At 38.9% G+C, this 144,179-nt stretch overlaps 1 protein-coding gene across 1 annotated transcript; it reads left to right on the forward strand.

Moving 5' to 3' along the window:
- Positions 1-7,159: 7,159 nt before the first annotated feature.
- Positions 7,160-78,993, forward strand: TMEM38B (transmembrane protein 38B; the record flags this gene model as incomplete). The annotated part of the gene is given in 7 exon segments (XM_079706690.1): positions 7,160-7,271; positions 27,925-28,081; positions 47,202-47,386; positions 48,209-48,296; positions 53,976-54,093; positions 78,778-78,861; positions 78,865-78,993. Coding segments are annotated over 7 exon segments (873 nt in total).
- Between the last annotated feature and the right edge of the window lie 65,186 nt (positions 78,994-144,179).

The following is a 144,179-nucleotide window of genomic DNA, read 5'->3' on the forward strand; positions in this document are numbered from 1 at the left end:
ATACACATACAATTCCACTAATTGAACACTGACTTTAAAAAACTAGACCCAGGACATAGGTAATGTAGATACATTCTGTATGAAGTCTGGACAACTTAGGGCTCAAGCAGTGGAGTATGTAATTATTGTCAGTTGTCATATATGGACAACTTTACATTGCAATGATTTCCCTCCGTGATTGTTATGGGTCAGAACCCACCTGCAACTGCATTTGACCTCTCTATTTGTATTTATGGAGCTCACTGTTATTTGGACATATTTATGAATCTCTAGGTAGGTAAGATTCCTTTTGTTTGCCCAAACATCAGGTGCACATTTTCTTCTTGCTGCTGATGTTTTGGTTTAATCAACTTATCTACATAGATCACTGATAGTTTGTGAGTTCCTAGCCTTAGCTGCATGAATTTTATTTTTATTTTTTATTTATTATTATTTTTTGCAGTACGCGGGCCTCTCACCGCCGTGGCCTCTCCCGTTGCAGAGCACAGGCTCCGACGCGCAGGCCCAGCGGCCATGGCTCACGGGCCCAGCCGCTCCGCGGCATGTGGGATCTTCCCGGACCGGGGCACGAACCCGTGTCCCCTGCATCGGCAGGCGGACTCTCAACCACTGCGCCACCAGGGAAGCCCATGAATTTTCTTTTAAACCTCACTCATCGACCTTGTTTTTTAAATTTCGTTCCTTTGCCTGTCTTTTGGTGTAACAAGATGTAAGTTGGGATTATCTTGGAATTCCAGGTAGAGCTCCAAAGACAAAAGATGGTACCTTCACACTGTAAAGAGAGGAGCTAGGCTGTCTAAGTGGGACTTAATTAAAGATAACAACTAGTCCAGAGAACTTCACTCCCAACAGCCCAAGAAATCAAAAATTTTAAAGGAAATTCATAGAAGGGAATTCAAAAGGTTAGAGTGCTTTTTCTACTCTTCTCTGTATGAGGAAAGTGGTGCTTCTCTTCCCCAAGCCAATTCAGACTCTATTTGAATAGGTAAAGGATTATTTTTTTCTCACATAGCAGTAAGTCTGAGAGAGATGATACCTTCAGTTATCTGCTATTTTCTTGACCCTTCTCCCATGGTCACAGGGCATGCCCCAGCTCAAGACAGAAAAAAAGGAGAAGGGCCCTTCTCAAGGGCATAGTCACTTTAATAAGAGAAGCCACATTGTTTTCATCCTTCTGTTTGTCTATTCTTTTACCAATACCACACTGTCTTGATTACTGTAGATGTACAGTAGCATCAGTCCTTCAACTTTGTTCTTCTTCATTTAGTTTTCAGAAGCATGTCAAACAGATTTCTTCATTTTCATTTGCCCATATTCTAACACATGGCCAACCGCTTGCTGAGAGGCTGGAGAAAAACATATTTAATGTGTTAACTCAACATGCAGAGTTGGATATGCCTTTTGGTTAGCCATCTGATGGTATCCGCAGTTCCTGACAACTGCAGGTGTCAGGAAACCTTGCTATGCAGAGGTCCATGGCATCATTGTGGAGCCCGCAAATGTACCCCATGAATGAGTCAGCACTGGGAGCCTGTTATAAAGAAGAATATCGATAGCAAAAAGAGAACCAAGAACCATAACAAACCCCTGTGAACTAGAAGGCCTTTTGTTCCTTTTCTATAATTCCCTTACCTACTACCTTGACCCTGGAGGACACAGATGGTGGAAGGGGCAGAAGAGGAGGAAAGGTTGAAAGACCACCCCACGCCTCTTTCCCCCACTGCAAGGCTCTGAGCCAGGCAGACCTGAGCTAATGGAGTGGGAGAAGCTCTGAGTTAGATGCAACACTGACATTTTAATTGGATTGGACTCTTAATATTTTAGTATCTTAAATGATGAGGAGGTAATGGGATCTGCTGAGATAAAGTTAAAGGATGGGAAGGGGAGATCTGACATAGGATCATAGTTGGGGGCTTTGTCTGGTGGATGATAGATCCACTTCCTGACTGTGCCCCACTGATTTCAGCCTCTTCAACAAACTGGCTATGCTGGAAACTACAAACTCCTTTAATCCTGGCTGTTGACCCACAGTCCTTACTCCTAATAGGTCTTTCTGGCTCTCATCCAGTAACCTTTTCATTGCTGTGGGGATGCTGGATCTGTCAGTAAAAGGCAACTTTAGGAGAACATTTTGGGTTGTGTGGGACCAGAGAAAGCCCAGTAGGGCGACTGTAACAGGATAATAACAAATCCTGGTCTGTCACTGCCTGCCTTTGTGATCTCTCTCTAGCTCTGAACTTCCTACTCTGAAATAAATGGTCTAAAGAAAATGATTGTAATAGATACCTCTTGTGATGGCTGCGTGGCTCCCTCCATTCTCAGACATTGCCTCTGATACCTAGGGATGTGACCCAGCATCCCTCCAGAGCTGATCAACAAGGAGAGGACATCTGTCCCAGGCCAGGGCAGGCTCTTTCCTGGCAGTACTGAATAGGGGGACACAGAGACTGAACAATATTAACATTGACTATCATTAGTAACTGAGGGTAGCCCACATCTACCTACTGCTGCTGGCCTCAGAAATGCCCAACTTCTTGCTCTTTTTGGGAATTGATGGCTGATTCCCTGGTAGCCTTTCAGTAAATCTGTCACTTTGCTTAAGCTGCCCTGAACTATTTTATATGACTTGCAATCCATGTTACTTTTTTTAAAGGGTCCATTCAACTTCCAAAATTCTCTTATTCTTTGATTTAATGGTACCTGTTACTCTTGAACAGAGATGAATTATAACTTTGAGTGCTAGTAACCATAGACACCTGGCAACTATGGCACCGGTGGGTGAGTGCAGTTTTGGAAGTCTTTATACTGATGAACACTAGAGATATTCCTTTTCATAACATCAGATATTTTAAGTAGGTAAATTTGTACTTGTTACACATGGAGAATATTTTTAGTTTAATAGTTCATATTAGAGGTATAAGTGATGTTTACAGAAAAAGATTTTAGTTTCCAGTGCAAGAAATAAGTGAGCCAAGTTATATTTTTCAAGTCACCATATCAGTGTGTATTATTAGATACACAGAGTCTAAAGAGTTGAGTTTATAATTGAATTGGTTTATCACTTAAATCTCATGTGCCAGGATCTCACTGTACTGATTGAATTCAGGACAATAGGTGCTCTTCAGTTAATCCTCCTTGATAATGCTGACCATTAAAAAAATAGAAATTAAATTTAACATTTTGTCTTAAATGTCATATTTTACTACACTATAGATGGAAAGGGCATAGTTATCAAATCCCTATGAAAACAACTTCAGAATGAAAATCCCTAACCAGAATACTAAAGTTTAGAAGTGTAATTGGCTCCTCTAATATGAAACTTCCTCATCATGGACTCTTCATGGTTTTTAAAACGTTATTGACTCCCCAAAGTGAAAGGAATGCCAATCAGTGGATAGAAAGCAGTATTGCAGAGAAGAAATAGCTAGGATTACCTTTGTGGTACTGGGTTTTGGGATGTTGCCAACTTGATCCGGGGATGGATGATCAAGCTGAGACCAAGAAGGGTTATATAGAATTAACTTGATGATTAATATTAGATGCATAACCATAATGTTTGTACAAATAGAGGAACATGCTGCCAAAAAATTTATTCGTTTATAAAGTAGTTCTTAACTAGGGGCGATTCCCCCCCCCCAAGACAAAAATGTCTAGAGACATTTTTGGTTGTCACAATTGGTGTGTGTGCGTGTGCTACTGGCATCTAGTGGGTAGAGGCCAGGGATGCTGTTAAACATCCCATAACACACCCCATAAGACAACTGAGAATTGTTCAGCCCAAAATGTCAATAGCATTGAGGTTGAAAAACCTGGTTTATAACAATTAGTTTCACATGTTTTTGTACTCAAAATGCTTCACATATGTTTAGTCAAAATTCTTTTCCATTTCCGGAAGGGGGGCTAAGGCTAAGTATTTTCACCTCGGCCCGCGGCCTAGAAAAGCCTAGAAAAACCTCCTCTTTTCTTCCGCCTACCGGTCCGCGAGTCAGTGCCCTGCGCAGAGCCCAGGAAACGAACCTTGGCGCGCGCTGGTGCGGCCGCCCCCTTTCGCGGGGAGGGGCCGGGGGCGAGGGCGCTGGGAGGTCTTTTCTCGAGTTCACGTGGCCGGAGGGTCAGATTGCGGATCTCCCTTTTGCGGCGGCGGCCAAAGAGCAAGAGTACGAACTGTGGCAACCAGAGTCAAGGCAGGACAGGCATTTAGAAAGTTTCTTCCCGTATTTGACCGAGCATTAGTTGAAAGAAGTGCAGCCGAAACTGTAACCAAAGGAGGCATTATGCTTCCAGAAAAATCACAAGGAAAAGTATTGCAAGCAACAGTAGGAGCTGTTAGATCAAGCTCTAAAAGAAAGGGTGGAGAGATTCAACCAGTTAGTGTGAAAGTTGGAGATAAAGTTCTTCTCCCAGAATATGGAGGCATCAAAGTAGTTGTAGACGACAAGGATTATTTCTTACTTAGAGATGGTGACATTCTTGGAAACTACGTCGACTAAAATAAGTCACTATTGAAATGGCATCACGTGAAGCTGCCACTGAAGTTCTGAAATCTTTCTTCATGTAAATAATTTCCCTGTTTCTTTTATAATAAAGTAATGATATCCAAACTAAAAACAAAAACACCCTCTTTTCCAGATATTCATACAGTTAGACCACTTTTGCTTTCTAATAGATAAGCAGTACTTTATAATTTGATTTATCTGCAATAGTTATGTAACTTTGTAAACCGCTTCCAAAAGTCAGGGCAGGTTTTAATTTTCACACGTAATTTCCCCAAATCTTGCCTCTCCCTGTCATCAATTCAAAGCCTTCCCTCATTTTATTGCCCACTTGCTTCTGTTTGGCCCATTTCATTAGACTAAATAACTGAAGCACTGACCAGAAGCAAATATAGTGAGCACAGTTAACGTTTAGACAGAACTTGGCTTTTTGTGAGGTGATATCATTTCCCTTAGATTAAAAAAAAGTATTCTTTAGGCTCTAAGCGGATGGGGATCCAGCTTATTTTCACAGTTTGGAAATGAAACAAATTTCAGATTACTCGTAGAGTCTGAAATGATTAATTCTCTTCTATTGGAATTAATATATTTAGGGAAAGCAAAATATTTGACTTATCTTTTTAAAAAAAAATTCTGATGCTTTTCACTATTGCCATATTGGTGTTAATAATGAATTTAAGTATACCCCAGAATGATACTGGCATAGACATATGATTTAGAGATGTCATAGTATTTTTTTTAAGTCCAAGGACAAAACACATATTTTGTGGAGTCTAATTAAAGACTTTAAAACTGTAAAATCTTTTGGGAAATAACATCCAAGTTCTGCCCCTAAATTCACAAAGCTAAAGAAATGTATAAAAATTATGAAAGAACAAATATTCACAGCAGTTGCTTTTTTTTCTTTAGTTTGGCTAGAGGTCTAAAAGCCTTTCTCTAATAAGAGGTGCTTGCTTAGAAAACCACATATGAAAAGTATCTTAGCAACTCTATTCTTTCTTGATAAGTAGTGAAATGTAGAGATTTACTACAGTTTTCCCCACATTTTGAACACTTAGTGTTTAGGGCAGGGCCTCTGACATCCAGCAAAATGCCTGGTACATAGCAAAAAGCACTTGTTAAATGAATTAAAATGAACAGACAAATATTCAGATGAAAAAAATCAATGCAAGTCTGCAGTTCTTGCTCCCATGCGGCTCTTACTTATCTAGCAGCTCATGTTATTTCCAGTTTCCTGGTGTCCGCATGATCTGTTGACACATCAAATTAAAAATGTGCCAAACTAAACTTGTTTTTTTCTACCCAAGTCTGCTCCTCATTCTTGTTTCCTATTTTTCTGAATGTAACCATAATTCTCCTACTCACCCATTCCCCACATCCTTTTTTGACAGGTTGAGGTGACACCCAGCCTATTCTGGTTCTATTGCATCTTTCCCCATCCACTTCCCTGCTCCTAGTGTCCTCAGCCTCCACTACATTTTGTTTGGAACTGTGAATATCCTCCATTTTCGCCTGTCCGTAGTCTCTTTTTACCAAACTTTCCTAATCTTGTTGCTCGACTGCCACCCTCCCTCCCACCTCACCACCCCCACCCCCCACACACACAAAAAAGAAAAGCGCAGTTTAGCATAATGGTTGAGAGACTGGATTCTGGCTCGGATTTGTCTGAGCATAAAATGTAGTGATCAAGAGCTTAGACTCTGGGGCCAAACCACTTGGTTTATGGTCTGCCATTCAATTTCTCACTTCGTAGTCCAGCCAAAGTACTTCCCTCCATCTTTCCCTTAGCTTTTAGAGGCTAGTTTGCCTTACCACTTCCCTGAAATAGCCTTCCTCTCCTTGGAACTTGCCCTATCACGGCACCTATACTTATTATTACCCTCTTTGTAATCTCCCTTGGGAAAACACGTTTCTTGAGGGCAGGATATTTTATTTTTTATATCTCCAATAAGTGACGGTGTGATTTGCATACTGTGGTTCCTCGAGAAATGTTAGGTGAATGAAATCAATTCACAGAAATAAATCCGACTCTGAGCGTCTCCCCTTGTGGACTGCGTTTATCCAAAATCATAAAACTTTTACGCTAAAAAACGGTGAATAAAATGTATGTAAATTAAACCTTTAAAAAAGCCGACTTAAAATTTTTTCTTTAGGATCCCAGAGAGTCCTGAGGACGTTTATGGGTTTCATGTATCAATACTTAGCATATTAGAAATAACTGAGAAACATTTAAAATAGTTCTTTATGTATTCGTTCTAAAAATAATAAATGCACTAAATGTTAAGAGAAATAATGCATATTCATTATTTATGTTGTATTCCTCTGACCATTCTCCGCGTCTTGCACAGCTCCCAGCACGCAGAAGACGCTGGACTCTTATTAGGAGAACAAGGTCCGGCCCTCCTCACCCCGCCCAGCGGCCAACCGCCAGCGGCCAACCGCCGGCGGCCAAGCGCCAGCGGCCAACCGCCAGCGCGTCCGAGGCTCCTGGGACACGCGGCCCGCCCCCTCCGCGCGCCGGCGCCGGGTGCCAAGGCGCACGCGCAGAGCTCCGAGAGTCCCAACCGAAGAGCGGGCGGCCGCGGCCGTTTCTTCCCCCTCCTCTCGTCGCGCACGCCGGGAACCAGTCGCCGCGGCTGCTTCGGCTGCGGCGGTCGGTCATCGCGATGGGCTCTCAGTGGGATGAGCTGACCTTTGCCTTTTCTCGTACTTCCATGTTTCCCTTTTTTGACATCGCCCACTACCTGGTGTCGGTGATGGCACTGAAGCATCAGCCGGGTGAGTGCGGGGCGCCGAGGACCGGCCCCCTCGGTATCCCCCTCACGGCGAGGACGGCCTGAGCAGGGTAGCGGCCGAGCTGCCCCCTGCCCGGAGTCCTGTAGTCGAGCTGGAGGGGCGCCGAGAGGTGGCCTGTCCGACCCCTCGAGTACAGGTGGGGAAAATGAGGCCCGGGCGGTCCTCGCCAAAGGAGGCGCGGGGTTGGGGGGAGTGCGGGGGCGCCCCAGCGCCGCGGGCGGGACTCCCGGAACAGGTGACAGGGCGGCCGCAGCCGCTGTTGGGAGCCCAGGACTGCCCGCGTCCGCCCAGGGGCTGCGCCGTCTCCCGGCGGTGCCACCAGTTCCTTGGAAAGTGTTTTAAAATGACCTGGGAACAAAGCTCCCGGAGACAGCACGTCTGACTTCGTCGCTTGGGGTAGTGAATGGTTCTGGACGGCTCTCCGGTTTTGAAAGTTGAGTAAACACTGAAATACAGAGCCTTAAGTAGGCACCCCCAAGTTCCCCTTAACGCAGAGGTCTCCCACCTTGTTTAGCATGTTAGACAATGATTGCTGAGAGGAGTGGATTCCCATTTTGGGTCATATGAGTGACGTTGTACAAGAAAAGCCATTTGGCGTAGCTTCCCTTCTCTGTACAGTGGGGATATGGTCTTAATACAGAGTTTTGAGTTCTTTCAAGTATGCATACAAGGAGCAATATTTGTTTTTTCTTGTATTTTACATTCAGGATATGTTTGCTCCTGTATTGCTTTACTTTTGCCGTTAGTCTACCTGCCTTTTCATTTTATGCTTTCTTCTTTTTTTGAGGTCAGGCATTTTCTTTGCCTTACTTTCTCTGTGTTCATGCTGCCTTGAATCTGCCTTGTCCTACAGTCAATGAGTGAGGGATTAAGGATGATGCTGTACCTCTTATGGTCTGTTTTTTTCGGTTTTTTTGTTTTCTTTAAAACCCTTGGACCTCAGAAATATTTTTCATTTAAATTGAAATTTGTAGCTCAGCCTAAATCATTGTTTGGTAGCAGTTTTGACTTGGATAAGGGGAATATTCGTGTATTAAATCGGGACAGAGAATCTGCATAAGAGACTGCTTCCTTGATTTGAAAATAAGTACATTTTATTATTATGCCATATTCAGTATTTGGTATTTTCTTGTATAGCTTAAATCAGAGGTTCTCAAAGTGTGGCCCAGGAGCCGCTGGGGTTCCTGACACTTCCAACTCAAAATTATTTTCATAATAACATGCAGATGTCATCTTTTTCACACTCATTTTCTCACAAGTATACAGTGGAGTTTTCCAGAGGCCACATGACCTGCCGTACTGTAACAGGTTGAATGCAGAAGCAGATAGAAGAGTCCATCTGTTTTCTATTTGAAGCGGACATGAAAGAGATTTACTAAAAAAGTGTGAGTTTTCTCACCAAATATTTTTTGCTTTGGAAAATAGCTATTTTTCATGAAGAGTCCATTATTTGTTAACATTTAGTGCATTTATCATTTTAAAAATATTCATTTTGAAAAGAACTATTCAAAAATTGTCTCATTTATAATTTCTAATAAGCTAAATATTGATAACCCACATAAAGAAAAGCTTTTTAGGGGGTCTTCAAGAATTTTGTTTTGGAGTCAGCCTTTTTAAAGGTTTAATTTACCTGTATTATATTCACCCTTTCTAATATAAAGTTCTGTGGTTTTGGACAAACACATACAGTCATGTAACTACCACCACAATCAAGATAGAGAACAGTTTCATCACCCACCCCAGTCCCTCGTGCCCCTTCGTAGTCAGCCCTCCCCAAGCCCCTGGCAACCATTCATCTGCTCACTAATTTTGGGGATGCAGAGGAGTCCTGAGACCAAAAACCTTGAGAACCATTGGACTAATTGGACATTAGTACAGTATTACACATGGTGTAAAAATATATTCCAGTACCAGTACTTGTAAACATGTAAAAATTATAGAATTCACACAAAAGAGTAAACCTGCTTTTACCAGAATTGTGTTACACTGTCCTTCCACCATATTGGCTGTTATCAGTCCTAAATATCTTGTCTTTCTGATGATCAGAAAACACAGTTTTTATTTGCATCTGTCATAGTTACTAATGTTTGCTGGCCATTTGTATTTATACTTATATAAATCTGTTGAGTTGATCATATTGTTTTTCCTGTTTAAAATGTAATACATTTAAAAAATGAATTATCCTTACATTTTTGGAATAAACTGTTTGATGTATTAGTTTAATTCATTAGGGATTTTCATTTGCCAAGACTTATATAAAACTTTACTTAATTGGCAACTTTTTTCTGTTCCCCCTGGACTGATTCTTTAGAACACAGACCTGTAGTGCAATAAAACCACAATTCATCTATGTACTGCTACCCGGGTTCTTCTTATCCTTATCTCCTCAAGCATGTTACTCCTTGAGACTCTTGACTTTTGGAATGTACTCCATCAGTGCCAGTACCTCACTCCCCACTTTCTATAGTTTACATCTTATGGCTTACAGACTATGCCTAGATCTGGACTACTGAGGGCAAGTGGGTAAAGGGGATTAACTCTTCCTATCTGTGGTGTTGATAAGGATGGCATCTTTTTTTTTGTTTGGTTTAGGTTGTAGGCCTTCAAATCCAAGGAAAGATACCCCCTACCCCCTTCCTTTTCCATGTGACTTGCGCTTCATAAGTGAAACCATCAGGGGGTATTTTTTAAATAGTTTATTTATTATAAAATTTTTATTGGAGTATGGTTGCTTTATAATGTTGTGTTAGCCTCCACTGCACAACAAAGTGAATCAGCCATACACATACAGATATCCCCTCCCATTTAGATTACCACAGCATGAGGGGGTATTTAATATGTTGGATTTTTTTTTATTTCTTAGTTTACTTCCATTTGCCTCATACTTAACCTTAGTTCCTCCTGAACTCTGGCATCTGATTGTCTATAGCTTTAAGTTTTGGCTAGTAGTGTAGAGGGTTTTTTTGTTTGTTTTTTCTGTTTTCCTGGGCATTTTATTAGGAAGTTGGAAAATGCTGCTTTGGGAATTGTTGCTCAGAAACCATTTTAACAGAATGTTTATGTCATCAGTTGTAATCTCTCTTACACTTTTAATCTGTGTTCTCTGTTTTTTTCTTATTTAAATGTTCATTAAAATAAACACATTTCTTTAATCCTACATTCATATCCCATTGCTATTTTCTGTAAGACATCCTGAAAATTTAATCTACAATGATCTCCACTTGATTTTTACATACAAAATCTGTTATTTTACTCTTAATTCTCTGACCACTATTTTGCTAACTTCCCTCAAATCATATGTAGTTCAATTAAGCAAATATTCACTGTACTAGGTAGTATATGAGACGTTGAGGATACCAAGATGAAAGTTACTGTTATAGCTCTAAAAGAATTCAACTGTGCTGTTGTCACTGTAAAACCTCCTCTGCCTCCCCCTCCTCCTCCTCCTCCTTCTCTTTCCTTGCAGTGGCACATAAGGTTGCACTACCTTTCTTATACAGTAATAATATTCATTCATTTCAGATACATGCAAAACATTTCAGTGTCTTCATTCTAGTCCTCATACATCTCTTTAGGTAGGTATTATTGAACACATTTTACAGATGAGTAGTCTTACAGGAATAACATAACCTTACTTAAGTCACATATTTTAGCAAATTATGGAGCTAGTTCTTGGGCTAATTTCAGAGTTCTCAATTCTGTGCTCTCTCTTTGCAGATACATTTAATGTTCCAGGTTTCTCAATATTTAGCAATTTCTCAATAAGTTATCATTTGACATCATTATTTTCTCCCATGATTTCGGTCATTTCCACATCATCACTCAGTTTCTCATTTGTTTTCAGGGATTAAATCCAGGAATAAAGTTTGTCATTGTTCCTTCCTCTAATCTGTGGGAGATGAAAAGATTAATAAAACAAGAATTTATCAGTTCTGGGGATTCTGGGAGGGTGGCAGCATACTTTTGCTATCTTTATGAATTCCGACGTAAACACATACAGAAAAGTGCAAAAGTGATCGTAAATGTATAGTTCAGTGAATTTTCAGAATGAGCGCAACTATGTTAATCAACATCCAGGTAAAAATAGAACAACTATGATCCCCCCAAAGCCCTCTTTGTTATAGCATGCTTTTAAAAGAGCAGATTCTGCCCAGTGTGGGGTGGAAAAGGATGTCTCAGAAATGACAGTCCATAATTTACTTATGTGAGTACAGAGAGTCTTACTTAAATATCTTTAATATATATTTTTAACATCTTTATTGGAGTATAATTGCTTTACAATGTTGTGTCAGTTTCTGCTGTATAAAAAAGTGAATTAGCTATACATATACATATATTACACATGTATCCCCATATCCCCTCCCTCTTGAGTCTCCCTCTCACCCTCCCTATCCCACCCCTCTAGGTGGTCACAAAGCACCGAGCTGATCTCCCTGTGCTATGTGGCTGCTTCCCACTAGCTACCTATTTTACATTTGGTAGTGTATGTATGTCCATGCCACTCTCTCACTTCCTCCCAGTTTACCCTTCCCCCTGCCCGTGTACTCAAGTCCATTCTCTACGTCTGCGTCTTTATTCCTGTCCTGCCCCTAGGTTCTTCAGAAACTTTTTTTTTTTTTTTAGATTCCATATATATGTGTTAGCATACAATGTTTGTTTTTATCTTTCTGACATACTTCACTCTGTATGACAGTCTCTAGGTCCATCCACCTCATTATAAATACCTCAATTTCGTTTCTTTTTATGGCTGAGTAATATTCCATTGAATACATGTGCCAGATCTTCTTTACCCATTCATCTGTCGATGGACACTTAGGTTGCTTCCATGTCCTGGCTATTGTAGATAGTGCTGCAATGAACATTATGGTACATGACTCTTTTTGAATTACGGTTTTCTCAGGGTATATGCCCAGTAGTGGGACTGCTGGGTCCTATGGTAGTTCTATTTTAGTTATTTAAGGAACCTCCATACTGTTTTCCATAGTGGCTGTATCAATTGACATTCCCACCAACAGTGCAAAAGGGTTCCCTTTTCTCCACAGCCTCTCTGGCAGTTATTGTTTGTAGATTTTTTGATAATGGCCATTCTGACTGATGTCAGGTGATACCTCATTGTAGTTTTGATTTGCATTTCTCTAATGATTAGTGATGTTGAGCATCTTTTCATGTGTTTGTTAGCAATCTGTATATCTTTGGAGACATGTCTATTTAGGTCTTCTGCCCATTTGTGGATTGGGTTGTTTGTTTTTTTGATACTGAGCTGCATGAGCTGCTTGTATATTTTGGACATTAATCCTTTGTCGGTTGCTTCATTTGCAAATATTTTCTCCTATTCTGAGGGTTGTCTTTTCCTCTTGTTTATGGTTTCCTTTGCAGTGCAAAAGCTTTGAAGTTTCATTAGGTCCCATTTGTTTATTTTTGTTTTTACTTCCATTTCTCTAGGAGGTGGGTCAAAAAGGATCTTGCTGGGCTTCCCTGGTGGCGCAGTGGTTGAGAGTCCGCCTGCCGATGCAGGGGGGATGGGTTCGTGCCCCGGTCTGGGAGGATCCCACGTGCCGCGGAGCGGCTGGGCCCGTGAGCCATGGCCGCTGGGCCTGTGTGTCCGGAGCCTGTGCTCCGCAACGGGAGAGGCCACAGCAGTGAGAAGCCCACATACCGCAAAAAAAAAAAAAAAAAAAAAAAAAAAAAAAAGGATCTTGCTGTGATTTATGTCATAGAGTGTTCTGCCTATGTTTTCCTCTAAAAGTTTGAAAGTGTCTGGCCTTACATTTAGGTCTTTAATCCATTTAGAGTTTATTTTTGTGTATGGTGTTAGGGAGTGTTCTAATTGTCTTTTACATGTAGCTGTCCAGTTTTCCCAGCACCACTTATTGAAGAGGCTGTGTTTTCTCCACTGTATATTCTTGCCTCCTTTATCAAAGACAAGGTGACCGTATGTGTGTGGGTTTATCTCTGGGCTTTCTGTCCTGTTCCACTGATCTATATTTCTGTTTTTGTGCCAGTACCATATTGTCTTGATTACTGTAGCTTTGTAGTGTAGTCTGAAGTCAGGGAGCCCAGTTCCTCCAGCTCTGTTTTTCTTTCTCATGATTGCTTTGGCTATTTGGGGTCTTTTTGTTTCCATACAAATTGTGAAATTTTTTGTTTTAGTTCGGTGAAAAATGCCACAGGTAGTTTGATAGGAATTGCGTTGAATCTATAGATTGCTTTGGGTGGTATAGTCATTTTCACAATGTTGATTCTTCCAATCCAAGAATATGGTATATCTCTCCTGTTCTTATCATCTCAAATTCCTTTCATCAGTGTCATATAGTTTTCTGCATACAGGTCTTCTGTCTCCTTAGGTAGGTTTATTCTTAGGTATTTTACTCTTTTTGTTGCAGTGGTAAATGGGAGTGTTTCCTTAATTTCTCTCTCAGATTTTTCGTCATTAGTGTATAGGAATGCAAGAGATTTCTGTGCATTAATTTTGTATACTGCTATTTTACCAGATTCATTGGTTAGCTCTAGTAGTTTTCTGGTAGCATCTTTAGGATTCTCTATGTATAGTATCATGTCAGCTGCAAAGAGTGACAGTTTTACTTCTTCTTTTCCAATTTGGATTCCTTTTCTTCCTTTTTCTTCTCTGATTGCTGTGGCTAAAACTTCCAGAGAGTGTGCAACCTTGTCTTGTTCCTGATCTTAGTGGAAATGGTTTTAGTTGTTCACCATTGAGAACGATGTTGGCTGTGGGTTTGTCATATATAGCCTTTATTATGTTGAGGTAAGTTCCCTCTATGCCTGCTTTCTGGAGGGTTTTTATCATAAATATGTGTTGAATTTTGTTGAAAGCTTTTTCTGCATCTATTGAGATGATCATAGGATTTTCTCCTTCAGTTTGTTAATATGGTGTATCACATTGATTGATTTCCCTGTATTGAAGAATCCATGCATTCCTGGGATAAACCTCACTAGATCATGGTGTATGATGCTTTCATTGTGCTGTTGAATTCTGTTTGCTAGTATTTTGTCGGGGATTTTTGCATTTATGTTCATCAGTGATATTGGCCTGTTGTTTTCTTTCTTTGTGACCTCTTTGGTTTTGGTATCAGGTGATGGTGGCCTTGTAGAATGCATTTGGGAGTGTTCCTCCATCTGCTATATTTTGGAAGAGTTTGAGAAGGATAGGTGTTAGTTCTTCTCTAAATGTTGATAGAATTTGCCTGTGAAGCCATCTAGTCCTGGGCTTTGTCTGTTGGAAGATATTTAATCACAGCTTCAATTTCAGTGCTTGTGATTGGTCTGCTTATATTTTCTATTTCTTCCTGGTTCAGTCTCGGAAGGTTGTGCTTTTCTAAGAGTTTGTCCATTTCTTCCAGGTTGTCCATTTTATTGGCATAGAGTTGCTTGTAGTAATCTCTCATGATCCTTTGTATTTCTGCAGTGTCAGTTGTTACTTCTCCTTTTTCATTTGTCATTCTTTTGATTTGAGCCTTTTCCCGTTTTTTCTTGATGAGTCTGGCTAATGGTTTATCAATTTTGCTTATCTTCTCAAAAAAACAGCTTTTAGTCTTATTGGTCTTTGCTGTTGTGTCCTTCATTTCTTTTTCATTTATATCTGATCTGGTTTTTATGATTTCTTTCTCTCTGCTAATATATTTTTTGTTGTTGTTCTTTCTCTAATTGCTTTAGGTGTAAGGTTTGATTGTTCATTTGAGATGTTTCTTGTTTCTTGAGGTAAGATTGTTTTGCTATAATCTTTCCTCTTAGAACCGCTTTTGCTGCATCCCATAGGTCTTAGGTCATCGTATTTTCATTGTCATTTGTTCCTAGGTATTTTTTGATTTCCTCTTTGGTTTCCTCAGTGGTCTCTTGGTTATTAAGTAGTTTATTGTTTAGCTTCCATGTGTTTGTATTTTTTACAGGTTTTTTCCTGTAATTGGTATCTAGTCTCATAGCGTTGTGGTACAAAACATACTTGATACGATTCCAATTTTCTTAAGTTTACCAAGGCTTGATGTGTGACCCAAGATACGATCCTTTCTGCAGAATGTTCCATGAGCACTTGAGAAGAAAGTGTATTCTGTTGTTTTTGGATGTCCTATAAATGTCAATTAAGTCCATCTTGTTTAATGTGTCATTTAAAGCTTGCATTTCCTTATTTATTTTCATTTTGGATGACCTGTCCATTGGTGAAAGTGGGGTGTTAAAGTCCGCTGCTATTATTGTGTTACTGTTGATTTCCCCTTTCATGGTTGTTAACATTTGCCTTATGTATTGAGGTGCTCCTATGTTGGATGCATAAGCATTTACAATTGTTATATGTTTTTCTTGGATTGATCCCTTGTTCATTATGTAGTGTCTTTCTTTGTCTGTTGTAATAGTCTTTATTTTAAAGTCTATTTTATCTGATATGAGTATTGCTACTCCAGCTTTCTTTTGATTTCCATTGGCATGGAATATCTTTCTTCATCTTCTCACTTTCAGTCTGTATGTGTCCCTAGGTCTGAAGTTGGTCTCTTGGAAACAGCGTATATATGGGTCTTGTTTTTGTCTCCATTCAGCCAGTCTGTGTCTTTTGGTTGGAGTGTTTAATCCATTTACGTTTAAGGTAATTATCGATATGTATGTTCCTATTACTGTTTTCTTAATTGTTTCAGGTTTGTTATTGTAGGTCTTTTCCTTCCCTTGTGTTTCCTGCGTAGAGAATTTCCTTTAGCATTTGTTGTAAAGCTGGTTTGGTGGTGCTGAATTCTGTTAGCTTTTGCTTGTCTGTAAAGGTTTTAATTTCTCCGTCGAATCTGAATGAGATCCTTGCTGGGTACAGTAATCTTGGTTGTAGGTTTTTCCCTTTCATCACTTTAAATATGTCCTGCCACTCCCTTCTGGCTTGCAGGGTTTCTGCTGAAAGATCAGCTGTTAACCTTTTGGGGATCCCCTTGTATGTTATTTGTTGCTTTTCCCTTGCTGCTTTTAATATTTTTTCGTTTTATGTAATTTTTGATAGTTTGATCAATATGTGTCTTGGCGTGTTTCTCCTTGGATTTGTTCTCTAGGGGACTGTACACTTCCTGGAGTTGATTGACTATTTCCTTTGTCATATTAGGGAAGTTTTCAACTATAATCTCTTCAAATATTTTCTCAGACTCTTTTTCTCTTCTTCTTCTGGGAGCCCTATAATTCAAATGTTGGTGCGTTTAATGTTGTCCCAGAGGTCTCTGAGACTGTCCTCAATTCTTTTCATTCTTTTTTCTTTATTCTGCTCTCTGGTAGTTATTTCCACTATTTTATATTCCAGGTCACTTATCCGTTCTTCTGCCTCAGTTATTCTGCTATTGATTCCTTCTAGAGCATTTTAAATTTCACTTATTGTGTTGTTCATCATTGTTTGTTTGCTCTTTAGTTCTTCTAGTTCTTTGTCAAATGTATCTTGTATTTTCTCCATTCTATTTCCAAGATTTTGAATTATATTTACTATCATTACTTTGAATTCTTTTTCAGGTAGACTGCCTATGTCATCTTCATTTGTTTGGTCTGTTGGGTTTTCACTTTGCTCCTTCATCTGCTGAGTATTTCTCTGTATTCTCAGTTTGCTTAACTTACTGTGTTTGGGGTCTCCTTTTTGCAGGCTGCAGGTTCGTAGTTCCCGTTGTTTTTGGAGCCTGCCCCCAGTGGGTAAGGTTGGTTCAGTTGGTTGTGTAGGTTTGCTGGTGGAGGGCAGTGGTGCCTGTGTTCTGGTGGACGAGGCTGGATCTTGTCTTTCTGGTGGGCAGGACCGTGTCCGGTGTTATGTTTTGAGGTGTCTGTGAACTTATGATTTTAGGCAGCCTCTCTGCTAATGAGTGGGGTTGTGTTCTCTTGTTAGTTGTTTGGCATGGGGTGTCCAGCACTGGAGCTTGCTGGTCGTTGAGAGGAGCAGGGTCTTAGTGTTGAGATGGAGATCTCTTGGAGAGCTCTCGCTGACTGATATTACATGGGGCCAGGAGGTCTTAGTGGTCTAACGTCCTGAACTCTGCTCTCCCACCTCAGAGGCTCAGGCCTAACATCTGGCTGGAGCACCAAGACCCTGTCTGCTACCCGGCTCAGAAGAGAAGGGCGAAAAACAAAGAAAGAAAAATAAATAAATAAAATAAATGTAGTTATTAAAATAAAAACTAAGAATAAATAAAAAAGAGAGCAAGCAAACCAGTAAACAAATCCACCAATGATAAGAAGCACTAAAAACTATACTATGATAATCATAGAAATTAGTAACCATGGTGTTGCATTCAGCAAACCCCAAGTGTACAGTTGATCCCAAAGTCCACCGTCTCAATTTTGGGATGATTCGTTGTCTATTCAGGTATTTCACAATGCAGGGTACATCAGGTTGATTGTGGAGATTTAATCCGCTGCTCCTGAGGCTGCTGGGAGAAATTTCCCTTTCTCTTCTTTGTTCCCACAGCTCCTGGGGTTCAGCTTTGGATTTGGCCCCGCCTCTGCGTGTAGGTCGCCCTCTGGCGTCTGTTCTTCGCCCAGACAGGACGGGGTTAAAGGAGCAGCTGATGAGGGGGCTCTGGCTCACTCAGGCCGGGGGTCGGGAGGGGTACAGAATGTGGGGTGAGCCTGCGGCAGCAGAGGCTGGCATGACGTTGTAACAGCCTGAGGCGTGCCGTGTGTTCTCCCGGGGAAGTTGCCTCTGGATCTCGGGACCCTGGCAGTGGCGCGCCACACAGGCTCCCTGGAGGGGAGGTGTGGATAGTGACCTGTGCTTGTACACAGGCTTCTTGGTGGCTGCAGAAGCAGGCTTAGCATTTCATGCCTGTCTCTGTTGTCCATGCTGATAGCTGCAGCTTGCGCCTGTTTCTGAAGCGCGTTCTGAATCTCCTCTCCTCACACATCCCGAAACAATGGTCTCTTAGGCAGTTAGCCTGCCTCTTAGCCTCTTAGGCAGTTCCATACTTTTGCCCGGACTCTCTCCTGGTTAGCTGTGGCGCATTAGCCCCCTTCAGGCTGTGTTCACTCAGCCAACCCCAGTCGTCTCCCTGGGATCTCACCTCTGAAGCCCGAGCCTCAGCTCCCAGCCCCCATCCACCCTGGTCGGTGAGCAGACAAACCTCTCAGGCTGTTGAGTGCTGGTCAGCACTGACCTCTGTGTGGGAGTCTCTCCGCTTTGCCCTCCGCACCCCTGTTGCTGCGCTCTCCTCCGTGGCTCTGAGGCTTCCCCCTCCCACCCACTCCCCATCTCCGCCAGTGAAGGGGCTTCCTAGTGTGTGGAAACTTTTCCTCCTTCACAGCTCCCTCCCCGAGTTGCAGGTCCTATCTCTATTCTTTTGTCTCTGTTTTTTCTTTTTTCCTTTTCCCTACCCAGGCAGGTGGGGAGTTTCTTGCCTTTTGGGAGGTCTGAGGTCTTCTGCCAGCGTTCAGTAGGTGTTCTGTAGGAGTTGTTCCACACGTACATGTATTTTTAATGTATTTGTTGGGAGGAATGTGATCTATATGTCTTACTCCTCCGTCGTCTTGAAGGTCCTCTCTTTACTATTTTTTAACCTAAAGGAAAGTTAGAATCTTTGAGTGACTTGACAAAACATTGATCAGGGAGTGTGCTGTAGTAGAAAGCGTTCATAAAGTCAGAAGTCAGAAGACCAGTGTTTAGTTCAAACTCTACCACTAACTAGGTAGCTTGGGCTAAGAACTTAAAACTCAATATTTATGCCATGAGTGAGGTGGACCAGAACACCAGCTGAGCAGTGTCCCCTCTCCAGGAGTCTTCAGTTTTGACTCTAAAGAGCTCTTCCTCCAAGCTTCTAAGTTTTAATAATTTCAGCCTATCCTTTGTTCCCCCAGGAGTGGTAACAGCTTTCTACAGTTGATACTTCTGTGACACCATAGTATTTACTTTTTCAATAATCTAGTTAACAATTTTATACCTACTTCTTTATATTAAATCCTTTCTGTTAATAAAACTTTGTATTTTCTGTTTCCTGACTGGACTCTGGTACAGAAACCTAGGAGTGGGGTTTAACTACATGCTTTCTGGTTTCCATATGTAATATTAAGGTATCTAAAGTGCTGGCTATTTCCTGTCCATAGATCTGGTCAGTATAATGCCTTCCGTGTGGCAGGCCAGTGTGATGTTCTATGGACTCTCAATATGATCAAAATTTCTGTGGACTTTTTTAGAGAGCAGGAGAGTTGACATAGATCTGAGGCAAGACTGTGATAGTGTACTGTTAAACCTGCCAGGTAAAAGCAAAGTGTTTCTGGGATTCTTTGCAAATTAATATGGAGAAAAAAGCATTTCTTTACTAGGTTACAGAGGTTAATGCTGATTTGTTCTAGTAAAAATACTGTATTTTGAATACCAGCTGCAGTTGGAGTCATTACCGGTCTACATTTAAGATAGTTCACAATTATTTTTCAAGATCCATCTGCTTTACATATAGTGCAAACAAGCAAGTTAAGTGGAATGTGATAGCTATCATCATCTTTCATCTTTCATGTTTTTGGTTATGGTACTCATCTCTGTAATACTGCTTTGTAAAAATATCTTGGTGAGGAGAAGAAACTCTAGGGGCTTCTACCTGATCATTCCTATCAGAATGATTCTTATTCCAAGGATCAGAGAATCAATATGCAGAGGGTGCCAGTTGCTAAGTATGTCTAGTCTAGTTATACATTAAGCAACTGGAGAAATAACCACAGCCGTGGATTTACTTGGCCCACTGTGATTCATACTTGATATAAAGCTCCTTGAATTGTGTCACACATAATCTCTAAGCCATTGTTGCCTACATGATTATTTTAAAATATTTTGATGAAAAAGCATACTTGAGGCATATGAGCTAGATGATGTTGTTAATTTTTCTCTTTAAAGAGATAAATCTATAAATGGGAAAGACTAGGGCAAAAGTTTACTAATATGCAATTTAAAAATACTTAACCTCTGGAGATGAGGCTTTAAGAAGGCTAGAGCATTCCCCTGCTTCTTTCTGGAAGTCATATTAACCACCAGCAAGCTGAATGCTAACTGTTTGGAAATAGCTACAGTGTAACTAGTTCTTAAAAATGGAGACACACTGTGGAACTAAAGTAGACTGAGTATATCAAAATAAAGAAGTCATGTGTGCAGTACATTAAAGAATATCTTTCTAGTCTTTGTTTTAACTAAGTCAGCAAAAGTATGTTAAACATAGTCTAATAATTCATTTGGCCAGAGAATGGGATTATTTTGTGGATGTGATTTTAAATGAATTTAAGGGAGTAGAATGTGACTTTATTTCTCAGCTTTCCTTTCATAATGAAAATATTTTGATTAATGAAAATATTTTGATTGTTAAAGTCCCCAGGTGATTATATGTACTTTAGATATCTTATACTTTGAATTAGATCCAGGTCTCGATGTGACAAATTTTGCTAAGGGTTTTGGGGGAAAGAATGCTATTGATAACGTGTAACAAACATCTTAACTCAAGGTAGGACGGAGAATTTTTTTTCTCTTTTAAATGTCAGTATGTTAAAAATAATGTGTATAAATTAACACAGCTTATTCGTTAGCTAAAGGAATACACCTTTGTTTAAAACTGAGAAGAAATTAAAGATATCATATTAACTATTTTTTTCCTACTGAAAATTATTTATATGCCCTAAAGATATACAGCTGTTTCTGGTTAACTTTCTGTATTTTTTTTAATATAAATTTTGAAAGCATCATACTTTTATTTATTTATTTATTTGGCCCTGTCTCATGGCATGCCGGATCTTAGTTCCCTGACCAGGGATTAAACCCGCACCCCCTGTGGTAGAAGCACAGAGCCTTAACCACTGGACTGCCAGGGGAGTCCCTGTGTTTTCATAATTTAACTTCACATTAAACTAGCTGGTGCCAGTATGATACATACAAAGGAACATCATACCCAAAGAACTTTGTCATAAGATTGCGTCATGCTGAAAAATGTGTTATGGTAGTGTGTGTACTGAAGAAAGCTTTAAAGGAAGGCCTGTTTGAGTTAGAGAAATATTTCTGGCTGACATAGTTTTGAAAATCAGGCAAAAAAGACCATTATGAGAGAGACCCTCCCTTCAACTCTGTTCTTTTCCTTTCTGTTTTGGTCTAATAAAATCTTAGTTTCATTGATTTAATACTATTGGGGTTATGAGTACATTTTCAGTGCCATAGTGTGTCATTCTCATCCCAGCTTTGCAGTAAGGACTCAAAAGAATTATATCTTGGGCTCAGACAGTTGAGTCAGAAGCAGCCCAAGGGTTGCATTCTCCTTGCCTCTTTTCTCTCTTGTCAGTGATCAGTCCATTCAGCACACAAATCAACAGAGTGTCTGACATGTACTAGGTAGTAAATATGTATTTTTATGTATATTCTCTTATTTTAAGTTCTTGTAAGTTCTGTATTATTCTCATTTTATGAAACTTGAAGTTTAAGCCAAGAGAGGTTAGAGGTCCTACAAAGAGTCACAAAACTGGTACGTAATCACAGTTATCTCTGTGACTTGTGATAAAACTAAGGGAAATTAATGGTAGTAAAATTGTCATACTTACACTCTTGAAACATTGCACGTATATTTTTCTGTTGTACAATAAACATTTGTAGAGCATCTACTTTATACTAAAGCTTCTTAGAGTCTCAAGGGGTATCAGTCTTCTGGTGGAGCTAACACTCGTGAACAAAAACTAGAAAGTGATATATTTTCAGAGGAAAGGATAAAATACCGTGGAAGTTGAGGGAAAAGGAAAGTTATTTTGACAAACTTAATCAGAAATACATATTACATGAGCGAATAATTTGTGTGAAAGCATCAAATTTAGTAAATTTGATTTGGATTGTTTTAGTGGTCAAAGGAAAACTTTTTTGGTATATTTGAATTTGCCTAAGCCAAATTGTTGTGTCAGATGGATGATAGTAATGCTAAATCTTCCATTAGAACAACCCTAAGGGATACAGAGGATACAGACATATTCCCTAATTGTATATTTACCAGAAGTAATCAATTACTTTGGAATGTGTCTTCATAGTAACTGTGTAACCGTGGGCCCATTGTAGCTCTCATTCAGTTAGAGCTCCCATTTCCAGAATGTGTGTGCAGAGCTAACCAGGGTATGGCCTGAGAGAGAGAGAGGGACACATCCACACCCACACAGACAAACACACCCGAGGACAAACAAGGTTGGGGGAGAAGAAGGTCTTGAGGGGGAAAAGGGGTGTGCATGTGTAAATAAGCACAGAAAAAGAAGTCTGGAAGTTGTCACCCTACAGAAATGAGTGTGATTGAAGGGTAGAAGTAGAGAGGAAAGGGTAATTTTCTTTTTTTTTTTCTATTTACTTCTATAATAATAGTGATAGCTAATAGTTGTTGCTTACTTTTTTTTTTTTTTTTTTTTTTTAAGATGTGGGAAAGCAGTTACCTTGTTCACTTCACACAGAGAGTAAGTGCTGGAGCCAGGATTTATACCTCGGCAATTAAGCTCCAGAGTCTGGATTCTTTTTTTTTTTGCGGTACACGGGCCTCTCACTGTTGTGGCCTCTCCCGTTGCGGAGCACAGGCTCCGGACGCGCAGGCTCAGCGGCCATGGCTCACGGGCCTAGCCGCTCCGCGGCACGTGGGATCTTCCCGGACCAGGGCACGAACCCGTGTCCCCTGCATCGGCAGATGGACTCTCAACCACTGCGCCACCAGGGAAGCCCCAGAGTCTGGATTCTTAAGCACTCTGTATTGCCTCTCAATGTGAGAATGGCTCAGTAAGGTAGCTAGTGTCCACTGACTAAAAGAAAAGATCATATTCATATATTATGCTGACTAGCCAATGTTCTAAACAGTCATCATCGTACAGGGCAATACTGAACAGTGCCCGTATACATATTTTGATGGATAGCAATATATATGTGTAGAGAGAGACATAGTGGTGTCACATCTTACATAGGGGTTTGGCTCTATAAAGACAGCATGGCCATGTATCATCAACATAACTCTTGAATAGTTCTTAAGTTTAGGGGAAATTGCTGCACTGGAGATAGACATCCTGTTTTTTAGTAAGTTTTTCAAAACTAGTTTTTCTTCCATATTGATACAGGTCACCATTTCTTGAGTTATCACCAGATGCGTATCATTAAACCTTGGCATCACTTCATTTGATGATATATACACACCATCGAAAATTTACGTCTTCCAACTCATGTTCACTCCTGGGCACATTTTATTGTGTGGAATGGTGGGTTGCGATATTTAAATTTTTATCTCCCTCTTTTTCTTTTTCCCATGAGCACATAGAGATGAATTCCCATGTTAGTACAAGTATGACGATGTTACCCTACTGAATTCACACATACATTTGTATAGTTTGTTTTGTTGTTTGTTTTTGCATAAAAGGGCCTCTCCCTAAGAGGTAGTAACAGTTAACAGTTTGGTTGGGTATTCTTGCAGACCTTTTATGCATTAGCTGCATGTGTACATACCTATAGAAACATATAGTTTTCTGTTTTCCCCTGTAAATGATTTCTTACTGTACATATTCATATAAATATGGTTTTCTTTTTGTCACGTCAGTGCGTGTAAAGCTGCTACATTGTTTTGAATCGATGCATTGTATTCCTCAGATTGGTTATGACATAATTTGCTAAATTTTAATTTAATTATACAATTAACAAACACTTTATTTTAAAGAATTCAGATATAATTAAATAATATAATCAGTATAATTAAATAAATTTAAAGCCCCTTTGACCATCTTCCCTACTCCTAAGCTTCTCTCAGGAGATAATAACAGTTAACATTTTGGTGTATTGCAGACCCTTTTCTGTGCATTCCATGTAAATGTATGTACCTATGGAAATGAATAGTGTTTGCATTTTTGCCCATAAATAATTACATGCTGTAATTTTTTTCAACATGATTGTGTTTGGTTTCTTGTTTTTACTCAACAGCATGTCTTGGGGATCTTCCCATGTTGATGTTGATCTACCACACTCTTGAATTGCTCTTGTATAGTATTCCATCGTGCAAGTGATCATGGTTTAACTGTTCCTCTGATGATGGTGGTTTAGATTGTTTTCATTTTTTTCACAGCATTATGAACAACACTGCTTTAATATTCTTGTATGACACTCTTTGGGCACTTGAGTCAATTTTAAATATAAAATTTTAATTGATAACTGCCAAATTGTTTTTCAAAATGGCTTTACTTGTTTTTATTCTCACAAGAGTATGTGAATTTCTTCACACCTTTGATAATTTATTAATATTAAGCTGTAAATTTTTTGCCAATTGAAGGTGTATGAAATAACATATTTTAAAAATTTCTTTTTCCTTGATTACTGATGAGTTGAGGACTTTCCTTTGTTTAGTTTTTTGGTATATTTATTAGTCATTTATAGTTTCTGCTTTGTGACTTGCCCATTTTTCTGTTGTGTTTGTTGTCTTTTTCTATTGATTTGTTGGAATTTGCCTTATTGGTTAAAAAAAATTTTATCCCAGTCTTTTGTTATGTAGAAGTTTTAAATTTTGATGATGTCAAACTTGTAAATCTTTTCCTTTATGGCTTTTTTCTGTTCTTAGATTGCTAGATTTTTTTAAAGGGGAATGTTGAATTTTTATCGAATGACCTTTTACTTTCTGTCTAAAGGAGTGATCATAATAATTTGTTAGTATAGTACATAATTCGTTTTTTAAAGGTAACAAACTTGTATACCGAGGTAGGTACTTTTTTTTTTTTTTAACGTGACTTTATTTGGAAATAGCGTCTTTTTAAAAAAAATGTATTTAATTTATTTATTTTTGGCTGTGTTGGGTCCTCATTGCTGCACAGGCTTTCTCCGGTCACAGTGAGCGGGGACCGCTCTTCGTTGTGGTGCGCGGGCTTCTCATTGTGGTGGCTTCTCTTGTTGTGGAGCATGGGCTCTAGGAGCGTGGGCTCAGTAGTTGTGGCTCACAGGCTCTAGAGCGCAGGCTTAGTAGTTGTGGCGCACGGGCTTAGTTGCTCCGCGACATGTGGGATCTTCCCAGACCAGGACTTGAACCCATGTCCCCTGCACTGGCAGGCGGACCCCTAACCACTGCGCCACCAGGGAAGCCCTATAATGAAAGATTTTAATGAATTTCTAACTATTGAACCTTCCTTAAATTCTTTGGATAAAATCTACTTGGTTATGATATAATTATCCTTTTGAAAAACTAGATTTCAATTTGTTATTGATGTATTTGTGTACTATACTCATAAGTTAGAATTATAATGTATCTCCTTACTCTCTTTTTTCTTCCCTCCCTCCTTTCCCTCCTCCCTTCCTCCCTGACTCTTTCCCTTCCTCCTTGCCCTCTCCTTCTCTCCTTTCTTTTCTCTATAATTTTTTATGCTGCAGTTATGTTGTTTATAGACTGATTTAAGTGTTTTTAAACTCTATAATGGTTATATAACATAAAAATGAGTACTGAAAAATTATTTGGTAAATGTGTTGCATAAATTTATCTGGGTCTAGCACCTTTCTTAGGATAGATAGATCTTGGATTACCCTCTAACTTTTTTCCATAGTTATTTGTATGTTCAAGTTTCTACCTGTTCGTAAGGGAATTTTGCTAATATATCGTTTTTTAGGAAAATTGTCCATTTCAACTATATCTTCACATTTAGTAGATTAAATGCATGTTTTCTTACAATAAAAACACTCTCTAAAAATTTATTTCCTTTTTTTTTTTTTTGCTTCTAATATTATGTATTATTTTCATTCCTTCCCCTCTCCCCTCCATTTTTCAGACCTGCTGAACAATGTTCTGTTTTATTGGTCTTTTCCAAGAGAAGCTTTGGGTTGGCTTTATTGATTGCCTAGCTCTATCTGCCTGTTTTAGCATCTAATTAGTTTCTACTTTCATTTTTACAGTTTGCTTCTATTTCTCTGGCTGGGTTAAAAAAATTTTTTTTTTGTACTTTTTCCTCTAATAATTTCAGTTACAGAAGAGTTGCCAGACTAGGTCAAGGAACTTCTATATACTTTACCCAGAATCACCAACTACTGACATTTTGCCCCATTTATTTTATTTTTTTTCCCAGCTTTATTGACATATAGTTGACAAAATTATATATATTTAAAGTGTGCAATGTGATGATTTGATATACAAATACATTGTGATTACCACAATCAAGTTAATTAGCACGTTCATCACCTCACAGTTACCTTTTGTGTGTGTGCGTGCGCATGTGTGTGTGTGTGGTGACAACACTTAAAAATCTACTCAGCAAATTTTAGGTATATAAGATAGTATTATACAATATTATTAACTACAGTCATTATGCTGTACATCAGATCCCAAGAACTTATTCATCTTATAACTAGAAGTTTGTACTTTACCATTTCTCTGGATGTTTTTGTCTGTGCATAGTATTTTTTCAGAACCACTGGAGTGTGAATTGGAGACATTTTGCCCAGTTACTTCTGATTACTTAAGTGGGTTAATTTTAAGAACCACATTACAGTTATCAAAATCAGGAAGTTTAACAGTGATACAATACTGTAATCAAAGCCACAGTCCATATTTAGATTTCATCAGTTGTCCAAAAAGGTCTTTTATAGATGTTCTTTCTCACTTGGGGATATGATTTAGGAAATGTGTTGCATTTAGTTGTCTCTTTAATGTCATTTAATCTGGAACATTCCATCAGCCTTTTTTGTGTGTGTTCCTTGACCTTGACATTGTTAAAATATAGGCTAGGTGTTTGTTGTTGTTTTTTTCAGAGTAACCCTCAATTTGAGTGTATATAATTAAATTAGTTCTGGTTATACATTTTTGGTAGAAATACTATAGAAGTGATGATGTGGTCTTAGTGCATAATATCAGGAATCACCTGATATTGTTTGTTTACAGTGATGTCTGCAAGGTTTGTCCACTGTAAAGTTATTACTTCCCTCTGTAATTAATAAATAATTTGTTAGGAGACATTTGAGATGATGTAAATATCTGTTCCTCATCAGCCTTTCACCTCTGGGTTTAGTTTGTTATTCTATTTCAAGCCTGTCATATTGAAATTTTAGTTTATTTATTTCAGGCTTTATTTTCTTATGTACGTAAGATTATAAACTTTTCTTTTTTTTTTTTTTTTTTTTTTTTTTTTTTTTTTTTTTTTTTTGTGGTATGCGGGCCTCTCACTGTTGTGGCCTCTCCCGTTGCGGAGCACAGGCTCCGGATGCGCAGGCTCAGCAGCCATGGCTCACGGGCCCAGCCGCTCCGCGGCATATGGGATCCTCCCAGACCGGGGCACGAACCCGTATCCCCTGCATCGGCAGGCGGACTCTCAACCACTGCGCCACCAGGGAGGCCCTAAACTTTTCTTAATGTATCACTTTGACATATTAACCAGCATACTTACAGTAGGGTTGGGAATGAAAGGAGACAGTAGTTGGGGAGATTGTCTATAATAATGTACTACTAGGAAACTGGCAATAAGATCCTGAACAGAGCATTTTAAAGTTGCCCAAGTCACCCATGTCTTACCAAAATATTTCCAGTGTTGATTTAAAGAACAAAAGATATGTTTTATGATGATCATGATTGTCACACTTATGAGTATGTTCTAGAAAATTATGAAATTAAGAAGTGTGTTTCTTTAGTGCCACTGGTACCTCAGGACTTGTTTAATATACAGTACCTCAGATGACATATTTACTTTATCATTTCAGGAGCAGCGGCGATGGCATGGAAGAATCCTCTGTCAAGCTGGTTTACTGCTATGCTCCACTGCTTTGGTGGAGGAATTTTATCTTGTCTACTGCTTGGGGAGCCTTTATTGATGTTTCTTGCAAACGACACTAATATATTACTGGCATCTTCAATCTGGTAAGCTGCCATTGTGGTGAACTATGAGACATTCAAAAAAATCGGTAAATTGTTAGTAAATGGAATGTTTTTCTTTAAAAAATATTTTATGTTCTTAAAAGTTAATGCATGTGCAAAGGAAGGAACCCAAATAATGTCGGATGTTTTAAGTGCAAAGTATGTCTCTTTCTCACCCTCCTCCCTTATCCTCTCCCAGAGGTGGGTATTGTTGTCTTATGTATCTTTAGTGGAAGCATTTCAAATATGAAAGGACATCCAATATTTGACCCCCAACAGTTGATCTTGTGAACCTAACCTATACACACAGTTATACAACATGATAATCAAGAATGTGGCCAACTACACAAAAAGTCCAAGTGATTACGATATTTATGGTAATTGTTTTTGGTAATTGTCATACTCTTTGTTCGATTTTTCAGAGCCTTATGAAATTTAACATTAATTTTATTTTGAATTTAGTTTTGAAGTGAAGAAAAAATGTTAGTAGGAATTGCTTTGGATTCTTGCAAATTCAGCTTCAGTTATCTTTAAGAGGGATGATACATCAAGCTAAAAAAAAGTGTAATACAAATCAGAGAGCTTTGTTACACCTAAAGCAAAAACTGTGCTTTTGATTAGAAACCATAGCAATGAAATACGTAACATTAGGAGCACTTGAAGTTAATTTTTATTGTGATAATTTTAAATGAATATGTAACCAATCATAAAAGGGAATATTATAAATAGTAGTAGCAATGGGACAAATAGTGGGAACTAGTGGCAGTAGAAACTATTAAGAGTAGAACAATAAATTTGATAGCTAATATTTATTGAGTTACTACCATATGTCAGCTAAATTATTTATATTCATTGTCATGTTTAATCACCAGAGTCCAATGAAGTAGCTATTATTATTTCCATCTGAAAAATGAGAAAACTGAGGCATAGAGGAACTTTGCTGAAATTTTCCTATTTAGTAAGTGATTGAGCTAAGATCCAAAACCAGTAAGTTTGACTTTAGAGCCTTGCCACTTACCAGCCACTGCCTCTCATTGATTTGTTTAACCATCTCTTAAAGTATATTCTTGCAGTTGCTATGTGTTTGAAAACACTTTCTCAAGGACTTTTATTTCTATAGCAATATTTTAAAAGGATATTAACATTTTGGAGAATTTCTTTTATGTGTGTAGATGCTTAAACTATATGAAAGGTAGGATATCCAGAATCTGACACTTTTCATCACTTCCACTTCTGCTCCTGTATACTAACTACCACTATTGCTTGGACAGTTGTAGTAGCTTCCTAAGTGTTCTAGCTGCTTCTTTCATTATCCCCCTGAGTCTTTTCTTCACATAGTAGATAAAGTGATTATTTTAAAATGTTAGAACATATTACTCCTGTGCTCAATAGTTTCTTATCTTACTAAGAGGAAAATTCAAAACTCTTAACGTAGCCTATAAGGCCCTATAAAATCTTCCCTTCCACTCTCTTTGCTGTAATGTCTTTCTACTGTATGCCTGCTCAGTCTGTGCTAGCCACGTTGGCTTTGCCATTTCTTGAACACAAAGATGTTCTTCTGCCTCAGCGCCTTTGTGCTTGCTCTCTATTCTCTGTGATGTTCTTCTCCCAGAACGCTCATATTTTCTTTTCTTGGAGAGATCTTCTCTGAAAAAAACACCTCCTCTCCCATGACTATCACATCACACTTCTTTTTTTTTCCCCTAGATTTATTACTGTCTGATGTGTTGTCTGTTTATTTCTTCTCATGTTGGTTTGTCTCACTCCACTAGAATAACAGCCTATCAGAGAAGGGACTTTGTTTTGTTAACTGTGTGCCAAGTATTGTTCTAAGTTCAGTAAGTACATTGCTAAAGGAACGGACAGCTTGTGTTCTGTTATATGGGAGTTCTATAATTAACGGCAAGAAATTACAGATCTTGGTTAGTGATACACTAAATGAAATAAAAGTGCTTGTCTGTAAATATATACTTCCTTGGCTGAAACAAAAAGATACGTTAGAAATGGAAAATAAGAAATGCATTTTTATGTAGTGAATTAATACTATAGTATTTAAATATTTGTTAACTTGAGATCTTTTATTATGCCCATTTTACATAAGAGGAAATTGAGGCTTGAAGAGTTGGTAAATGACAGGGTCTGGATTTCAACTTAGCATGATCTTAACCAAGAAGAGTTTTCATTATGAACAATATGTGTTTTTTAATTTAAAAGTTTTAATTAATATTGGGTAGGTACAAAGGAACATTTATAAAAATATGCAGAGTATAAAGAATTATGATATAATAAAGATTTGTATATCCATCATTTAGATTAAGGAAAAAATTGCCACTTACAAAAATATTTTATTATAAAGTGAAAATTCAAAAAACCACAAAACCCAAATATATAGCCTAGTGAATTATTGTTAGGTATATCCTTGAAACCATGACCCAAGTCAAGAAATAAAGCTTTGCCATCTATCCCAGAAGTTCCTTCTGGGTGTCATATTCCAATCACAACCCCCTTCCCACCTTAACCAGTACGATAACACGCTATTATCCTGACATTTATGGTAATCACTTCTTTGGATGTTTTTATAATTTATCATCCAGATGTTCATCCCAAGACACTATAATTTCATTATGCTCATTAAAAAATCTAACGTCTCTCATATTTTATAGGTTCCCCTTCCATTCCTTTTTTCCCTTACAGTTTATCTCTTGAAGAACCAGTCATTTGACATGTAGACTTTTCTGTAGTCATGAGTTTGTTGATTGCATTCTCATGGTGCAGGTCATTATATTCCTCTGTTCTCTGTGTTTCCTGACAATTGGCAGATTTATCCAGAATCCAAATCAGATTCAGGTTAGATTCCTTTGTTTAGCAAGACCATAAGAGGCCCAAAATGTCTGATTAGCTTTCTTCTTGTTGACATTAGCACTCTTTTATGCTTAATGCTTATCGTCTGTTAACTGAGAATTACAAAATGGCAATAGTCGAATTCTCTCTTTTCTTCCTGTGTATTAGTTGGAATAGTATTATAAATAAATACTTACTACTAATCATCTATTATTTGTTTACCCAGTTGTATAGTTCATATAGGAAAGGCAGGATAAATACTTGATTCTTTCTCTTTATTTACCAGTTTTTAAGATTATGATTTGGTCCCCTGCTATTCTCCAAAGGTGACCAGTTTTTTTTTGTTTGTTTGTTAAAATTTTTTTTCCCAGTAAATATGAACTCATGAATTTAAGCATATTTTATGGATTTCAATAAACTGGGATTTTCTCATTATTGAAGCTCAAATTGTTCCTTTGTTGGCCAGTGGGAATTTCTTCAGATTGGCTCTTAAGACTTTGATTAGCATCCTTGCTACTTAAAATAGGATTCATCTTGTACTTTCTTCTGGAATTACTCATTTCTCTAAGAAGCTCTGGTTCCTTTTAGTGAGAAATGGTATTTCAAGACCACAATCTGAGCACTAGACATGTTCATTATTCCTGAATTGGTTGTTTCTAGGTCTTTTCAGTGGACAGAGCTAGGAAAAATAAGGATAAAACAACTCATGAGTTCATTTGATATTTCTAATTCAAATTCAAGATCATAGAACTTTTATTTAACTTCTTTCCATTACATATGTATCTTCTTTCTCCCACACTAAGAATTTTGATTCTTAAGGGCACAAGACATGATAGAAATTAGGATATTCCAACACTGCTCATTTATTCTGTATTGTTCATGCAATACACAATAGTTTTGAAGTAATAGTATGAATACCACCACTGATACGATTACTGAAAATATTAATTTTTTTGTGTATACACTTGTCGTTCTCTTCCTGTTTTTTAAATAGATGTACTATTCTACACTGTTATAGTAATAGCTATTATGTACTATACTCTTACCTTTTTATTCCCATTCAGCCTTAGTTTTATAGCTAACTGTATATTTAATGTTTATCACCAGTCCTTATGTCTGTGTCTCTGGTAATTTTGGTTTTCTGAAGGTTTTTCTCTAGTAGGTTCATTTGGAGTAGTAGTCCCTGAATTCTCATGTGTTGATAAATTTGTTTGTGTCTTTCTACTTGAAAGTCAGTTTTACTGGATATAAAATCATAAGATCATACTTTCTATCTTTGAGTATTTTAAATATGTTACTCCGTCTTCTTGTGTTATAAAGCATTGCTGTGAAAAACTCTGATGATCATTTAATTTTCTTTCCCTTATAAGTCACATGCTCTTCTTTTCTAGATGCCCAAAAGTTTCTTTTCTTTTCTTTCTTTCTTTTTTTATTAACATCTAGTAATTTAAATAGTTCTAGGTGTTGGTCATTTGGGGTCAGTCTTCTTAGGTACATGGTCTGTTCTTTTTAGTAGCTACATGGGTTTTTTTAAACTGAGAAAGTTATTTTAGTATTTGTACTCTTCTGCTTTGGTTTTCTCCAGGAACTCCTCTTGGCTGTTTTTTTGCCCTTCTTCAGTGAACCTTTTTATATCTTTTAAATTTTTAAAAAATATTTTCTTTTTTACCTTCTATTTCTTTGAAGACACTGTTATTTTATTTCTCTTTGTTTTCCTTCTAGTTTGGTCTTCATTACTAAAATAACTTTTTTTCTTTATCTTTTTATTCTTCCTGAGTATTGTATCTCCACTTCTCAGTTTTTCTAATTCTGATGTACACTGTTTTATGTGTTGTATCGCTCTTCTTAATGTCTTTACCTTGTTTTGAAATAGGAGGTTGCAGTTTTGACCTGTTTTGTGGACCCATTTTCCTGAGTACTTTCATTGTAGGGATTTTTTTTCTCTTATAATAAATGTGTATGGGGTTTGACCTTGATACTTTTCTGTTGGTAATTTTTATGTGGAATCAGGTTTCTTGAACCTTCAAGACAAAGTGGAATTCAGGAAAGATTTTCTGACTTCATAGAGCTCCTGTCCTGTGTCTGTTGTTTTTATGTAGTGTTCAAAAGATGATGACCTGCTTTCTGAGATTTCCTGGGTCCCTTCCCCAGTTTGGTCTGGACCTTCCCCTTCTTTTGTTGTTCTATGCTGCTCAGTTTTGATTCTACATCAGCAGTTTCTTCTTATTATTGGACTTGTTCTAGAAAGGAGCCTGGGTGGATCAGTTTTCAAAGTTCACAGGGACTACATTGGTCCAACCCCTTCAGACGTTATCATGGACTCTTTGTCTCACCTGGTATTGGAAATGTCAGAATCCTTCCAGTTTCAGCTGTTGTTGTTTTCCAGATTGGCCTGCTGTGCTTTCTAGTGAATTCCCATTAGCTATTTTGAAGCTGTTTTGTTCTTAGGTCCATTAGTTGCCACCTTGCTGTTTTCTTCTTCCTGCCAAGCAGTTTAGTTCTATGAATGCTGGTGATTTGCCTTTACCCATTTGCATTTTGGGATTTAAAGGGATACCTTGTCACATAGTTTTGTTGTAAGTGCTATGGATGGGATTTTGGCTTTGCTATCCAGTTGCCCTGTTTTTATGAGGCAATTTGAAGAGATCAAAATCTAGGCAACTACTGCTGCCACCATCTTCCCAGAACAGTTGCCATTAGTTTTGATGTCCCCGTATGACCCTCCACCCTCAGCCCGATCCCATCTTCTCTCTTCCTTACTCATAGGTAACCATTACCCTTAATTTTGTACCTTTCATTCCTTTACTTTTCTATGCAGTTCTGACGTGTATTTTTCTAAATAATATAGTTTTTGAAAATTTTATAAATGGAATCATATGTATGTATTTTTCAGTGACTTGGTTTTTTTGTTCAGCCTCTGTTCCTGAGATTCAGTCTTATTGTGTATGCTTGTAATTTATTACTTTTCGCTTCTGTATAGTTTATCAGAATGAATTGTCATCATATATTCATCCATTTCTCTGTTGACATAGAGTTGTTTCTAGTATTTTTTCTATTACAGTATTGCTAAGAACATGATGTACATGGGTAAGATTTTCTCTTGATATAGCTTAAGAGTAGATTTACAGAGTTATAGGGAAAGTGATTTTTAAGCTCTACTAGATAATGAGAAATCATTTCCCAAAATGGTTATAATAATTTACATGTCTACTGTATTGCACTTAATCTAAGAACTGGACTTTACCAATAACTTATATACTTACATTTCTCTCCCCAATCCCATCTTGCTGCACTTTTTCCACAGTTAACCTCTACCCTGTGTTTATCTTTTTGTGAATATGAATATATGAATATCTTTAGATATTCATATATATGAATATCTAAACAATAGATTTTTTTAGTTTTATTTGTTTTGGGCCCTATTTTAAAATGGGGTATTATACTCTGTATAGTTCTCTAGGACTTTTTTTCATTCAACATTATGTTACTAAGATTCATCTGTGTTTTGCTAGTAGCTGTAGTACATTCCTTCTCACTGTTGTATAATCTATTATATTAATAACTGTATTTTATTTATTCTGATGAGCATTTTTATTGATTCTAGTTGTTGGGCATTACAAAACAACAAGAGCAGCCACTGATGTAGTACAGACACTTTTCTAAGTGCTTTACATTTATTATCTCATTTAACCTCACAAGAAACTGGTGAGGTAGGCTCTCTATTATTTTCATTTAATAAATGAGGAATCTGAGGCAAGAAGGGTAAAATAACTTGCCCAAGGAATCACTGATATCTAGTAGCTGGAGCCAGCATTCAAACCTAGGCTACCTAGTCCTTTAGTCTGCACTTATACAGTGTACTGTTTTGGACTTGGGAAATACTGACATTGTCTTTGTGCTCACAGACCCTTAAATATAAAAAATGCTTGCTTAAAGACATAGTATATTTTACTGTTTTCTTTTTTAAGGTTTTAATGTTGAGAACAAATGTGTAATCTTTGCTTCATTTGATTTTAATTTGGGAAATTAAAATGATGTTTGTAATGTACTTTAAACTCTAGCAAGCTAAACTAAGGGAGTATGTGAATGTACTTATTGGCAAGGTCATCTTTAGTACAGTAGCTCATAGTGCTCACTTTTGGAGATTAGCACCATCTACTGGCAAAGGGAAACAATAACTTGGTATGTCATAGTATGTTTAATATTGTTTGGAAGACAGTGTACCCTTTCATAGGATTTTTCTTTTTGAAAACTGTTTCTGGGGGGAAATAAATATTTTGTAATTTCTCTGTGTTTTGATTTTTATGCCTCATTTTGTTTTCCTTTAACTTCCAAGTATCAGTTATATATTGCACATTTGCATAACTGAGACTGCATTTTTATGAGGAAAAGTACAACAAAAGGTATAGTTTTATAGGTCTGTCATTCTGTAATAGTCTTTTTCAAAGCATATACATAAAATTTTTGATTTGTTAGAGTAGTAAGAGCAAGAGCAAAGCTCTCGTATTGGACTAATATGAACTGTATTTAGCTTACTGTTCTGTTTTGGCCTAGTTAAGTCATACTGTTTTGGTAGTCAGAAGCGGGAAATTAAGGGAGGGTGAAAACAGTTCTCAGAGACTAACCGTGGGAAGCTCAACTCTTGGTATTAACCTAAATTCTACTTTCGTCTTTCCTACTTAAACTGGGTTAGCTTTCATTTGTCAGTGAACTCGCATCCTGCTTGTATCCTGTTTTATTTTATTTTATTTTTAACATCTTTATTGGAGTAAAATTGATTTACAATGCTGTGTTAGTTGCTGCTGTATAACAGAGTGAATCATCTGTACGTATACATGTATCCCCATATCTCCTCGCTCTTGCGTCTGCCTCCCACCCTCCCTATCGTACCCTTCTAGGTGGTCACAAAGCACCTAGCTGATCTCCCTGTGCTATGCTGCTGCTTCCCACTAGCTACCTGTTTTACATTTGGTAGTGTATATATGTCAGTGCTACTCTCTCACTTCGTCCCAGCTTACCATTACCACTCGCCATGTCCTCAAGTCCATTCTCTATGTCTGCGTCTTTATTCCTGTCCTGCCCCTAGGTTCTTCAGAACCATTTTTTTTTAGACTCCATATATATCTGTTAGCATACAGTATTTGTTTTTCTCTTTCTGACTTACTTCATTCTGTATGACAGACTCTGGGTCCATCCACCTCACTACAAAATACCTCAATTTCGTTTCTTTTTATGGCTGAGTAATATTCCATTTGTATATTGCCACATCTTCTTTATCCATCTATCTGTTGATGGGCACTTAGATTGCTTCCATGTCCTGGCTGTTGTAAAAAGTGCTGCAGTGAACATTGTGGTACGTGTCTCTTTGAATTATGGTTTTCTCAAGATGTATGCCCAGTAGTAGGATTGTTGGTTTGTATGGTTGTTCTATTTTTAGTTTCTTAAGGAACCTGAATACTGTTCTCCATAGTGGCTGTATCAAGTGACATTCTCACCAACAGTGAAAGAGGGTTCCCTTTTCTCCACACCCTCTCCAGCATTTACTGTTTGTAGATTTTTTGATGAGGGCCATTCTGACAGGTGTGAGGTGATATCTCATTGCAATTTTGATTTGCATTTCTCTAATGATTAGTGATGTTGAGCATTCTTTCATGTGTTTGTTGGCAATCTGTATATCTTCTTTGGAGAAATGTCTATTTAGGTCTTCTGCCCATTTTTGGGTTGGGTTGCTTGTTTTTTTGATACTGAGATGCATGAGCTGCTTATATATTTTGGAGATTAATCCTTTTTCAGTGGCTTCGTTTGCAAATATTTTTTCCCATTCTGAGGGTTGTCTTTTCATCTTGTTTATGTTTTCCTTTGCTGTGCAAAAGCTTTTAAGTTTCATTAGATCCCATTTGTTTATTTTTGTTTTTATTTCCATTTCTCTAGGAGGTGGGCCAAAAAAGGATCTTGCTGTGATTTATGTCATAGAGTGTTCTGCCTATGTTTTCCTCTAAGAGTTTGATAGTGTCTGGCCTTACATTTAGGTCTTTAATCCATTTTGAGTTTATTTTTGTGTGTGGTGTTAGGGAGTGTTCTAATTTCATTCTTCTACATGTAGCTGTCCAGTTTTCCCAGCACCACTTATTGAAGAGGCTGTCTTTTTTCCATTGTATATTCTTGCCTCCTTTATCAAAGATAAGGTGACCATATGTGCATGGGTTTATCTCTGGGCTTTCTATCCTGTTCCATTGATCTATATTTTTGTTTTTCTGCCAGTACCATTACTGAAGGTACTGTAGGTTTGTAGTATAGTCTGAAGTCAAGGAACCTGATTCCTCCAGCTCCATTTTTCTTTCTCAACATTGCTTTGGCTATTCAGGGTCTTTTGTGTTTCCATACAAATTGTGAAGTTTTTTGTTCTAATTCTGTAAAAAATGCCATTGGTAGTTTGATAGGGATTGCATTGAATCTGTAGATTGCTTTGTGTAGTACAGTCATTTTCACAGTGTTCATTCTTCCATTCCAAGAACATGGTATGTCTCTCCATCTGCTTCTTTCATCAGTGTCTTATAGTTTTCTGCAGGTTTTTTTTGTCTCCTTAGGTAGGTTTATTCTTAGGTATTTTATTCTTTTTATTGCAGCGGTAAATGGGAGTGTTTCCTTAATTTCTCTTTCAGATTTCTTGTCATTAGTGTATAGGAATGCAAGAGATTTCTGTGCATTAATTTTGTATCCTGCTACTTTACCAAATTCATTGATGAGCTCTAGTAGTTTTCTGGTGGCATCATTATGATTCTGTATGACTAGTATCATGTCATCTGCAAACAGTGACAGTTTTACTTCTTCTTTTCCAATTTGGATTCCTTTTATTTCTTTTTCTTCTAGGATTGCTGTGGCTAAAACTTCCAAAACTGTGTTGAATAATAGTGGTGAGAGTGGGCAACCTTGTCTTGTTCCTGATCTTAGTGGAAATGGTTTCAGTTTTTCACCATTGAGAACGATGTTGGCTGTAGGTTTGTCATATATATAGCCTTTATTATGTTGAGGTAAGTTCCCTCTATGCCTACTTTCTGCAGGGTTTTTATCATAAATCGGTGTTGAATTTTCTTGAAAGCTTTTTCTGCATCTGTTGAGATGATCATATGGTTTTTCTCCTTCAGTTTGTTAATATGGTGTATCATGTTGATTGATTTTCATATATTGAAGAATCCCTGCATTCCCTGGATTAACCCCACTTGATGATGGTGTATGATCCTTTTAATGTGCTGTTGGATTCTGATTGCTAGTTTTTTTGTTGAGGATTTTTACATCTGTGTTCATCAGTGATATTGGCCTGTAGTTTTCTTTTTTTGTGACATCTTTGTCTGGTTTTGGTATCAGGTGATGGTGGCCTTGTAGAATGAGTTTGGGAGTGTTCCTCCATCTGCAGTATTTTGGAAGAGTTTGAGAAGGATAGGTGTTAGCTCTTCTCTAAATGTTTGATAGAATTTGCCTGTGAAGCCATCTGGTCCTGGGCTTTTGTTTGTTGGAAGATTTTTAATCACAGTTTCAATTTCAGTATTTGTGACTGGTCTGTTTATATTTTCTTTGCCTTCCTGGTTCAGTCTCGGAAGGTTGTGCTTTTCCAAGAGTTTGTCCATTTCTTCCAGGTTGTCCATTTTATTGGCATACAGTTACTTGTAGTAATCTCTCATGGTCCTTTGTATTTCTGCAGTGTCAGTTGTTACTTCTCCTTTTTCATTTGTAATTGTGTTGATTTGAGTCTTTCCCCTTTTTTCTTGAAGAGTCTGGCTAATGGTTTATCAATTTTATCTTCTCAAAGAACCAGCTTTTAGTTTTACTGATCTTTGCTCTTATGTCCTTCATTTCTTTTTCATTTATTTCTGATCTCATTTTTACGAGTTATTTCCTTCTGCTAACTTTGTTTTTTTTGTTGTTCTTCTTTCTCTAATTGCTTTTAAGTTTCATTAGGTCCCATTTGTTTATTTTTGTTTTTCTTTCCATTTCTCTAGGAGGTGTAAGGTTAGGTTGTTTATTTGAGATGTTTCTTGCTTCTTGAGGTAGGATTGTATTGCTATAAGCTTCCCTCTTAGAACTGCTTTTGCTACATCCCATAGGTTTTGGGTCGTCGTGTTTTCATTGTCATTTGTTTCAAGGTATTTTTTGATTTCCTCTGTTTTCTTCAGTGATCTCTTGGTTATTTAGTAGTGCATTGTTTAGCCTCCATGTGTTTATATTTTTTTTACAGGATTTTTCCTGTAATTGATATCTAGTCTCATAGCATTGTGGTCAGAAAAGATACTTGATACGATTTCAATTTTCTTGAGTTTGCCAAGGCTTGATTTGTGACTCAAGATATGATCTATCCTGGAGAATGTTCCATGAGCACTTGAGAAGAAAGCGTATTCTGTTGTTTTTGGATGGAACGTCCTTTAAATATCAGTTAAGTCCACCTTGTTTAATGTGTCATTTAAAGCTTGCATTTCCTTATTTATTTTCATTTTGGATGATCTGTCCATTGTTGAACGGGGGGTGTTAAAGTCTCCTACTATTATTGTGCTACTGTCGATTTCCCCTTTTGTGGCTGTTAGCATTTGCCTTATGTATTGAGATGCTCCTATTCTGAGTGCATACACATTTACAATTGTTATATCTTCTTCTTGGGTTGATCTCTTGATCGTTATGTAGTGTCCTTCTTTGTCTGTTTTAATAGTCTTTGTTTTAAAGTCTATTTTATCTGATATGAGTATTGTTACTCCAGCATTCTTTTGATTTCCATTTGCATGGAATATCTTTTTCCATCCTCTCACTCTCAGTCTGTATGTGTCCCTAGGTCTGAAGTGGGTCTTTTGTAGACAGCATGTATATGGGTCTTGTTTTTGTATCCATTGAGCCAGTCTGTGTCTTTTGTTTGGAGCATTTAATCCATGTACATTTAAGGTAATTATCTATGTGTGTTCCTATTCCTATTTTCTTAATTGTTTTGGGTTTGTTATTGTCGGTCTTTTCTGTCTCTTGTGTTTTCTGCCTAGAGAAGTTCCTTTAGCATTTGTTGTAAAGCTGGTTTGGTGGTACTTAATTCTGTTAGTTTTTGCTTGTCTGTAAAGGTTTTAATTTCTCCATTGAATCTGAATGAGATCCTTGCCTGGTAGAGTAATATTGGTTGTAGGTTTTTCCCTTTCATCACTTTAAATATGTCCTGCCACTCCCTTCTGGCTTGCAGAGTTTCTGCTAAAAGATCAGCTGTTAACCTTATGGGGATTCCCTTGTATGTTATTTGTTGCTTTTCCCTTGCTGCTTTTAATATTTTTTCTTTGTATTTCATTTTTGATAGTTTGATTAATATGTGTCTTGGCGTGTTTCTCCTTGGATTTATCCTGTATGGGACTGTCTGTGCTTCCTGGACTTGATTAACTATTTCCTTTCCCATATCAGGGAAGTTTTCAACTATAATCTCTTCAAATATTTTCTCAGACCCTTTCTTTTTCTCTTCTTCTTCTGCGAGCCCTATGATTCGAATGTTGGTACATTTAATGTTGTCCCAGAGGTCTCTGAGAATGTCCTCAATTCTTTTCATTCTTTTTTCTTTATTCTGCTCTGTGGTAGTTATTTCCACTATTTTATCTTCCAGGTCACTTATCCGTTCTTCTGCCTCAGTTATTCTGCTATTGATTCATTCCAGAGAATTTTTAATTTCATTTATTGTGTTGTTCATCATTGTTTTTTTTTTTTTTTTGCTCTTTAGTTCTTCTCGGTCCTTGTTAAACGTTTCTTGTATTTTTTCCATTCTGTTTCCAAGATTTTGGATCATCTTTACTATCATTATTCTGAATTCTTTTTCAAGTAGACTGCCTATGTCATCTTCATTTGTTTGGTCTGGTTGGTTTTTACTTTGCTCCTTCATCTGCTGACTATTTCTCTGTCTTCTCATTTTGCGTAACTTACTGTCTTGGGGGTCTCCGTTTAGCAGGCTCTGGGTTTGTAGTTGCCCTTGTTTTTGGTGTCTGCCTCCAGTGGGTAAGGTTGGTTTAGTGGGTTGTGTAGGCTTCCTGGTGGAGGGGACTGGTGCCTGTGTTCTGATGGTTGAGGCTGGATTTTGTCTTTCTTGTGTGCAAGACCACGTCCGGTATTGTGTTTTGGGGTGTCTGTGAACTTATTATGATTTTAGGCAGCCACTGTGCTAATGGGTGGGGATGTGTTCCTGTCTTGCTAGTTGTTTGGCATGGGGTGTCCAGCCCTGGAGCTGCTGATCTTTGAGTGGAGCCAGGTCTTTGCGTTGAGATGGAGATCTCTTGGAGAGCCTTTGCCGATTGTTATTACGTGGGCCTGGGAGGTGTCTGGTGGTCCAGTGTCCTGTACTTGGCTCTCCCACCTAAGAGGCTTAGGCCTGACACTTGGCCGGAGCACCAAGACCCTAAAGCAAGCTTCCCACAGAGCTTCCCGAGGGTACCTTGTTTACAAGAAAACGGCAGGAGGAAGGGGCAGAGCTGGGACTGCGCATTCCCTGTCAAATCACCAAGCTGAATTCCTGTATCCTGTTTTAGACTAACTTCTGTTATTTAGCGCTCTTCTTTGTCATTTTTTTCTCTATGTTAATCACTTAGATTAAGTCACTTAGACTTAAAAATGTATGAGAAGTAAATTGCCTTCTCGTTCCATTTCATGTCTGATATGTTCTAGTCCTTCATTTCTGATATGTTTTCTTTAAGCACTTTACAAGTTAAAAGTTCCATAGATGTTACAGTTTTAGTTAAAGGTGAAATTATCTTTACAGAAGGAGGGACATGATGATTTCTTAATGAGTGTTGAGTGACTCATTGAAGGAATTTGAAAAAGGTGACTTGTGTTATAGAGCAGGAATGGCTATTTAGGGCGCCACTGGTCTGATCTGCTTACTTGTAAGTCTACTGAGCACCATAAACAGTTGTTCTCTTGCCCTGTGGCTATTTAACAATTGAAACAAGAACTGTTTTCTGTTTAAAATATTAGCGTATTATAGGTATACTTTAGAAATACAGTAAGTCCCCTACATACAAACGAGTTCAGTTCTGAGAGCTCGTTCTTAAGTGCAACTTGTTGGTAAGTCCAACAAAGTTAGCCTAGGTACCTAACTAACAATTGGCTATGTAGTACTGTACTGTAATAGGTGTATACTACTTTTCCACAAATAATACATAAAAAACAAACACAAAAATAGAGAAAACATTTAAAATCTTACAGTACGGTACCTTGAAAAGTACAGTAGTACAGTACAACAGCTGGCACACAGGGGCTGGCGTCATGTGAACAGGCAAGAAGAGTTACTGACTGGAGGAGGGAGAGGAGGTGGGAGATGGCAGAGTTGAAGGATCGTCAGCAACAGGAGACGGAGGGCAAGCTGCAATTTCACTCAGGCCTGACGTGGATGCCACAGGTCCTGGTTCCTTGCTGGATTTAATTCTATCTACCCTCTTGAAAAAACGATCCAGTGATGTCTGGGTAGTAGCTCTTTTTTTTTCTCATCGTAGATGACTCTGTAGCCCTGGGTCGCATTCTGAATGGCTGCTGCAACCTTTGTTTACCGTTCTATATTCGGGTCCTGTGCCTCAAAAACTAACAGTGCCTCCTCAAATAAAGAAAATCCCCTTGCTATTTCCTGCGTCATGAATCTCTTCAGTCCTTCAGTTACTTCTTCTTCCTCTTGTCTCTTCGTCCTTTCTCTGGGCCTCCAGTTCCATCAGGTCTTCATTAGTAAGCTCCTCGTGTTGCATAGCAAGGAATTCAGTGAAGTCATCCTCTTGCAGATCTAGCGCCAGCTACTTGCTGAGGGTCACTAAGTTGCTGAAGACCTCTTTGGACTCCTCATCCACCTTCTCAAATCCACGAAAATCGTGAACAAACTGTGGGCAAAGCTTCTTCCAAACCCCAGTCATGGTGATGGCCATAACCTCACGCCAAGCAAAGTCCGTATTTTTTATGACCTTGCAGATGTTACAGTCCTTCCAAAATTGCTGAAAGGTTGTTCCTGATCCGTCACTCTCCTTTACTGCCTGATGAAAAGTGTGATGTAAATAATATTTCTTGAAAGTTGGTATAACTCCCTGGTCCACAGGTTGGATGAGCAACATAGTATTTGGTGACAGATGCACTACTTTGAGGTTGGGATGAAAGTCATCTATGAATGAGGGGTGGCCCGGAGTAGCAAAAGAATGTTGAATGGGATGTCCTTTGCCAAGCAATATTTCTCTACCTCTGGTATAAGGTGCTAGAAAAACCAGTCCTGGAAAATGGCCCATGTAACTCAGGCTTGGGGTTATTACTCTTCCACACAACAGGAAGAGAGCCCTTGGCTATGTGTTTAAGGGTTCTTGGGTTCTCTGAATGATAAACTAAGAGAGGCTTCAGCTTCATACCTCCAGAAGCATTGCCACCAAACAACAGAGTTAGCCTATTCTTTGCTGCTTTATAGCCTGACATCACCTTTTCCTCCTTACTGATGTAACTTCAGTCTGGCATCCTCTTCCAGTACAATCCTGTCTCATCCACATTAAAAACCTGCTTGGGTAAATATGCACCTTCATCAATAATTTCTTGAAGTGTTTCAGGAAATTCTCGGGCAGCTACCATATCTGCACTTGCTGCCTCGCCACTTACTTTTACGTTGTGAAGGTTGGCTCTGCCTTAAACTGATGAAACCAGCCATGGCTGGCATTAAAAGGTGTGCCCTCTGATTCTTTGCCATGTTTCTTCTTCAAGTCTTCATAAAGGCTTTTAGCTTTCTCTTGAATCAGCATTAAGCTGAGCAGGACTCGACGCTGATGCTGGTCCTGCATCCACACACTGAGAAGTTTCTCCATCTCCTCCATCACTTTTCCACGCTTCTTCAATATTATTGTTGCCGTCATCGGCATAGCAGACTTCGTGATACATGATCTTGTCCTTGTTCTTTAGAATCGTGCCGATGGTTGAACGATTCGTTTTATAAGAACGAGCGACATCTGCCATCTTTTCGCCTCACTCCACTCAATTATTTTACTTTTGTTTCCGTCCTTATCGCTTGGCTCTTCTTAGCAGTACCAGCCACATCACTGCTGCTTTTAATGCTTGCTCCCGGCTATCCTGGGCTTGAAATAAAGATACTGTACTACTGTACTCTATACAGTACTGTGCAGTAAAGTACACAGAACACAGCCACTTGTAGAGGACGTATGTGTGTGACAGTGTATGCCAGACACGTGAACTAACATGTGATTGGACATGGGAACGCACGTTCACATCTTTGAAAGTTCGCAACTTGAAGGTTCAGATGTAGGGGACTTACTGTATCTGATTGACGCAATAAAGACTTATTTATTAGAAATAGCAATAATTACAAATTTTAGACCATATGCCATAATGTCACATAGTTGAATATAAAAAGTCCAAGATTGGGACTTCCCTGGCGGTCCAGTGGTTAAGACTCTGTGCTTCCACTGCAGGGGGCACGGGTTTTATCCCTAGTTGGAGAAATAAGATCCCGCATGCCCCGTGACACAGCCAAAAGAAAAAAAAAGTCCAGGATTGCTCTTGTAATAGTGTAGCCTTTTAACTCATGTTGAAGATAGTCTTGGTGTAGAGAATGAAAATGAGGTTGTTTGTATTATTTTTGTTTTGTTGTTTTTTTGTTTGAGTATTTTGAGTATTCATTACTGCTAAAGTGAAACCAAATCTCCCTGTCTTAATCTAATCTAGAGTGGATACCAAAACTTTTTTTTTTTAATTTAAAAATACATTTAAAAATTGCTTAGGTGTAACTTTTGTTTTTCCCTGGCACCTAGCCAACCTCCTGGAACTTTGTTCTATATTTAAAGAGAGATTTGTATAGAGGCTTTCAAAATGTTATATGAACATTAAAGATTTTATATAATACCAGTCATTTTTGAAAAGCTTTTTACTACTTTTAGATAATTTATTCCTTTGTCTCAAACTCTTTAATCATCAAATGATTCTTTTTTTTTTTTTTTTTTTTTTTTTGCGGTAGGCGGGCCTCTCACTGTTGTGGCCTCTCCCCTTGCGGAGCACAGGCTCCGGAGCACAGGCTCAGCGGCCATGGCTCACGGGCCCAGCCGCTCCGCGGCATGTGGGATCTTCCCAGACCGGGGCACGAACCCGTGTCCCCTGCATCGGCAGGCGGACTCTCAACCACTGCGCCACCAGGGAAGCCCTCAAATGATTCTTTGATTTGATATATTTTGTGTGTTGCCTCCTGCTAATTTTTTAACTGTTAATAAATGATTTAACTCAGGCCTACTGTTTTTTTGTTAATAAATTTATTTATTTATTTATTTAGTTTTGGCTGCGTTGGGTCTTCATTGCTGTGCACGGGCTTTCTCTAGTTGTGGCGAGCAGTGGCTACTCTTCATTGTGGTGCGTGGGCTTCTCATTGTGGTGGCTTCTCTTGTTGCAGAGCACAGCCTCTAGGCCCGCAGGCTTCAGTAGTTGCGGCATGTGGGCTCCGTAGTTGTGGCTCACGGGCTCTAGAGTGCAGGCTCAGTAGTTGTGGCACATGGGCTTAGTTTCTCCGTGGCATGTGGGATCTTCCCGGACCAGGGCTCGAACCCGTGTCCCCTGCATTGGCAGGCGGATTCTTAACCACTGTGCCACCAGGGAAGTCCAGGGCTACTTTTTATTATGCTGAGTTTCAGGGGGTAACAAGATGAATGATTCCTGCCATCTAAGGACTGTTATAATTTGAGTATTATAGCCTTTATATATTATAAAGAAAAATGTCTAAAGAGCTATGTTGAAGTATAGGAACCAGTTGTTTTAGTTGTACAGAACCATCAGAATTTAGTCTGAACTGGGAATATTAAATAAAAAAAACTCTCAAAGTCAATGTATATGGTAGTATTTAAATGACATCTTGAAGAGTAGGAAGGAATTGGTAAGTGGAGTTGAAGAAGAGAGGGTGCTTCAGGCTGAACAAACCATTTCATCTTATATTGGGTCTCTGAAGCAGTGTTTTGGCAAACAGGATTTCATATTCCGTGAATACTTTTAGGAATTCGGACTTTATGAGCCATGATTACAATAAGATTAACAACTTCTTTTAGAAGAGATAGAGTACTTCTTTCTTGCAGTGTATTCTGTATCAAGATAAATGTTCTGCTTTAAGCACAAAATTGTCTGCCAGAGAGTATTTTAGGAATGGGGGGAAAAAGTGCTGTGTTTTCCAATCAACACTACTGTTAAATTGTTGAACTGGTGTTTAGAACAAATGAGGCTTCAAAAAATAATTCACCTGGGCTTCCCTGGTGGCGCAGTGGTTGAGAGTCCGCCTGCCGATGCAGGGGACGAGGGTTCGTGCCCCAGTCCGGGAGGATCCCACATGCCGCGGAGCGGCTGGGCCCGTGAGCCATGGCCGCTGGGCCTGCATGTCCGGAGCCTGTGCTCCGCAACGGGAGAGGCCACAACAGTGAGAGGCCCGCGTACCGCAAAAAAAAAAAAAAAATAATAATAATAATGATAATAATTCACCTGAGGAGGAGTGAATTATTCTTAAACTAACATCACAATTTAATTGGTTAAAACTTAAACTTACTCAACTAAATTGAAGAACAAGCTTCATATTCTTTTAGCCGTATGAAAATAAGTTTTTCCTTAACACGAGTGAATCTGTCTCCTTGAGAACAATGACCTTTCTCTGTATAGGTTGCAGTTTATGCACAAAGGGGTACAGGTGAAGATGTAAGTGGGGTTGAAATGGTGTCCCTTGCTCAGCTACTAAGGTCCCTTTTCTAATTCCTTTTCCAAAGACAAAGGCACTCTACCTAGAGAAGCCCCAAACCAGAAGTGATTATACACTTGCTTAATTTTGTTGGTGGATTCAGCACTTAGCTTGTAGACTAGTGTAGTCACAAATTAGGAACTCAGTGAATACTTTTTGCATTTATAGAGTACTCAGAAGTACAAAATTTATTTTCCCTTTGATTATGACTTTTTGGCAGATTATTTTATGTGCTTCACGTGATTTTTAAAAGTTGACTTTGGGACTTCCCTGGTGGTCTAGTGGTTAAGATTCTGTGCTTCCACTGTAGGGGGCACGGGTTTGATCCCTGGTCAGAGAGCTAAGATCCCACATGCTGCACGGAGTAGCCAAAAAAAAAAAATTTTTTTTTGACTCCACCCAGTCTGTGGTCTTCTTGCAGCCAAATTCCATGTTTATATGGATAATTCCATTTGTTGTGTTTTATCAAATTGTTATTGCTGATATTCTGGATTTTTATTTTTGTTCTTTGGATTCTACTCATGTATTAAAATATTTAAATTTTAATTTCAGGTATGTTATATTTTTTTGCCCCCGTGACCTTGTTTCCCGGGGATATTCATTCCTACCTGTTCAACTCCTCGCTGAGGGAATGAAGGAAGTGACCAGAACTTGGAAAATAGTAGATGGAATCACCCATGCTAAAAGCCATTACGAAAATGGCTGGATGGTCATGATAGCTATTGGATGGGCCCAAGGTAATATTAACAATATGTGTTCATAAATATTCTGTTATTGGTGTACTACAACTACTGAACAATTCTCTAATTAAATTAATGGGGACCACATACTTTAATAACAGTCTTTTTTGGAAGATGGAAGCCTTGTTTCTGTTGGCTGGTAAAGTTAATTCAGAACTGGCACTATTCACTAGTACTAGTCATCAGCCATTCTTTTGAGCCTGATTGTCTTAAAAATAGAATATTTATTATTGGTTTGATTAGCAGCCATAGCCAGAGGGATTTGTAGTTAATTAAGGTGTAGCCACCACCATAAATAAAACAAGTTTACATAAGAAATTATGTGGCACGTGTAATTAAAAAAACTTTGCTCTGTTTTTTTTTTTCCCTCGCTTTTTTCATCCTGTATAACCTGAAATAGTAAATGTGATTGATTATGGGTTCATGTTCACTCTTCACTACCTACCTTTATTGTTATGTTGGAACTGAATAAATTTCTCAGTCTATTGTTATAGTGTACTGCACCTAAAACTAAAATCAGAAAAGGAAATGATAAAGCAGAGGAATTTATTTTTTCAGGTCAGAAACAAACCTCTAGCCACATCTCTGTCCGAGGCCCCAATTTTAACCTTAATTGTAGTACAATAGACAGTTGCCATGAAAAAATTATAATTGTCTCTGTATCATAAATGTACAAGGCAACTTTTTTCTCCCTCCCAAGAATCATATTTTGGAAATCCTCTTGGAATTTTAAGTCAAAAGATGGAATTATGGCTTTATTTCATATATTTTCTCAAGAAAATTTGGTTAAGTATTCTTGTTTTATCTTGTTCTTTTTAGGTGCAGGTGGTAGCATTATCACGAAGTTTGCGCAGTTGGTAAAAGGCTGTTGGAAACCAGAAGCTGATGAATGGCCGAAGATGTCCTAGTGAGTTGATATAGACTGTACTGAGACTTGGCCTTTTATCCTTAGATCTTACCAATTTATTTTAAAAAACATTTTGGGATCTCTAAGTGTGGATGAAACAGACAAACATAAATAAAAGGATAATGGGAAGAAAACCAGGAAACCTAAGTTTTTCAAGAAGTCTGCTCTCTTAAATGTAGCTTTTAAAATAAATATTGATTCCTTTTTCTGTGGGTTCCTCCTCTTAGAAAATAAAACCAAACAAAAACTCTTGGATTATTGTAGAACTGTGGGAAGAGTGTGTATTTATGGAGCAAGAACTACATAGGAACAGAATTCTCTGGAATCAATTGCAGGCTCTTGGCATTTTCATTAATTTTCACCCAGATTTCAAATCATTCATAGTTTCTGGTAGTAAAATGTCAAGCTTATGGTAACAGTCAATACGTTATCATAAAGCCCTGTTAGTTGCTTTAAAAGTGAGAGTTGAATTTAACTATTAGGTTGGCCAAAAAGTGCCTTCAGTTTTTAAGTAAAAAAAAAAAGACACTTTTTTCATTTTTACCAAGAACTTTATTGAACAATGTATTCACCCTTTTGTTACACTACCTTCTGCCATTTTTCAGGCAACTTCATAATTCCATCTTCCCAAAACTTTTTATGTTTTTGAGCAAAGAACTGTTCCAGGTGCCTTTGACAGTCTTACAGGGAATTGAATTTTTTTTCCATTAAAAGAATTTTGTAAAGATCGAAGTAAATGGAAATTCGAAGGTGCAATGTCTGGTGAATACGGCAGATGAATCAGAACTTCCCAGCCAAGCTGTAACAGTTTTTGCCTGGTCATCAAAGAAACATGTGGTCTTGCGTTATCCTGATGGAAGATTATGCATTTTCTGTTGATTAATTCTGGACACTTCATCGAGTGCTGCTTTCAGTTGGTCTAATTGGGAGCAGTACTTCTTGGAATTAATCTTTTGGTTTTCTGGAAGGAGCTCATAATAGAGGACTCCCTTCCAATCCCACCATATACACAGAATCAGTCTCTTTGGATGAAGACTGGCCTGTGGTGTGGTTGGTGGTGGTTTATTTCACTTGCCCCATGACCTCTTCCGTTCCACATTATTGTACAGTATCCACTCTTCATCGCCCGTCACAATTTAAAAATGGAACATTTTCATTACGTTTAGTAGAGAATTGCATGCGGAAATACGGTCAAAAAGGTTGTTTTCACTTAACTTATGTGGAACCCAAACACCAAAGCAATTAACATAACCAAGCTGGTGCAAATGATTTTCAGCACTTGATTTGGATATTTTGAGTATGTCAGCTATCTCCGGCATGGTATAATGTTGATTGTTCTCAGTTAATATTTCGATTTGGTCTCTATCAACTTCAACTGGTCTGCCCAACCGTGGAGCATCATCCAGTGAGAAATCTCCAGCGTGAAACTTCACGGTCCACTTTTGACATGTTCAGTCAGTCACAGCACCTTCTCCATATACTGCACAAATCTTTTTTTGTGTTTCAGTTGCGTTTTACCTTTCTTGAAATAATAAAGCATAATATGCCAAAAACGTTGCTTTTTTTCTTCCACCTTCAGTGTTAAAATGGCTACACAAAAATTCACTAATTTTGATGTCTTTTTTTAACTGCACGCTGATGTGACAGCTGTCACATACAATCTAACAAAATTGTTTCGAATGAAGTTAAAGACAATTAAGTGCTACTAGAGCCATCTGCGGAAGAAACTCAACAAACCTTTTGGCCAACCCATTACATATAAAAATAAGAAAAAGATTAGAGGAAATAACCCATTCTATGCTTGTACGATGCAGACTACCTTTTGCACCCATTTAAGAGAATCTAATCGTTAGGTGTTCTCTAAAGACACTGACCCAATCTTAAATAAGTCACAAATATATCCCTGATGCACCTGAAAATGAAATAGAGAAATACAGTTACTATTCCCGCAATTCAATAAGGAAAGCCTTAGGATTTAGTGGCCATAATAAGCAAGGCGAGGAAGTCTTCATGTGAGAATAAACTCATTAGAATGGATTAAAAATGAAGGTTGAGAAGCAGTATGAATGATGAAGTTTATGTTTGAGTGAACCAGTAGATTTCAGGATGTTTACCTTGGAATGTACCCCTTAAAGCTTGAATGAGGTAGTTTAGAAATAGAACAAAGGAGCTTTGATTGATAATAAGTTATAAATAAAGCATTAGTGTTATTCACTGGAAATTTTTCTCATTTCGAGTATGTGCTTTGAAACGTCTTCCATGAAACATTTCTTGGGACTGTAAAACTGAAATCAAATTGTGATTCTCCTGTGTTCACAACCTTGCAGTGACTCCCCAGATGGCCTGTGAGACCCTCCAAGGTCTGTGTCTCTCCCACACCTAATTTCCTCTGACTTCAGCTCTTACTGTTCTCTCCCTTGCTCACTGCACTCTGTCCTTGAGCAAGCCAGGTGTTGTCTGGTTTAAAACTAACTTCTCTCTCTGCCTAGAATCTTCTTCCTCAGGTAGCCAACTCCCTTATCTACTTTGCTCAAAGGATTTTCTCAAAGCTTACCTTCTCAATGAGGACTACCCTGCTTAAAATTGCAACACTTCCCTCTATTTCTCCCACAGCATTTATCATATTTTATAATTCATTATAAAATTCACTTATTCATTATGTTTATTTTTCTCTCCCTTTGGCTTTCCTCCGTGCTTCAAAGAATACAAGAGGTGAAGTATAGGGATTTTGTCTTTTTTGATTGCTCTTATATCCTAAACACCTATCACATATTAGACAGCAAATATTATGTGAATGAATGAATGATTAACAATTTGTCAGGTGAGATCATTGGGATCCATTATGATATTTTGTGTATGCATATATATATATATGTTTTTATATATTTATTACCAAATACTTTTGTATAGTGGAAAAAGCCTGTATGGTCTTAGAGAATACATATATTGTAATAAACAGAATGTTGGTAAAAATATGAATGTTAGAGGTGCTGGTGAGGTCTTAGAGGAATTGAAGAACATGATACTGGAAACTGGAAGAAAGGTGATTTAGTTATATGGCTGCAGTTGTGTGGAAAGCATAATCTGTAAGGATCGAACTTGGATATTTAGTTGAGTTTCAGAAGCAAAGTGTTGGTGGTCTGAGCTGGTTTCCTCTTGCTTCTTACAGTGACGTGTGAGAGGAAAGAGTTGAATTGAGGGAATAACTGCTAAACAAAGAAACCAAGACTTGATGATTTGGGAAATTCTCAGCCTATCCAGATTGCAAAAGATGATAAAGTTAGGAGAGTCATTCTTAGGAAACGCCTGCTGTGGAGAGAAAGTTAAGGGTGTGGCTGGACAACTTTTGCTAGTGTTAAAAGAGATTAGGCGTGTGATTCATGGATCCATTCAGCTATCATAGCAGAAGCCTGGAATAGAGATGAGATTATCCGGGAAAGATCTGTGAAGGACCATCTTGACTGATGGCGTGGATCCCCTGTGTCATGCATAGGAAACCCAAAAGATTTTTGAAAGTGTTGTATCGGCAGAAACACTGCCAGGTTGGACTGAAAGGGACAGAGACAAGATGAAATAAAAGAAGTCAGACTCCCAAAATTCTACAGGTAGAAACAGACTGATAAAATTTTTAGCCGTTGATATGTGCTACCGTTCAGGGAAAAGGAAGAATGGCTTTAAGGTGGGAGCTGCGGGCCTAGAAACCTGAGGCCAGACCCATAGGCTGGAGTCACAGGTGCAAAAGCCAGAGCCATGAATGCAGAGATTAGAGCTGTAAACTCAGAGGATGGAGCCTCAGGCCACAGAAGATTATTCCTGGGTCTTGAAACCTAATGGGATTTGCCCTGCTGGATTTTGAAATTGCATAAGACTGTGATCACTTTCTTCCTTCCATTTTCTCCCTTTTGGCATGGGAGTGCTTATAGCTGTTACCTATGCTTATTCCACCATTGTATTTTGGAAGCAGATAGCTTATTTACTACGTTCACAGGAAACTAATATAATAAGTATAAGAATTTTCTAAATGCATTCTGATCTTCGTAACCAATCTCATTGACTTTTTGCTAAATCCCAGCCCTGCTCCAATCCCCTGCTTCAATTTATTGTTTACAAAATCCTTGCTCCTCAGATTCATTGCTTCTGAATTTATGCTGTACGAGAACACAATCCAAAGTAGAATATGTGTATGCTAAGATGCCCGTGATGAGGCACTGTTGTTCAGAAACCAAGCTATTAGAAACAGAGTAGCAAAAGGTCATTAAGACAATGTCTTAATGGAATTAACTACTTATTTTTTATCTCATCCTTTTAAAAGTCAGTTTGGTGTACATTTTATGATACAGTTGTACATGTACATAATTTATAAATTAATTGATATATATTAAGGAGTGTCTTAAAACACTTTTACCACTAGAGATGCACAGTCAAAAAGTTTGCGGACCACTGTTCTAAAACAGGAATGCTGCCCAGTTATTGATAGGCAAGATCCAAACCCCTGTTACCCAAACCTAACTGTTTTGAACTCAATCCTTAGCTTGTACTGATTAAACAAGCTACTTATTTTTCATAGAATGGTTTATAGGGGCTTTTAAAATTGTCATATTTTATACTATGGCATTCTAAGAGTTTATTATTTATCTTTTTCTAGTTTTAAGCATAAAGAGCTAGAAAATGATCTGTTACTGAGCTATACTTTATGTGGCAAATATATGACATGAAAGTAGTGCTTGTTATATGTTAATAGATAAACATCTTATTATAGACTTTAAATTTTAATGTATTGGCTAATGCTAGTATTTTGTGCTGGAGTTAGCTAAGTGATGTGCTGGAGCTGGCTCACACTGTTTTATGAGAGCCATTCCACCCAGCAGCCTGAAGTGGGCTGTGGGAGTACAGTTGGGCCTCTGTATCCATGGTTTCTGCATCTGTGGATTAACCAACTGTGGATCAAAACTATTAGAAAAAAAGTTCCAGAAAGTTCCAGAAAGCAAACCTTGAATTTGCCATGTACTGGTAACTGTTTACATAGTACTTATACTGTAATTACAACTATGTACATAGCATTTACATTATATTAGGTATTGTAAATAATCTAGAGATGATTTAAAGTATGTGGGAGGATGTGCATAGGTTATACGTAAATACTACATCATTTTATATCACGGACTTGGGCATCAGTGGATTTCGGTAAGTGTGGGGGCTCCTGGAACAAATTCCCTGCGAATACCATGGGGCGACTGTATTTACACTGTGGAAATGAGGAAATGCTGCAAATCAGGGCTTTCTTTTCCATCCCCCATCCCACCCAAGCTTGGTTAGCACTATAAGGTTTTTCAGGGCTAACATACTTTTCCCAAATCATGCTGTGGAACGTGGGACTTTCAAATCCTTTGTGAAAAAGTGTTATGTAGTCAATTCAGAAATATTACCTATAGAAATGTACTCTCTTTATCAGAAAGTCACAGTATGTATGAACATTCTAAACTTTGATACCTTATGCTGTGAAGAAAGGTATTTAACTTTATGTAACTCAGCATTTCCAAAACTTTATATTTACAGAACTCGTTTTTGTGTTACATCTATTAATAACTCATTAAATTAATATTTTGAGAATACTGTTTGAGAAATATAGAGATAAGTAATATTTAATACTTATTGAGTTAAAATGTTTTTTATTTTCAGCTCTGCCAAGGTAACCCTGCTGGGGTCAGTTATCTTCACATTGCAGCAAACCAAGGATCTGGCAATACCAAGGCATGATCTTATGTTCCTCTATACTATGTTTCTTGTGGTCACAAAGGTAAGAGTTCAAAGTAGCAATAAAGCAGTATTACAAATTCTGTGTAACCAAAATTCTGCATAAGGCAAGTAACGGAAAAATTTATTTTTTATTATAGTCTAAAAATATCAATTTTGGGGAGTGATTCAGCACATCCATGACTTACTGAAACATAGCTCTTCCATGATTCCTCATTTGATTTATGCTGAGGCTATCAGGAAGGATCTGCAGATAACCTTGTAGTATTTACATTGGAGACCAGAGAGTAGTGGAAATAGCCAAGGCTGATCAGAGACTGCAAAGTGTTGTGTCATTTGTAAAATGAGGTTCTTGGAGTAGATGTTCTCTGAGGTTCCTTTAAACTTTAAAATTTTTATATTTTTATATTAGGACATATTTGTGGTCAATCTCTTTAATTACTGTTGTCTGGTTGGATGCTTTATCCCTTCTTGAAGTTAGGAAATAGTATAAGACGGTATAAGATCATAGGTTTCAGAGACAGGCAGTCTTAAATTCAAATCCTAGCTTCGCTGTCTAATCCCTGAACAGGCAAGTTACTTAATGTCTCTGAATCCTGATTTCCTCGTCTTCATTGTACTGATTGTTGATATGGTTCGAGATGACGTATATACCATTCTATGACTGTGTCGGAGACATCTTTTTTATTTATTTATTTATTTTTATTTATTTATTTTTTGCTGTGTTGGGTCTTCGTTGCAGCACATGGGCTTTCTCTAGTTGCGGCAAGCGGGGGCTGCTCTTCGTTGTGGTGCGTGGGCTTCTCATTGGGGTGGCTTCTCTTGTTGTGGAGCGCAGGCTTCAGTAGTTGTGGCTCGCGGGCTGTAGAGCACAGGCTCAGTAGTTGTGGCGCACAGGCTTAGTTGCTCTTCAGCATGTGGGATCTTCCTGGACCAGGGCTCGAACCCGTGTCCCCTGCATTGGCAGGCGGACTCTTAACCACTGCGCCACCAGGGAAGCCCTCTGACACATCTTATGAATTTTATTTCAGCTGTATGATGAGACTAATTCTGATTCTTCTTCTTCTTAAAATTTTTATATATTCACTATTCACGAGTAGACAATTGATTTTAAAATATTATTATTTAAGCCTAGAGAAATTTTATAGATGTCTGTATCTCAGCCTAGATATTTTTGGCTAAAAACTTACCTATGAGATGCTTAGAAGGAAAACAATATATATTATATAAGTTAATATCTTAGAAAGAACCAAATCACTGTAGGGATCATTTATTTTTATTCCAGTAGTCTCTGCAGTGGAGGTGATCTGTGGTTGTTGTACTTCAGATATCTGAGGCAAAATTTCTTCATATGTGCCTTCTTCTAACAGTCATCAACTTTTGAGCTGCACTTTTTTGTAACATTTTTACTGAGATATATTTTACATACCATAGAGTTCATCCATTGAACGTGTACAATTCAGTGGTCTTTAGTATATTCACAGAGATGTGCAGCTGTTACCACAATTGATATTAGAACATTTTCATCACCCGAAAATAAACCTCATACCTGTTAGCAGTCACTTCACATTTTCCCTCAATCCCCTCAACTGTAGACGACCACTGATCTACTTTCTGTCTATAAATTTGCCTATTCTGACATTTCATGTAAGTGGAATCATGCAATATGTGGCCTGTGACTGGTTTCTTTCACTTGCATGATGTTTTTGATGTTCATCCATGTTGTAGTATGTATCAGTACGTTATTCCTTTTAATTGCCAAATAATATTCCATTGTATGGGTATACCACATTTTATTTCTCTTTCAGTTGATGGACTTTGGGCTGTTTTACCTTTTGGCTAATATGAATAATGAGCTATGAACATTCAGGTACACGTTTTTGTGTGGACATATATTACATTCCTCTTGGGTGTATCATGTAGGAATGGAATTATTAAATCATATAGTAATTCAACGTTTAATCTTTTGAGGAACTAACGGACTGTTTTCCAAAGTGGCTTCATCATTTTACATTCCCACCAGCAATGTATGTGAGAGTTCTCATTTCACCACATCCTTAACCGATGCTTATCTTTTTTATAGCCATCCTAGAGGGTGTGAAGAAGCAGTTCATTGTGATTTTGATTTATATTTCCCTGATGACTAGTGATGTCGAGCATTTTTTATGTGTTTCTTGGCCATTTGTATGTTTACTTTGGAAAAATATTTATTCATATCATTTGCCCTTTTTTAATCATGACTTTTGTCTTTTTAATGTTGAGTTGTAAGATTTCTTTATGTATTCTGGATACTGGACCCTTATTAGATTTCTAGTTTGTAAATGTTTTCTCCTATTCTGTGAGTTGTCTTTTCACTTTCTTCATAGTGTCCTTGGAAGCACAAAATTTTAAAATTTTGATAAAGTCCAATTTGCATATTTTCTCTTTTGTTGTGTATGTTTCTGGTGTCATATCTAAGGACCCATTGCCAAATCTAAGGTCAAAAAGATTTACCTCTATGTTTTCTTCTAAGAGATTTATAGTTTTAGCTCTTATATTTAGCTCTGTGATCTGTTTTGAGTTAATTTTTGTGTATGGGATATCTAGTTGTTCAAGCACCATTTATTGAAAAGACTGTTCTTTCCCTCATTGAATTGTATTGGCACCCTTGTAGAAAATCAGTTTACTGTAAATGTAAGAGTTTATTTCTGGACTCTCACTTTTGTGTGTATGTGTGTGTGTGTGTGTGTGTGTGTGTTTGTGTGTGTGTGTGTGTGGTACGTGGGCCTCTCACTGTTGTGGCCTCTCCCATTGCGGAGCACAGGCTCCGGACGCGCAGGCTCAGCAGCCATGGCTCACGGGCCCAGCCGCTCCGCGGCATGTGGGATCCTCCTGGACCGGGGCATGAACCCGTGTCCCCTGCATCGGCAGGTGGACTCTCAACCACTGCGCCACCAGGGAAGCCCCTGGACTCTCACTTTTATTCCATTCATCTCTATGCCTATTTTTATGCTTGTACCATGCTATCTTAATTATTTCAGCTTTGCAGTAAGTTTTGAAATTGGGAACTGTGAGTCTTCCAGGTTTGTTCTTCTTTCTCAGGATTGTTTTGACCACTGTAGGTTACTTGAATTTCCGTATGAATTTTAGAATTAACTTGACAATTTCTGCAAAGAAGGCCAGCTTATGTTTTCATAGGGATTACATTGAATCTGCAAATCAGTTTGGGAAGTACTGTCATCTTAATAATGTTAAGTCTTATAATCCATCAACATAGATTTTAAAAATTTATTTAGGTCTTCTTTAATTGTTTTCAATTATGTTTTCAGTATATAAGCCTTACACTTCTGTTGTTAACTTTATTCCTAAGTATTTTGTTCTTTTTGATGCTGTAGTAAATGAGATTTTTTTTTTTTTTTTAGAGTGTTATTGCAATCCTATTTAATGTCTGGCTTAGGAGAAGAGAGTGGATTCTTTTTATTTATTTGTTTGTTTATTTATTTAGGGCTGTGTTGGGTCTTCATTTCCGTGCGCGGGCTTTCTCTAGTTGTGGCAAGTGGGGGCCACTCTTCATCGCAGTGCGCGGACCTCTCACTATTGCGGCCCCTCCCATTGCGGAACACAGGCTCCAGACGCGCAGGCCCAGTAGCCGTGGCTCACGGGCTTAGTTGCTCCGCAGCATGTGGGATCCTCCCAGACCAGGGCCCGAACCCATGTCCCCTGCGTTAGCAGGCAGACTCTCAACCACTGTGCCACCAGGGAAGCCCGAGATTGTTTTTTAACTGTTTTATTTTCAGATTGTACCTTGAAAATGTGTAGAAATGAAATTGATTTTTTATATGATTTTGTGTATTGTAACCTAGCTGAACTTATTTATTAGCTCTAATAGTTTTTTTTTTAAATGGATTCCTTAGGGTTTTCTACAAGATCATGTCATTTGCACATAGAAATAATTTTCCTTCTTCCTTTTCAATCTCCATGTCTTTTATCTCATTTTCTTGCCCAGTTACCCTGTCTAGAACTTCCAGTACAGTGTTGAATAGAAACAGAGAGAATGAACATCCTTATCTTCTTTTTGATCCTAGGGAGAAAGCATTCAGTCTTTCACTAACAAGTATGATATTAGCTGAGGATGTTTTATAGATGCCCTTTATCAGATTGAGTAAGTTAGTTCTCTTCTCCTCCTCGTTCGTTGAGTGTTTTTATCATGAAGTAGTGTTGGGAGCTATATAATTTTTGAGAGTTTCTAACTTTAATCTTTAAAGAAAATGAATGTGTATTGTGGGTTTAGTTAGATTAACTGGTACTGGTATCTGTTAAATTTTTTGAATTGCAAGGATCAGTTTTTGTTGAAGGCCTAATTTGTGGAATAAAAATGATAGCTTTTCTTACAATTACTGCCAGACATATAGTTGTTTATTATAGCACCTAAACTTAAATACCATTATCACAAAGTGATACTAAAAAGATATTTTAAAGTAGAATAACATACAGTATTGAACTTTTCTCATAGTATTCCTTAAATCTTCCTTATTAGAATATTATTCCCCTAACATTTTAGAATAATATTCTAATAATATTCTAATAATTTAGAATAATATTCTCCAACATTTTACTAAATATTCACCAACTTCTAAACAGAATATTCATTTTTAGCTCATCCTTTTGCCCAGATTCCCTTTAGATGTATACTGATTTTTAAATAGCTTGTGATTTGTTTGAGTAGCTACTATAGTTTTTCATTTCTTAGGTATAAAATAATGAATTGACAGAATATACAGAGAAAAATTTGGCACTAATTATTTTTCTTTACCTTGCTTTTCTTGTATTATTTATATAGTTAGGAAATTTGCATTGTGCGTTTGTTTTGGATAATAATCCAGTGTTTTGACATATACAGAGATGCTAATAAATATGATTTCTCTTTTCAAAGAGAATATCTCCCACAAGTAAGACAAGGGCACAGGTATCTATAATACAAGTATAAAAATAGTAACAGAAAGTAAGTGCCACCAGTATTGCTCGACCTCTAGTATCTCGGTTGTCATCTCACCCACTAGAAGCTGCTCTGTGGTAAAACTCAGGTATTCTCACTCTTGAAATGTGCAGCCTAGCTATGGACTTGTGGCACCATCCCATGTAGACATTGAAGTCTCCTCCCCACCCCGTGCCTGCCTATCTTCCTCCTGACACCCTGCCTGAGGATTCCAGTTAGTTTAGCTGCACCTAACGTCAGTTTCTCCCATCGGAGATGATTTGAGAAAAGTTTCAGAAGCATGGAATATCTTTTGGCTCCTCAGTGTAAGAAGTTATTGTGAAATAAATAAAGCAAAGGGAGACTTGAGTGGTCAAGAATGATTAAAACCGAAAAGAGGCTGTTGGATTTTGAAATTGAGGTATTTGGAGACCTTGGTAAAAGTAGTTTCAAATGGACTGTTAGAGAATGGAAAAAAGTTTTTGATAGACTGAGGTGAAAAAGAGGAAGTAAAGATGAGGAGTATAAACTACTTTAAAGGGATTTAGAGTCTAAACAAAAACAGCTTGGGAGGGGAATTTGGCAATATCTGATAAAGTTGAAGATTTATGTATCTTGGACTTCCCTGGTGGCTCAGTGGTTAAGAATCCACCTGCCAGTGCAGGGGACACGGGTTCGAGCCCTGGTCCAGGAAGATTCCACATGCCGTGGAGCAACTAAGCCCATGCTCCACAGCTACTGAGCCTGCGCTCTAGAGCCCGTGAGCCACAACTACTGCGCCCGCGTGCCACAACTACTGAAGCCCATGTGCCTAGAGCCCGTGCTCCACAACAAGAGAAGCCACCACAGTGAAAAGCCCGTGCACCGCAACGAAAGAGTAGCCCCTGCTCTCCGTAACTAGAGAAAGCTTGTGCACAGCAACGAAGACCCAGCTCAGCCAAAAATAAATAAATAAATTTATATATAAAAAAGATTTATGTATCTTGTGAACTAGTGATTCCGTTTCTAGGTATAACCTACATCAGTCTCCCAAGGTGTAATAGAGAACCCAGCTTCATCAGGATCTCTTAAAAAATGTTTTAGCATTTAATATTCATTTACTAAAAACTTAGGAATGAGCTCCTTTCAAATTAACCAAAAAATCAACTTTACTGAAGTATAATTTGCATATAATAAAATATAGTCATTCTAGAGTTTCAGTAAATTTGTGTACCTATGTAACCACCACCACAACCAAGATATGGAATATTTCCATTACTTGAAGAAGTTCCTTGTGCTCTAATCAGGTAAATCCCAACCACCACCCATGTCCCCAGGGTGGACCACCCATTTCCATGTAAGTGGGATCATATAGTATATATTTTTTCTGTCTGGCTTCTTTTGCTCAGTATGTTTTTGAGATTTATCCATGTTGTTGCATATTCCTTTTTATTGCTAAGTAACATTATATACCACAATTTGTTTATGTAATTACCTGTTGATGGATTTTGGATTATTTCCAGCTTTTGATTATTTGAATATGGTTATTATGCATAAAGCTGCTATAAACGTGTTTACTTTGTGTACACATATATTTTCATTTCTCTTGGATAAATAGGAGTGGAATTGTTGGGTCACATGGAAAGCTTATGTTGCATGATACAAGCTTAATATACAGAAATCTGTTGCTTTTCTGTACTCTAATAATAAACTATCAGAAAGAGAAAGTAAGAAATCAGTCCCATTTAAAATCTCATCAAAAAGAATAAAATACCTAAGAATAACTTAACCAAGCAGGTGAAAGACTCTTATAACAATGATGAAGAAATTTGAAAATGATACAAAGAAGTGGGTCTGTTTCAAATATAAGTTCATTTGTATCATTTTTTTTTAGATTCCACATATGAGCGATGTCATGTGATATTTGTCTTTCTCTTGTTTCACTTAATATATTAATCTCTGGGTCCATCCATGTTGCTTCAAATGGCATTATTTCATTCTTTTTTATGGCTGAATAATATTATATTGTGTGTGTGTGTGTGTGTGTGTGTGTATACACACACACATACTACATCTTCTTTATTCATTCATCTGTTGATGGACATTTAGGTTGCTTCCATGTCTTGGCTACTGTAAATAGTGCTGCAGTGAGCATTGGAGTGCATGTATCTTTTCAAATTATGGTTTTCTCTGGATATATGCCCTGGAGTGGGATTGCAGGATCATATATAGTAGCTTTATTTTTAGCTGTTTTTTTCTTAACATTTTTATTAGAGTATAATTGCTTTACAATGGTGTGCTAGTTTCTGCTTTATAACAAAGTGAATCAGTTATACATGTACATATGTCCGCATATCTCTTCCCTCTTGCATTGCCCTCCCTCTCACCCTCCCTATCCCACGCCTTTAGGTGGTCACAAAACACCGAGCTGATCACCGTGCTATGTGGCTGCTTCCCACTAGCTCTCTGTTTTACGTTTGGTAGTGTATCTATGTCCATGCCACTCTGTCACTTTGTCCCAGTTTACCCTTCCCCCACCCCGTATCCTTAAGTCCATTCTCTAGTAGGTCTGCATCTTTATTTCCATCTTGCCCCTAGGTCCTTCTGACCATTTTCTTTTTCTTTTCTTTTTTTGATTCCATATATATGGGTTAGCATACGGTATTTGTTTTTCTCTTTCTGACTTACTTCACCCTGTATGACAGGCTCTAGGTCCATCCACCTCACTACAAATAACTCAGTTTCGTTCCTTTTTATGGCTGAGTAACATTCCATTGTATATGTATGTGCCACATCTTCTTTATCCATTCATCTGTTGATGGACACTTAGGTTGCTTCCATGTCCTGGCTATTGTAAATAGAGCTGCAGTGAATATTTTGGTACATAACTCTTTTTGAATTATGGTTTTCTCAAGGTATATGCTCAGTAGTGGGATTGCTGGGTCGTATGGTAGTTCTATGTTTAGTTATTTAAGGAACCTCCATACTGTTCTCCAGAGTGGCTATATCAATTGACTATCCCACCAACAGTGCAAGAGGGTTCCTTTTTCTCCACACCCTCTCCATCATTTATTGTTTGTAGATTTTTTGATGATGGCCATTCTGACCGGAGTGAGATGATATCTCATTGTAGTTTTGATTTGCATTTCTCTAATGATTAATGATATTGAGCATTCTTTCATGTGTTTGTTGGCAATATGTATATCTTCTTTGGAGAAATGTCTGTTTGGGTCTTCTGCCCATTTTTGGATTGAGTTGTTTGTTTTTTTGTTATTGAGCTGCATAATTTGCTTGTATGTTTTGGAGATTAATCCTTTGTCAGTTGCTTCATTTGCAAATATTTTCTCCCATTCTTAGCGTTGTCTTTTCATCTTGTTCATGGTTTCCTTTGCTGTACACAAGCTTTTAAGTTTCATTAGGTCCCATTTGTTTATTTTTGTTTTTATTTCCATTTCTCTAGGAGGTGGGTCCAAAGGATCTTGCTGTGATTCATGTCGTAAAGTATTCTGCCTATGTTTTCCTCTAAGAGTTTGTTGGTGTCTGGCCTTACATTTAGGTCTTTCATCCATTTTCAGTTTATTTTTGTGTATGGTGTTAGGGAGTGTTCTAATTTCATTCTTCTACACGGAGCTGTCCAGTTTTCCCAGCACCACTTATTGAAGAGGCTGTCTTTTCTCCACAGTATATTCTTGCCTCCTTTATGAAAGATAAGGTGACCATATGTGCGTGGGTTTAGCTCTGGGCTTTCTATCCTGTTCCATTGATCTATATATCTGTTTTTGAGTCAGAACCATACTGTCTTGATTACTGTAGCTTTGTAGTATAGTCTGAAGTCAGGGAGCCTGATTCCTCCAGCTCCATTTTCTTTCTCAAGATCGCTTTGGCTATTTGGGGTCTTTTGTGTTTCCATACAGATTGTGAAATTTTTTGTTCTAGTTCTGTGAAAAATGCCACTGGTAGTTTGACAGGGATTGCATTGAATCTGTAGATTGCTTTGGGTAGTAGAGTCATTTTTACAATGTTGATTCTTCCAATCCAAGAACATGGTATATATCTCCCCCAGCTATTTGTATCATCTTTAATTTCTTTCATCAGTGTCTTATAATTTTCTGCATACAGGTGTTTTGTCTCCTTAGGTAGGTTTTTTTTTTTTTTTTTTTTTTTCTGTGGTACGTGGGCCTCTCACTGTTGTGGCCTCTCCCATTGCGGAGCACAGGCTCCGGACGCGCAGGCTCAGTGGCCATGGCTCACGGGCCCAGCTGCTCCACAGCATGTGGGATCTTCCCAGACCGGGGCACGAACCCGTTTCCCCTGCACCGGCAGGCGGACTCTCAACCATTGCACCACCAGGGAAGCCCACCTTAGGTAGGTTTATTCCTAGATGTTTTATTCTTTTTGTTGCAGTGGTAAATGGGAGTGTTTTCTTAATTTCACTCTCAGATTTTTCATTATTCGTGTATAGGAATGCAAGAGATTTCTGTGCATTAATTTTGTATCCTGCTACTTTACCAAATTCATTGATTAGCTCTAGTAGTTTTCTGGTAGCATTTTTAGGATTCTCTATGTATAGTATCATGTCATCTGCAAACAGTGACAGCTTTACTTCTTCTTTTCCAATTTGGATTCCTTTTATTTCTTTTTCTTCTCTGATTGCTGTGGCTAAGACTTGCAAAACTATGTTGAATAATGGTGGTGAGAATGGGCAACCTTGTCTTGTTCCTGATCTTAGTGGAAATGGTTTTAGTTTTTCACCATGGAGGACGATATTGGCTGTGGGTTTGGCATATATGACCTTATTATGTTGAGGAAAGTTCCCTATATGCCTACTTTCTGGAGGGTTTTTATCATAAATGGGTGTTGAATTTTGTCGGAAGCTTTCTCTGCATCTATTGAGATGATCATATGGTTTTCCTCCTTCAATTTGTTAATATGGTGTCACATTGATTGATTTGCATATATTGAAGAATCCTTGCATTCCTGGGATAAACCCCACTTGATCATAATGTATGATCCTTTTAATGTGCTGTTGGATTCTGTTTGCTAGTATTTTGTTGAGGATTTTTGCATTTATGTTCATCCGTGATATTGCTCTGTAGTTTTCTTTCTTTCTGACATCTTTGTCTGGTTTTGGTTTCAGAGTGATGGTGGCCTCATAGAATGAGTTGGGGAGTGTTCCTCCCTCTGCTATATTTTGGAAGAGTTTGAGAAGGATAGGTGTTAGCTCTTCTCTAAATGTTTGATAGAATTTGCCTGTGAAGCCACATGGTTGTGGGCTTTTGTTTATTGGAAGATTTTTAATCACAGTTTCAATTTCAGTGCTTGTGATTGGTCTGTTCATATTTTGTATTTCTACCTGGTTCAGTCTCAGAAGGTTGTGCTTTTCTAAGAGTTTGTCCATTTCTTCCAGGTTGTCCATTTTATTGGCATATAGTTGCTTGTAGTAATCTCTCATGATCCTTTGTATTTCTGCAGTGTCAGTTGTTTCGTCTCCTTTTTCATTTCTAATTCTATTGATTTCTCTTCTCCCTTTTTTTTCTTCATAAGTCTGGCTAATGGTTTAACAATTTTGTCTATCTTCTCAAAGAACCAGCTTTTCGTTTTATTGATCTTTGCTATCGTTTCCTTCATTTGTTCTCCATTTATTTCTGATCTGATCTTTATGATTTCTTTCCTTCTGCTAACTTTGGGGTTTTTTTGTTCTTCTTTCTCTACTTGCTTTAGGTGTAAGGTTAGGTTGTTTATTTGAGATGTTTCTTGTTTCTTAAAGTGGGCTTGTATAGCTATAAACTTCCCTCTTAGAACTGCTTTTGCTACATCCCATAGGTTTTGGGTTGTTGTGTTTTCATTCTCATTTGTTTCTAGGTATTTTTTTATTTCCTCTTTAATTTCTTCAGTGATCTCTTGGTTATTAAGAAGTGTGTTGTTTAGCCTCCATGTGTTTGTATTTCTTACAGATTTTTTCTCGTAATTGATATCTAATCTCATAGCGTTGTGGTTGGGAAAGATACTTGATACGATTTCAATTTTCTTAAATTTACCAAGGCTTGATTTGTGACCCAAGATATGATCTATCCTGGAGAATGTTCCATGAGCACTTGAGAAGAATGTGTATTCTGTTGTTTTTGGATGGAAAGTCCTATAAATATCAATTAAGTCCATCTTGTTTAATGTATCATTTAAAGCTTGTGTTTCCTTATTTATTTTCATTTTGGATGATCTGTCCATTGGTGAAAGTGGGGTGTTAAAGTCCCCTACTATGATTGTGTTACTGTCAATTTCCCCTTTTATGGCTGTTAGTATTTGCCTTATGTATTGAGGTGCTCCCATGTTGTGTGCATAAGTATTTACAATTGTTATATCTTCTTGGATTGATCCCTTGATCACTATATAGTGTCCTTCTTTGTCTCTTGTAATAGTCTTTGTTTTAACGTCTATTTTGTCTGATATGAGAATTGCTATTCTAGCTTTCTTTTGATTTCCATTTGCATGGAATATCTTTCTCCATCCCCTCACTTTCAGACTGTATGTGTCCCTAGGTCTGAAGTGGGTCTCTTGTAGACAGCATATATATGGGTCTTATTTTTGTATCCATTCAGCCAGTCTGTGTCTTTTGGTTGGAGCATTCAATCCATTTATGTTTAAGGTAATTATTGATATGTATGTTCCTATTCCCATTTTCTGAATTGTTTTGGGTTTGTTATTGTAGGTCTTTTCCTTCTCTTGTGTTTCCTGCCTAGAGAAGTTCCTTTAGCATTTGTTGTAAAGCTGGTTTGGTGGTGCTGAAGTCTCTTAGCTTTTGCTTGTCTGTAAAGCTTTCAATTTTTCCGTCAAATCTGAATGAGATCCTTGCTGGGTAGAGTAATCTTGGGTGTAGGTTCTTCCCCTTCATCACTTTAAATATGTCCTGCCACTCCCTTCTGGCTTGCAGAGTTTCTGCTGAAAGATCAGCTGTTAGCCTTATGGGGATTCCCTTATGTGTTACTTGTTGTTTTTCCCTTGCTCCTTTTAATGTTTGTTCTTTGTATTTAATTTTTGATAGTTTGATTGGTATGTGTCTTGGCGTGTTTCTCCTTGGATTTATCCTGTATGGGACTCTGTGCTTCCTGGACTTGATTAACTATTTCCTTTACCATATTAGGCAAGTTTTCAACTATAATCTCTTCAGATATTTTCTCAGTCCCTTTGTTTTTCTCTTCTCCTTCTGGGACCCCTATAATTCGAATGTTGGTGCGTTTAATGTTGTCCCAGAGGTCTCTGAGACTGTTCTTTTCATTCTTTTTTCTTTATTCTGCTCTGTAGTAGTTGTTTCCACTATTTCATCTTCCAGGTCACTTATCCGTTCTTCTGCCTCAGTTATTCTGCTATTGATCCCTTCTATAGAATTTTAATTTCATTTATTGTGTTGTTCATCTCTGTTTGTTTGCTCTTTAGTTCTTTTAGCTCCTTGTTAAATGTTTCTTTTATTTTCTCCATTCTATTTCCAAGATTTTGGATCATCTTTGCTATCATTATTCTGAATTCTTTTTCAGGTAGACTGCCTATTTCCTCTTCATTTGTTAGGTCTGGTGGGTTTTTTCCTTGCTCCTTCATCTGCTGTGTGTTTCTCTGTCTTCTCAGTTTGCTTAACTTACTGTGTTTGGGGTCTCCTTTTCACAGGCTGCAGGTTCGTAGTTTCCATTGTTTTTTGGTGTCTGTCCCCAGTGGCTAAGGTTGTTTCAGTGGGTTGTGTAGGCTTCCTGGTGGAGGGGACTAGTGCCTATCTTTTGGTGGATGAGGCTGGCTCTTGTCTTTCTCTTGGGCAGGTCCACGTCTGGTGGTGTGTTTTGGGGTGTCTGTGACCTCATTATGATTTTAGGCAGCCTCTGTGCTAATGGATGGGGTTGTGTTCCTGTCTTGCCAGTTGTTTGGCCTAGGGTTTCCTGCACTGTAGCTTGCTGGTCGTTGAGTGAAGCTGGGTGTTGGTGTTGAGATGGACATCTCTGGGTGATTTTCGCCGTTTGATATTACGTGGAGCTGGGAGGTCTGTTGTGGACCAGTGTCATGAAGTTGGCTCTCTCACCTCAGTGGCACAGCCCTGACGCCTGGCTGGAGCAGCAAGAACCTGTCCTCCACATGGCTCAGAATAAAAGGGAGAAAAGAAAGAAAGAAAGAAAGAGAGAGAGAGAGGGAGGGCGGGAGGGAGGAAGGGAGGAAGGAAGGAGATAAAATAAAATAAAATGATTACAATAAAAAAATAATTATTAGGAATAGAAATTTTTTTAAGAAAACAAAAAACGGACAGACAGAACCCTAGGACAAATGGTTAAAGCAAAGCTCTACAGACAAAATCACACATAAAAGCATACACATACACACTCACAAAAAGAGAAAAAGGGAAAAAAATACATATATCGTTGCTCCCAAAGTCCACCTGCTCAATTTGGGATGATTCGTTGTCTATTCAGGTATTCCACAGATGCAGGATACATCAAGTTGATTGTGGAGGTTTAATCCACTGCTCCTGAGGCTGCTGGGAGAGATTTCCCTTTCTCTTCTTTGTTCGCACAGCTCCTGGGGTTCAGCTTTGGATTTGAACCCGCCTCTGCGTGTAGGTTGCCTGAGGGCATCTGTTCTTCGCTCAGACAGGACGGGGTTAAAGGAACAGCTGATTCGGGGACTCTGGCTCACTCAGCCGGTGGTGGGGGGAGGCGGCGGTAACAGTGCAGAACGCGGGGCAAGCCTGTGGCGGCAGAGGCCAGCAGGTGCTCCATGCGTTCTCCTGGGAAAGCTGTCCCTGGATCACGGGACCCTGGCCGTGGTGGGCTGCACAGGCTCCCGGAGGGGGTTGGTGGTATGGATAGTGACCTGTGCTTGCACACAGGCTTCTTGATGGCTTCAGCAGCAGCCTTAGCGTCTCATGCCCGTCTCTGGGGTCCGTGCTTATAGCTGTGGCTCACGCCCGTCTCTGGAGCTCCTTTAAGCGGCGCTCTTAATCCCCCTCCTCATGCACCAGGAAACAAGAGAGGCAAGAAAAAGTCCCTTGTCTCTTCGGCAGCTCCAGACTTTCTCCCGTACTCCCTCCCGGCTAGCTGTGGCGCACTAGCCCCCTTCAGGCTGTGTTTACGTGGGCAACCCCAGTCCTCTCCCTGGGATCCGACCTCCGAAGCCTGAGCCTCAGCTCCCAGCCCCCACCCGTCCTGGCGGGTGAGCAGACAAGCCTCTCGGGCTGGTGAGTGCTGGTTGGCACTGATCCTCTGTGCGGGAATCTCTCCACTTTGCCCTCCGCACCCCTGTTGCTGCGCTCTCCTCCATGGCTCTGAAGTTACCCCCTCCTCCACCACTGGCAGTCTCCGCCCACGAACGGGCTTCCTAGTGTGTGGAAACCTTTACTTCTTCACAGCTCCCTCACACTGGTGCAGGTCCTGTCCCTATTCTTTGTCTCTGTTTTTTTCTTTTTTCTTTTACCCTACCCAGGTACGTGGGGAGTTTCTTGCCTTTTGGGAGATCTGAGGTCTTCTGCCAGCATTCAGTAGGTGTTCTGTAAGAGTTGTTCCACATGTAGATGTATTTCTGATGTATTTGTGGGGAGGAAGGTGATCTCTTCATCTTACTCTTCTGCCATCTTGAAGCTCCTCTCTATTTTTGGTTTTTAAGGCACCTCCATACTGCTCTCCATAGTGGCTGTACCAATTTACATTCCCACCAACAGTGTAGGGTGGCTCCTTTTTGCCACACCCTCTCCAGCATTTATTATTTGCAGGCTTTTTGATGATGGCCATTCTGACTGGTGTGAGATGATACCTCACTGTAGTTTTGATTTGCATTTCTGTGATAATTAGCAATATGGAGCATTTTTTCATATGCCTGTTGGCCATCTGTATGTTTCCTTTGGAGAAATGTCTGTGTAGACTCCTACCCATTTTTTGATTGGGTTGTTTGTTTTTCTGATATTGAACTGTATGAGCTGTTTGTATATTTTGGAGATGAATCCCTTGTTAGTGCCTCATTTGCAAATATTTTCTCTCTGTCTGTAGGTTGTCTTTTTGTTTTGTTTATGGTTTCCTTTGCTGCACAGAAGCTTTTAAGTTTAATATATACACACTGCTATATATAAAAAAGATAACCATCAAGGACCTACTGTATGGAACAGGGAACTATACTCAATACTTTGTAATACCTGTAAGAGAAAAGAATCGGAAAAAGAATATACACACACACACACATATACACACACACATATATATATATAAATATGAGAAACTGAATCACTGTGCTGTACACCTGAAGCTAACACGACATAATAAATCAACTGTAGTTCAGTTAAAAAAATTGAAAAAAACTCCTCTATTCCAAATACTTTTTATCTCTAAGAAATATTTCATAACAAGATTTTAGCCTTAAAAAGTAAAAAATATCTCTAGTAGAACCCTGAATATTCAGCAGTTCATAAACATTCTTGAACTGTTAAGAAAAATTAAGGGATAAAGGATTAAAAACCTAAAAAAAAATTGAAAGAAATTTATCAACAGACAATTCACACAACAAAGATATGATGTCCCTTAAACATATGAAAACATGTGACACTCATTTGGGAACATATTAATGAAAATTACATTCAGATACCATTTCTCCTCAGATTGGCAAAAATTAAAATCTGGCTGCATATCCTATTTAAAGAGAGAATCGGGCACGTTTTCAGTCTTATCTGGATATTCTGGCATGTTAGTTTATTTTCAGTTTTTTCCCCGCTTTTTTTGCATATTGATATGAACTTTAATGGCAGTTTGTCTAACTCCATAATAAAATTTGTTGGTATTTTTATTGAGATTATATTCAGTTTATAAATTAACTTAGGGTGGCAGTTACATTACATAGGGACAAAAGCATAGAGTGAGACAGGAGAGAGGACAGAGTCATGAGATTTTCTAATATTTAGATAAGGAAGATCCAGAATGAGAAACGGGAAAGAAGCTGCTAAAAACAAGGAGATGGTATTAAGAAGGATGGACTGGTCAGTTATGCTGCATGCTGTTGAGAGGTGTATTCAGATAGTAGAGTATTGTGTTGAATACATGAATGAGGGACAATGGTATTAGGCCCTGTCGGGGGATACAATTGGACATGTAAACTTTGAATAAGACACAGACTCTGTCTTTAATATGTTATTGTCTAAAAAGAAATATGAGGCATTGTACTTTTAAACTTTATGAGGATACGGACTAGGTTTGTTTTATTCAGCACTGTATCCCTAGCATTGTGTCTGGTGCATGTAGTAGATTTTTAATATATATTTGTTGACTGAGTGATAAATGACTAAAATGCTCTTTCATAGGTCTCTCTGTATTTAATTCTCTCATACTTATTTATCTAAGAGTGTACTACCAGATGAACAGTTTATTTAACCAACTTATTGAAGAGATTTATAAAAATGAGGATCTGAAGATTTATTTGACAGTCATTTAGGTTAGTAATTATTAATGTCTGAGTGAGTGATGTCACCAATGAAGAAAGCATAGAGTAACCAGAAAACCAGGCTGAATATGCCATGTACCAGAAGTTAATTATTGGAGGGCATTGGGGGAGGTTTAATGGAGTAGACACTTTGCAGTTGCCCTGCAAAGGATTGTTTGGATTTGGGCAGATGGAGGCAGGAAGAAGTATGTTCTGGGTGGAGAGAAAAATTAATTATGCAAATTTTGCTTCTATAGATATATTGTAATAGTCTTTGAATTATTCATATGAGGTAGAAGTTATGTTCATTCATGATACTCTCATTGCTATGCACTATAGAGGATATAAAAGTACATGAGTACTGTTTGTGCCTTTGAGGAACTTATATTTTAGGTCACATTTTTCTGGGCATATTTTGAAATGATATAACATGAGATGTTATATAAAGAATGTGCCAAAGCAATCTTGAGAAAGAAAAACGGAGCTGGAGGAATCAGGCTCCCTGACTTCAGACTATACTACAAAGCTACAGTAACCAAGACAGTATGGTAGTGGCACAAAAACAGAAATATAGATCAATGAAACAGGATAGAAAGCCCAGAGATAAACCTGGGCTTAAACCTAGATGTAAGGCCAGACACTATAAAACTCTTAGAGGAAAACAAAGGCAGAACACTCTGACATAAATCGCAGCAAGATCCTTTTTTGACTCACCTCCTAGAGAAATGGAAATAAAAACAAAAATAAACAAATGGGACCTAATGAAACTTAAAAGCTTTTGCACAGCAAAGGAAACCATAAACAAGACGAAAAGACAACCCTCAGAATGAGAGAAAATATTTGCAAATGAAGCAACTGACACAGGATTAATCTCCAAAATATACAAGCAGCTCATGCAGCTCAATATCAAAAAAAAAAAAAAACAACCCGATCCAAAAATGGGCGGAAGACCTAAATAGACATTTCTCCAAAGAAGATACACAGATTGCCAGCAAACACATGAAAGGATGCTCAACATCACTAATCATTAGAGAAATGCAAATCAAAACTACAATGAGGTTTCACCTCACATGGGTCAGAATGGCCATCATCAAAAAATCTACAAACAATAAATGCTGGAGAGCGTGTGGAGAAAAGGGAACCCTCTTGCACTGTTGGTGGGAATGTAAATTGATACAGCCACTATGGAGAACAGTATGCAGGTTCCTTAAAAAACTAAAGATAGAACTATCATACGACCCAGCAATCCGACTACTGGGCATATACCCTGAGAAAACCATAATTCAAAAAGAGACATGTACCACAATGTTCATTGCAGCACTATTTACAATAGCCAGGACATGGAAGCAACCTAAGTGTCCATCGACAGATGAATGGATAAAGAAGTTGTGGCACATATATACAATGGAATATTACTCAGCCATAAAAAGAAATGAAATTGAGTTATTTGTAGTGAGGTGGATGGACCTAGAGTCTGTCCTATAGAGTGAAGTAAGTCAGGAAGAGAAAAACAAATACTGTATGCTAACACATATATATGGAATCTAAAAAAAATGGTTCTGAAGAACCTAGGGGCAGGACAGGAATAAAGACCCAGACATAGAGAATGGACTTAAGGACACGGGGAAGGGGAGGGGTAAGCTGGGATGAAGTGAGAGAGTGGCATGGACATATATACACTACCAGATATAAAATAGATAGCTAGTGGGAAGCAGCCTCATAGCACAGGGAGATCAGCTTGGTGCTTTGTGACCACTTAGAGGGGTTGGATAGGGAGGATGGGAAGGAGACGCAAGAGGGAGGGGATATGGGGATATAAGTATATGTATAGCTGATTCATTTTGTTATACAGCAGCAACTAACACAACAATGTAAAGCAATTATACTCCAATAAAGATGTTAAAAAAAAACAGAATGTGGCAGAGCTCAAACAGTTTCTTTACTGGAATTAATTTGTATTTTAGGATATGTTTAAATATCAGATTAGGGCTTCTACATTCTTTGGTTTACTTCTCTTTTTAAGCAAGAGACTATGAAGTCAAATGCTGTTTAATTTAGGTAATATGCTTTTTCTTTTAATAGTTTGCTAAGTAGGGAGACAGTTTTATATTTTATTTATAGAAAAATAAGTGTTCATTCCATTTGTCACCATTATATTTGTGTCACCTTATTGAATTAAGCCCTAAGAAGAGGCTGAATTCACAGAAATCCATCCATGGACCTCATAAGTCTATCTCAGCAGTAATTTATGATGCCAGCAGTACTCCTTAGCTGAGTGATGAATCTACTGGGAGTGGAGATTCTATTAAAACTCAACTTGAAAAATGCTTAGTATAGTTCATGTTCTCAGGAAGTACTTTAGATCCTGACACTCATCTCTTTTGGATTTTGTAAAAAGACATTGCTGTTTTCCTGACAGTGGACCATTGTTTGACCTGAATTCTTTTGTTTTTTGTTGGCCGTCCATGAAGTCAAGCTATGACCAGGATAATTATGCTAATACATCTCGTTGTAACTATTTATTCTAAAGAATAATTTAATCTAAAGAAATTCTTCTTAGATATTAACCAGTAATGGTATAAATTTGGAGGTTAACATTATATTTGGACTCTTCTCACTCTATATTCTCTCCAGGTGATTACATTCTAATTCATGCCTTTACCTTTTACTTGTATAGTAATGACTTCCAAATCCATATCCCTTACTTAACGTTTCTGGGCAAACCTCCATTACTGCACTTACTCTTTATGGTTTTGTAATTACTGATTTACTTGGCTGTCTCTGGTTAGTCTGTAAGATTTTTGATGGCAGGGATTACATTCAACATTCTTTTGGCAGCCAGGTGTAACGCACAAGCAGATTATTTTAATCCTGTGGATTTTAGGCTTTGTTAGTGCTATTCTGTTTCAGATTTGCCCTTCTAGAATGTGACCCTTTTGGGGGTCTCAATTTAAGCCCGAGGTGTACCCCTGGGCAGGTCCACCTTGCCTGGCTTTGAACTCCAACCTGTCTTCCCAGAACCAAGCAGTGGGCTGCTCAGCTCTTTGGCCTCCCAGCTGTTGTTCTCTGCTAGGTTTTTGAAATCTGTTTCTATGTTTGCACAGTTTAGCATTGGTAAACTCCTCCAGCACAGACTACGCATGGACTTGGGGGCTTACTTAATGTGGTTCACTCCTCTTTAAGCTGTTACTGCTCTCAAGTGCTAGACGCTTTGGCCTTCTCAGACTCCAGCCTCTGTCTCTTTAACACATTTGGGACTTCTGCATTTCATTTCCCTATGCTGTGAATTGACACATGTCCTTAAAAGAAAAAGCCAGGATAAATGTGGAGTTCACTTTGTTCAACTTCCTTTCTTTTAGGGATCATAACCCCACCAGGTTATACCCGTATTGGTTGTTCTCCGGTGTCTTTTTACAGTTGTTTTATGTCTTTTATATTGATTTTGTTGAGATACTGAGTCTGATATAAGCTATTTAGTCATGGCTGGCCTGTAGTTTATGTGCATGCATTGAAAAAAGGTTTATTTGTTATTTGTTTATTTTTATTGTGGTCAAATTGGCATAACAAAATCAGCTGTTTATGCAATTCAGTGGTGTTTAGTACATTCACAATGCTGTGTGCATGCATTTTTCTGTTTATATAAGTGATAGTACGTTATAGCTTTTGTTCTTGGTCTCATTTTCACCTAACAGTATATTTTAAGAATTTTTCCATATAACTTTACAATTTATTATTTTAAACAATTACACAATATACATTTCACTTATCCATTCCTCTTGTGATGGACACCCACTTTGTCTCCAAGTCCCCACTACCTAGACTATATTGCAGATAATAAGAATTTACTCTTGTTTCCAATGTCCTCAGGAAAGCTGATTATGTAGGGACCTCTTGTGAGAATTTAATTCCAAAAATATCTAGTTTGATTCATTATCTGAGATCTGCTGGAGGAATTGCCTCTTGGAAATTCATGGGCTTTTGGGAACCATTCTAGTCCATAACGTTGTCCCAAGTTCATTTTGGCACCAGTATAATTTCTTGAGCAAATCTAAATATCTCTGAACACTATACATTTTGCCAGATAAAAGATTGGTAGCACTCCATTCTGTCTCTCAGTGTCTCAGTTGCTTATACATATAAATATATATGGAAAAAATTGGATGGCTAGAGACTTACTACAGTCCCTCATACTGGCAGGATTCTACAATTTACTGGAAGTCTGTGACTTTAGATAATGATAGACTGCAGTGTATTTAGTGATCAAACTCAAAATCTGAGTGTTCCAAACTGCTTAACCACTTATTAGCTCTGTGACTTTGAGCAAGTTACTTAACCTGTCAGAACCTCAGTTCCACATCTCTATGATGAGAGTAATAATAGAGTAGTTTTTGGATTACATTTAAAGAGAATAAGGTAATACAAAACACTTATCACAGTTCTGGCACATGTTAAGTGCATAGTAATAATAGGTATTATTGGTCATTTGGTGTAGACTGTAAATGATATTTTATCTTCTTATTTCCTTGCAATACTAAATGTATTTTTTTGCTTATGCTGCTCATTTGGCACTCAAGAATGTGGTATTTTGTATTATTGTTAATGAGTTATGTTCTTTTCCATTAATTAAGTGTAAACTTATAGAGAACAGATTTTTTTTCCAGAACCTAACTTAATTTGCTTCTGCTGAAGATTAAATTAAGAATGCATATTGAACACAGTGAGAACTTCAACGAAGAAAATTGGAAATATAAGAAAGTACTAGATAGAAGTCACAGAGCTGAAGAATATAATAACTGAACTAAAAAATTTACTAGGGGGGTTCAACAGCAGACTAGAAGAAGCAAAAAGCATCAGTGAACTTGAAGACCAGGCAGTGGAACTCACCCAATCAGAGCTGCAAAAAGGAAAAAGAATGAAAGAAAGTGAAGATAGGTTAAGGAACTTACGGGACAACATCAGGAGGACTGACGTTCACATAACAGGGCTCCCAGAAGGAAAGAAGAGAGAGAAAGGGGCAGAAAAATTATTTGAAGAAAGAATGGCTGAAAACTTCCCTAATCTGGGGGAAGGAAACAAGCATGCAGATCCAGGAAGCCCAGAGAGTTCCACATAAGGGGACCCCAAAGAGATCCCACCAAGACACATTATAATTAAAATGTCAAAAGTTTAAGGCAAAGAGAGATTCTTAAAAGTAGCAATGGAAAAACAGTGTGTTATGTATAAAGGAACCCCCATAAGACTGTGAGCAGATATCTCCAGTAGAAACTTTGCAGGCCAGAATGGCGTGGCATGATATATTCAAAGCACTGAAGGAAAAAAACTCCCAACCTAAGTTACTCCACCTGGCAGTTACATCCAGAGTTAGAGGAGAGAGAAAGAATTTTTCCAGACAAGCAAAAGCTAGAGCTTATCACCACTAAATTGACCTTACACAAAATGTTAAAGGGACTTCTTTAGGCTGAAAGGAAAGGATGCTAATTAGTAACAAGAAAACATGAAAATATAAAGCTCACTGGTAAGGGTTAATATATAGTAAAGGTAGTGGATTAATCACTTACAAAGTTAGTACGAATGTTAAAAGACAAAAGTAGTCAAAATAACTGTAACTACAATAATTAAGGGATACACACAAGATAAAAAGATGTAAAATGTAACATCAAAGACAAAAAACATTGAGGGGGAGAGTAAAAATATAGAACATTAAAATGCATTTATACTTAAGTTATTATCAACTTAAAATAGACTGTCACTAACCTATGTTGTTATATGAAAATATAACTACAGAGCAAAACCCTGTAGTATATACACAAAAGATAACAAGAAAGTAATCTAAGCATAGCACTAGAGAAAGTCATCAAGCCATAATGGAAGTGAGCAAGGGAAGAAGAAAGGACCAGAGAGGAACTACAAAACAGCCAGAAAACAATTAACAAAATGACAATAAGTACATACTTGTTAATTACTTTAAATGTAACTTGACTGAATTCTCTATTCAGAAGACATAGAGTAGCTGAATGGATAAAAAAAAATAAGACCCATCTATATGCTGCCTGCAAGAGACTCACTGCAGATGTGAGGAGAGAAATAGACTGAAAGTGAAGGGATGGAAAAATATATTCCATGCAAATGGAAGCCCAAAGAAAGTTGGGATAGCTATACTTATATCAAACAAAATAGACTTTAAAACAAAGACTAATTAGAAAGAAGGGCGTTACATAATGATAAAGGGGTCATTTCTAATAAGAGGATATATAACATTTGCAAATATTTATGTACCAACGTAAATATATAAAGCAAATGTTAACAGACCTAAAGAGAGAAATAGAGAGCAAAACAATAATAGTAGGGGACTTATTGAAGTCCCCTCACTTACAACAATGGATAGATCACTAGACAGAGAATCAAGAAGGAAACATTGCCCCAAAGGACATATTAGACTAGATAGACTTAACTAAAGATATAGACAGGACATTCCATCCAAAAGCAACAGAATACATATTCTTCTCAAGCACACATGGAATATTCTCCAGGATTCATCATATGTTAGGTCATAAAACAAGTCTTAATAAATTTAAGAAGATGAAAATTGTATCAAGAATCTTTTCCAGCTAGAATAGTATGAAACTGGAAATTGTTTACTAGGAAGAAAACTGGAAAAATCACAAACATGTGGGAATTAAACATAATGCTATAGAACAACCAGTGGGTCAGTGAAGAAATAACAGAGAAATCAAAGAAATACCTTGAGACAAAAATGGAAATACAACATTCCAATCTTATGGGATGCAGCAAAAGTAGTTTTAAGAGGGAAGTTCATAGCAATAAATGCCTACCTCAAGAAATGAGAAAAATCTCAAATAACCTAACTTTATACCTTAAGGAACTAGAATAAGAACAAATGAAGCCCGAAGTTAATGGAAGGAAGGAAATAACATAGAGCAGAAATAAATGAAATACAGACTAAAAGGCCAATAGAAAAGACCAAACTAAGAGTTGGTTCTTTGAAAAGATAAACAAAATTAACAAACCTTCAGTTAGACTCACCAAGAAAGAAAACGAGAGAACTCAAGTGGATAAAATCAGAAATGAAAGAGGAGATGTTACAACTGATACCATGAAAATACAAGGGATTGAGACTGCTATGAACACTTGTATGCCAACAACTTGGACAACCTAGAAGAAATAGACATACTTCTAGAAACATAAAACCTGTCAAGACTGAATCACAAAGAAATAGAAAATCTGAATAGACCAGTTACCAGTAAGGAGATTGTATCAGTGATCAGAAACCTCCCAACAAATAAAAATTCAGGACCAGACAGTTTTGCTGGTGAATGCTACCAAACATTACAAGAATTAATACCAATCCTTCTCAAACTCTTCCAAAAATAAAAGATGAGGGAATGCTTCCAAACTCATTTTACAAGGCCAACGTTACCATGAAACCAAAACCAGACAAGGATGCCACAAGAAAAGAAAATTATAGGGCAATATCCCTGATGGGCATAGATGCAAAACCCCCCAACAAAATATTAGCAAACTGAATTCAACAATACATTAAAAAGATTATACATCGTGATCGAGTGGGATTGATTCCAGGGATGCAAGGATGGTTCATCATCTGCAAATCAATCAGTGTGATATATCACATTAACAAAATGAAGGATAAAAATCATATAATCTCAATAGATACAGAAAAAGCATTTGACAGAATTCAGCATCCATTTACAATAAAAACTCTTAACAAAGTGGGTGTAGAGGGAATGTACCTCAATATAATAGAGGCTATATATGACAAGCCCACAGCTAACATCATAACCAGGGCATTATGCCTGGTGAAAAAAATGAGACAAAGACAAATACAGTATGATCTCATTTATGTGTGGAATCTAAAATTTAAAAAAACGCGAGCTCATAGATACAGAGAACAGATTAGTGGTTGCCAGAAGTGGTGTTGGGGGCTTGGTGAAATGGGTTAAAAGGAGTCAAAAAGTTCAAACTTCCAGTTATAAACAAATAAGTCATCAGTTTGTAACGTATAGCATGGTAACTGTTGTAATACTGTATTGCATATTTGCAAGTTGCTAAGAGAGTAGATCTTAAAAATTCTCATCACATAAAAAAATTTTTGTGTGCTGTGAGTGGTGACGGATGTTAACTAGACTTATTGTGGTGGTTATTTCATAATATATGCAGATATCGAATCATTTTGTACACCTGAAACTAGTATAATATTATATGTCAATTACACCTCAATAAAAAAAAAAGTGTTTTGAATCTTTTCTTCTTTTTCACTTTCCCCTCTCAGTTTTAGGAAACAGAAAACATTTGTATTTAAATTCAAAATTGAACTTTTTTTTTCAGATAACCGTGATGATTACAGGGACTGATGGTACGGCTTTTGCTTGTTTTGAGGATACATTGATTAGGATTCTGTTTGGCTGGCAGTAGCGGTTTTCGTCATGTGAAAAGAGAAGTGAAACAGAGTCATCTCTCAGTGGTACTGGTTCACCGACCTCAAAACCTATAGCTGATGCTTCAGATAAAGTTCAAAAGAAACATACTAAGAAGACTGACTAAATTTACTTGATGAGCTTTAGAAGGCAAAAAATTTTCTTTTTCTTATCTACCTGTCAGATTGTGATAAATATTTCTATGCAAATGATATAAAATAGAGATTATATATAAGGATTAGAGGTGACCAAAAGAGAATTTCTTTCTGTTTCAGGGAGACTCTCCCTTTCTGGATTGTAATTTCCTGAGTGTTATGAGTGTATGTGAAATGGTTTTTCTAAGTTATATATAAAGGATTCAATTGTGATTTTTAAAATAGTTTTATATTGATAAAAGGCTAGTGTTTTTGAATGTTAGAAAAAGTAAACCTACTGTCATTGCAAAATAACAAAAATTAAAGTTTTATTGTTTAATCTAGATATTTTCATACGTGTTTTTTATTCGAATCTCTTTGAGCTTTAGTTTAGCAAAATTAAACTTTTATTACACATTACCATTATAATTCTTAGATATGGAAAACAATTCCTGTTTAATTTTGAGTACTAGGAAAAGTAAACTTTACCTAAATCACTTTATATTATGAATGAAAATAAATTATTAGCTTATATTTCAGAAATAAACATTGTATATTTTGCCCACATTAAATGGAAATATCTGAAATTTTATTTAATTTTTTTCTAGTAGTATTTTTCAGTGAGAGCAGAGTATTATTAGTCTTAATCATAAGTGTGTTTCATGCCCTTGTTTAAACTATTTCTTTTTTCTCAAAAGAAAATCAAAGGTATAGTTTTTAATAAGTTACTAAGTCTATGTTTTGCTTTGCAAGTTTTGAGGAGCTTATTTTTTTCTCTCTCCTTAAAATACATTTGTTTTAACTGTAGGAGAAATTATTCTTCTCAGCATTTCATATATTCTTAAGTATTATTTCAATTTAAAAATTTCACCTTTGTCGTCTTTTTAATGGGTACTTTTCAGTTTTCTAGTTGAATGTCTCTTACTAGTTTACATAGGTTATATTTTAATGTACATGTACACATATTTTTAGTATTATTTTAAATTAAAACTAGTTACCCTTATGTAAAAATGCTCAGCTCTAATGAGAATTGTCCTCAGGCATTTGATAACAACCACCTAATTAAGAAGAAACAAACTAAAATCTTGTATGGTAGTAGTCTATTTGAATGAAGAACGATGAAGTGAAATTTGGTACCTTATTGGCAAAAATAATTAAAAGAAGAAGAAGAAGAAAAGGTACTAAATCATGTTAGATTTTCTTATTTTATTTTGTAGTTTAAAAGCCCAGTTATAATTTTAAAACTTTGTGACTGACATGATTTCTTCTACCAAGACCATGAGCCTGCAAAAAGTTAGTATGTATCAGGCATCTTCGGATGGTATAGAACTACTCAAATCATATTCAAGTTAGAAGTCTTGATATTTAAAATTTTTAACAAATATAAACACCAGCAGGGATTATACTTTTGTTAAAAAAATTTGGGGGGTGGAGGACCTTTGATAGCCTTGGGATGCTAAGAAGTTTATTTTTAATATTCTGACAGAAGGCATTAAATATTTAAGAGTTCTGTATTGCATTTGACACTCTTGTAGTTAAAAACTTTTCCCAGTTAACATGTTGCTAATTACTGACTTAGTTTTGAAGTTTGGGTTTAACTGTAGTTGAAATGTTAGGAATCTTATTTTATACTTGTATTAAAGACAAATTTATTAAAATAAGTTATTTAGCACCAATGGAATATTTTATCATTTTTATGTTTTTTCTATTTTTCTTGATTTAGGACTTTATAACTCCTTTGGCCTTTCGACTGATATATGGTATATGTTCAGTGATTACTGTCCGAATGAGATGTACAACCTTTATGGAACAAACTTTTATTAATCTGTGCAAGTATCCTATAACCTTTTTTTTTTTTTTTTTTTTTTTTTTTTTTTGCGGTACGCGGGCCTCTCACTGCTGTGGCCTCTCCCGTTGTGGAGCACAGGCTCCGGATGCGCAGGCTCAGTGGCCATGGCTCACGGGCCCAGCTGCTCCGCAGCATGTGGGATCCTCCGGGACCGGGGCACGAACCCGTGTCCCCTGCATCGGCAGGTGGACTCTCAACCACTGCGCCACCAGGGAAGCCCCTCGTATAACCTTTAATTCAAGGTTTTTAGGAAAAAGCTATACTGGAGTACATAGCTTAGGTTTGAAACCTCCCACCCTTAATCTATTCATGCTGCCTGCAGAGACTTGACTGGATTTGCAAAGCAGATTGTTAGACTCCTTAACCAACGTGTAGCATGAATGAAGCCTGTGGGCCTGCTTCACACAGTCATAGGTGGCACTGAGAAAGTCAAGATCTGGTAGGTCTCGTTAAATAGGAGCCAAGAAGGTGGCAAAAACATGGGCTGACTAACTCAGTGATCTCACCCTCCAGTAAAATATGGCCCAATTAATATCAAACTGATTTATCAGATTAGTCACTCTTCCTTGCTGAGTGTGCAGGGGCTGGAGAGGGACCAGATAATGTAGAGTGAGTGGATTTCAGTGGAAATTCCAGCTTTCTTGTAGGCAGAGACCAAAAAGGAGAGAATAGGGGAGACGTTCCCTCTGTAGTGTATTTTTTTGGTCTTATTCCTGTAAGGCCTACATCATTCCATTAAAATCTACCTCAGATCACAAGTTGATTGCAATTGAGTGATATGTTAGAAATGGAATAACGTGTACAAGAATACCCTCTCCCCCACTGCTTTCTTGGTGTTTACATTTTACTGGTGGTGAGACATACAATGAGCAAACAGATGTGTTCTTGTGGTAATACTAAAGGTTATGAATATATATTAAGCAGGACACAAGGATAGAAAGTGAGAATTGGGGGTACTTGTTAATTAGGAGTTAGAAAAGGCCTTTCTGTTAAAATTGTATTTTACCAGAGACCTGAAGGAAGTGGGTGGGGCAGGCCGGGCAGACATCTGTGTTAAGTGCAAGGGTCATTCTGTTTCTTCATATACTTGACTTTGATTATGTACTTTTTTCCAAAAAATTACTTAATTTATTTTTCTTATTTAGTATAGTTTCACACTTGTAGTTTTTAACAGACATATTTCTTTGAGAGAATTTATTTTTGTTTCTACAGTTTGTTCTTTTTTTAAGGTAAAATTCACATACAATGAAATGCATAAGTTGTAAGTGTATATTTAAAGAGTTGGCAAATACATACAACTATACAGCCTGAACTCCTATCAAGAGATAGAACATTGCCAGTGCCTCAGGAAGTTCCTTTCTAATTAATGCACACCCTCCCCCACAACTGAATAGAAATAAAATCATGCAATATATTCTCTTCGGCGTAAGACTTCTTTTAAATGACATAATGTTTTTGAAATTTATCTTGTTGTATTTATCAGTAGTTCATTCCTTTTAATTGCTTGGTAGCATTGTACTATATGAATATGTTGCAGTGTGTTTATCCTATTGATGCACATCAGGGCTGTTTCTAGTTTGGGATATTCTGAATAAGCTACTAGGAACATTTTTGTACAGTTCTTCTGGGGAACATATGTTTTTTATTTCTCTTGAGCAAATACCTAGGAGTAGAATTATGTTTAGTTGTAAAAAAAACCCACTAGACCTCTTTTCCAAAGTAGTTGTACCATTTTATACTTCACAACAATGTATGAGAGTTCCAGTTGCTCTACATTCTTATCAAGGATTATTGTTGTCAAGCATTTTAATTTTGTCCATTTCCAATGGGTGGCTTGTAGTTTTTAAGGTTTTAATTTGCATTTCCCTGATGAGGAGTGGTGTAGAACACTTTTGTGTGTGTGTTCTTATTGGCCGTTTGTGTATCTCCCTCAGTAAAGTGTCTCTTCAGACCTTTGCCCATATTATATTGGATTTGTCTTTTTATTATTAAGTAGTAGGAGTTCTTCATGTATCTTGGATATCCATTCTTTGTTAAATAGGTGTTTTGTACATATTTTCTTTCTCAGGTGTGGACTACCTCTTCATTTTTATAATGATGTCATTTAATGAGCACACATTTTTAATTTCAAAGTCTAATTTCCCAGGATTTTATTTTACAGTTATTGTTTTCTGTGTCTTAAGAAACGTTTTCCTACCTCCAAGTCATAAATATATTTGCCCATCAAGGAACCCCAAATAAAGGAGTACCTAGTTTTATTCTGAGAAACACTTAAAAGAGAAACACTTTATGCTACTATGTAAAGTAATGATTATGTTACTCAGCAAGTCGCTAAGGCCTAATTTTTTGTTCTGCTTCTCAAAAAATCACTGCACATCTTATATATGTGGTCACTTTTTCTGTGCTTGTGCTAAAGGTAATACATTATAGGAATTGAAGACTTTTTTAATGTATGTCTATTTAGGGAGTTTCTGTATGTAGGCTTGTCCTTGGTTTATCACAACTCTGATATTTAAAAGAGATGGTGAATAAGAATGTGACAACAAAATATATTTAGAACGAAATAAAAAATCTTCTAAGCTCAGTCTAGGTGTGGGATTGGTTGGGAAGGTAGTGGTCCATATTGAAATATATAATCCAAGTGCATCTTTGTGGTGACAAAATGTGGACCAGTGATCTGGTATGAAAATGAGTACAGTTTAATTTACATGGCTGATTGTCCGATATTCCATGACAATACAAAGTGGCACACTGAATTGAAGTTGAAAACTATTGCTTTCTTCCTACATTTGATCAAGAGAATTAAGATTTAATTGGGATAAAAAAATAAACAATTTGTATGGTGGGATTATGGTTTGCTATGGGGAAGAGGAAGTGGGGAAGACTCCTGCCAGACAAAGTAACTTCAGATGTATTTTTACCCCTGTAGAGTTGTATTAGTGAAGAGAATAAAGTTGATAATGAATATTTGTATTTTTATAAATATTTTATGTAATGTAAAGTTTGACTTAAAAATTCAGTATAATCTCAGTAAAAGTAGACTGTAGACTGAAACCTTTCTTGAGAATAATATGAAGTGAAAGGAATAGGGTACAGTGGGTGATAAGCAATGTTGTTATATTGACATCTTAATGAGATGTGAGAAGAAGTACATAATATCGTGATTAAACTTGCAAAGGACATTCGGTATAATGAAAGCCTGTGTAAGTGACAGGAAAGGACTAATGGTATGCTTGGAAAATGATTCAACTTATTCAGTTAATAAATGTTGAATTATACAGCTGGGGAGAATTATATAACGCCCAAACCTAAGGAAAAATGCATGCATTTTGTAAAAATATGAATAACAAAAATTAATGAAACATTAGCATGTTATAGTCTTTATTTTGAGCAGCTGATATTTTGGGGGTTATATTACTGAGGAAAGAGCAATTCATGTTAGAGGACACATTGCTGTCTTTGCCATGACCTTAAAGGACTGTTTTGAAAATAAGATAATGTATATGAAAATGTGTTTGAAACATTATTTTATAGAGAAGAGTCTAGTTATTTTACAGATAAAACCAGAGTTCTGCAGTTTGGAGTGAAGAATAATGTGCCCCAGTCATTTCTTATGTATAATATTTAAATACCACAAGCCAGTAAGACAGGAAGTTCAGAAGTCTACTCTCCTCATTACACTGTTACTGTGTTTTATTTTATTGTTATGCTGTGGTGATATAATGTTTTTTTGTTTTTGGGGGGGTTTTTTTTGGCGGTACGCGGGCTCTCACTGTTGTGTCCTCTCCTGTTGCGGAGCACAGGCTCCGGATGCGCAGGCTCAGCGGCCATGGCCCACGGGCCCAGCCGCCCCGCAGCATGTGGGATCTTCCCGGACCGGGGCACGAACCCGTGTCCCCTGCGTCGGCAGGTGGACTCTCAACCACTGCGCCACCAGGGAAGCCCGCTATAATGGTATTATTATGGAGGAGCTGAGTCACTCTGTATGGCATTCTGACTCATGCACTTAAGTAATTGTATCATTGCTATCACCGCACTACTATGCTGATTATCGGATTCACCTGTGTCTGATCTTTCATGTTCTCAGTTGAATACAAGTTTTCAGAAGCTCACATTATATTTCCCTCTGATTGAGAGTTTGTATTATGATAAGTTTTGTGGTAATTAAATCCATTTGAACACAATCTTTTAAAACCCTTCTCTCTCCCTCTAAAGTGGTTATGTGTTCAAGAGGCTTCAGGTTTGGTCCTGCCTCCTTATCTTGAGCAATGTGTTGCTCTTTGTAAAGGAGACTTGAAGCCAAAACTGTCCAGAATCTTTCATTTCCAATCCCTGTCCGAACCAAATCCATGGGATTCTAGGCCAGCCCAGGGCAGTGGGAATGGCACAGGTTGAGTTGATGGTCGCACCTCAGAGGTGGCCATGATCTGAGTGAACAGGTGGTAGGTTGGGGCAAAACGCTGGGGCAGGAAGTGTGGGCAGCAGGAATAAGGCTGAGTATTTCCTTGGAAGATGAGGCTCCTCAAAAAAGTCTCCAGAGCGAACAAGTGCTTTTTTTTTTTTTTTTTTTTTTATTTTTGGCTGCATTGGGTCTTCGTTGCTGCTTGTGGTCTTTCTCTAGTTGCAGAGAGGGGGCGCTACCCTTCGTTGTGGTACGCAGGCCTCTCACTGCGGTGGCCTCTCCTGTTGCGGAGCATGGGCTCCAGTTGCGTGGACTCTAGTAGTTGTGGCCCACGGGCTTAGTTGCTCCGCGGCATGTGGGATCCTCCCGGACCAGGGTTCGAACCCGTGTCCCCTGCATTGGCAGGCGGACTCCCAACAACTGCGCCACCAGGGAAGCCCCGAACAAGTGCTTTTTGTGCTGGCACAGTTACCCCCAAGAATCAGGTCTGAAGTAAGGTGGCAGAGGCTAAATCTTCAGCTGCCAGCAAGACTGCCAATGTGAAGTTCTTTCAGGGCAGTTGTTTAAAGAGGGACAGTCATCCTGTTTCATATGCCACTGAGGTGTTTTAATTTCTAACAGACCTCTTAGCAATCGATTCTCTTTGTTTCACTTAATACTACCTTGTAGCACACAAACCTGGAACCCCTTATTCCTGCTTCCTTTTTGGTGACTGACTGCCTCCACAAGAGATTATATTTAATGTCATTCAAAATACTGGTGGTTTTGCTAAGCCTCTATCCAAGGACAGGAGCCCACTGAAGAGATTCCTTGCAGAAAAAGGAAGATTTGCTTCAAGGTGCCTTTTAGTCCTTGACTGTATCAAAATGCAGCTGACACCCACTGTAGAAGAGAAATGAAAACACACATTTAAACTCTGACTGGATACTTCCCTCAGAAGGAGCTCCATTACCTAAAGGAGACAGAAGTTCAGTCAGGGATGAAAGCAAACTAGCAAGGCAAGTAACCTTTGTTAGAAACTAATATTTCTTCAAAATAACCTCAGATTTGCATTTAAATTTTTTAATTGATATATACCATTTAGAAAAGTGCACAAATGATGCGTTTGTCTTGTTAAATGATCACAAAGAGAACATAGCCATGCAGCCACAACCCAGCTCAAGAAATGAAACATTAGCATTTTTCCTTTTCTAATCACTATTCTTCCCTTCTCAAAGGTAACCAATATCCTGACTTCTAATACTAGTTGCTGGTTTTGACTGTTTTTGAATTTTATATAATTGGAATTAGACTGTTTATCCTGGTGTCTGGCTTATTTTGTACATATTATGTTTGTGAGATTCATCCAAGGTACTTTGCATAACTTATAATTCACTCATTTTCATTGCCAGTATTGCATTGTATGACTATATATACTCAATTTGTGTAACCAATCCATTGTGTTGATAGAAATTTAGATTGTTCTTAGTTTGAGGCTATGAAAATATTCTTTTGCATGTCTTGGTGCCCAGGTACACATATTTTTGTTCCTTACATTCTTAGGAGTTAAAGTGCTGGGTCATGAGGTATGAACACATTCACCTGTTGTAGATCCAAAAAGTTTTCCAAGATAATTGGCTTAATTTGCACTCCCACCAGCAGTGTATGAGAGTTCCAGTTCCCCCACTTCCTTACCAATGTGAGGTATTCTCTATCTTTTAAATTTAACAATTCTGGTGAGGGTATAGTAGTATCTTGTGTTTTAAAATTTGTTTTTCCCTGATAACTAATGAAGTTGAACACTTTTTGAATAAGCTTATTGGCTATTTGGATATACTCTTCTGCAAAGTGTCTGTTCCAGTTTCTTGCCCATTTTTTTCTGTTGGGTTGTCTGTCCTTGTGTTTGGGTATAGGGTCATGTGTATGTGCTTGTGTGTGTGTATAAATGGGTACTTTGGATATGAACTCCTTGGCAGTTCCTTGGATTGCAAATATGTTCTTCCACTCTGTCAGCTTGCATTTTCACTCTCTTAATAGTTTAGTACCATGAACATAAATTATGAATTTTAATGTCCAATTTAACAATGTTCCCTTTATGATTGATTAATGCTTTTTTTATCTTATTTAAGAAATCTTTTTTCTTTTTTCTTTTTCTCTATGGATATCAAGTTGGTCCACCATCATTTATTGAAAAGTGCCACTTTGTCATAAATCAGAGATCCATATGTGCATTAAAATGCTTTGGACCCTGTTTGTTATATTATTCTATCTGCATATGTGCTATACATTCATTGGCTTAACTACAGTAGCTGTATAAATCTTAATATCCAGTAGAGTAAATCCTTCCACTTTGATCTGTTTTCACAGTTTTCTTGTCTATCCTTGGCCCCATTTGCTTCCATATAAATTTTGGCATTATCTTGTCAATTTCTACAAAAATAACTTGCTGGAGTCTTTATTGAAATTTAAAAAATTAGGATTTAAACAAATTTATTTAAATTTTAAAGATTTAAATTTTACTTTCACCTATTCCTTCTTGAATGCTCTTCCTTTCTTTATATGGATTGAGTTTCTGACCTATATTATTTCCTTCTCCCTAGACAAGTTATCTTAACACTTCTTGCAAGGCAGATCTACTGACAACAAATTTCCTCAATTTTTGTTTATCTGAGAAATTATTTTCCTTTACTTCTGAAGGAAATTTTTCAAGGTACAGAAGTCCAGGTTGGTGTTTTGTTTTTTTTCCTCTCTCAACATTTAGATATTTCACTCCATCTCTCTTGCATACATGGTTTCTAAGAAGTCAGATGTAATTCTTATCTTTATTCCTCTATAGTTACAGTGTTTTTTCCCACTGGCTTCTCTGAGGATTCTTTCTTTATCTTTGGTTTTCTTTATTTTGAAAATGATAGGCGTAACTCTGGGGATTTTTTTTGTTTGTTCTTTTGAGGGCTTTTTTTTTTTTTTTTACATTTAACTGGTATTCTCTGAGCTTCCTGAGTCTATGGTTTGGCATCTGACATTAACCTGGGTAAATTCTCAGTAATTATTACTTCAAGTATTTCTTCTGTCCCTTTTTCTCTTTCTTCTCCTTCTGGTATTCCCATTACATGTATGTTATACCTTTTGTTGTTTTCCCACAGTCCTTGGATATTCTGATCCTTTTTTTCAGTCTTTATTTTCTTTGCTTTTTGGTTTTTGAGGATTCTATTGATATATCCACTAACTCAGAGATTCCTTCCTCAGCCATGCCCAGTCTTCTAAATAGGCTCTTCAAAGGCAGTCTTCATTTCTGTTATAGTGTTTTTGATCTGTAGCATTTTTTTGTTGTTGTTCTTTCTTAGGATTTTTATATCTCTGCTTACATTGCTTGCCCATCAGTTCTGGCATTTTGTCAACTTTATCCATTATAGCCCTTAGCATGTTAATCATAGTTATTTTAAATTCCCAGTCTAATAATTCCTGCATCCCTTCCATGTCTCATTTTTATGCTGGCTCTGTTACTTCAAATTGTATTTTTTGACTTTTGGTATGCCTTCTAATTTTTTCTTGATAGCCAGACATCATGTATTGAGTAAAAGGAACTGCTGTAAATTGGCTTTTAGGAATGTGGTGGTGAGGTGGGTGGGGGGAAGCATTTTGTAGATTTATGATTAGGTCTCAGTCTTTTAGTGAGCCTGTGCCTCAGGACTGTGAACTTCATAAGTGTTTCTCAGTTTGATAGGATGGCTAGAGGGGGCTGAAATTGGGTATTTCCCTTCCCCAGGTCAGTTAGGCTCTGATGATACCCCATAAGTTTAGGCTCTGGTTATATTCCTCTTAGGGCAGATCTTTTTAAGGAAAGAGTGCTCTTATTTCAAAATGGTTCCTCCCTGCCCCCCCACCAGCCCCTTGCTGTAAGCCCAAGGGGATTTTTTCTCCAGTATTTACTATGGGAAACCTAATCGAGGTTCTGCAGGTTAAGTCTCACAATATTGTGGGGGACAACTTATGACTAGGTCCCTCTGCAGTTTTTAACTCTCAGAGTTGTCTACACTCAGCCTTCGGCAATTCATCAGTTACCGTTCAGGATTTCCCAACTGGCACTGGTTTAATTGGTGTTTTCCGCTGGTGAGTCTCTGCTCCTGTATACTGCAAGTCCCTCCATTCACCTGTCCGTCTCTGCATTCTTGGGGGCAGTGGTTTACCCTGTGCCTTCCCTTCTCATGGATCCAAGAAGAGTTTTTGGTTTTTCAGTCTATTCAGCTTTTTACTTGTTGTTAGGACAGAGTGGTGACTTTCAAGCTCCTTACATGTGGAACTGGAAATTAGAATTCCCTCATTTAAAAAAATTATGGTAAAGTACACAAAACAATATTTACCATCTTAGTCATTTTTAATTGTACAGTTCAGTGGTATTAAATACATTAATAATGTGCAATTATCACCACCATCCATCTTCATAACCTGTAAAATTGAAATTCTATACCCGTTAAACAATAACTCCCTATTCCCCTCTTTCCTAGCCCCTGGCAGCCACGACTCTACTTTCTGTCTCTATGATTTTGATTACTCTAAGTACCTTATATAAGTGGAATCATACAGTATTTGTCTTTTTGTGACTGGCTTCTTTCACTTAGCGTAATGTCCTCAACGTTCATCTATGTTGAAGCACATATCAGAATTTCCTGTCTTTCTAAGGCTGAATAATATTCCATTGTGTGTACATACCACAGTTTGCTTATCCATTCATCTCTCAGTGGGTACTTGGGTTTCTTCCACATCTTACCTATTGTGAACAGTGCTGCTGTGAACATGGATGCACAAATATCTCTTTGAGATCCTGCTGTCAGTTATTTTGGGTATATACCCAGAAGTGGAATTTCTGGGTCATATGGTAATTCTATTTTTAATTTTTTGAGGATCTGCTGTAATGTTTTCCACACTGCCTGTACCACCTTACACCCCCAACAATGGTCCATAAGTGTTCCAATTTCTCCACACCCTCATCAACAGATTATTTTTTTGATAGTATCCATCCTAATCAGTGTGACGTAGCATCTCATTGTAGCTTTGATTTGCATTTCCCAAATGATTAGTGATGTTGAACATATTTTTCCTGAGCTTATTGGCCATTTGTATGTCATCTTTGCAGAAATATTTATTCAAGGCATTTGTTCATGTTTTAATTTGGTTGTTCTTTTTTCTATCATTGAGTTTTTAGGAGTTCTCTATATATTCGGTGTATTAATCCTTTATCAGATATATGACTTGCAAGTATTTTATCGCATTCTCTGTGTTGCCTTTTTACTCTGTTCATATTTTGATGCACACATTTAAAAATTATCATGAAGTCCAGTTTGTTTATTTTTTCTTTTGTTGCCTTTGCCTTTGGTGTCCTATTAAAGAAATAATTGCCAAATTCAGTGTCATGAAGTTTTTGCCCTATGTTTTCTTTTAAGAATTTTATAGTTTTAGGTGTTACATTTAGGCCTTGGATCCACTTTGAGTTAATATTTGTTTATAGGGTTAGGAGGCCCCAGCTTTTTTCTATTGCATGTGGCCATTCAGTTTTCCCAGAACCATTTGTTGGGAAGACTGTTCCTTCCCCATTGAATGGTCTTGGCACCCTTGTCAAAAATCATTTGACCATATATGTAAGTTTTAAATTCTGGGCTCTCGATTCTATCCAGTTGGTGTATATGTCTGTCTTTCTGCTAGTATCACACTCTTTTGATTACTGTAGCTTTGTAGCAAGTTTTGAAATCAGTAAGTGTGAGTACTCCAGCTTTGTTCTTTTTCAAAATTGTTTTGGCTATTTGGGGTTGCTTGAGATTCCATATAAATTTTAGGATGAGTTTTTCTTTTTTCTTTTTAATATTTATTTATTTATTTGGTTGCACCAGGTCTTAGTTGTGGCAGGCTGGCTCCTTAGTTGCAGCTCACCAGCTTCTTAGTTGCAGCACATGGGCTCCTTAGTTTTGGCATGTGAACTCTTAGTTGCATCATGCATGTGGGATCTAGTTCCCTGACCAGGGATCAAACCTGGGCCCCCTGCATTGGGAGTGTGGAGTCTTAACCACTGCACCACCAGGGAAGTCCTGAGTTTTTCTATTTTTTCCAAAAAAAAAAAAATCAAGATTTTGACAGGGATTGCAATGAATTTGCAGATCACTGGGTAGTATTGACATCAATACTAAAACTTCTAATCCATGAACAGGAGATTGTGTTTCCATTTATTTATGTCTTCTTTAACTCCTTTCAGCAATATATTATAGTTTTTGTTGTGCATGTCTTTCACCTTCCTGGTTAAGCTAATTCCTAAACATTAACTATAGTAAATAAAATTGTTTTCATGATTTCCTTTTCAAATCGTTCCTTTTTAGTGTGTAGAAATGCTACTGATTTTTGTGTGTTTACTTTGTATCCTGCTATTTTGATGAATTCATTGATTATTTTTCACTTTTTTTGTTGTAATACTTAGAATTTTCTACATATAACACCATCAGCAAACAGAGACAATTTTACTTCTTTCCATTATGAATTTCTTTTTCTTTCCTAATTGCTTTGGCTAGGACTTCTAGTACTATGTTTGAAAGAAGTGTCAAAAGCAAACATCTTTGTCTCATTTCTGATCTTTGGTGGAAAAACTTTCAGTCTTTCACCATTGAGTATGATGTTCTCTGTATGTTTTTCATATATGGCTTTTATTATTTTGAGGTAGTTTCCTCCTATTCCTAGTTTATTGAATTTTTTATCATGAAAGTGTGTTGAATTTTGTCAAATGCTTTTTCTGCATCAGTTTAGGTAATTATGTGGGTTTTTTTTCCCTTCGTTCTGTTGATATGGTGTATTACATTGATCAATTACATATGTTCGACCACCTTGCATTCCAAGAATAAATCTCACTTGGTCATGGTATATAATCATTTTAATATGCTGTTGAATTTGGTTTGGGAGTATTTTATTGAAGATTTTTGCATCAGTGTTCATAAGGGATATTGGTCTGTAGTTTTGTTTTGTTTCGTTTTTTCCTGGTAGTGTTGCCTAGCATTGGTATCAGGATAATGCTGGCCTCATAGAATGAGTTAGGAAGTGTTCCCTCCTGTTTAGTTTTTTGGAAAAGTGTGAAAAGGATTAGTATTAGTTCTTTTTTAATGTTTGGTAGAATTCACCAATGAAGTCATTGGATCTAGGGCTTTCTTTGTTGGGGGATTTTTTTTTCTTTTTTTTTTTTACTTCTAGTTACAGGTGTTCTCAGATTTTATATTTTTTTGTGATTTAGTCTTGGTAGGTTTTGTGTTTCTAGGAATTAGTCCATTTCATTTAGGTTATCTGATTTGTTGATATACAGTTGCTTATAGTACTCTCTTATAATTCTTTCTTATCCCTTTAGAATCATTGATAATGTCCTCCCTTTCATTTCTGATTTTGGTAATTTGAGTCCTCTTTTTTTCTTAGTTCATCTAGCTAAAGGCCTGTCAATTTGTTTTCATTGCTTTTTGTTATTGTTTTTCTGTTCTCTTTCATTTATTGCTACTACAGTCTTTATTATTTCCTTCTGCTAGCTTTGGATTTAGTTTGTTCTTTTTATAGTTTCTTAAATTGTAAAGTTAGGTTGTTGATTTGAAATCTTTCTTGTTTTGAATGTGAACATTTATAGCTATAAAATTTTCCCTTTGTATGACTTTCACTATATGTCCCATAAGTTTTGGTATGTTGTATTTTGTTTTCATTTATTTCTAAGTATTTTCTAATTTCTCTTGTGGTTTAGTCTTTGATCCATTGGCTGTTTAAGAATGTGTTGTTTAATTTCCACAAATTTATGGTTTTTCCAATTTAATTCTGTTACAGATCTTTAACTTCATCCTGTTGTAGTTGGGAAAGATACATTGCATATCTATCTTTTTCACTCTATTGAGACTTAATTTGTGACTTAAGATATGGTCTATCCTGGAAGATGGCCTATGTGCACTTGAGAAGAATGTGTATGCTATTTTTGGGTAGAGTATTCTGTATTGTCTGTTAGATCTAGTTGGTTTATTGTGCTGTTTAAGTCTTCTATTTCCTTACTTACCTTCTTTTTGGTTTTTCTATCTATTATTATGAGTGGGGTATTGAAGTCTCCAACAATTATTGTAGAACTGTCTATGTCTCCCTTCAATTTTGTCAGTTTTTACTTTATGTATTTTGATGGCCTGTTATTAGGTGTGTAAGTATAATGAACACAATAATGATTGTTTTATCTTCATGCTATATTGAACCTTGCATTAATGTGTAATTATTAATGTATAATGCCCTTCGTTGTCTCTTGTAACCTTTTTGATTTAAAGTTATTTTGTCATGCTCTGTTTTGATTATTATTTGCATTACATATATTTTTCCTTCCTTTCACTTTGAATCTGTTTGTGTCTTTGGATCTAAAGTGATTCTGTTGTGGAGAGCATATGGTTGGATCATTTTAAAAATCCATTCTACCAATCTCTGTCTTTTTATTGGGAAATTTAATCCATTTACATTTAAAGTACAGGCAGGGGCTTCCCTGGTGGCGCAGTGGTTGAGAGTCCGCCTGCCGATGCAGGGGACACGGGTTCGTGCCCTGGTCTGGGAAGATCCCACATGCCGCGGAGTGGCTGGGCCCGTGAGCCATGGCCGCTGAGCCTGCGAGTCCAGAGCCTGTGCTCCACAACTGGAGAGGCCACAACAGTGAGAAGCCCACGTACCGCAAAAAAAATAAATAAATAAATAAATAAATAAAGTACAGGCATACTCCAGAGATATTGTGGGTTCAGTTCCAAAGTACCACAATAAAGTGAATATCGCAATAATGTGAGTCATAGGAAGTTTTTGTTTTCCCAGTGCACATAAAAGTTATGTTTACAGTATACTGTAGTCTATTAAGTACAACAGCATTATGTCTAAAAAATAATGAACATACTTTAATTAAAAAATACTTTATTGCTAAAAAATGCTAACCATCATCTGAACCTTCAGGAACTTGTAATATTTTTGCAATAGTAACATCATAGATCACTGATCACAGATTGCCATAACATAAGAGTGAAAAAGTTGGAAATATTGTGAGAATTACCAAAATGTGACACAGAGACACAAAGTGAGCAAATGCTCTTGGAAAAATGTGCTGACAGACTTGTTTATACAGAGTTAACACCAAACTTCAATTTGTAAAAAAATACAGTATCTATGAAGTGCAATGAAATGAGGTATGCTTGTATTTAGTGACATAAAGAGACTTACTCTTGTCACTTTCTATTTGTTTCCTCTATGCCACATAGCTTTTTTGTCCTTCATTTCCTGCATTACTGTCTTCTTTTGTGTTTAGTTGATTTTTTATAGTGAAACATTTAAATTCCTTTCTCATTTCCTTTTGTATATATTCTACAGCTGTTTTCTTTCTGGATATCATGAGAATTCCATTTAACATACTGAAGTTATAACACTCTAATTTGAATTTATACCATCTAAACTTCAATGACATAAAAATTCTGTTCTTTTAACAGTTCTGTTCCCACCCCTTTTGGTTGTTGATGTCACAAGATTATATCTTTATACATTGTGTGCCCCAAAACGTAAACTAGTAATTATTTTAAATGCATTAGCTTCTTAAGTTATGTAAGAAAACAAAGTGTGGAGTTACAAACCATAGTTACAGTAATACTAGCTTTTAAACTAATAATTGTTTTAAAAAAGTGTATTAGTCTCTTAAACCATGTGGAAAACAAAAAGTGGAGTTATCAACCATTGTTACAATAATACCAGGTTTTATAATTGTACATGTATTTACCTTTATTAAATCTTTATTTCTTTATATTGCTTCAAGTTACTTTATAGTGTCCTTTCATTTCACACAGCACCTCCCTTGAGATTTCTTTTAGGGAAGATTTAGTGGTGTTGAACTCTCTCAACTTATGTTTATTTGAGAATGTCTTAATTTCTCCCTCACTTTTTTTTTTTTTTTTTTTTTTTTTTTTTGTGGTACGCGGGCCTCTCACTGTCGCGGCCTCTCCCGTTGCGGAGCACAGGCTCCGGACGTGCAGGCTCAGCGGCCATGGCCCACGGGCCCAACCGCTCCGCGGCATATGGGATCCCCCCAGACCGGGGCACGAACCCGTATCCCCTGCATCAGCAGGCGGACTCTCAACCACTGCGCCACCAGGGAGGCCCTCTCCCTCACTTTTTTATTTAAGATTTTTTTTTTGATGTGGAACATTTTTAAAGTCTTTATTGAATTTGTTACAATATTGTTTCTGTTTTATGTTTTGGGGTCTTTTTTTGACCACAAGACATGTGGGGTCCTAGCTCCCTGACAAGGGATTGGACCCGCACCCCCTGCATTGGAAGGTGAAGTCTCAACCACTGAACCACCCGGGAAGTCCCTCTCCCTCACATTTTTTTTTTCTTTTAACATCTTTATTGGAGTATAATTGCTTTACAATGGTATGTTAGTTTCTGCTTTATAACAAAGTGAATCAGTTATACATATACATATGTTCCCATATCTCTTCCCTCTTCCGTCTCCCTCCCTCCCCCCCTCCCTATCCCACTCCTCTAGGTGGTCACAAACAACCAAGCTGATCTCCCTGTGCTATGCGGCTGCTTCCCACTAGCTATCTATTTTACGTTTGGTAGTGTATACATGTCCATGCCACTCTCTCACTTTGTCCCAGCTTACCCTTCCCCCTCCCCATATCCTCAAGTCCATTCTCTAGTAGGTCTGTGTCTTTATTCCCATCTTACCCCTAGGTTCTTCATGACCTTTTTTTTTTTCGTGGGTTCCATATATATGTGTTAGCATACGATATTTGTTTTTCTCTTTCTGACTTACTTCACTCTGCATAACAGACTCTAGGTCCATCCACCTCACTACAAATATCTCAATTTCGTTTCTTTTTATGGCTGAGTAATATTCCATTGTATATATGTGCCACATCTTCTTTATCTATTCATCCGATGATGGACACTTAGGTTGCTTCCATGTCCTGGTTATTGTAAATAGAGCTGCAATGAACATTTTGGTACATGACTCTTTTTGAATTATGGTTTTCTCAGGGTATATGCCCAGTAGTGGGATTGCTGGGTCATATGGTAGTTCTTCTATTTTTAGTTTTTTAAGGACCCTCCATACTGTTCTCCATAGTGGCTGTATCAATTGACATTCCCACCAACAGTGCAAAAGGGTTCCCTTTTCTCCACACCCTCTCCAGCATTTCTTGTTTTAGATTTTTTGATGATGTCCATTCTGACTGGTGTGAGATGATATCTCATTGTAGTTTTGATTTGCATTTCTCTAATGACTAGTGATGTTGAGCATTCTTTCATGTGTTTGTTGGCAATCTGTATATCCTCTTTGGAGAAATGTCTTTTTAGGTCTTCTGCCCATTTTTGGATTGGGTTTTTTGTTGTTATTGAGCTGCATGAGCTGCTTGTAAATCTTGGAGATTACTCCTTTGTCTGTTGCTTCATTTGCAAATATTTTCTCTCATTCTGAGGGTTGTCTTTTCGTCTTGTTTATGGTTTCCTTTGCTGTGTAAAAGCTTTTAAGTTTCATTAGGTCCCATTTGTTTATTTTTGTTTTTATTTCCATTTCTCTAGGAGGTGGGTCAAAAAGGATCTTGCTGTGATTTATGTCAAAGAGTGTTCTGCCTATGTTTTCCTCTAAGAGTTTGATAGTGTCTGGCCTTACATTTAGGTCTTTAATCCATTTTGAGCTTATTTTTGTGTATGGTGTTAGGGAGTGTCCTAATTTCATACTTTTACATGTACCTATCCAGTTTTCCCAGCACCATTTATTGAAGAGGCTGTCTTTTCTCCACTGTATATTCTTGCCTCCTTTATCAAAGATAAGGTGATCATACGTCCGTGGGTTTATCTCTGGGCTTTCTCTCCTGTTCCATTGATCTATCTTTCTGTTTTTGTGCCAGTACCATACTGTCTTGATTCCTGTAGCTTTGTAGTATAGTCTGAAGTCACAGAGCCTGATTCCTCCAGCTCCATTTTTTGTTCTGAAGATTGCTTTGGCTATTCGGGATCTTTTGTGTTTCCATGCAAATTGTGAGATGTTTTGTTCTAGTTCTGTGAAAAATGCCAGTGGTTCCCTCACTTTTGAAGGACAGTTTTGCTGGGTGTAAGATTCTTGGTTGACAGTTTTTTTCTTTTAGTACTCAGAATATGTTGGCCTACTTTCTTCTGGCCTCCAAAATTTCTGATGAGAAATCTGCTGATAATATAATTGACTATCCCTTATATGTGATGTGTCACTTCTCTCTTTCTGCTTTCAAGATTCTCTTTGTCTTTGAAAGTTTGATTATAATGTGTCTTGGTATGAGTCTCTTTGAGTTAATCTTACTTGCAGTTCATCAAGCTTCTTGGATGTTTATATTTATGTCTTTCATCAAACTTGGGAAGTTTTCAGCCATTTTTTCCTCAAATATTCTCTCTTCTTCTTTCTTGCTATCTTTTCCTTCAGGGACTCCTACAGTGTGCATGGTGTTCTGCTACATGATAGTCTTCAGATCCCTTAGGCTCTGTTTACTTTTCTTCAGTCTTTTTTCTTTCTGTTCCTCTGACTTAATAACTTCATTGTCCTATCTTCAATTTTCCTGATTATTTCTTCTGCCTGCTCAAATTTGTCTTTGAATCTCTCTAGTAAATTTAATTAATTATTTGAGCATATATTTTATGTTATTTAAAATTTTTTTATTAGAGTATAGTTGATCTTCAGTGCTGTGTTAGTTTTTGCTGCACAGTAAAGTGAATCAGTTATACATATACACATATCCACTCCTTTTTAGATTCTTTTTCCATGTAGGTCATTACAGAGTACTGAGTAGAGTTCCCTGTGCTATACAGTAGGTCCTTACTAGTTATCTGTTTTATATATAGTAGTGTGTATATGTCAATCCCAATCTCCCAATTTATCCCCCCCCCACACTTTCCCCCCAGTAACCATAAGATTGTTTTCTACATCTGTGACTCTCTGTTTTGTAAATAAGTTCATTTGTACCATTTTTTTTTAGATTCCACGTATAAGTGATATCATACAATATTTGTCCTTCTCTGTCTGACTTGCTTCACTCAGTATGACAATCTCTAAGTCCATCCATGTTGCTGCAAATGGCATTATTTCATTCTTTTTTATGGCTGAGTAATATTCCATTGTATTGTGTATATGTACCACATGTTCTTTATCCATTCCTCTGTCAATGGATCTTTAGGTTGCTTCCATGTCCTGGCTATTGTAAATAGAGCTGCAATGAACATTGGGGTGCATGTATCTTTTTGAATTATGGTTTTCTGCAGGTATATGCCCAGGAGTGTGATTGCTGGACCATATAGTGGCTCTATTTTTAGGTTTTTAAGGAAGCTCCATACTGTTCTCCATAGTAGCTGTACTAATTTACATTCCCACCAACAGTTTAGAAGGGTCCCCTTTTCTTCACACCTTCTCCAGCATTTACTATGTGTGGATTTTTGATCACGGCCATTCTGACTGGTGCAAGGTGACACCTCGTAGTTTTGATCTGCATTTCCCTAATAATTAGTGACGTTGAGCATCTTTTCATGTGCTTCCTGTCCCTCTGTATATCTTCTTCGGAGAAGTGTCTATTCAGATATTCTGCCCATTTATTGATTGGGTTGTTTGTTTTTTTGATATTGAGCTGCATGAGCTGTTTGTATATTTTGGAGATTAATCCTTTGTCAGTCATTTCACTTGCAAATATTTTCTCCCATTCTGTAGGTTGTCTTTTTATTTTCTTTATGGTTTCCTTTGCTGTGCAAAGGGTTTTAAGTTTAATTAGGTCCCATTTGTTTATTTTTGTTTTTATTTTCATTACTCTAGAAGGTGGATCAGAAATGATATTGCTGTGATTTATGTCAGAGAGTGTTCTACCTATATTTTTCTCTAGGAGTTTTATAGTATCAGCCTTACATTTAGGTCTTTAATCCATTTTGTGTTTATTTTTTTTTTTTTCATTACTCTAGAAGGTGGATCAGAAATGATATTGCTGTGATTTATGTCAGAGAGTGTTCTACCTATATTTTTCTCTAGGAGTTTTATAGTATCAGCCTTACATTTAGGTCTTTAATCCATTTTGAGTTTATTTTTGTGTGTGGTGTTAGAAAGTGTTCTAATTTCATTCTTTTACATGTAGCTATCCAGTTTTCCCAGCACCACTTATTTCAGAGACTGTCTTTTCTCCATTATATATTCTTGCCTTCTTCATCATAGGTTAGCTGACCATAGGTGTGTGGGTTTATCTCTGGATTTTCTATCTTGTTCCATTGATATATATTTCTGTCTTTGTGCCAGTACCAAACTGTTTTGATTACTGTAGCTTTGTAGTATAGTCTGAAGTCAGGGAGCCCAATTCCTCCAGCTCCGTTTTTCTTCACAAGATTGCTTTGGCTATTTGGGGGTCTTTTGTGTTTCCATACAAGTTGTAAAATTTTTTTGTTCACATTCTATGAAAAATGCCTTTGTAATTTGATAGGTATTGCATTGAATTTGTAGATTGCTTTGGGTAATATAGTCATTTTCACAATATTGATTCTTCCAATCCAAGAATATGGTATATCTCTCCATCTGTTTGTGTCATCTTTCATTTCTTTCTTCAGCACCTTATAGTTTTCTGAGTACAGATCTTTTGCCTCCTTAGGTACGTTTATTCCTAGGTATTTTATTCTTTTTGATGTGATGGTAAATGGGATTGTTTCATTTTCTTTCTAACCTTTTGTTGTTAGTGTATAGGAATGCAAGAGATTTTTGTGTATTAATTTTGTATCCTGCAACTGTACTAAATTCATTGATGAGCTCTAATAATTTTCTGGTATCATCTTTAGGATTTTCTATGCCTAGTATCATGTCATCTGCAAACAGTGACAGTTTTACTTCTTCTTTTCAAATTTGCATTCCTTTTATTTCTTTTTCTTCTCTGATTGGCTAGAACTTCCAAAACTATGTTGAATAAAAGTGGCGAGAGTGGACATCCTTGTCTTGTTCCTGATCTTAGAGGAAATGCTTTCAGTTTTTCACAGTTGAGAATGATGTTAGCTGTGGGTTTGTCATATATGGCCTTTATTATGTTGAGGTAGGTTTCCTCTATGCCCACTTTCTGGAGAGTTTTTTTTCCTTTGGGTCATAAATGGGTATTGAATTTTTTCAAAAGCTTTTTTTGCATCTACTGAGATGATCATATGTTTTTTATTCCTCAGTTTGTTGATGTGTATCACACTGATTGATTTGCACATATTGAAGAATCCTTGCATCCCTGGGATAAATTCCACTTGTTCATGGTGTATGATCCTTTTAATGTGTTGTTGGATTCGGTTTGCTAGTATTTTGAGGATTTTTGCATCTATGTTCATCAGTGATACTGGCCTGTAAGTTTCCTTTTTTATGATTTCTTTCTCTGGTTTTGGTATCAGGGTGATGGTGGCCTCATAGAATGAGCTTGGGAGTGTTCCTTCCTCTGCAGTTTTTTGGAAGAGTTTTTTTTGTTTTTGTTTTTTTATTTGTTTGTTTTGGCTGTGTTGGGTCTTCGTTGCTGTGTGCGGGCTTTCTCTGGTTATGGTGAGCAGGGGCTACTGTTCATTGTCGTAAGTGGGCTTGTTATTGCAGGAGAAGCAGTTGGCTCAGCAGTTGCGGTATGCAGGCCCTAGAGCATGCAGGCTCAGTAGTTGTGGTTCATGGGCTCTAGAGCTCAGGCTCAGTAGTTGTGGCACACGGCCTTAGTTGCTCCGTGGCATATGGGATCTTCCCGGACCAGGGATTGAACCCATGTCCCCTGCATTGGCAGGCAGATTCTTAACCAATTCACCAGAGGGAAGTCCCTGGAAGAGTTTCAGAAGGATAGGTGGTAACTCTTCTCTGTTTGATAGAATTTGCCTGTGAGGCCATCTGGTTCTGGACTTTTGTTTGTTGGAAGTTTTTAAATCACAGTTTCAATTTCAGTACTTGCGATCAGTTTGTTCATATTTTCTATTTCTTCCTGGATCATTCTTGGAAGGTTGTACTTTTCTAAGTATTTGTCCATTTCTTCTAGGTTGTACATTCTATTGACATATAGTTGCTTGTAGTAGTCTCTTAGGATGCTTTGTATTTCTGTGGTGTCTGTTGTAACTTCTCCTTTTTCATTTCTAGTTTTATTGATTTGAGCCCTCTCCCTTTTTTTCCTGATGAGTCTAGCTAAAGGTTTATCAATTTTCTTTATCTTTTCAATGAACTAGCTTTTAATTTCATTGATCTTTTCTGTTGTTTTCTTTGTCTCTATTTCATTTATTTCTGCTCTGATCTTTATGATTTCTTTCCTTCTACTAACTTTGGGTTTTGTTTGTTCTTCTTTCTCTAGTTGCTTTCGTTGTAAGGTTAGGTTTTTATTTGAGATTTTTCTTGTTTCCTGAAGTAAGTGTTCACTTTTCTTCAATCTTTTTTCTTTTTGTTCCTCTGGTTTAATAATTTCATTGTCCTATCTTCAGTTTTGCTGATTATGTCTTCTGCCTGCTCAAATTTGTATTTGACCCTCTCTAGTAAATTTAAAATTTCATTTATTGTACTTTTCTGCTCCAGTATTTCTTTTCTGTTTTTTAGGTTTTCCGTCTCTTTATTGATATTTCCATTTTTTTCACACATTGTTGTCTTGGCTTTCTCCACATCTTCTTTTAGTTTTTTGAGCATCTTTAAGACTGTTGGGGCCTCCCTGGTGGCGCAGTGGTTGAGAGTCCGCCTGCCGATGCAGGGGATACGGGTTCGTGCCCCGGTCTGGGAGGATCCCATATGCCGCGGAGCGGCTGGGCCCGTGAGCCATGGCTGCTGAGCCTGCGCATCCGGAGCCTGTGCTCCGCAACGGGAGAGGCCACAACAGTGAGAGGCCCGCGTACCACAAAAAAAAAAAAAAAAAAAAAAAAAAAAAAAAAAAAAAAGACTGTTGTTTTAAAGTCTTTATCTAGTAGATCTGCCACCAGGTCTTTTTCAGGGACAATTTCTGTTTATTTATTTTTTCCTTTGAATGAGTCATACTTTTCTTTTTCTTTTGTGAATTTTGTTGACAGCTGGTCATTTGAATCTAATAATGTTGTAAATGCAAATCAGGTTCTCCCCCTTCCCTAGGGTTTGCTGGTTTATAGAAAAATGTTTTTATTACTTTGTTTTGTCTTCTGTTTGTTGCAGATTATTTTTGTGTCAAGGATTAGCCTGAGGAATAAATGTAATGTCTTCTAATGTCTATTTTCAGCCTGTGCCCTTTCCTGGGCATGCACAGTCACTTTCTCATTTCCTCCACAGATGCAATTGTTTTCGAATGTCCTAGAAAACAGGGCATTGGACCTTCATATCCCCTAGAAGTCATTTAATCCATAGGGGGAGGGACTTCCAACAATGGGGAGTGGTGCAACAAAAATGGCTCCCTACCTCTTTGTCTGCACCTTTGTGATCAAAAGCATCAATCAGAAATCAAAGCACATATCCCTGATAATTGGAGGACAGGGTCTCTCTCTCTCTCTCTCTCTCTCTCTCTCTCTCTCTCCCCCTCTCTCTTTTTTTTTTTTTTTTTTTTGGCCAACCCTGGCTCCTGCAAGTTATGTGCAGGTTGTTCCTGCAGTACATGCACAGCTGCTTGCCAGAGGGCTAGGGGTGGGGGAATGGGTAGCTGCTACTGTGCTAAGAGCTGAAACTGACCAAAATTAACCATAAAAAGAAACTATCTGTGAATTATTGGAGTCCCAAAAGAAGAAGAAAGGTAGAAGAGGGAAGAAAGTTTATTTAAGGAGATAATGGATGAGAATGTCCCAAATCTGGGGAGAAATATGGATATTCAAGTTCATGAAGCTCATAGGTCATCAAATGATCTCAAATTAAAAGTGATTATTCTCCAAGACACATTATAATAAAACTGTCAAAAATTAAAGACAAAAAGAGAATCTTAAAAGCAGCAAGAGGGAAGAAAGTTGTAACTTACAAGGGAACTCCCATAAGCCTGCCAGCAGAATTCTCAGCAGAAACCTTGCAGGCTAGGAGAGAGTAGAATGATATATTCAAAGTGAGATATATACAACTGAAAGAAAAAACTTCCAACCAATAATGTCTAACTGGCAAAGCTGTCTTTCACAAATCAAGGAGATATAAACATTTTCCCAGACAAACAAAAGCTGGATGGAGTTGATCACCCCTAGACCTGCCTTGTAGGAAAAGCTGAAAGAAGTTATTCAAGCTGAAATGAAAAGATGCTAATGAATAACATGAAAACATGAAAGGATGTTAATTAGTAGCATGAAAATATACAGGAAAAGGTAAGTATATAGTAAAGTCTATAGTCTATATATATAATATATATATATATATAATATACTCTAATACTATAATATAGTGGTGTGCTAACCACTTAACTCTAGTATAAATGTTAAAGGGCAAAAGTATTAAAAATAATTGTAGCTATAATAATTTATGAATACACAATATAAAAAGGGATAAATTGTGGTATCAGAAACATAAAAGGGGGAAAGTAAAAGGGTGGAGTTTTTGTATGTGATTGAAGATAAGTCATTATCAGTGTAAAATAGACTGCTATATCTATAAAATGTTTTATGTGAACCTCATGGTAACCATAAAACAGAAACCTACAGTAGATACACAAAAGGTAAAGAGAAGAGAAAGCATATCAAAATGAAAAATCATCAGTTCACAAAGGAAGGTAGTAAGAGAAAAGGAAGGGAATAAGGGAACTACAAAACAGCCAGAAAACAAGAAGATGTCATTAGTAAGTCCTCACTTTATTAGTAAGTCATCAAAATTACTCTACTTGTAAATAGATTAAATTATCCAATGGAAAGTCATAGAGTGGCTAGGTGGATAAGAAAACAAGACCCATCTATATCTGCCTACAAGAGATTCACTTAAACTTTAAGGATACACATATGCTGAAAGTGAAGAGATGGGAAAAGATATTTCATGTAAGTGGAAACCAAGAGAGCAGAGGTAACTATACTTATATCAGACAAAATAGACTTTAAGCTTTAAGTCAAAAACAGCAACAAGAGACAAAGAAGGTCATTAACTAATGATAAAGGGGTCACTTCATTAAGAGGATATAGCAGTTGTAAATATATATGCACCCAACATCAGAGCACCAAGATATATGAAGCAAATACTAACGGATCTGAACGGAGTAAGAAACACTACAATAATAGTAGGAACTTCAGTCCTGTACTTTCAACAATGCATAGATCATCCAGACAGAAAATAAATAAGAAAACAGTGGATTTGGACAACATTATAGACAAAATGGGCCTAACAGATGTATACAGAATATTCCATCTAACAGCAGCAGACCATCCTTCTCAAAAGCATCAAAAGCATATGGAACATTCACCATCATAGATCATATGTTAGGCCACAAAACAAGTCTCAACAAGTTTAAGAAGATACAAAACATTGCTGAAAGAAATTAAAGGAGACCCAAATAAATGGAAAGATATCATGCATTAGAAGACTTAATATTAAGATGGCAGTATGTCCCAAAGCAATCTACAAATTCAATGCAGTCCCTATAGAAGTTCCAATAACCTTTTTATGCAAAATATGGAAATGCTGGCCCTAAATTCATATGGAGGTTATGAGCTCAACAACATGGACTTCTCACCAAGGCCAACTTAGCTATACTGATGCTGAGTGCCCAATCTGCCAGCAGTAGAGAGCGATACTGAGCCTCCAGTATGGCACTGGTTTGATTACACTGGACTGCTTCCATCTTGGAAGGGGCAGCACTTTGTTCTTATTGGAATAGACACTTTGGACATAGATTTGATTTCCCTGAATGCAATGCTTCTGCTAAAACTGTCATCCTTGGGTTTACAGAATGCCTTATATACCATCATAGTATTCCACATAGCATTTCTTCTGATAAAGGAACTCCCTTCACAGCAAATAAAGTGCAACAGTTGGCCCATGCTCATGATAATTCACTGGTCTTACTATGTTCCCCAAGCTTCTCTCTTGTGTCTCATCTCTGCCCTCTGCTGGTTCAAGGGCTCAAGTTCTAAGCCTCGTTTAAGCATTGCAAGAAAAGCACATATCAGATAGGGACCCAGAACACCCCTAACATTGTTTATAAACTGGGTTAACAGAAGTTCCACCTGGTTTCAGAAGTTCTTAATTACCCCAAAGAAGGTATTTCCACATCTACTATCACAAGAACGAATGAAAAAAAAATCTACTCTAGAAAAGCAAGGAAAGTGAGTAATATATTGATTGGCATTCTTTTGGATCCTGTCATCTCTTCACAGAGTGACACTGAAGTTATAGGCTTACATTCCCTCACTGAGGGATGCCATTCAAGCCACCCTTGGATGAGCAGACTGAGAGAAACAGGCTCAGGGCTGTGCATGTGTACACTCCCGCATCTCCTTGCCATAAATCCAGCTTTTTCCATCCCTGAGTTCATAGAGTGCTGTGCTTATTTAGATGGAATTGGCAGATAAGAAGCTGGGATCTCAGCCATGCAGGGTGAGAGAAACCAGCAAGCTAAGACTGAGTACAGGGCCAAGGAAGTTAACTCATCAATGAGGAGGGTCCTCGTGGATGATTCTCTAAAGGGTGTTGTGGATTGGGGCTTGCTCCACTTGTATTAGTTGGATAGGCCAACTGTAGTAACCAAAGTCTCCATAATGTATCATGGTTCAAATACATTCAAGTTTATTTTCACTCACAGAAGAGTTCAAGACATTTCAAGTTGGTGGGGAACTATGCCCTGCACAGGCATTCAGGGAGCCAGGCTGAAAGGCTTGGCAATTAAAAAAATTGAAGTATAGTTGATTTACAATATTGTGTTAGTTTCAGGTGTACAGCAAAGTGATTCAGTTATTTTTTTCAGATTATATTCCATTATAGGTTATTTAAAAATGGAATGCTTCATGAATTTGCGTGGCATCTTTGTGCAGGGGTCCATGCTAATCTTCTCTGTATTGGTCCAATTTTAGTATATGTGCTGCTGAAGTGAACACGACTTTGCCTTTTTTTAAAATTAATTTATTTTATTTTATTATTTATTTTTAGCCACATTGGGTCTTCGTTGCTGCACGTGGGTGTTCTCCAGTTGCAGCGAGCGGGGGCTACTCTTCGTTGTGGTGCGCGGGCTTCTCATTGTGGAGGCTTCTCTTGTTGTGGAACATGGGCTCTAGGCGTGTGGGCTCAGTAGTTGTGGCTCACAGGCTCTAGAGCGCAGGCTCAGTAGTTGTGGTGCACAGGCTTAGTTGCTCTGCGGCATGTGGGATCTTCCTGGACCAGGGCTCGAACCCGTGTCCCCTGTGTTGGCAGGTGGATTCTTAACCACTGTGCCACCAGGGAAGCCCCACTTTGCCATTTTTAATAAACGACTTTCAAGGTTGCCCTGGAAGGGGAAAGAGGCACATACGAGGTTTTTATGGGCTAAACTTGGAATACCATTTCTTACTTCCCTTTGGTAAAACTAAATCATATAGTCACATCTAACTGCAAGAGAGACTGGGCTCTGAGCCCAAGAAGAGGAAATAAATTTGGTGAGGACTAGCAATGTTGGACACAGCATCTATATCCAAGGGACAGTGTTCTGGTGTCTGGAGCAGGGCAGCAGGGGCTAAAGCCAAGATTTTGCTGGAATTTAGACAGGAGCTAGCATGCTGTTCGCACTGTTCTGCCCAGTTTGAAGTAAGATGTTAGCCAGCTGCAGGTGTGGAGATGGTTTTGGTGTTGGGACGGTTATGCATGTGAGTGTCCAGGCACTGGAAAAAAGGGGCTCCAGGAATCAAGTAGGGTGAGATTCCCAGACCTGAACCGCAAGAACTGAGATTCAAGTCCAGGCTCTAGTGGTGATATTAAAATCCAGTAATATGGACAGAGATTTGGGAGAAGGCTTACGTGTGAGGGCTTACCTTGCAGATTCTTTGCCTATGACAGCAAAACTTAATTCCAGGTACCCCCTGCTATTGGGCTTTGGACTGTTTGGGTCAGGCTTGGTTCTCGGATAGCTTGAGGAGAGTCCTCCTCCTGATTTTCTTTAGCACCATCTTTTCCAGAAGGGCACTCACATATGCCCTTCAAAGAGCTTCATATCCTCAGAAGAAAGGTGTCCTGGTACATGTGGCTTCCTCAAGCAGCCATACTCTTACTCCCCAGCTTTTAGGAATTTACATTAAAATAACCCTGGGACACAGGTCATAAATTTTTGATGTCCTGTGGTCTCACAGGACACATTCTGTCTCACAGTTTAGGCATGTAACCTAGGGGCTAAATAACTACTAGATACTAAATGATTGTATATAGAGAGCTGGAACATGAATTACTTGCTTTGTTTGCTTTCCTCTTTGGAGGTGGGCAGAAAATCTTAACATTTGCTCAGGGCTTTCTGAACATTGTCTTTTAAGGATGATACTGCATGTACTGTCTAGAGATGTTGTTGGAACAGATGTTGTGAGAGGCTCTTACACTCTAATATGCTGAGAATACCCACGTATCCCCCAGGCATCATCACAGAAAATCCTCAAACACATTCATAGCACTACAGGGCGTTGCCTTCCACTTGACCCTTCTGTTCTCTTGATTGTTCAATGCACAAGGGTTATTAAGAAGCTGAAAGATGATTATTACACTCCATCGTGGTTGCCAGCTATGTGCTGGCAGATTTTTGAAAACAGATTCAGGAAACCACTGTAGACTAATGACATAATAGGATGTGGAAAATTCTGGTCTTGTTCTATGAAATAGCTGGCCTACAAAATATGGGATGGTAAAGGATGCTGTATACTATAGTATTTGAGCGTAGATTCTAGTAAATCTGCCATTTAATGGCAACTTGACCTTGGGCTAATTTAAACTACTTCTGTGCCTAAGTATCCTCACTTGAGAAATGAGAATTCTAATGGTACTGACTTCCATAGAGTTATTGATTGGACTAAGTAAATGAGACAGTGTATGGAAAAATGCTTAGCATGATGCCTGGCATATAGTTGGCCTTCAAAAATTATGTTACTTCAAAACATATATTATAGGCTAAGGTTTTTTAAAAACCTGTCATCTGAGTAAGAAAAAAATGGGAGATAAATCAGCCACCAAATACAAACACTTGCTTTTAATGGTTAGAACTGAATCCTTGAAATTCTCCTGGTAAAAGGGAACATTTTTGATCATCTCCACCTGTATCAGTCCTTTTAGTTACCCACTCAGAGAAAATCTCAGATCAAGTGGGGAAAACAGCCCAAACAAAAGTCTAGAGCACAGGTTTTCGTGGTGTGAGCTCCAGGTCAGTCACATCAGCGTCACAGGAAATTTGCTAGAAATACAAATTCTTGGGCTGGGAACCCCAGACCTACTAACTCTGAAGCTCTGGGGCGGGGCCCAGAAATCTGTGTTTTAACCAGCCCTCTAGGGGATTTGTAAGCTCAGGTTTGTGGACCCGGGCGTAGAGCCGGCAGGGATAAATTTGTTGATAAAATGCGGCTGGCAGTGCTTGCAGAGAACTTACCAGAGTTAATGAGCCCAGACCTGCATTTGCAGCTGCCTTCTGTGGTCACTGCCTTAGCCCTTCACCCCCTGCCCTGCCTCCTCCTGTGGCATCCTGGTTAATAGTCCCATCATCCACCCAGTTGCCCACTCTTCTCGATTCTTTTACTCTCACTTTTCATCCAAGCAGGCACTAGGAACCTGTTGAGTCCCCTTCCTGAATGCTTATATCTGTCCGCTCCTCTCTCCCACCACCTCTTTTTGGGTTTAGGATGATAGTGCCATATTTTTGTTTCTGACCTTTGCTCTTTAGTTTCCCCACTCTCCTCTCCACACTGCCACAGTGTGACTTTACTAAAAAACGGATGGACCGGTTGTTCCAAGGTTTCAAAATCTTCAAACACTGCAGACACATCCTTACCATGATATTCCAGGCTCTTCACAGTCTGACCAGAGACTACGTTTCCAGCCTCCTCCACTTCCTAGCCCTCCGGTACCATCTACTTTTACCACTCTGCCTTCTATTCTGTCGATTCCAAGTTCTTTCCTACCCCCTTGCTCTGCATATGTATTTGTCCCCTGCTTTGCATGTTCTTCTTCCTTATCTGCTTATTGAGCTTCTATTCAACAGCTCAGTTCCCACATTGCCAACCCTGGAAATCATCCTTGACTCTTCTAAGGAGATCTGGAATCTTTCTTTTCGGTTCTCCAGCTATACTCCATTTTAAAAGCCATTTACCACTCATACTGATGCTTTTCCTACTAGACTGTGAGCTTCCTCAGGGCCAGAGAATTTATTGTCTTATTCATCTTTGCACTCCAGCACTCCGCACCATGCTTAGCACTTATTAAGTAGCTGCTTAATAAATGTTTGCCAAAGGAATGGAGGAATGAGAGTAAGTGTGTCGTTTTAAGAGGATTTTCCTTTTAAGGAACAAAACCTCAGCTGCCCAGTCATAGACTACTGCCTTTGAGAGAGTATTTAAGTTCTGGATCACTGCAGCCGTGGAAGAGGAATACGCCTCTTGGGGGAAGCCATGGGGGAGTTTGGGCAGGTGAAATGTAATTATCCAAGTTGGCCCTGGGCCAAGGCTTCTCAACACTGCAGCGAGGCCAGGGCGAAACACAAATGGGTACGACCTTCATCTCACATCCCTTCTGAAAAGCTGCTCCCCCGGCAGCCCCGAGCTCCCTAACAGCTTGCCGGGGCCTGGGGTCAGATTCACTCACAGGAAAGGGGCAGCCGAGCCCCATGACCCCGCTGAACTGGCTGCTTGGCTCTCCGCTGCCTTTGGTCTAAGCACAGAGCCTGGTGTGGAAACGGAAGCTGGCCTGTGATCTCCCGTTCATTCCTTTCCGCCGCACTGCTGCATTCCTTCCAGCTTAAGTTAGAACATGCACTTGGCTTTGAGGACACAAGACCCCGGCACATAACAATAAATTGACCTCAGGCTACTGGCAGCTGACTTCCTCACTGTGTGTGTGTGTGTGTGTGTGTGTGTGTTTATGTTTTTTTTTTTTTTTTTGCGGTACGCGGGCCTCTCACTGTTGTGGCCTCTCCCGTTGCGGAGCACAGGCTCCGGACGCACAGGCTCAGCGGCCATGGCTCACGGGCCCAGCCGCTCCGCGGCATGTGGGATCTTCCCAGACCAGGGCACGAACCCGTGTCCCCTGCATCGGCAGGCGGACTCTCAACCACTGCGCCACCAGGGAAGCCCTGTGTTTATGTTTATTTCTAAAAACAAATTCCCCTACCCAAATCACCAGGCAACACGTGCACAAATGCACAGAATTGAAAAGCCTTTTTGCAGATGACCTTAAATCCTTTATGGAAGAAAGTGCAGGTTAAACAGAAAGTGGCCAAGCCGGGATTTAAACTCAGGAAATCTGACTCCATGGTCTGAGCTCTGAGACCCCCACAGCTTTGTGGCAGGTGGGCCTCTCAGAAGATCTACCTGGTACACCTGAAACTAATGTAATATTGTAAATCAACTATACCTCACTTAAGAAAAAGATCTACCTGGGAAGGTGCGGGTAGCAGGGGCCAACAAGCACAGCCAGGACTCCTGGGCCCTTGCTTGTTTAATATAGCAAAAACCATAGAACCTTGGTTCTTCCACAAGTAAATGACCTTGGAGGTGGCCACAGGAGACAGGCAGAAGAATGCAGAGTAAAGAACGAGTTCTGTCCTTTATACAAAGCAATCTCACGTTCAGTCAGTATTGCGCCTCTCAACCATTCTCCAGACAAGACTTTTATGCCCAGAGCAGAGACTTTCCCCTAAACAGCAATATTCCTGTATGTTCTACTTTTCATTTCCTTGAGTCTCCCTCCAAAGGTCTCCAAGCAATTTACAAACTGTAGGTTGTGTTTGCAGTTTGGACCCTTAAAGTTTATCTTTCTCTCCCCTCTCACTTTTCCTTTGTCTTTTATGATTGTGATTGAGAAAGAGGAAGAGCTGGGAGACCAAAGCTCATGAATGTACATGAAGCCATTATATCTGCCAGGTGAGATGCGTGCACAGGCACTGTTTTTTAAATGTTTGTCTCCACATTGCCAGAACTGCTTTAGAGCTTTTTCCTCCAATTGCACAAATTCATTACTTAGTCTTTTACTGTATCTATTTATAAGTCCACGTGGACCCTCTGGGAGGCCCAGTTCGGTCCTCAGAGCTCCGGTAATGAAGCCTGGCTCACTCTACTTTGATATATCTCCCTACTATTGCTGCTTCGGGGATAGAGAGTGTGCCCACCTGTTTTTTGGAAGGTCAGCCTGACAGAGGACAAAGGATTTTAAATTGTGCTCTGTGGAATCCTGGAATCCTGAGTAGGCTGCCTAGAGCTCTAGGAAATAACAATAATAAAATCAGCTATGGACGTTGTTTTATTTTTCAAGGCACAATGATTTTGGTTTGGTTGTTAAACTTTTTCTAGGGTTAAAATAAATATCTAGTGTAAGCAGTTTGTTGTAAGAGTTAACCACAGGCATGGACCGAGCGTGTATGGGGGAGCCAGCTGAGTGGTTACTGGGGACATTCTGTAGTTGTGACTTGTCCCAAATAGAGATTTGTCACTTGACTAGGATGTCAGCCCCAAGAGTACCTGGCAATGGTAGGCACTCAATAAATATTTGTGGGATGAATGAATGAATGAATTTTCTGACTACTCTGTGTCCTCTGATGGCCCCACTTGCAGGCTTCATTCTGCTCCAGATCTTGTGCCCATTTCGACCCCGGATGGCTTTGCTGTAGGGGCCTCGTGTGCTTAGAGTCAGGACCCTCAGGCCAGATTGGGACGAAGTGACCCCATCATGACTCATTGACTGATCCCAGTATTGCTCCCCTGATCTTTCCTTCATAAGACTTGCTCCCAAGGGAATTCCTGGGTGCTTGGCTCACCTTTGGTCCTAGCTCTTCCTTCTGCCTTCTGGTGATGGCTCAGGTGGTAATTCTGGTCCCCGTTCTTTAGTTCCCCTGATTCAAGGACAGAAGCTCTGGGGTCCTGTCACTCTTGGGTTTTTCTCCAAATAAGTGCCTTTTCTCTTAACTCTAGGGTCTTGGCCACCAACTGCGATAACCAAGTCCCTGGAACTGAGAACTTTGTAGCCTGGATGTCCCTGGAATATGCTTCTCTAGGTAGCCAGACTTTACTAGCAGAGAGCTGAGCACCTGACCATGGAGGAGGGGCTGTCAGGGCTTGACTCAGTTTCTCTTCTAGAGTGACCCCTGGTGCTCCAGTCCCCCAGCCTCCAAACTCTCCAGAACAGTCAAGATTCTCAGACTAGAGTTCAGAGGGAAGGGAAGTCTCTAACTTCTACCCCACTGGTCATAGGTAAGTTAACAGCATTACAAGTGCCTCAACTAACAAACACATATAGTGACTCCTTGGGAAAATTTTGGGATCCCTGGCCTGTTTGCTCTCTGAGGTTGCATTTGTAACAAATGGACAAAAGCATCACCAAAAAACTTCTTTATTACAATTACCTTGGGAAGAGCACTCAGAGTGAGGGAACCTTGCTTCTTAGAGGACTTGGTCCACTTCCCTCCATAGGGAGCCATCCTAGTGTGCCTCAGAGGCGGTGGAAGCAGAAGTCCTGGCAGTGAGTCCTGTTGAGGATGTGGGCGAATTGGCCCATGAGGAAGGAAAATAAAAAACCTACATGGATAGGACACTTGGGGAAGTTTCAGGGAGAGATGTGGAAGTGAAGGTTTTAGAGGAAGCAGCTGCTGGAATGTAAGAATTAAGGGTGGAAAGGAAAATTTTAAGACATTTTGCTTGGATTATGACTGCAATCTTCTTTAGAGTTTTTTTTAAGACCACAGTAAAAGGTTCAAATTATTTTTGGCTGCTGGATTATCTTACTTGAATGAGACATCACTCTGGAATCAAACTACTTGGGGACCAGGGATTTCATTCCATAAATATTGAGTGCTGACTACTGGGGATACAGCAATGGATGAAATGGACCAAAAACTCCTCCTCATGAAGCTTATTAGAAGACATAGAAAGTAAATACATTATGTAAATCACATCATCTATTGTAAAGCTGGAGAGGGAGATAGGGAATTCCATGTTAACAATTTTAAATACAGTGGTCAGGGAAACCCTCCATGAGAAAATGTCATGGGAACAAAGAGTGGAAGGCTGTGAGGGGTTGAGCCAGGCAGGTGTCTGGGGCAAAGTCCCAGAAGAGTTGGAGCTAGGGCTTGTTTGCAGGACACCAAGGAGACCAGTGTGGCTGGAGTGGAGTGATGGAGGCAGAGCGTGGTGCATGAGATCAGAGGCCCTGACCATACAGGAGTTTGTAAGCCATTATAAAGCTCTGGCTTTACTCCAGAGAGCTCTGAGCAGAGGAGTGATAAATACTATGTCTTAAGTTTTAAAAGGAGGAAAGATGGAAAAGGAGGCAGATATAAAGAGAACAGTTAAGAATTATCACAAAAATCCAGGTGATAGAGATGGTGGCAGGGAATACAGTGAGAAGTTTGTGCATTTGTTAGCATTGCACATCCATTTGTTTATTAATTAATTTAAGAAATCATTTAATAAACAGCTTAATAAATATTAATTGAGTCCTCATAGAGATTACATCTGAAATGGAAGACAAATAATTATTATAAGCCCATCCAGCTCCAGAGTTCTAGGAGCCTAAGGAACCTAAGTAACAATAGAATTGTCTTGTAACCTGTAATTGGGTGTTAAAAAAGCCCTCTACGGATCTTCATTGCTTTGTGAGTTGTATTTGCAACTTCAGCAGATACCAGCTAAATTTAAAAATTGCCCCTGCAATAGACATGTGTGGCCACCAGGTGGCAGGAGAAACCTGTGATGCAATCAAGGAGGAAAAACATTCCAAGAGATAGAATGAAATACATTGTGATTGTTAAGAGCAGCCAACTCTTCAGTGATAATTAAATAAACAAAAAAAGCTTATTTATAAATCACAGTGTCCCTGAATAAACCAAATATAAAGCTTACAAAACTGTGTTTCAAACAGTTTTTTAGGCAACAGCAATCATTTTTCAGATGAAATCTTATACAAAACCTCAAATACATGAAATAAATGAGAGTGACAGAAAGAGTGGTAGTCTTTCTGAAGTAGAGCAGGGACACTGGGCGTCTGTTCCCTCATCCTCCTCTTTCATCCTTGTGCCACCTCTGCTGAACCTCAGGGCTTCGTGGGACAGTTTCATTTTTTTATATTATTATTTAAAACATTTATTTTTTTTTTTACCGAATGGTTCTTTGTAAGAAAATAGCTTCATTTAAATTTGATCAGTCAATATCTCAGGTTATTTGCATAAATTACAGGTTATATCTATTAAATGTATTCTATAATAACCCTCTTTTTACCCCACCCCTATATTGCCCCTCCCCCCCTCCACTGGTAACCACTGGTTTGTTTTCCATATCTTTGAGTCTGCTTCTTTTGTGTTATATTCACTAGTTCGTTGTATTATTTTAGATTCTACATGTAAGTGATATCATACAGTATTTGTGTTTCTCTGTCTGACATAAAAATTTATTTTTTATTGAGGTTTAATTGACATACAACATTATATTAGTTTCAAGTGTACAACATAATGATTCAGTATTTGTATATATCATGAAATGATCACTACGATAAGTCCAGTTGACATCTGTCACCATACATAGTTACAGAATTTTGGGGACAGAGTTTTAAACCACTATTCTGATAAGTATATTTTCCTAACACACTCTTAAAACATTCTTTTATCATTATGAAAAAATATATGATACTTTAAAAAATATAGACTTTTAAATAGTGTACATAAAATATAAATTATAAATGTATAAAATGTATAAATTATAAAACTTATAGAATTTATAGAACAAGCATATAGAATTGTATAGACTATTTAGGATTATGACACATAAACATAAATTTTTAAATTTTAGGATAAAATATATTATTTTAAGGCACTTAAGGAAAGTATCTTAAAATAAGATTCATTTTTTAAAAAAATTTATTTTATTGAAGTTGATTTACAATGTTGTGTTAATTTCTGCTGTACAGCAAAGTGCTTCAATTATACATATATATATACATTCTTTTTCATATTCTTTTCCATTATAGTTTATTACAGGTATTGAATATAGTTCCCTGTGCTATATAGGACCTTGCTGTTTATCCATTCTATATATAATGGTTTGCATTTGCTAATCCCAGACTCCCAACCCATTCCTCCACCACCCCACCTCCCCCTTGGCAACCACGAGTCTGTTCTCTATATGAATCTGTTTCTAGTTTGTGGATAAGTTCTTCTGTCATATTTTAGATTCCACATATAAGTGATATCATATGGTATTTGTCTTTCTCTTTCTGACTTACTTCACTTAGTATGATAATCACTAGGTCCATCCATGTTGCTGCAAATGGCATTATTTCATTCTTTTTTGTGACTGAGTAGTATTCCAGTATAAATATGTACCACATCTTGTTTATCCATTCCTCTGTCGATGGACATGTAGGTTATTTCTGTGTCTTGGCTATTGTAATTAGTGCTGCCATGAACATAGGGGTGGAAGTATATTTTTGAATTATAGTTTTATTTAGATATATGCCTAGGAGTGGGATTGCTGGATCATATGGCAACTCTACTATTTTTAGTTTTCTGAGGAACCTCCATACTGTTCTCCATAGTGGCTGCACCAAGTTACATTAAAATAATATTCTTAATATTCTCTGTAGCTCTCCACCTCTTACGTTAATTGTTGGAAATTTTCTACCCAGCTTTCAGTTCAAGGTGGCAGACTGAGCACACGCAAGCATTCAACCTCTTTCACCCTTAAGAGTATCAACATGAATAAGTTAGTTCAATGTAAAGAAGTAATAAAATAAATCGATTTGTTACAATGAGAAAGTGGTGTGGCACATTAGAGCATCAAATATTTTGAAGAATTTTGAGAATATAGAAGGCAGATTGAGTTTAAACTCGTGGGCAAGCCAGAGTGGAGAGGGCCAGGACTCAGTCTGGCCCTGGAGAAAGCAGCAGAGCAGAGGATAGGCAGGTTTCATTGGAAGGGGAGCCTCCCCATCTCCCAAAGTCAACAGTATGGAGATAATGAACAAACTGCCTGTGGGATGGCTGCCTTGCTTAACTTCTCAAGCCTCCCTCTTTATTCTACTCCTCAAATTCCCCTGAAGAGTGGGTGTCCTTTCCATCTAAAGCTGAAGAGAGAGGAATATTTTCTAAAGAAATCAAGAAATCTCTATGCAAGAGGTCAGGTCCCACAAAAGGACTATTGTAACCCAGAATACAGTCTTCTTTATATAGACATTGGGGTAAGCGGGCACTGGGGGTGGTGCCGCCTGCCTGTCCCCACTCTCACACCCTAAAGAGATGCTTCCTAGTGAACACACTCCACCTGCAGACTGAGAGCCCACATTCACTCCTCTCACTCAGGGGCGATGCTGGTCATAGCTGAGCAAAGATACACCCATCTCTCCATTAATCAACCTAGTCTTTTCTTCAGCAATATGAATGGACAACTACTGATTGCCAGACTCATGAAGACTAGAAGCAAAAAATGAGAATGAACTAACAGAACTGACCCCAGAGAAAACAGGGATAATTCAGGGGAAAGAAGAAAAGCTGAGTTTGGAGGTCAGGCACCAAGATTCAAGTATAGACTATGTCACAGCTGGGGAGATAGCTTGACTTCTCTGGATCTTAGTTTCCTTTTGGTTCTGAAATATTGTGGGATCAGGAATGTACCTAATGAGGGCACAGCATGAGGTCTTTTCCTGTCTTTGATGTTACAGATGTTAATTCTACAGGTGGCCCTGTTTAATCTCTAGGTTGTTTAATGTCTGCATTTATAACCTGTTGCAACTTTTTTCTCCTTTGGATTTGAACCTGGGAAAGTGAAGGAGTTGGAAGGGCACCCTCTTTTACTACTCATTACCCAAACTCTGACTAGTCCCGAAGCAATTCTTTCTTGGTAATGCTTCAATCCTGGACAAGTGTATGCCTCCTTCATAAAGATGAAAACAAGAGAAAAATCAATATAAGGTTTATGTAAAAATTCTCAGAACAAGAGAAGCATGGTAATGTACTGTGACTAAGCAAATTCACTTTCCTCTGAAATAGATTTCGTACAAGAAGCTGAAAATACATTAAAAAAATATCAATTCCTAACAAGATACACAAGGTACTTGCTTCTATTTAACTGACCAGGCTGTTACGGGGAAGGAAAGGAGTAAGAAGATAAAAGGATGCCTACAGATGAACAAATAAAGTAGCTAAAATAAAATCCATATAGGACTCAAGAAAGTAGAGACCATATACTATAAAGAAAAAGCAATTAAGTGAGGTGGAAGATAAACTTTAGATGTTGTTAGAATGCAGAGGAAAGGGACAAAGATATTAAAACAGTATCAAAGAAGATGACAGCTATAAGCAATAGAAAGCAGAAATTAACTTCATGATTAATAGGCATTCTAGAAAAAGAATCCAGAATAAATGGAGTAGATGAGATAAAGAAAAATATGAAAAAAAAGGATTTCTGGATTTAAAAAACTTTAAAAAATTCTTAAATTGGATTTCAAAGAAAAAGAAATAATCCTGCAAGCATCCTGATAAGAAAGGAAAAAACCCAATTCTGAAAAATGAGGGAAAAGTAGGTTGATGTTAGAATTCTTGGCAACACTAAATGCCAGAAAACAACGTAGTAGTATATGTAAAACTTACTGGTAAATGTTGTGCCTCCCGTATGAAGGGAATAGAAAGACAACTTCAGGTATGTTTGGTACCTGGAGAAATATACCACCCACATAATATTGCTTAACAAATTAATAACAAGGTGTTCTAGATCATTGAGACAGGTATTTCACTGTGGTGAATATTGAATATATTAATTTAAATAATAGTGATAAATGTAGTTGCACAGAAGGCAAAGGACTGTATATTAAATTATACATATTACATACATTTAAAAGAGAAAATAATATTATCTGAATTCAAAATAAAAGAAAACAGAAAAGAAAGAATAGAGGCCAAAGGAAAATGCAACTGCTAATTTTCATGTTTTTAATAAATTACAGTAAAAATTACAGTCTTTGTATTTGATAAATAAATACAGATTTGAGAGTGCTTTTGGAAGTTTTACATGCTAGAAGTTTTACTACTAGAATTTCAAATATTTTTAGAAGAGTAAAATAAGGTTTAACCTATAGAAAACTAGAATAGAAAGGAAATATCAAAGAAAACCCAGAAAGCATAAAATGGCATTAGATAGACCAAACATAGTAAGTATGAGAATAAATGTAAATAGTTTAAACTTTCCTGTTTAAAAAAAGTTAAAATTTCTGAAATTTGATCACAAAATAAAATCCAATGGTTTGCTATGTTCAACAATAAAATAAAAGGCAAAAATATGTCAGGAAAACAGAAACAAAAAAGAAAGCAGAGTGGTTATAGTAATCATTAACTGAGTCATTTGGAATCATCTTGTACTGCTAGAAGAGCTGATACAGATTAGTGGTTCTCTGCCTAAGGTGCATCAGAATCACCTGGAGGGTCTGTTAATAAACAGATCCCTGGGCTGCACCCACAGAGTTTCTGATTCATTAAGTTTGGGTTGGGGCATGAGGATTTGCATTTCTGACAAATTCCCAGGTGAGGCTGGTGCTGCCAGTCGATGAGAAACACTGACTGGGAGTGGAGATTCAATAGTAATGAGAATGTATGTGCTAAGGAAGCATCAAAATATACAGAGCAAAAAAACATTGGCAATATAAGAAAAAATAACAAATTTCAACACATTATTAATTTTAAACAGAAGTAATTTAAAAAGGGATGAGCTTATCTAAATATTTTAATTAACATTATTATATTAATACTATACAAATAAAAAACATGTCCTTTCAAGGATCCATGGAATATTAGATTTAACCACAAATTAATGTAGCTTTATAGAGCTTTATAAATAATCCATTTATAAAGATTGAGGTCCAAAAAATATATAATTAAAGTTTTTGGAAAAATTATTAATTAAAAAATTATTTTATTTATTTATTTTTGATTGTATTGGGTCTTTGTTGCTGCGCCTGTGCTTTCTCTAGTTGCGGTGAGCCGGGGCTACTCTTTGCTGTGGTGCGCAGGCTTCTCATTGCGGTGGCTTCTCTTGTTGCGGAGCATGGGCTCTAGGCGTGCTGGCTTCAGTAGCTGTGGCACACGGGCTCAGTAGTTGTGGCTTGCGGTCTCTAGAGCGCAGGCTCAGTAGTTGTGGCACACGGGTTTAGTTGCTCTGCAGCATGAGGGATCTTCCTGGATCAGGGCTCGAACCCGTGTCCCCTGCATTGGCAGGCGGATTCTTAACCACTGTGCCACCAGGAAAGCCCGAGTATTAATTTTTTACTTAATAGAAGCTAGAAAAAGGACAAAAACTACTTTTAAAAAAGCGTAAATAGGGCAATTATAAAGAAATACACTTAAAAGTAGAAGACAGTGGAATTTGTCGATAATTATCAGAACTGGTTTTTTAAAAAAAGGCAAACTTCTCAAAATTTTAGTCACAATAGAAGAAATAGAGAAAATATGTAAATAAAAGTATAGCTCAGGACTTCCCTGGTTCAGTTTGCCCTCACGCATGTGGAATATACCTCTAAATCAGTGTCTGTATCAAGACATCTTAAAAGTTCGTGGCCTTCTTCATACCTTTGCAACTGCTCCCTGGTGCCATCAGCTATGGCTGGAATGGCAAGGTTGTATATGTGACACATATGGTTCCAGCCAGGGTATGCTTGTGGGAGAGACCTGCTTGGGATCCCTTTCCTCAGGAGGAAAGTGAACTGGAAGGCATTCTTTGGATTTCTTTTGCAATATGTGCAGTTCATGGGCACTTACTTTCTGAGCCATACAGCATCTATGATAGAAAAAACCCAGGAGCAAGAGTTTAGAAAGAGAGATGTTGAAGCATGACACATTTCTCCATGCAGGAATCCTTAAAAATAGTGGTGATAGTACTGAACTTCCTGCAGCTATGCAGGTTGAGGTTTTGAGTTATTTCTCTTGCTATTAAAGAACACAGTGACTCAAAAGACTAGAAGTGGTGCTGGGACAACTTGATATCCAAATGCGAAATAATGAAGCTGACCCCTATTGCACTCAATATAGGAAAATTAACTCAAAGTGTATTAATGACCTAAATGTAAGAGGAACTACTATAGGATTCTTAAAGAAAACATAGGCATAAATCTTCATGATTTCAGATGTGGGAATAGTTTCTTATATATGGAAACAGAAGCACAAGCATCAAAAGAAAATATAGTAAATTGGACTTCATCAAAATTAAAAACTTTTGTCCTTCAAAAGTTTTCAAAGAACACCATCAATAAAATGAAAAGATAATCCACAGAGCCAAAGAAAATATTTGCAAATCATATATTTTATAAAGGATTTATATCTAAAATATTTAAAGAATTCTTACAATTCAATAATAAAAAGACAACATAATCAACAATGGACAAAGGAGCTGAATAGGTATTTCTCCAAACAATATATACCAGTGGCCAGTAAGCACAGGAAAAGATGCTCAACATCATTAGTTGATTAAAGAAAATGCAAATCAAAATCACAATGCGACACCACTTTATACCCACTAGGATGGCTATAATTAAAAAAACAGATAATAACAAGTGTTGGCAGGGATGTAAAGAAATTAGAACACTCATATACTGCTAGTAGGAACGTAAAATGGTGCAGTTGCCTTGGAAAACAGCCTGTCAATTCCTCAAAATTTAAACATAGAGTTATCATGTGACCCAGCAATTCTGCCAAAAACAGACAAAAAACCCCAAACTTGTACATGACTGTTCATAGCAACATTATTCATAATAGCCAAAAGGTGAAACAATCCAAATGTCCATTATTGGGTCATGAAAAGTATTGAATGAAATGAATCTCAAAAATATGCTATATGAAAGAAGCCAGCCACAAATGCCACATATTTTATGATTCCATTTATATAAAATATCCAAATAGGCAAATCCATAGAGACAGAAAGAATATTACTAGTTGCCTATACTAGTGGCTGGTGGGGGATGAGGAGCTTAGGGATTCCTAAGTGGTATGGTGTTTCTTTTTGGGTTGATGAAATAGTCTAAAATTGATTGTGATAATGGCTGCACATCTCTGTACATATACTAAAAACCACTGAGTTGTGCACTTTAATTGGTGAATTACATGGTAGATGAATTATATCTCAATAAATCTGTTATAAAGGTTAGAATATTGCAGACATTAGGATCATACATAGTCTGAATCTCCTCAATCTATCCTCCATGTCTTCTTATGTTTAAAAAAAAGTTTATTTTTCTACTTTCCTCTTCCACTTCGGCAATCTGAGTTTCTGCAGTATCTATTTGCTTCCATTACAGCTTTAATTCCACAGTTTTGTTTTTATCTCTATCTAGTCTTTCTTGGTGTCAAATTATTACTTCTTCATGACTCTTCACTTTAGTTTCATAGATGCAATACATTCTTGAATCTTGCTGAGAGTATGACATAAATGCTTAAAAATTTCTCCTGCTACTTGGAGTAAATCTCTTTCATAAAAGGATTTTTTTTAAAAAGATGTTTTCTTCTTCTGACCTTCAGTATTATTTATTTCATAGATGTGATTTTACTGTTTCCAGTTGGAGCATCCCATCTCCAAAACTCAGCGCTGCCTGTCCTTCCACAATTAACACTAATTAGCTGTTTGCTAAATGTTGTACATCCCCTGGGGTAATGCCAGTCTTAGTGGTCTTTGCTGGGGTCAGTCTACAAATTGCTAATGGAATGTTAACTAAAGTTTGTTGCCATTTTCATGGAAATTTGGGAGTGGGGATATCAAATATCTGCTATAAGATATCAAATATCTGCTATATTAGCCAGTTCCCTTTCTGGTCAAATTTATCTGCTAAAAAGTTTGATATTGAGTTACCTCTACATAACTTAGGGAGATTGAGAGTCATGGATGTATTGGTAGGAATTCAAATAATTGGAAGAGCATTTGGAAAACTTCAATGTTGAGAGAAGAATGCCTTATCTTGCAATAGTAACTGCGGGAAGAAGCAGTAAGAAGACTTTTGTCAGAAATAGGGTTAGATAGACCAGTAGATCTAAAATTTGATTGCTACCATACTCAAAATGAATTCCAGATGGATTCAAGAGTTTTAAGAATATATAGTAAGAAAACAGACTAAAGTAAAATACAGTTGTTATCATTTTTTTTCCCTGCAGCAGAATACCTTACCAAGCATTGAGTTCACAGAAAAATAATCATAAAAGAAAGAGTTTCAAGTTTGGGTCCACAAAATGAAAACTTCTGTCCATCAACAAAAATAACCAAAATTTAAAAGGCAAACATACTTTGAATGTATTTGTGTTGATAATGACAAAGTCATGATCGTAGCATTTCATATTTGCATGGAACCTTTGGAATTACTTTGGTCACCTTCCTCCCTAGGCACAGTGTGGGATAGTAGATCCATTCTGGACTTGTGGCTAACTTACTATGGGAAGGCCATCAGGTAAGTGTACTGGTTAAGAGCATGGCCTTTGGAGTCTCTAGGCCTGAGTGTGATTTTCAGCTTGACTACCTACTAGCTGTGTTACCTTGGGGAACTCGTTTCCCTCTGAGCCTCAGTCTCTTCATCTGTAACATGGAGTATAATGATCATCTCTACCTCACAAGATTGTAGTGAGAATAAGATGAGATAAAGGATTTAAAATACCTAACAATGCCTAGCACATAGAAAGGGCTCAATAAATGGTACTGTTTTATTTATCATCACTGACATCCTCATTCTCATCATCCTCATCATGGATCATTACCATCATCCCCATCCTCATCAATCTTCTTTATCATCATCATGACCTGTGTTTGAATCCTCAGTCAGCTTTTCTGAGGGTCAGAAGCTTAGGTGGATGAGCTGAAATGAGGTCAGATTGGGCAGAACATCACATGTCCCTGCTGCTGTTCTGCTCTGGTTCCTCTCCTCCCTCTGCTGGTTTCCTGGCTTGGGATTACTCCCCCTAACTCAGACATTCCATCCCCTGGCCAGTCCTGATGTGTCAGGGCCCTGTGTGACATTGGGAATGTTATGACACTTTTCTTTCTTCCAGTGTCCTCACTTGGAAGTTGGGAATAACAATTTTACATTCCAGTTGTAATGAGGATTTTAAAAAGTACATGATTACAAAATTTAGCATAGTAGCAGACGTATTGTAGGTCCTCCAAAACTCTTAATTAATTTTGAGAGAGTGTGATTGCTCAATGTCACATATCTTATTGAACCAAGGAATGCCCTTGGGCACCATGTCTAACGGTTGTTAGATTTATGGCCTAGTCTCATGTTAAATACGGAAAGACAGGCTGTTGCTTGGATGTGCTATGCTTGACCCAGTTCTCTCTGAGCTCCATATTCATCCACTTCTGAAATTTCTACAGTGGCTTTTCCTCACTCAGTAGTAATAGCCTTTTGGCTTTCTGTGATAGCTTACTTTTCCTTTTTTCTTTTCAAATTACTTATGACCACTTGTTTTTTTATACATAATTTAAAGAACCGAAGCTAACACCCCTCCCCCATGTAACAGTTGGCAAAGACACTAAAAATATGCCAAACCTTAGTTTTATGTGTGTACTTTTTTTACCCCCTAAGAAATAATAAAAAAAAAATTATACTTGCAAAACATGTAGTGTGGGTCTTGAATCAAGTAATCAAGTTACTCCTGCCAGATGCCTCTGACAGCACCCAAGAAGGTCTAGATTTCTGGGAATTACATTCCCCGTGTGTACCCGTCCACATGTCTGTACTTTTTGAGTATGTAAGGTGTAGGCTGAATGCAGCCCCCATCCACCAGGACAAAATTCCTGGTGTTAAAAGGCAATACTAAGGACATTTTGGGGGGGATTTCAAACAGCATATTTTTGTCTCAACAGTCTGATGCTGAAGCAGACCTCCTCTGGAAAAGCAAGTCTGTTTCTTGTGCAATTTATCCCCAGCCCCCTCCCACCCTAGCCATATGCTTTTTCTATCTAACTCCCATCTCTTGGATGCCATAAGGTTTGGCAGAATCTTGGCATGGAGCTCAGAGATCTGAAATTATGTTGGGTGTGATGTCTGACCATCCTCTCCCTGTCTGTCCAGCTTTACTCTCCGTGGTAATATGGATATGCATGGTGATATGGGTTTTGATGTGTCCCTCTGGCAGTTGGAACCAATTGCATCTCATTGATATTGATATGCTAACTCTGATTTAAATACTGCCTTTTAATTTAAAGAATTTTATTGGGAAGGTGTTCTTAGCATATGTTCCCAAATGACATTATTCTTCTGTAGCTGTAATTCAGTGGGAACTAGATTCAGTAGGAGCTGGATCATTGCCCCTTGGATGTGATTCCTCTATCTACAAGATGTAGTGCCACAGTGCAGGGCATCAGTGACGAATGGTGGTCCTTGTGTTATTTAATACGGAAGATATACTCACATTGTTATGGCCCCTATGCTGTAAACACTTCAGGGTCAGTTGTGAAGCACTCTAGAAAGACCGCAATATTAGGTGCCATCTTGCTTCCCTGACCTCTGCCTTCCTCAACAATTTCCCACTGGGTTCCCTGACATCTTCCACCTACAGGATTCCCCTTCCTCAAGTCCTGAGCTCACCATGGTTGAGAAAGCTCCTGTTCTCCTTTCCCTTAACCACGGTCCTTAAAAGGAATTCAGCCTCTACCCCAGATCCAGGCTCCAGCAGCTAGCCACCACTCTCAGTTTCATCTCTGACCCACCCCCTAACCCACCTACTAACGTCTCTTTGGTAGCCAAATTTCAGACCTATGCACCACCAGGAGCTAGTTCAAGGTACCTATGAAGGTAGCTCTTTATTCATTCATTCATTCATTCATTCATTCACTCATTCACTTATGAAACATTTGCTGGATTCCTGCTCCAGATAGACTCTCTCCCAGGCCCTGTGAAGGAGACAGAAAGGTTATGGGACATTTACACAATAGTATGATAAAGCCTAAATTAGAGGGAAGCACAGAATGCTATGAAGCAAAGAAGAGATTTTTAACCCAGTCAGGGACTGAGCAGAGAGCAGAGAGGGGGCTGTACGGAGACATTTCCCTGGAAGCAAATTCATGGAACCATCTGCACGATGGAGCCCTTCTGCCTCCATCCATGGGACTCTTTTCTGCCTTGGTTCTCTGCCTTGTACTTTACTGGTTGCCCTTTCTGGTTCTCCAGTCCCACCCCTGGCTGGAAGTCCCTCCCTGAACCTCAGTGAATTTGGTTAGAGCCCAGGTACCATGCTTAGTTCCCACTGGCACTCCTCGCCCCTCCAGGTGATGGAACATGCCTGCCCCACCCATTGCCTGGGACCTTCCAGAGCCAGGTTCGCTACCTCCTGAGTGTTTGACCTCTGAGCCTTGGGCTCCCATTGCTGCCTCATCTTCCCGAGCAGTCAGACTGCCCAACACAGCTATGTGAAGAACCAGACTTTGGGAGCTGGGCTGGGGCCCACCTACCAGTCCACACCAGCCTGGTCCTGAGCCAGGTTAGCTTCCCCAGACCCCTTCTCTTTGGCCCCATCTTCTGGATTCTCCTCCCCACTCTTAGTCTGCATTTAACCCCCATCTCTTGCAGAGTTCTAGCATACCTTACATCTGAGCACAGCTGAACTACAAGTATAACTTACCTATATGTTGAATGGGCTGGATGTGGTAGAGTAAAATCCCCACATCATTTTTTTCCCAGCCAGCACTCTTTAAACCAGCTCTATTAGGAACCCCTTTCCTATCTGTGGATAATATGTCAAAAAGAGATATTAGCTTTTCTGGCAATTTCAGGTATCAGAACAGACTCATTTTTAGAGTATTAAAAAGTTCACTTTGATTTAAATTAAATTTTCACTCTCTTACCCAATTCTCTCTGCCCTCCAATCCCCAGCTCAGGGCAGACTCAGGCTCAGCCTCCTGCCTTGGAGAAGAGAGGGGAGGTCTGTCCTTTCACCCTGACTCCCAGCTCTTGCTCTCTCCTGTCCATTCACCTACTGCTTCTGGGGAGGGGTAATTAGAGGGAAATATCAGTTCTTGTTTGACAGCTGCTGGCCTAATTGGGTCTTGATGTTCTCAGTGTGGCAGATGCCCAGATGCTCAAGGAGAGATTCTGTGAGTCCCTGAAGCCCCAGCCCTGACCCCCCAACCCCCAGGGGTTTCTGGCATGGATGATGTAGTCTCTGGCTCAGAGGGAACGCCTCCAGACTCTTCCTGCAGGCCTCTCTTCAGCCTGCAGGCAGTCCTCCTGCGGAGGTCCTTGCAGGATGGCCCCTGCTTACGTACTCTTGGTGGAGTCCACGTAACCCACGGGAAACCTACACTCACCCGTGCCTCACCTTCCGAGGAGGGGGCTCTCCCTCTACTCTGCAGCCACAGGCAGCTCCCTGGGGGTTGAGGTGGGGTGAGCACACCCCCAGCTTCTTCCTTCATGCAGAGGGGATGGGCAGCTTCCTGCCAGATGGGCAACTCTCGTCCAAAAATCCCTTTTACTCTGACTCTCCTAAGCTCGTCTAGGCTGAAGGTGGGTGATGAACAAAGGGACCCGGGACCCATTTGTGGCCACCTGTGAGCGTCAGGCTTCAAAGAAAATTCTGAGACACTAGCAAAATTCCCGTTTAACAGAGACACGCTGTGGACTGTTTCATTTGAGAAAATGTACCAGACAGGAATAGGCCCATCTGTGTGAACTTGAACTGTTCAGATTCATGAACCGAGACTCCCTCACTCCTCGGGGAAGCTCCTGTCGCTGCAGCTGGTATGTCCTGGGCTGCTTCCTGCAGCTGCGATGAGTCTCTATCAGCACATTTTGAGCCATAGGATCTGGAGGGAAACCAGTGGAGAGCAGGGATCGAATGGAAAGGTTGTGGGGTGGATTAAAGTGACGCCCGCTGTCCACTGTGGTCCATAAACCCACGATAAAGAGGAAACCAGCTCCTGACAAAAGCTGGTCGTGGTGACTAGCAACGCGTGTGCCACCTGGAGACGGGACAGTGGTGGGATTGGCCTCACCTCCTGCCGGAACCTCAGCCTGTGATGGTCGTGAGCCTGTGGAGGGGAGGGATGGAGAGAGAGGGTGCGTGCTGAGGCCTAGTGTGCTTCAGAGAAACCCCACTGGAAGAGATTTGAGTCAGGAGGGGAGGGGACAGGGGAGGGAGAGAGGAGAAGGTGGGAGGAAGAGAAAGCATGTGAGAGTGAGGGAGAGAGAAAGAGAACGCAAACCAGAGCAAGCAATCCAGAAAGTAGGTAAAGACCAGCTGTGCTCTGGCCGCCTCGTGGGGCTGAGTGGGCCTCGCCCCGGGTGTCAAGAGAGCGTGCTGCCACTTCACTGACTGCTCAGTCCTGAGCTACAGGGCTGTATCTGGCCTCCCGCCCACCCTCATGGGACTCGTAGTCTAAGTGGCAGAGAACATTAATGAAGGGTTCAATGCCAACGACTCCAAGGGAACTGCAGACAAATGCCTGCTTCCTGGAGGGGCAGGCATTCGGCCTGGGGTATGAAGAAGAATGGGGAAAGGTGGTGACTGGGGAAGGAGGCTTTCAGGAGGAGGGGGCAGCAGCTGCGGTGGGGGGCAGGTGGTGGGAAACAGACACCCTCACACCCAGCAGGAGCATAGACCGGACAGAAGCCAAGAGTTTGGTCGAGGGGTCGGGGGTCACCAATACTTTGGCTGACCTCTGTGAACTTCGTTGCTTGCCTTCTTCGACCTTTAATCATTTCTAAGCCACCCTGTGTGGTTGGAGTCCAGGCCCCAGCCCCTCCCGATAAGCGGCCGGTGTCACAGTCTCCGGTAGCTTCTGCGCAGCCTCCCAACCACCACCCCAGCTGCATCTTTGTCCTCCCCTCTCCTGACCCCGCCCCGTCCCCGCCCCGTCCCCGCCCCGTCCCCGCCCCAGGAGGATGGGAAGTCGGTGAAGAACCTTCCCTGCTGCTTTAGACAGCGTGGCCTGCCTTCCCATCCTTTCCGTAGTCTCTACCCAGTGCACCGCTGGGAGATAGAAGGCCTTTGATGAAGAGTCACTGAATGAAGGAATGCAGGAAAACGAAGGGGCAAGAGCACGGCTGACTTTGGAGTCAGAAAGCCTGGCTTCGTCATCAGCTTCATCATTTTCTCCTGGACAAGTTTAAGTAAGTCACTTACCTTCTTTGCTTCCAATGTCCCGTTAACCCCCCTGGTGATTAAAGGAGTCAAATGAAATCGCTGCTAAGTAATGCACAAATATCAGCTGTTTAACAAAACTCTAAGGCAATGGCATTAAACGCTACATAGAATTGTGTTTTCTAGCTGAGAAACTTTCAGAAATTATTTATCATGGCCTTATGTGTTATCAGAGTTTTTCAACGTTTCCCGAAGGTAAGAATTACCTGGAACTCTGCTTAGAAATACAGCTTGCTGGGCTTCTTCCCAGAACTAGCATTTCCAGGGGAGAGGCCTGGTAATCTTATATTTAGCAAGTATTCCAGGTGATTCATGTCAGCAATCAGGTTTGGGAAATTGGGCTCTGTGGTGTTATACAATCCTCAGGTGCTGGGAATCCACAGAGGAGATAAGAGTGAGCAATGGAAGCTGGGGGTGGGAAAAGAGAGGCAGTCGGTAATTTATTAGAGGTGAGTACCGAAGCCTTATTTTGTAAGTGTTGGGCATTATGGTTATTGCTATTAGTCCTGGCTGTGAATCAGAGTCAGGAACCTTTGTCCCGAGGCTAACCTTCTGCCTGTTACTCCCATCCTGAAGATGAACAGCCCTGTTCTGTAGCAGCTACCGCTGTGGAAGGAAGGCCAGGGCACTGAAAGCATGAAGACAAGGAGGGACACAGAACCTTCCTCTTTAGCAGTTGCTCGGCTCCTGCCTACGGGAGAGCAGTCTGATCATGGGCAGAAGCCTTTGGGCAAGGCGAGCTTCTGCTTGAAGCTGAGCTTGTCCAGCCTTCCCTCTCCCTTGTGGGTAGAGAACTGCACTGCTCGGAAATGCAGGACTGACCACTGAAGAGAGAAATGCCAGCCCTTCTTCTCCCGCACAGCTGGGCTGGAGGGAACTGCCCTCCTCTTAACTCTTTGAACCACACCCTACTCACCTCTTAGGAAGCAGCACCTTCTACTTTTCCAGTTACTTCTCCAACAGGGCCTGGCTGCGTGGTTACCATAGCATGTGCTCTTCCTAGGAACCCTATGGATGGAAATGACATCACAGCCAGGACTAATAGCAATAACTATAATGCCCAACACTTACAAAATAAGGCTTCGGTACTCACCTCTAATAAATTACCGACTGCCTCTCTTTTCCCACCCCCAGCTTCCATTGCCAGACATCCAGGCCTGGCCATTACAATTTCTCTGTAATGTTCTTGGCTGTCTTTCTCCTGTGGAGAAAAGGAGGAACCCTTTATGCTCTTGATGGAAGTGTAAATTGGTACAGCCATTATGGAAAACAGTATGGAGATTCCTCAAAAAATTAAAAATAAAGCTACCACATCATCCAGCAGTGCATTTCAGGATCCAGCAATGCATATATCCAAAGGAAATAAAATCAGAATCTTGAAGAGATATCCACAATCCCATGTTCTTTGCAGCATTATTCACAACAGCCAAGATATAACAACCTAATTGTCTGTTGATAGACGAATGGATAAAGAAATTGTGATACATACACACATACACACAACACACACAGTGGACTATTTACCCTTAATAAAGAAGGAATCTTGCCATTTCCAGCAACATGGATGAATCTAGAAGACGTTACACTAAAGGAAATAAGCAGTGAAAGAAAAATACCACATGATCTCACTTATATGTGGAATCCAAAAAAGTCAAATTCATAGAAGCAGGGAGTAGAATGGCGGTTACCAGAGTGGGGAAGGGTGGAGAAAAAGAGGAGATGTCGGTCAAAGGGTATGCGAAATTTCAGTTTTGTGGGATGAATAAGTTATAGAGATCTAAGGTACAGCACGGTAACTATGGTTAAGATACTGGATTGTATACTTGAAGTTTAACAGAGTAGATCTTAACTGTTCTCACTACAAAAAAAAGGGTAACTGTGAGGTGATATATCAATTAGCTTGACTGTAGTAATCATTTTACAATGTGTGTGTATATTAAGACATCATGTTGTACACTTTAAATGTATACAATTTTTATAGAAAAACAAAAATAAAAAATAGAGATTCCCGGGCTTCCCTGGTGGTGCAGTGGTTGAGAGTCCGCCTGCCGATGCAGGGGACACGGGTTCGTGCCCCAGTCCAGGAAGATCCCACATGCCGCGGAGCGGCTGGGCCCATGAGCCATGGCCGCTGAGCCTGCGCTTCCGGAGCCTGTGCTCCGCAATGGGAGAGGCCACAACAGTGAGAGGCCCGCGTACCGCAAAAAAAAAAAAAAAAAAAAGAGATTCCCTAGCACTGACAACAGTTTCGGGCTCCTAGTAGGCCCTTAAAGACTGCTGAATGAATGAACGACTGGTAGATGGAGGCCCAGAGTCATTCTGTGGTGGCCAGGAGTTCATTCTGTACTGGGACAGTTGCTAGCTAAGGATGTGCTGGGCAAACAATCCAGATATATCTTCCTGGGGTTACTGTTTTTGATGGTAGTAATGACAGCCCCCATTTACTGATCACGTACCACTTACCAGGCATTGTGCAAAGTGCTTCACTACAGGCCGTGAGGCAGGTACTACTGGTATCCCCATTATTCCCTTTTCACAGAGGAAACTCGGAGAGGATAAGTAAATTCTTAAGGATCCACGGCTAGCGGGAGGGGACCTGGGATTTGAACCCAGGCCATCTGACTCTAGTGCTGGAGTTATTAACTGCGACACTTAACCATACCTCAGGCATCATGTGAGTGACTGGATGTCTTTTACTGGAGGAATCTGGTTGAGTCCTCAGGTTGCAGTTTGAAATGATACTGATACCTCGCAGACAGCGTGAGAGGCTGGAGGCAGGGAGACCAGTCAAGAGACCAGGGCAGAGTTGAGGAGGACTGGGTCAGGACAGTGGCCAGGGGGCTGGAGCAGAGACCCCAGAGGGGACCTTCCAGCCCCACAGCCCTGCACGTCTGTCTCTGATTTACGGTCTTCAGGCCCAGGGCACCACATTCAGAGTGATGACCCTTCGGTGACCCTCTAGGTTGGCTGCACCCCTTGTGCTCTTGGGACTGGCACCTGGTGAGAATAACGGGAATAGTCTCCCCCTTGCTGAGGACCTTTCAGTGTTGGGTCTGCCCTGACAAGCTTTAACCCTAATGCAGCTTCAAGATTTATGAGGTTGATTTGCAGTCACTGGTCACTTTTGCTTTCTGAATTCTCTAATGCCCTCTCTCTTGATGTTTGCTAAAAAGTCCTCAAGCTTTTCTTCTACTTATATTTTATTCTGCTTGATTCATGCCAGTTGCCCTCTTCATTGCATTCCTTCCTAGAAATCCCCTCCCTCTAGTCCAATATTGTCTGTCAAACCAGCTCCAAATGTTGAAAGAGCCAGGAAACTAGAATCTGAAAAACCGAGTGTCCAGGGACAATTTGATAATTAGCTTGAGCCTTGATTTCCTTGACTGTAGAGTGAGGATCATTTACCTCACAGAATTGTTCTAAAGGTTAAATGAGAAGATGCTTGTATAAAGGGCTCTGTAAATCCTAGGATATTATGTGAATGTTCATTAACTTCATTTAGTTCAGTTGTTCATAATTTCTTCCCCTCAGTCATCTCCTTCTGCCCTGTTCTTGTGATACTTTCTTTCTGGCTCGATGACAAGAGTTACTAATGTTGCAAAACACTTACCTGGGTGGCGGGTAGGACCTGATTGAAATCACCTGGTCAATGAGACGCACTGGATCACTTTCTCTGCTTGAAGTGGGCTTCTCCACTCCAGCGCGGTCAGAAGATTTTCTTCACTGCTCAGAGAGACAGACAGTTTTCATTTTGTACTTTCTTTTCTGAAATTAATTATAGCAGTACTTTTCTTTATTAGAAGTTAATTGTTAGTCACATTAGGGAATTGTTTAATGATTTGGTAGCTGCCTTGCCGAAAATACTTGAGGACAAAATTAGTAGACTCATGGGGGAGGTGATACATCTTGAAATTCGCAAGTTGGGTTTGAATAGTATTTTCCTAATTTGCCTGGTTTTAAGAATAATCTGGAGTGCTCGTGAAAGCACGGATTTCTTGCTCCCACACTAGAGGGAATGAATCAGCTGTCCAGGTGATTCTTAGCATCAGGCAACACTGGAAAACACTGATTTTGTACATCTGGGAGATATTTTTGATACCTGTATTAGGATTCCTCCCTTCATCCCAAATAATAGTCAATTTTAAAAGCTAACAAGTTCAACATAGATATTATTTTAACAAATCTAGTGTGTGCATTTTTTTTTTTTTTTGCATATCCCCTACATACTCACACACAGCAAAAGTGAAACACATTCCCTGGTAGGTAAAAATAAGAAATTTATAATATTGGGTTATGAACTTAGTTTAGTTTCTACTGTTTATTCTTTCCGTTTATTCTTAACTTGGAAACGGAAAGATGAACTCCCTTACTTTCTTAATTCCCCAAAAGAATTTGTTCAAGGAAACATTTTTTTTTACAGCTACAAAAGTAACCGTGGCTATTAGAAGTTAGGTTATCATTTTAATCGTTTCTCACTGTAAGGGATTTGCAAACAGAAAAACCCAAATGAAGTTTTTGGCCAGCCCAATATTTCAGTAGGACTGATTTGAAGACTCAGATTAAAAAACAGGCACTGGGACTTCCCTGGCGGTGCAGTGTTTAAGAATCCTCCTGCCAATGCAGGGGACACGGGTTCGAGCGCTGGTCTGGCAAGATCCCACGTGTCACGGAGCAACTAAGCCTGTGCGCCACAACTACTGAGCCTGCGCTCTAGAGCCCACAAGCCACGACTGTGGAGCCTGCGTGCCACAACTACTGAAGCCCACGTGCCTAGAGCCTGTGCTCCGCAACAAGAAAAGCCACTGCAATGAGAAGCCCATGCACCACAACGAAGAGTAGCCCCCGCTTGCCACAACTAGAGAAAGCCATGTGCAGCAACGAAGACCCAACGCAGCCAAAAATAAATAAATAAATAAATTTATTTTTTAAAAAACCAGGCACTATGCTAGGTGTTTTCTCATATCCCAGTATAATCTCATTTAATCTATATAGCAACTTTGAAAAGTATTATGATCACCATTTTACAGATGAACAAATAAAGGCTCTGAGAGTTTAGGGAATTCACCCCCAAGTTACATTGCTAGTAAGAGCTATGATTTTCTTGAAAACCTCATTACCAAGAATCACACTTAGCCTTGAAATGAATTGTTCTTGAGCCTAGAGAGTTGACTTTGGATGTGTCTTTTGAGAGATTAATGATTAACCTTAGTATTGAGAATAACAGCAAGAATATTGGTAACATACAGGAACATATTGGCTGTAATGGAAAGAGAACAGGTTTTAGCAGTCAGAAAAAAAATACCATTTAGGAGTTTTGTGACCTTGAACAAGTTACTGAACTTTCCTGAAATTTGGCCTCTGAAGAATGAAGACAATAAGTGCCTAATTCACTCTTCAGAGAGAGTTGTGAGCAGTGAATGAGACTACAGATTTAAAGGGTCTAAGAGTGTCTGTCACACGGTTAGTGCTTAATAAAGTTGAATTCTTTCTTCCTTCCTCCTCCTGTCACAATTTGAATATCTGCAATTTAATCCTGTCATTATACATTTTCTTCTCAAACTTTCTACCAACCCTTTTCTAACTGTAATAGGATTCTTAAGAATAGTATTTATTTATTTATATTTAATTAATTAATTTATTTATTTTTGGCTGCGTTGAATCTTCATTGCTGTGTGTGGGCTTTGTCTAGTTGTGGAGAGCGGGGCTACTCTTCGTTGCACTGCATGGGCTTCTCATTGCGGTGGCTTCTCTTGTTATGGAGCACCAGCTCTAGGCACATGGGCTTCAGTAGTTGCGGCTCGTGGGCTCAGTAGTTGTGGCTCACGGGCTCTAGAGCTCAGGCTCAGTAGTTGTGGTGCACGGGCTTAGTTGTTCCGCAGCATGTGGGATCTTCCCAGACCAGGGCTCAAACCCATGTCCCTTGCATTGGCAGGCGGATTCTTAACCATTGTGCCACCAGGGAAGCCCAAGAATAGTATTTAAATATATCCATAATAACTAATATTTATTGAGTGTTTTACATGCATTATCTTTGAATTCTCACCACAGCTTTTTGAGGAAGATAGTATTGTTATTATCATTTTCAATTTACAGATGAGGAAGTAGGCTGAGAGAGGGAAGTGATTGTCCAAGGACATACACGTAGTAAATGGCAGAGATGAGATGGGACCAGATCTGCCTCGTATTATTAACCTCCATGTTCTATTGCTTCCGTAAAGGTAACCACTTGCCAATTTTTCCTAGTCTGGAGAGATAGGTCCCTGGGGAGTCAATATCGGTTCTCTGGTTTTCCTGAGCCCAGGACTGTCAACTTTGGCTCTGAAGGATGGGTTGACTTGTTCGTGTCTTTCTTTGGGAACTGGCATCTTGTGATGATTAACCTTATGTGTCAACTGGACTAGACCATGGGGTGTCCAGAATAGATGCTAATTTCTGGATGTGTCTGGTGAGAGTGTTTCTGGATGTGATGAGCATTTGAATTAGTGGACTCAGTAAGGCAGATTGCCCTCCCCAATTTGGGCGGGCATCATCCAGTCCATTGAGAGCCTGAACAGAGCAAAGAGGTGGAAGAAGGGGGAAATTCTCTCCCTCTGCCTGACTACTTGAGCTGGGACATCAGTGTTTTGCCTACAGGCTGGGACTTGTACCATCTGTGTTCTTAGTTCTCAGACCTTTGGAATTGGATTGGAACTTACACCATTGGCTTTGCTATGTTGGTCTTCACTTTGCGGATGGCAGGTTGTGGGGCTTCTCAGCCTCCATAATCACATGAGCCAATTCCTCATCACCTCTCTCCCTCTCTCCCTCTCTCTCTCCCCCCTCCCCCATTGGCTCTGTGTCTCTGGAGGACCTGAACTAATATGCATCTAATCAGACTAGTTTCGAGTATGATGCTTAATCTCCTATCATGATTTCCCCTGAGTTTTCTTGTAAAGTGGCAGCAGGTGCAATGGCAGCAGAATCAGCAACAAAGTGCTTTTGATCAAGTATGTACAGGTTCCACAACTTTCTCCAAAGATTCTAGAGCACCAAAAGGACCTCTCAGATGAAGGCTACATCTCTATTACTAATGCCAGTGTTTGTCACTGATTTCCTTTAATCTCTCATAAGTTTATTTTCCCTGACAAAGCTACCTCCCAGATTCTTCAGCTTTCTTAACCATTTGTTCTAGTAGCTTTGCTCCCTCTTCTGTATGGCTTCTTGGTGAGTAAGAGCAACTGGTGTGAGTGGAGCCCTTTCTGCTTTATAAAGCACTCTTGACCATATAATCTCATCTTGTCCTCACACTGTCATTGCCTCTACTCTGCTTCTATCTGGAACACACTACCACTTTTAGGTCTGGCAAACTCCTGTTCATTCTGTAAGCCCTAGATCAAATATCCTCTGTTTGAGGCTTCTGAACTTCCCAACATTCTGCCACTCTGACAGCTTTGAACATGCCAAGCATACCCAGCTCAGGATCTTTGCATGGGCTGTTCTCTCAGGTTGGAACATTCTTTCCCCAGATTTCTGCGTGACTTATCATTTCATTTCAGACTTTGCTAAAAAATCACCTCCTCCAAGAGGCCTTCATGACCATGTGTCTTCGTAGACATTAGACTATTACTAACGTTCACAAATATTGATTAAGTTAGCTCAGTGATGCTAGGGGAAAAAAAGAATATTGGTTTCTCCTCGAGTTCTGTGCGCTCAAAAGATCATGTTTCTCTGAGTTCTGGAATTTCCGTGTGGCGGCTGGCTAGCTCCGGCCAGTGAACCTGGAGCAGAAGCGCCACATGTGACACTGGGCTGTGGGTGCTTGCCTCTTGGGTTCTCACCACACCTGCCCTGGTGGGCCCTGGATCCTCATGCTGAGGCTGGCAGCACTGGAAATTGGTGGACCTTGAGCGGGACTGTGGGGCAGCACACAGTGGGAGCTTCCAACCCAGATGGTGGAACAGGGAAGGTCAGAGGAAGCAAGTCCAGAAGGCTGAGCAGGAACCCAGCATTCGAGCCTCCTCGTCCACACCCACAGCAGACCCCATGAGAACAAAATATAAACTTATGTCATGCAAAGCCCCTGCGATGTTGGCATTGTTTGTTTCTGCAGTGCAAACTCAATGTATCCTGATTGGTCCAACCACCTCCACTCCTGCCATTCTCTGATTCCTTATCCTGCTCTATTTTTCTTCATAGCACAATACTACCTGGTAGAAAGTTATGCATTGATTTACTTATTTGTTTATCATGCATCTAGCTCCAGTGGAATGAAAACTGCATCAGGGCAAAGATTCCATGGGTCTTTGTTTTGTCCACTCCTGTCTTCCTATGGTCTAGTTTAGTATAGTGACTGGCACAGAGTAGATGCTCAGTAAATAATTTTGAACCAATGACTGAGTAAATGAATGGCAATCTCTGCTGGCATACACTTACCACACAGCCTTATGGTGTTTTTATTTGCATTTATCCATTTGGAAAATATTTCTTGTGCATACCTGTTATGTACCAAACAGGTCCTGGGGAGATAGAGCCGGAAATTTCTCAGCAGATTATATGTCTGTCTCCCCTGCAATGGCTCTGGAAAGCCAGAGACTATATTTTTCGTGTTTATGACCCCAGTTCCTCCACATAGCAGACATCCAAGTCATGTTTGTTGAAAAAAGAATGACTGAACAAGCTTGTGAGGAAGGCATTATTAGCATCTGTAAAAGAGGAAATGGACTGAACTGACTTTCTTGAGCTCACACTGCCAGTAAGAGTAAAGACCAGGCTTGACTCTTGCCCCTGCATCACCCTGAAACCTGTGTTCTTGCAAGGAGACATTACTCTCTTCAGCTGTGACTCAGATGCAGCATGTGGGTCATGATGGGCATCCATCAGACTGTAAGCCCCTTGAGGGCAGGGCCATGTCTGCTTCTTTCATCAGTGTTTCATCACTAATACCTGCCCAATGCCTGGCTGATGGCAAGAGAAACTCAGTACACATATGGAATTAATGAATAATTAATTAAACTCAATACACATATGGAATTAATGAGTGAATTCAATTTAGCAACTTTTTTTTTTTTTTTCTTGCGGTACGCAGGCCTCTCACTGTTGGGGCCTCTCCCGTTGCGGAGCACAGGCTCCGGATGCGCAGGCTCAGCGGCCATGGCTCACGGGCCCAGCCGCTCCGCGGCATGTGGGATCTTCCCGGACTGGGGCACAAACCTGTGTCCCCTGCATCGGCAGGCGGACTCTCAACCACTGCGCCACCAAGGAAGCCCAATTTAGGAACTTTTGTTAATGTGTTCGTTTCTTTTTTTTTGCCTTTTTATTTATTTATTTATCTATTTATTTATTTAAATTTTTATTTTATATTAATTAAAAATTTATTTATTTTATATTGTATATAAAAAATTTAAAATATTTTATAGCTGATTTATAATGTTGTGTTAGTTTCAGGTATACAGCAATATGATTTAGTTATACATATACATATATCTAATCTTTTCCAGATTCTATTTCCAAATAGGTTATTACAGAGTATTGAGCAGAGTTCCCTGTGCTATACAGTAGGTCCTTGTTAATTATCTATTTTATATACAGTCGTGTGTAAATGTTAACCCCAACCTCCTAATTTATCCCCCCCCCACCTTTCTCCTTTGGTAATCATAAGTTTGTTTTCAAAGACTGTGAGTCTGTTTCTGTTTTGTAAATAAGCTTATTTGTATCGTTTTTTTAGCTTCCACATATAAGTGATATCATATGATATTTGTCTTTGTCTGACTTACTTCACTTAGTATGATAATCTCTAGGTCCATCTATGTTGCTGCAAATGGCATTATTTCATCCTTTTTAATGGCTGAATAATATTCCATTGTATATATATGTACCACATCTTCTTTATCCACTCATCTGTCGATGGACATTTAGGTTACTTTCATGTCTTGGCTATTGTTAAAGTGCTGCAATGAACATTGGGGTGCATGTATCTTTTTGAATTATAGTTTTGTCCGGATGTATGCCTAGGAATGGGATTGCTGGGTCATATGGCAACTCTATTTTTAGTTTTTTAAGGAATCTTCATACTGTTCTCCATAGTGGCTGCACCAACTTACATTTCCACCAACAGTGTAGGAGGGTTCTCTTCTCCACACCCTCTCCAGCATTTGTTATTTGTAGACTTTTTAATGACGGCCATTCTGACGGGTGTGAGGTGGTAGCTCATTGTAGTTTGGGTTTGCATTTCTCTAATAATTAGTGATGTTGAACTTCTTTTCACGTGCCTGTTAGCCATCTGTATGTCTTCTGTGGAGAAATGTTTATTTACGTCTTCTACCCATTTTTCAATTGGGTTGTTTGTTTTTTGTTGTTGCTGTTGAGTTGTATGAGCTGTTTGTATATTTTGGAAATTAAGCCCTTGTCAGTTGCTTCATTTGCAAATATTTCTCCCAGTCTGTAGGTTATCTTCTCGTTTTGTTTATGGTTTCCTTTGCTATACAAGAGCTTGTAAGTTTGACTAGGTCCCACTTGCTTATTTTTGCTTTTATTTCTATTGCCTTGGAAGAAAGAAGGCATTGGTACAATTTATGCCAGAGAATGTTTTGCCTATGCTCTCTTTTAGGAGTTTTATGGTGTCATGTCTTGTATTTAAGTCTTTAAGCCATTTTGAGTTTATTTTTGTGTATGGTGTGAGGGTGTGTTCTAACTTCATTGATTTATATGAGGCTGTCCAACTTTCCCAGCACCACTTGCTGAAGAGACTGTCTTTTCTCCAGTGTACATTCTTGCCCCTTTTCTCCATTGTATACTCTTGCTCCCTTTGTGGAAGATTAATTGACCATAAGTGTGTGGGTTTATTTCTGGGCTCTCCATTCTGTTCCATTGATCCATATGTCTGGTTTTGTGCCAATATCACACTGTTTTGATTACTGTAGCTTTGTAGTATTGTCCGAAGTCTGGGAGGGTTATGCCTCCTGCTTTGTTCTTTTTCCTCAGGTTTGCTTTGGCAATTCTGGGTCTTTTATGGTTCCTTATAAATTTTAGGATTATTTGTTCTAGTTCTGTGAAAAATGTCATGGATAATTTGATAGGAATTGCATTAAATCTGTAGATTGCTTTGGGTAGCAGGGCCAACAACTCCCCATTTTTAAAGTGGGGGCTGCACATAATGACTTTTTTCCAAACAGTAAAGTAGGGAAGTGTTTGAAAAAAAAGAGTAGCTTTACAGTGGAGAAAATTGAAAAACACTACCTCTGTCAGGTGATCAAAATCAGTATCAACAGTGATAAGTCATGTTGACTGTATGCACCCTAGATATGATGTGATGAGAAGGGCACTTTACCTCTGTGGTTTCCCTCCCCACATCCGTAGCCGCAGTCTAATCATGAGAAAAACATCAGATACATTCCAGTAGAGGGACAACCTACAAAACACCTGACCAGCTCTCCTCACAACTGTCAAGGTCATCAAAACCAGGGAAATCTAGGAAATCGTCACAGTCAAGAGGAGCCTAAGGAGACATGATGACTAAATGTGATGTGGTATCCTGATGGGATTCTGGAACAGAAAAAGACACTAGGTAAAAATTGAGGAAATCTGAATAAACTTTGGCCTTTGGTAAATAAAAATATATCAACATTGGTTCATAAATTTTAATAAATGTATTATGGGAACATAAGATGTTAATGATAGAGGAAACTGGGGAGAGGGTGTATAGGAACTCCCTGTACAATATTCCCAATTTTTTTGTAAATTTAAAATTGTTCCAAAAAATAAAGTCTATTTAAAAAAAATGCAGGTTCTGGATTAAGTCACTGGGAGTGAGGCCCAGGAAGCTGCAAATTTGTAGATCCAGGTACTTACTATCAGTCAATGTTTAAAAAATCACTGGCTGATCATACACTTGGTTGCTTGGCTGCTCCCCAGTTGGACATGATTTAATCAAAGTCATGGAGCCTGTCTCCTAGTCTCTGAGACCCTGGGCTAATACAGAGCCTGGCTCAGGGAAGTGCTCCATAGAAGTGGACTGAATAATTAATATTAACGACCAGTTCTGTGTCTGTGATAGCACCCGTGGAGAGTAACAGTTAAAACAATAACCCCCTAGGTTCAATTTCAACTAATCTCAATGCCAGAGCACTTGCTTGCAGTCATTTCTCTCTCGACGCCATCAGGAGGCATCAGACATTTACCCTGGGCAACCCTGCAATTGTAAATGATTCCTGGTCCCCATTGACTGGTCTTTGCAAGGCAGGAGTTGCTGCTTCTGGGGTCTGTTCTCTGCTCCCATGGGTGCTGGGGGAATGGGAAGGGAAACAGGAGGGGGTGAGGGCCATCCCTCTGCAGATGTCCAGGGTGCATGATGCGGGAGGTGCTAACTGAGCAGAGCTGGGAACCAGCTAGGCCACTGCCAGGGCCACCTGCTTGCTCATTCACAAGCCCTTGTGGGGTGCTGGCTCCCTGCTGCCTGGCTGGATGCTTGAGCCAGAGAAGCTCAGCAGCCTGGGGAACCTCTGATGTAAACTGCAGAAGTGCTGGTATCTCCTCCTTCCTCTCCTGGCTTCCCTGTGGCCTGGTCTCTTTTCCTGTCATTTTCTTCCTAGATTGGCTGTCATTTCCTGGCTTTTGGTCCCAGTTTCTTTTTGACTCTGGGGCAGCAGCATCTAAGCAGATTGAGCCTCTGCTGATAACATTCTTTGGCGCTGGTCTGGGACAGCCTATTGTGTTCTGTCTCTGGAGGGACCCGTCCTGGAGACTCTGTGGACTACCAAAGGAAATTCAAGAGCAGCTTTTGAAAAGGGCTCCTAGGAGTGAAACAAGAATAGTAGCTGGCTCACTCTGGGCCAGGCAGTGTGCTGGGTGCTTTGCATGTATCATCCCATGTACCCTTAAAAAACAGCCCCACGAGGAAGTATTATGCATAGACCCATTTCCCAGAAGTAGAAACTGGGGGCCAGAAAAGTTCAGTCCCTTGCGTCTAGTAAGTGGCAGAGATGGGCTTTGAATTCAGGTAGTCTCATGCTATTGTGTAAACTAGGTTGTTGATTAACAGAGATGTATGCATTAACAGAAACTAAATAATGGTGACTTAAGAAAATAGTTTTATTTCTCTCTTTCCTAAAATTCCAAGCTAAGACAAAGGGATGGAGAGGTGGGTGAGTGTAGCAGACACATCTGTATGGTGAGGTAGCCAAGTCCCCTCAAGACTTGCCTTTTCTGTCCACTCAGACCATCTACCTTCTAATACCTGTACCTGCCTGAGGGCTCTCTGTCCTCAGAGCACTCTGCCTGGAGTGAGACAGCTCAAGGTACCAGGGAATGAATGCTCCCTTCCTCCAGTATCCCTCAATCAATTTCCACAAGTGTTGGTATATAAATACCCCAGCTCCCTCGCTCCTTGGGCAGGATAACTCTGAGTCACATTCTTCATTCTCACAGTACTCCCCATTGTGACTGAGCTCCAGCGGCCCATATGATAATGAGTACACTTCACTGGTTTCTTTCCCTTCTCTGTTTCACTTCCCCACTCCCTAGTGGTGTTTCTTGGAATCACCTCTGAAATAAATGCAGTGGAATCCTTATCTCCAGGGAAGCCCAAACCAAGCACAATGGTGGTATACTCTGCTGACCCTCAGGGACCCAAGTTCCTTCTGTCTTATTGCTGCATCAACCCCCAGGGTATTGTCCTCATCTACATGGTCAAAGCTGGTTTATTACCAATACACACATTTTCTCACCCCCGAGAACAAATAAAAAGTGAAGAGCAAGAAGCTTCTTTTTAATGACATAACCCAGAAGTAGCACACATCACTTTCCCTTACATCCGGTTGGTCACAGCCTGGTCACTTGGTCACAGCTATCTTCAAGGGAGACCTTGTACTTAGTGAAAACTCAAGGGTTCCATTACTAAAAGGAAGAAGTAGAGAATGGATTAGCATTAGCTATAGACACAATACTATATTGCTTCATTAAGCAATTGAGTGGGAAGGATTGGTGGTATTAGATGAAACTGGTGAGGTTAGAGAGGCAGCCTGGGTCAGAGTATAAAGGAGGCTATTTTTCAGGTTAAGGAATAATGGCTTTCCTTGGTGATGATGCGGGGTGTCATTGTTTTCATCAGACATGTGACTTGATGGAGTTAATTTTTTTATTAGAGAAATGCAAATCAAAACTACAATGAGGATTCACCTCACACCAGTTAGAATGGGCATCAACAGAAAATCTACAAACAACAAATGCTGGAGAGGGTGTGGAGAAAAGGGAACTCTCTTGCACTGTTGGTGGGAATGTAAATTGATACAGCCACTATGGAGAACAGTATGGAGGTTCCTTAAAAAACTAAAAATAGAATTACCAGCAATCCCACTACTGGGCATATACCCAGAGAAAACCATAATTCAAAAAGACACATGCACCCCAATGTTCATTGCAACTCTATTTACAATAGCCAGGACATGGAAGCAACCTAAATGCCCATCGACAGATGAATGGATAAAGAAGTTGTGGTACATATATACAATGGAATATTACTGAGCCATAAAAAGGAACGAAACTGGGTCATTTGTTGAGACGCGGATGGATCTAGAGACTGTCATACAGAGTGAAGTAAGTCAGAAAGAGAAAAACAAATATCATATATTAACGCATATATGTGGAACCTAGAAAAATGGTACAGATGAACTGGTTTGCAGGGCAGAAATTGAGATACAGATGTAGAGAACAAACATATGCACACCAAGCAGGGAAAGCGGCGGGGTGGTGGTGGTGGTGGTGGTGTGATGAATTGGGCGATTGGGATTGACATGTATACACTGATGTGTATAAAATGGATGACTAATAAGAACCTGCTATATAAAAAATATATATATATAATTTTAAAAAAATCATTTATTTATTTTTGGCTGCATTGGGTCTTTGTTGCTGCACGTGGGCTTTCTCTAGTTGTGGCGAGTGGGGGCTTCTCACTGCGGTGGCTTCTCTTGTTGTGGAGCACAGGCTCTAGGCGCACGGGCTCAGCAGTTGTGTCTCGCGGGCTCTAGAGTGCAGGCTCAGTAGTTGTGGTGCACGGGCTTAGTTGCTCCGTGGCATGTGGGATCTTCCCAGACCAGGGCTCGAACCCGTGTCCCCTGCATTGGCAGGCGGATTCTTAACCACTGCACCACCAGGGAAACCCGGAGTTAATTTTTTAAAGAGTCCTCTTTGACAGTGAGGAGTTCGGTTGACCAGGGAGGATTGGAGGTTAGATCAGCAGGTGGCGGACTTGTGCAGGGATCCAGATGAGAGCCTGACATGGGGCACTGGCAGTGGAGACAGAGGCTAATTCAAGATATGTTTAATTGGTATTGAGATGAGGGTTCAGAAAAGCATTGAGGATGACACTCCAGTTTCAAGCTAGACTCCTGGATTCTGTATTCAGCGGTCCGGGACACTGTGGAGCTCTTCCAGCTCAGCCTAGCGGCAGTTTCTACATGAGAGAAAGTTGTTTTCCTATGGTTCCAGGCATGCCAACTGAGTGGCCTTAGATGGTTAAGTCACTCCTAGCCTCAGTTTCTTTGCTTGTGAAACAGGCTATTCTTATCTTTTGTGGGGCACTGTTACAGAGAATAAAGAGGGTAAGATCATTTGAGGTGGGTTAAATGGGAAAATTTTATAACAAGGAAAATTCAAGAAAGACTTAGAATTGAGATGGTTGAGATCTAAAAAGGGGCACATCACACAGGGACATTTGAAAGTGAAAGCTTTCAGAGAGACTTTTATCGTATTTGGTGTGTACTTGTTGGAAAAACTCAGACT

This window comes from Hyperoodon ampullatus (assembly GCF_949752795.1).
Source record: "Hyperoodon ampullatus genome assembly, chromosome: 6".
Lineage (NCBI taxonomy): Eukaryota > Metazoa > Chordata > Mammalia > Artiodactyla > Ziphiidae > Hyperoodon > Hyperoodon ampullatus.